The sequence below is a fragment of the Pholis gunnellus genome, assembly GCF_910591455.1.
Source record: "Pholis gunnellus genome assembly, chromosome: 7".
NCBI lineage: Eukaryota > Metazoa > Chordata > Actinopteri > Perciformes > Pholidae > Pholis > Pholis gunnellus.
Genome location: NC_136533.1, coordinates 17,759,651 through 17,903,829, shown reverse-complemented (window position 1 = coordinate 17,903,829; position 144,179 = coordinate 17,759,651). Strand labels below are relative to the sequence as shown.

Genomic DNA, 144,179 nt, shown 5'->3' with positions numbered 1-144,179 from the left:
ATAGGCTTAAACCCTTTTACACAACGAAAAGCAGGACAACCAATCACGTCGCTTTGATTGTGGACCTATGGAGTCCCATACAGCACATGCAATCCATTAAACTCAACACAATCAAAACACAATACGGAAAAAAAGAACTTTTACAGCTGAACATCAGAGACAACCTTAGTTGGTCTATTGTGCTTCATACAGATTAGGTCTGGCCTGTCTATACAACAATCATGGGCTTCTTACTTCACGGATGTGTTCAAGCTACTGTTGAAAGCAGAGGCATCACGGAGCACGTGACTCTGAGGGCGATAATGATGGGAATATGACATTTGCAAGAAGATTAGCTTTATGTGACCATACGCCATCAATACATGCAAATAACGTTTGCTTTCCTGTGCATTACACTTCCCTGTGTGTACACGTCAGATTCCCCAGAGCTTTTTCTGGGCTTCTGCATTGATTTTTCAGATGGTCTGATTCTATTTCTGGCCTCTGTCCCCCTCAGTGTCTCCGGCTCTGTGACGCCTCTGACTGTACGTCTATGTGGCCTTAATGCAGGAGTTGTTTACTGTAAACATCATGGGCCATGAGGACTGCACAGGCAGCATGGTAAAACTGTAATACTGTAGATTGCACAGAAATCCTAATTATTTAATTAATAACCTAATTGTTATACATTCCTATGTTCCATAACATTGCACATGCCTTTAATGAACACTTAGCACCATGCAACCTGAAGATGAGGTGGCTCCTGAATGCATCAAAAGTTGAAACAGGCCTTCTATCATGTTTTTTTGTTGTTGTTTTTTTACATTAAAAGTGAGAGTCAATGAGAGTGAATGAGAAAAGATGCAAGTTAACTTAAATTTCATGTGGAATTTTACATCTATATGGTGTCAAATAATAGGCTGGCATTTGATCATTTCTCCGTAGATTTGAATTATGCTGGCACTTATACTGCATGGGCCCTTATCGTTGACACTAACTTTGGGATACGGAACTTCAATTTCCTCCTTACAGCAAAGTGACACCGCTGCAGGTGAACTGATTGTACTTCAGCTCCAGTTTAACCTTTTGATAACTGTACATACAATATGTGAGGGGGCTAAATACTAAATGAGGCCTTGATGACTGAGACTCATTAACAGTAATGTGATTCTTTTTTTTAAGCAGTGCAAATGAAAGGATGTCAGGAGTTGGCTTGGATTATTTTGGGGCCTAACTGTTACGACTCTCCAGGACTGTGTGGATCACTTAAGTGTCTGATTAGGATTTGATCCCTGTGTTTGTTCTGCTCATGGAACCACAGTACGCACATATTGTGTGTCAACCATTCAGTCCTCTCTGAACGAGCCTGTCTTGGGTGAAGGGACCTACAGGGTTGGAACTTGTTAAAGGGTGAGATTGAGATGATGCTAGGTACAGTGGTGCATACCACCGGAGGCGGTACAGTGTACAGTGGTGTGTCTCGGTCTGGGTGTGGCTGTAGCGCTCACTCTACTCCTCAGCAGCGTGAGGCAGCTGCTTCTCATACAGGCTGAGGACGTGATGCACAAACTGGTACTGCTCGCACGTCTGGATCATCCCACCCCTGAGGAACATACACAGAAAGACACACACACACACAGAATTGGTTGGTCAGTCGGTTCACCATATTGGTCCAGACTGAGATATCACTGTTGGATGGATTGCCATGAGAGCCTGCACAGAAATTCATGGTTTTCACTTAGCCAGTGAAACATCTCATCATCTACAACACAGATTGGCGCAGAATTGTGCATCCTTATGACTGTAGTGACTTTTCCTCTTGCACCATTTGTGGTGCAAGATGTGTGCAAAATGTCTCAACTGTTAGATGGATTGCCATGACATATGGTAAAGCCATTCGAGCTCTCCACCGTACAAATTATTTTAACTTTGATGACCCGTAACGTCAGCTCTGGCACAATCATCATGGAAACAGTTGAATTAATCCATAATTCTGGTTTATACCTGCAAAATCCCTAACTTGTACTTTGTGTTCCTTTTCAATAGCAAATGCTAGCATGCTAAACGTATGCATGCTTAACATCAGCAGGTTAGCATTTTCGTTGTGAGCATGTTAGCAGGCTGACGTAAGCATTAAGCTCAGTAGCAGAAGCCAGTCTCACAAAGCAGGTAGCATAGCTGTAGACTCTCATTCTTGTTTTTAGTATAGAGTATGGATAAAGTATGAGTACAAAGTATGCTAGATCTTAGGTATGGCATTCTTTAAAGTAAAAAAAACCTGTCAGTAAAATGTCTTCCAGTTTCTTGTGAGACTATTTGTTTCTGAAGATAGTTTGTAGCTGTAGCCCAGAGCTATGTAGTCGTATAGTAAGGAGCAGTTCACCCAAATTTGAAAATGACTTTCTTGGTATTGTAATTTAAAACAGTGATGAAATATTATAGCCTAAACGGCCTATGCACATTTTGATAGTTTGATTTATAGCATTGATAGTTTTTTTTCTCGGATTAAACGACAAAACAAACTATCAAAAGGTACACTCACCCTATACGAGTGTTGTCTACTTTTGTTTAGGTACAGCAGGTTTTACATTTTTGTATTACAGAGGAGGATATTTTATCTTTATAACATTGTATTGTGAGCTAGTTTTAATCCAAACTGCACAGATGTCTCACACATAGAATTAGCCCACATTTTCATTTACATTTCAGCTTTATTTCGTACCTTATTGAAGTAAAACTGGGTCACCATTTAACAGCTCAAGCAAAGAAGAAAACGTTTATCTAATTTTCTCATTAGTACTCTGGTTAACTAGCTTCAAGGGCTACCTCATGACCACAAAAAAAAAAAACGTTTAAATTACGCTGCATAAAGCAAGAAGGCCGTGGACACACTGGTTGAAACTTTAATTTTTTATGGTTGTTCTATTGAAAATTGAGCTCACAACAACGTACTGCAGCTCGCGGTTTGAAACCAGATCAGCTGAATCTACGTAGACTGTAGGCTCTTTTCCTACAACAGACATAGATTTGATGCCAAGAACTAAAGAAAGACATGAGCATGGATCCGGGCTAAGAATATCTCACCTGTCCAGACGGAGCTGGCAGGTGGTTCTCAGGATGTCAACCCCACCCTCAGTCCTCAGCTGCTTGCACAGGATGGAGGTGGCGATGAAGCAGCCAGTTCGACCAATTCCAGCACTGTGGACAAAAAGTTAGAGGGGTAAAGGGACACAGGAGAAAATGGATGGATTGGTGTATTGATTAGCACACCATTCATTTGATTAATGTCGAATCCTCCTCGGGGAAATCAGACAGCAGTGAAATGGAAGAAGACAAATGGTCTGCTCTGCCAAGTGGTTTCTATCATAAAAGTAAAAAGTGTTCCTCTAACATTAAGCTGGGCAATTTTCCCTATGCATGTATTTTATTAAAATAGTGTTAATATAGGACTTTTGACGCAGCCATTAGAACACATTTTAACTATTTATCTTTCCTTATATTTCAAACATGCTACTTTTGTACCTGCAGTGGACAATTATAGGGCCACTGGAGGGCGGGGCTTCCTCTCGGGCCCTTTCCACTTCCTGCACCAGTTCCAGAAGAGGTGGAGCCTTGTCTGGAGTCTTCTGATCAGGCCACGAGGTGTACCAGTACTGCTGCAGACTGCGCTCCTCTCCCCCGCACTGGCACACACACACACACACACACACACACACACACACACACACACACACACACACACACACACACACACACACACACACACACACACACACATAAACACAGAGATGGGTATTCAGACAGAAACTGATGTGATCATGTTGCGTACACATGTACATGATACAGACACACTGAGAATGATTTCTGATCAGCCTGTTGCTCTGCATGCATACCCAAATCGTTACCTTGGTGTTAGTTGCTATACGACAACAATGAACTCTTTTGAAAAATAGGTTTTATAGTCTATTCCTCCCTTTCCCGTATACTGTAAAATAATCAAATCCATCAACTGCCCCTTTTCCCAGAGTGTCTGACAATAATCATTAATCCAATAGATAAACAATATAAAAAAACAGCTAGTGTGGCTCTAAGAATGGAAATGTTGGCCTGTAGATCCACCACTTTGTCCACACTCAAATCTCTCTTTGTCTAATTATTTGATGAAGTGCCATGACATTTGCTAGAGACATTCATGGTCAATGATGAATCATAAGGACTCTGGTTGTTCTGTGACCTTTCCTCTAGTGCCACCAGGTTTAAATTCTAGTTTTAAGTGAAATGTTTTGAACTTTTGGATGGATTGCCATGAAGCGTAGTACACCCATTCATGTGCCCCTCAGGATGAATCCCTGAACTTTTCATCGGTACTGTTGTCTGGTCAAAATTTTAATTATTCCAAAAGATGGTTAACCAGGTCTGAAAAGTGAAGCCAATGCAGAAGTGCCTTAAACTTGCATGCTTTATAATGGACATCAGGGGGCGACTGCTCTGGCTGCAAAAACAAGTCAGATTGTTTAGAAGTCTAAGAAAAAATTACCATACTCATCACTTGATTTATTACCTCAGTAAACACTGTAAACATGAGATTATGGTCTCGTTTTCTAGTTTAAAGTCTTCTTCAATTTATCATCATGCCAAAATAGTAGTTTTGCAATTGGTTTGAACTCACCCCTCAACTTGTTTTCAGCAAAGTTGTGCACTGTATTTACCTTTTTTGTGAGTTATTGTGTTACCTTTAAAGTAAACACCCTCAGACTGTAGTCATCCTCCTGGGTTACTGTGACGACAGTGATCTCGATGCCCTCATGGGTCACAGTGTCCTCAGGCCAGTACTCTGCACATTTCTGCGAGACACAATGAACAGTCAAGTGGAAATTTGTACCCATCCGACTATCAACTTATCTGTCCATTTAACCATTAATGCATCCATCATCGCCCTGCCTGACCTCGTTTTTCTCCTCCAGGTTGGTGATCATCACTATGATTGGGCTTCTCTCCTGCCACACCATCCTCCAGAAGTCCCCCACTGTGTTCACGGTGGGACCCTGGGTGGCAATGTAGGCACACTCCTCATCCCCATAACCCTGCAGAGCGACGCACGCACACACACACACACACACACACACACACACACACACACACACACACACACACACACACACACACACACACACAGAAACATGCCCGGTCTTGTCATATACATATAATCAGTTACTACCAGTCGTCAGTAGGACACATTAAGAATACAAGGTTTTATCCGTGGAGCATGAATAAAATGGCTACATCACAAAGCTGTGCTGGGACAAGAGTTTACAAATACACATCTTTTCACTTACTTTGAGATAATTAGCATTGATGTAAGTAGTGAGGAAATCGTCTTCATCCTGTGACTTCAAGATCACTCTGCTGTGTGTGTCTGGAGGACGACAGTCGGAGGTTACCATGAAGAAAGAGAGACAGGTTTGTTGTAATTCAAAAAGATGACAGCAGAAGAAGATGCTGCGGTGCTGTGTCTCAGTGTGAATATCAATATTCTGGTGCACAGAGACAGACCTTTTACAAACGCATCCGAGCTAAATAGTTGATGAGCATGTGAAATTATTCAAGAGGAGCAGCACAAAAAAAAGCAGTTTTCACAATATTTACAACCGCATAATCTCTTTTACTGGCTGTTCCGACTCGTGTTGCAGCTGTACTCACTGGGTAAGATGGTTTTGTAGCGGTTCTTTCTCACCAGCCCTGGGTAGTTGTACTCCTTAGGGTCCACAAAGTTCATGGGAGTTTCCTGCCGATGGACACAGAACAATGGGTGCAATAACAATCAGTCCTTGCAGAAACGGAGGGGAAGTCCTAACCATGCCTTCTACTGTAAGATAACTATATCCAACATGAATTAAGTCATCCACTGGCCTTCATTGTGTGTGATGTGATTCTACGAACTACTTGTGTGTGGTCTTGAACGTGCATCTTTCTGCCTAGCAGACACTAGGATCCTCTGTGGGTTTTCATATGCAAATATGCCTGTATCTATCCTTCCTTCGCCCACTAACACACAGTGGAAAAGCTTACGGGTGTGTGCAGAGCTCCGCTGGGTGTGTGTGTGTGTGTGTGTGTGTGTGTGTGTGCATTAGTGGCTGTGTCTATGCGTGTGTGTCAGCGTACATCTTTTCCGGTGAGTCCCTGTTCATCCCTGTTAATTTAAAGCGTGTAGGTGGGTGAGCTGCTGTTGCTGCACCTACATAAAACTCAGCCTGCAGGCTTTGGTCATCTATGGCCCGTGTGTGTAGCATGGCCGGGGTCAGGGTGTTTGTTCCCTGTCGGAGGTACTCCTTGGCCGTCTGGTCTCTGGGGGAGAGCTGTGCGCCGTAGCCGTAGGGCTCAGTGCAGCCCGGTGAACACATGTCCAAGGTCAGGGAAACGTTGGAGCCCCTCCTGTGTGATACATATTGAATCATACAAAAGCATTTAGCTATATTTACCAAGGGTTTACCAATCTGCGATGTGCATTATGGATTTAAAATCCAAGTATACAGCGTTTGTCTTCCAGATAACAATGCAAACAAATAAAACTAGTCACAATAAAACTTTTGTCTGTCAATTATTTCCAAAAATACTCCCAGCCCCCTAACCTCTCCTGAAGCCCCACTGGTGTGACGGTGAGGGTGGCGGCGTCTCCCTCCATCCTGGTGTCGGTGCCTATGTCAAAGACCGGCGTCTGGGGCTCAGGGTCCATGTCCAGCAGATCCTCCTGAGCGTCCGTCCACTCTGACAGGGTGAAGGAGGGCTGGCGGCTCACAGACTGACGCCGATCACCGATGTCCCGCGACACAGTTCCTGACGACCAAAAGCCAGTTCCGTAACGCCACTTACACACCATGTGGACCACCTGGAGAGAGGTTAATGGAAGAAAGCAGTGAACGTGTATCCATTTATCAGCCAATAAACACATCAATCAAGCAGGAAACGGGCCAATCTGCAAAATGGAGAAGTGAAGAATCCAGTCAATCTAGTTTCTTCCAAAGTCTTCATGGTTCTTTATGGTGAATTACAAAAATTCAACTTCTACTATATTTCTCACATTCATGCAGAAATAACTGGGCAGGAATTGAATGGTTTCTCCAGCGTTTTACCATGATAACACAGATGGCCACGCCAATGCCTGCAGTTCCATGGACAATCCAGTTGTGCTCTTCGGTGTTCACAACCTCCCTCATCAACACTACGGACTGAGCAGTGCAGAGAGAAAAAGACAGGGGGAGAGGCAGTGAGACACAGCCAACACTAGAGTCAGCATATCTTCAGGGTTTCTCTTTTGCACTCTCCGTCCAAAAACAAACAGCTCTATCGGTGAGTTCCAGGACGGACACTTACGTCCATTCCAAAAATCGGGTGGCAGGGTAAGATGAAGCCAAGGTAGAAGTCAATGACCTGCAGGGCTTTGTAGATGGAAGAGAGAGGTCCATTTCCTTCCACCACAAAAAACACCCAGTACCCCTGGGAGGAGAGAGGGAAAGGCAGACTGTCACCGTGAACTCACCTGTCATTCATGCACTGGTAATCAGGCAGCGCTGTGGCTTCTCTCGGGTGAAAAGGAACCGAGAAGAAAAGAATATTGGCCTATCACGCAGGCATAACGAATATGTAAACTGACCACATGCAGAACTAGTGGCATAATCATTGCGGCGTTTACAAAGCCCTAATTTATTTATTTATTTTTTACATATGGTAATGCAAGTGTCAAATTCTAGCCCAAACATGGAGGTGCTTTGAGTGTCGACCAAAGCACCTTGGAGACAATGTAACAACGCATATGATAAGAAAATCTGTGTGGAAAAATAAGGGTCAAGAGAGAACACCTTGTGCTCAAGTAACATTTGCATTGCTAATGTTGCAGTTAAACTACTGTGGATTTGACTGGTCTATGCTGAGCTGAAAACCAAAGCTTGTGCAGGAAGGTCATCATAATCTAATTTAAAGAGAGACATTTGAGAAAAAAAATCAAACAAGTAAAGATGTTCTCCTCTGGTTTCAGCTGACGGCCATTCGCATACCGTGACTTGGGAGATGGCGAACAGTGCAGCCCAGCAGTAGATCTCAATCACGAGCGCATACACCTTGTGCATAAACACTTCCTCTCCCTGCGGGCTTTGGCCCCCTGCAGGTCCATCTTTGCACTTTGGGAGCCTGTCTTTTTTAAGGGCTCTGTCGCCTATTTTATCAGTCTTTGTGGGCTCATCTAGCCAGACGGGGTCCTCGTCGGGCCTCAGGAAGATGGAGTCCTCGGTGTGGGAACGGGTGGAGCTGCTCAGCCGGCGGGTCATGATACTCCTGTTAAATGAAGAAAGTCCCAAAAAAAACAACCCCCACTGTTAAAACAAGATAAATACAGTGTGTGCTTTAGTTGTTGCTTTAAAGGTGCTAAATTCAATAGTCAGTCGCTCTGGAAGAGTAGCCCTCTGGTTCCCTTCCAGGTAAACGATGTTAGCTCTGTCTGCACTGTTGCCTTTGTTTGCACCATTGGCTGTTAGCCGTCAGCGTAGCCATCGCCATGTTGAGAGCTGTGTGGGGATAATCCATCAATCATTGATCTGCTCTTAATTTTTAAACAAGCACCTTTAACCCCTTATGAACACAAAAAGTCCAGTGCGGGTAAAGTTGTTTTCTTTCTTTTTTCTTCAGTGTTAGATTATAAGACGTCCCGCGTGAATAAAATGAAGACATATCCCACTATTGTCTTTCATAAGCAATCACACTTTAATGCTTTTTGTCTTAGTTGCTTTACTACAGAAAAAAATTCAACCAAATTACGAATTGATTTGTAGTTCAATTACATGTTGCCTGCGTTTGTCAGGTTGTGTTTTTAAATGAGCGTGGATATGACAGAGAGAGTTGCGTTTATTCCACAGGCCTATTCAGATGTATAGCTAAGCGGCTTGGAGTGGCTCTCATCTCCGGATCCTCTTGTCTCCCTCAGATGGGACTCTATTGGGTGAGTGTGTGTGTGTGTGTGTGTGTGTGTGTGTGTGTGTTTGAGAGAGAGAGGCTCTATTGTGGAGAGATGAGTCAGGGGTAGCGTGTTTACAGCCCTGTCCGTCGCCTTGGCAACAGAGTGGCTCTCATCCCTCTCATTCGTCCTGAGCATTATCATCTACTGACAACACACACACACACACACACACACACACACACACACACACACACACACACACACACACACACACACACACACACACACACAGCCTCTCTGTATCAGTCAGCAGTGTATTCAAAGCCCTTTTCCGCCCTGCACTTTTGTCCTTCAACCATTAATAAAGGTGTTTTGTACATTTGGCTGATTACCACCACGTGGTGTGTGCGGATGTGTGAATGCGGAGGCCTGTGAGAGTGGTGGTGTAGTGTTTTATCTCAATGTGTTGCTGATGGCTAAATTTGTCAGCAGTGAGTTTGGACGTTTTTTTTCTTTTCTTCAATTTAATCAACTAACAATGCAGACAAAAAAATGACTTTCCTGTTGGCTTACTGGGATACCAAAAAACTGAACAGCCTGTCACATGACTCACCTATGATAGATGGCAGGGAACTGGTGGGAGTCAGATCACATGATCAAGATAAATCCTGTATCCCGTGGCAACCAGCCGTTGTCAGCCATTGTGTGGCAGAGTCAAATCTGAAGGACAGAAGACAACAGCCAAACACTACATCTCATGTGTTGAAAACTTGAAAATAAAGAAAAGAGAAATATGTTACGGGTCATTTAAACACATACGGTAGAGACACCTTGGGACTCAAACCCAACTGGTTCGGGTTTTGAATCTTGTTCCATCAAAAGATGGATCCGAGTAGCACCCGTGTCAGCTCCCAGCTGTGGTTTCATGAGCGGAGGATGGTGATGTAAGGTGACACAGTAAACTGTCAATATTTCTCCCCCTCTCTTTCTTTCTCTGCCTCTCTGTCTCTCTGTCTCTCTCTCTCTCTCTCTCTCCCTCATATACGAGGCGGGGATGATTTGAGCCAGACTAAGCAGACACCCTCAGAAATACATTTAGATTGCTCCAGTCGAATCAGTATGCATGCAGTCAAGCCTTCTCTGCTCTCCTCTCCTCTCTCTCATCTCCCCTCCTCTCCTTCTGTGCCGCTGGACCCTGTTGAACGAATGAGGTGAGCTCAGCGGAATATGAGACCACACCAGTAGCAGGAGATGAGTCTCAGTGTGTGTGTGTGTGTGTGTCTCTGTGTGTTTGTGTGTGTGTTAGAGAGAGAGAGAGAGAGACAGTGCAGGTGTTGACCAGAGGGGAGCTGCTTTGAGTCCTGTTCTATCTCTCTTTGCTTGCTGCAAAGGTGGTTTTGAAGTGATGACGCCAGTTAGGCCGCCTTGTAGTCATGGCAACGTGCATACATACAATGTACACACACTCACACACACACACACACACACAGATTGTGTTGTATAAGAGGAGCTGAGAAAGTTCAGCTTGCTTCCGTTTTCAAACAATAGATGGACGAGGAGATGAGTTGATGGCGGGATGAATGGGAGGAGAAGCAGCTCTTTTTATGTGTGTGAAGGTTGTCTGAGGCAATGACGCAGTGAGGTTGGCGTTTTGGTAACTGTGGCAACCAACATATACTGTAGCACACACACACACACACACACACTTTGGCAGACACTGCATGAAAAATGAAAAGCACAAACATACATCTGCACTGGGAGAGCAGTGACAATATTCACGTTTGTCGAAAAGAAAATATCGTCCTCTCTTTGCTTTGATTCTTTGAGGTAAATATCTTTGTTTTTTCTGCTGCTCGCTTTGGCTGCTTGGTGAAATGTTTGGTACATTTTACCAGAGCTGTAGCTTGGATTTTACAAATACTGAGGTCATGATTCACACCTTTTGACAAGACACCGGATCCAAAGTCTGACATTTGGTTAACCGTTGTATTTTACATCCCAACATGTGTCAAACTCTCTCCTCACTGACAGGAATTCTAGAATAAATACATTGTTATTTACAGAGGTTGCAGAATTTATATAAAAAACTAAAATCAGGATATAAAATGCGAAGTCCCCCAATTACAGGAAACATTACTGAGGACGTGACCTCAGTGTCCTCAATGGTAAATAAGGCCCTGCATTTGACCCTTTTTTCTCTTTTGTTTTTTATTTTATCTTTAAAATGTTGCGTCATGTCACACTGTGAGTGTCAGTTTCATGTATTCTGTATCAGCATGTTCCAGCTTTTCATTGAAGCTATGTTAACACTGACAAAAAACCCACAAACCAAGACTCGTTTGTTTTTACAATGCATCAGATGGAAATATTCTACATGTCTTGTTCATCATTTTGTACAGCTTTCTCTAACATTGAGCCTCATTTGACACACAGTTGGTACCTTTGGAGACTTTGGGATCCCCACGAGAATTTAAGATAAAGTTCTGTGGGTTTGAACGATGAGGATGATTCTTATAAATACCCATAAATGATAACGAACCGGCTCTTTTAATCTGACACACCATGTCCCTGTCGATTGTTGGGGAGCTCACAATAAAGTTGGTATTCAAAATTACACAAAATCAGAGCGTGACGGACAATACCAAGCTGCAGTAACGAGCTGAATATTAGTCGTAGAGGGAGGCAGTTTGACTTAACTTACACCTTTGACAATCTAATGACACATAAACTCCAATTAGCCATAATACAGTATTCTGGGAAAAATTGTTGGGAAAAGTGGATTCATGTCAAATTTGTCATGAATCCTGACAACAGATTCAGCCTCACTCCTCACTGAAGGTCTACTGTCTTTGGGTCCTTACAAACACCACCCCCTCAGTCTTCAAATAGAGTATGTGTGTAGTGTTTCCATTGATCTGCGTCCATTCAAAGCACCCAACATCCAGCTGAGTCTGAACGGAGCCATACAATAAGCCCCAGCAAAATCACAGGACCAGGAAGCGCTGTCCTGTCTGCTGACAGCTGGGTAAAGCTCAGTTCCTGCAATCAGGAACAAGGAGAATTAATCTGGTTTATTTATTTTTTCTCTTTTGGTGACAGCTGGCTCGTGTTTTAACGGACATTCCTAAGGCTTCCAGCGTGTCCGTCTGGAAACATAATGTGTTCAAATCCGCTCTATCTTTATAAATGTGCAGGATTTGTTTCGCTTTGTCCCCGCCATTACAGCAAAACTCTCAGGCGGAGCAGCATTTCCTCTTTCCAGGTGAATCAAAAGCGCGTCGAGGTCGAAGTATCGAGCGTGTTGTCGAAGTGCTGAACGTGGCAGGGAGACGGGGTAAGAGGAAGCTCTTACTGAAAGTGATGACGGGATGGTAACTTGAGAGAAAGTCACGAGGGCCAAGACCTGCCATTGTCAACCTTTCTCTGTCATACACACTCGCACAGATAACATCCTGGTATATCAATACACACATAAGCTCACAATGACCTTAGAATTAAATACCTAGCCAGCCTGCAGCTTCCTCATGTACATCCCAGAGACAGATAATCAATCAGCTCTATTGTTTACATACACTCCTACAAATTCTCAGAGCAGCTCCAGGGGCATTTCAAAGAGACATTTTATTAACACACGTATAAACTTACAATTCAGCCCAAGCTATACTGTATGAATAATTGAAATGAGCTGCATAGGGAATTGATTCACAGGCTGCTGAAGATACATATGGATTCCCGGTGACAAAGGACTGCGTTACATGATTGCACTGCATCAAAACACCAGTGCAGGAATGGCATTCTCTGGCAGTCATTCATGCTAAGACAAAACACCATTCATATCACGTACATGGCTACGGAGAGCTAGAGCGACCACACAGTGCAGAGCTGGATGGATTAGTAATGAATCACCCAGGGAGGTGGACTGTTGCATCCCGCTCTGGTAACTCCCACATTGTCACAGAGACATGATACAACACAGAGGAAATCAAGCTTCCAATAATAATAGATGAGAGAGGAAACACTCAGTGAGAGCAGCACCAAAGAACCAACCTGTTGGCAAATATAATCAGTTTTGATAATGAGAAAATGAACACGCACGTACAGAGGCTGCATCACACATCCCTACCTTTTCACAGCCAGGGAAGCGCAGCAGCCATATGAACAGTGGGGGCTTTGCTGAGGAATTGGTATTCACCTCATGTCGCACAGCCACAGAGGGGGAATGAGGGAGAGACGGAGGGAGCAGAGGAGGGCTGGAACAGTCACTCACCCAGAGCCCTAAGTCTGGTTAGGATAAGTCCTCTTACCTGGCTGAGCCCGTCTTCACATCGCCATCTGCTGCTCTGCTCCCGTTGAGCCAAAGACCAGGAGCCAAACACCAAGAACCACGGCAATCCCTTTACTGCTCCTCTGTCTGGGAGAAGAGGGAGCGTGTTTGCACGTAAGAAGGAGACAGACTGACAGCGAGAGGCAGAGGACGTGTGTGAGGGTAGGAAAGGCAGAATCGAAGAATGTGTGTTTGTGGGAGAAATAGAGGAATTGAAAAGTCTGAAGGGTTTTCTTTTGTTTGTATCCTGGAGGGGAGAGAGAGAGAGAGAGATCCACAGGCGGCAGCTTCGTCTAGGTATATGCAGCAAGAGGCTGTACGGTAGCCTTGGCAACAGAGCCAGAATGAGGGAGAGCGAGCGAGGGAGCTGGAGGGAGAGAGAGAGAGAGAGAGAGAGAGAGAGAGAGAGAGAGAGAGACTGTGTGTGTATGTGTGTGTGTTAATCACATTGTAGGCACATAAATCTGTTCACACAGCCACATTACTGAGTTTCGCCTCCAAAGGATCGCTCCCACATGTTAAACAATTAAAATTTAGGGCTAATGGACGAAGCTGGTGATATTCAACATTTACATTTTTGTCAACAAATCCTCTAAAAACACCAAATCCAACGGCAAATGTATCCTACTAACAAGTTTTATTGTGTCACCAATATCATAGCCCTCTATGCCATAGACCTCAATCCCAAAAACTGTTCAAAACCACAGCGATGCACGGGGCGACATGTTTCCTTATTACCAGGAGTTTATTTCAAGTCAACCCCACATACACTGTTCTGCTGTCGTAAATACTCATTTATCCGCAGCTGAAAATAGACCCCACAAAAAATGATTTAGCCTTATTGAAAAATAAAACAATATTGTCAATTTGGGTTGAGACCCACAGACGAGAAGCCGGAAATGAATAAGAGACGGACAAACGTGTTGGTGTTTTTGGTCTTTACACTGGATTTGCTGACAATAATAAAGACATAGAATGTCTCGAGTCTCTTCTTTTAAGGTAAGTCCTTCTGTCTGTGTCCTCCTAAGTGACAAAAACACGGTTGTGTGTGTGTGTGTGTGTAGGGGTGTTGGAAGAGAGTGAACCCCCCCCCACACACACTTTCACCTCCTCCGCTTCCAAGTTATAGGCTCTGCAACCCTCTCACCCTGTTTCTCACTCCTGAGCCCCCCTCCCACTCATCGTCATTCTTTTTCCGGTCGCCATCGTTTTTGTCGTCCCCCATGTTCTCGCTGCTCTTACTTATAGCCCCAGCCCCTCCTCCTCTGTTGCTCTCTGTTTCCGTACAACCTTATGTCATTTCTTGTCTCTCCTCCCTTACGTGTGTGATGCTCTCTCTCTCTCTCTCTCTCTCTCTCTCTCTCTCTCTCTCCCTCCTTCCTGTCTTGCCATATGTTAGCCTTTCCCTGTCAGCTCTCTGAACTGAGCAGCAGAAAACAGCCAACAGTCATCTGATCAACGCAAATACTGGGAAACACAAACACTACGTCACTTTTTTTTTTTCTAATTCAAATTTGTTTTATTGACGTGACCATATAGCATTGCCAAGTGTTGTGTAATGTTCACAATGTACTTACACGATAATTCTGAATGTAAGAAAAAAAGACGATAAATGGTATTCACATTATAGGCCCTACTTCGCACGTACACTGTACTGTATTGTACATCAGTGTACTACTGTATACATACTATAATTAAAGAAACATAAATCTTTGCAGACAAATCATTTAATGCTTAAATAATTAATTGAATGGCCACTATGGTGCAGTGGAAACAGGCCAGCTGTAAACACAACATATGATCACATCCAGCAGCAGACACAGAGCAACATTAGCATTCATTTGGAGTCGTGTTTCTGGTCACCTGGCAAGTGAGTCTGTTTTTAGTCTCCACCAACTCCAGAGGCAAATATCTGACTCTGCAAAATTATCCACAACGTTCAACAGCTTTGTCGGCTCTTTGGTGGGCAGGTAGCGTACAGCAGGAATTTAGATCTGTTTTTTTTTGGTGCCTTCTGTCTGTGTCAACCAGGCTGGAAGCTCCGGGTCTGAAAAGTAAAGCCGATGCATACAGTGCCTTCAACTTGCATTATTTCTTGGAGCTATCAGGGGGCGACTCCTCTAGCATGCCTGCTCTGTCCTGTAAAGTAACAAAATCCACAGAGTCACGTGCGTCCAGCACGCTGACACACCCCTCTGTGCAACCGTTTTATTTTTTTTAATTTTTACACTTCTACAAACAAGATGTTTTAATTAGTGAGCTTTAGAGGTGCTGGTAGGCAGAGACCTGTGGACAGAGTCAGGCTAGCTGCTTCCCACTGTTTCCAGTCTTCATGCTAAGCTAAGCTAAACAGCTACTGGGGCTAGCTGCAGATTTACCGTACAGACATGAGAGCAGTGTTTATCTTCTCATTTAACTTTTAACTCAAATAACTTTAAGCGGATACTGAAACTGCACTGAGCTTCTTTTTTTTGATTTCTTAAATGATCTCCTTTTTTATTATCATTATTTAGACCACTCCTATTAATAAAGTCGATTGTTAAACTATCTCCTTGTATTGAACTCACTCTCTGAGTCTTTCTCTCTCCCTTTTGCCTTCACTATTTATGACCCACTTCAGAGTCCTCTCCTCTCCGTCCATATATCTCTCCCACACAGCCTGGCCTTCCCCCGCTCCAATCAACGAAATGAACTCCTCTGTCCTTCCTTTATCTTCTCCTCCTCATCCCCTTTTAAAATGACCTCACACACACACACACACACACACACACACACACACACACACACACACACACACACACACACAGTGCAAATGGTGAGTGTGAAAGAAAGAAATCATCTCACTTAATTAATGACACGGGAAAAAGAGGCTGATATCCGGCGGCCTTGAGCCGTCTGCTTCTCAGCTGAAACATCAAACTGTTACATCACTTCCTCATTTTCTCTCGCTGCTCTACAAACTGACACGATTTTACTGTAATGTGGTGGTAATGCAAATTCAAATTCAAAGCAACAGAATTGTTGTTACTTCCTGGAAAACTAGAGTAAATAAGTTACAGTACGCATAGAATTATTCCAGCGTCAAAATCACCAACACTGTAATTTGTCAAAACAAAAAAAAAAGATGATGATTACAATTTTTGAAATCTCAGTTTAATTCTTTGAGATGATGGAGGAGCAGCATTCCACTAGTGACAAATGGAGGCATCTAGTGGTCCTAATGGCTCACTGCCGGAGAGTTTAGCCAAGTGATATTTAGTCTTGAGCGTTTTTAACAGGTTAATTGAGCTCAAAGCTTTCCTCTCACTAAACCCCTGCCAACCTCAGATTTGAATGTGTCTCATCACATCACATCCAGGTGACGATGGCAGCTTGCAGCCTGCGTATCTGGAGTTATAAAACACAGTCTAACACAGACAGACGGGCTAATCTTGCTGCACATTTGCATTGTGAGTGAATCAGGGAGCTGTAAAGTGTTCATCTGATGACCGCAGTCTGCTGCAGTCGGCTTGTTTCCTGTGGACACATTGTGACACAGTGCTAGATCTGTGTGGAAAACATATTCACTGGAATGCTAAATGAAATGGAGTGAGATATATTCAGTCAGTCAGGCTCAAACCAAACACAAATCATCACAAGGCATAACAAATTAAAGAGAAAAAGTCCATTCATTGTTACTGATACACTAATGGTAACATTATACAGTAAGGTACACACATAACTATTTAAAAAGAAAAATGTTAGGAACTAATTAAAGCTGAACTGATTTTACACGTCAAGATCAATTTACTGATCTATTAATGGGGAAGTGCTACTGAGCCTGAGGAACAGCTGTGTGGGCCAGTGCACTGGAGAGAGTTTTCTAACATCTGTGACTATAATCCCTGATGTGTATCTAAGTTTGGGCCTGAAGACCACACATTTACGTAGAACAGATAGCCTGTGTTTAAAAAGGTTGGGAGGCTGGGGTAGGTGTGGTGGGGACTACGGCTGTCTTCTGGGGCCCGGTTCTGGGAATGGGACTGGGCTCACACCTGTTGATGTCTCAGGGGTTTTGAGTGGTGGTCGCAATCTCTGTCTCTTTCTGTTCAGGTGGGCCTGGCCCTGGTGAGTTGCCAGGGCTTCTGGACACTCTGGAAAAGGTGGTGGAGAGGAGGACACTGAAGAAATTATTATCCATATTGGATAACCCTCTCCACCCTCTGCACCACCTACTGCAGGGACAGCACCATAAATGCTGCTGTAGCAAAAACAATTTCCCCTTGCGGGATTAATAAAGTACATATCTATCTATCTATCTATCATATTGCTGTATGTTTCATTTGTTCATTTTGGAATACCTTTCATAGGTATTCCAGCATGATCTCATTCCCAAGACTTCAGACATTTTGTCAAGGCCCCTGCCGTCTGATACTGGCGCACGGCAATCAGGAGGGGTGACGCAACGCTACGCAACCTATGCAAAACTGATGCAATGTATTGTAGGCTACATAATATACTAAATTCACTTAATTTGAACCCAGACCACAATCTTTTTATTAAGATAAGATAAGACAATCCTTTATTAGTCCCACAGTGGGGAGATTTGCAAAAGTGATGCCAAGAAGACCTGACCATGCGTCCGTATGTGACGTGTTGGGAATGATAACGGGTTGGGTATTACAGTAAGTAGCCGTTGCACATGTTGATGATTCTCAAGACCTTTACCCGGAAAAATATTTTTGCTTGTTCATACAGACAGTAAGTACTCATAAACACCTCCTAGTTCCTGTGTTAAATACTTTGACATGTCTCTGTCGCCTGAAGACCAGAGAAGGACGGAAAAAGTGACATATTTAACCTACTGTAATACGCAATTAGAAAAAGGCTATCACAGTTATAAAGGGGAGAACATAACATATTGTAATATAGCCAACAGTAAAGCTAGAACAAAAGGCGGTTGCATGTGTGTGATGACACGAGTGGATTAATAATAGGGTCAGTTTACCTTTGTTAATGTGATGCTGGATTGGAAATGACACAATAGTTTAAGTGTTTATCTGTGAATGAGTGTGAGTCTGTGTGTGCTTTACCATTCCAGTAGTGTGTGTAGAATTGTGCAGGTTTCATGTATCCTAGTCAACAATGCATGCGTTTATGACAGCGAAAGAAGAGAGTGAGTCTATCTGAGGCTAATCTGGGAAGAAGAAAATACAGAGACATTTAGATGTCTTTAATAGAGTTTTTAATGGCGCATGCAGAGATAATGTCTTTCCAGTGTATCTCCGCCCTCACTGCAGGGATCACCATCCCACTGTTGTTAAGTAACCCTCTTTCAACACTGAACGGATCCCATCGAGCGACGAGACTTCAGATGGGACAGTTTCAAACGCTAGATTAGCAGTCCCTGTTTACTCCAGCGATCAAATCTAAACAACAAGCTCTGACAGCGAAGATGTAAACACACATGTTCATGGGTCATAGCGGCAATTATGACCATTTGCTCCACATAAACAAACAAATGACAGACAGTTATGCAGATGCAGAGATTGAGAGCAGAGTTACAGTAGGCATATCCGGCTCTGATAGTTACTGTGAATATTTGTACAAGCACAATGAGAAACCTTCCCCAAAAGCTTTTCTGTGATACTGATCTGTGCTTCTGTAGTTCTGTGGAAGTAAGAGTTAATGGAGTATGTTTAGTTTGTGAGATTGAAAAGAAAGAGAGAGGTGGAGGAAGTGCAGAAGTACGGATGTATCAGGAGGAGTGAGTGATGGAGCAGCAGCAACATGAACACCAACCCGAAACCCATGAACTGAAGTTCATTGTCCAACCCATCAGAATTCTTCAAAAGAGTTCATTTGAACAGAACTTAAACTGGATGCTATCACTATTACCTTTTATAATGCAATAATGTTTTCATACAGGTCAGTTTGATCAATCAAGAGAGGCAGAAGCTGGATTTTTTCAACCACTTAATCGTGACTTTTAGATCAATATTTCAACCATTCAACTGATAGCTACATTTAGCACTAGCTATTTTAACCTTTTATCTTACTACATTATTATTAGTGAACTGTTTAAACCGTTTAAAGCCTTTACTTAGATGCTTCAACCACATATCCATTTTTTAGCTATCTATTTCAACTGGTAACGTTTAGCTAACTATTACTGTTTATGAATTACTTTTAGCTGTTAAGACTTTTTTGCTATCCTGCTAACTTAGCTCAAATACACTCCCAAACAGCTATTTAATTTTTTTCAAATTAGCTGCACTACAATTTGTCTAGTATCTTCTGGCACCCCCTGGGATACAAGTGCCCCTTGTTGGGAGTCACTGCTGGAGATGACATGATTAACCGTGTTAATGTCTGCGCCGTAAAGTTTAAATGTTCTAAAACAGATCTGAACTTCATACATTCTTCGTCTGCAGACATTGAGCAAAAAAGAAAAAGAGCTCTGTTATTTTAACCATGACAAGGATTCTGCACGCAGCACTTGAGTCTGGATGGAAGCTTTCTCACAACTCTCCATAAAACTGGGTCACGACCTCTTGATAGTTTGCCATTGTGTTTGTCTGGGTCTATCTCTACATTCAGAGATGCATAAACCATGATGAGTTTACAAGGATGGACAACATTTCTTCAGGGGGAAATAATAGTACAAAGCTGCAGTGGCGACTGGTCATTGGGGGCAGGTGGGTTATTATTAATTCTCAAAGCTTACTATCTGCTATAATTTAGCATCTATGAATATAGAATCTTCCTAAATTGCATATAATTTGTGTTAGGATTTAATGTTGTCATCATGTTAAGTAGCCAGTGTTAACCTGCTTCAGACTGCGTCCTCCCAATTCGTGGTGGCTGCAGTAGGCCTACGGGGGCTTGTGAGGTTAGCCCCCCTTTTCCAATGCAATGTGTATTGTACGTGGGAAAGTGTTAATAGTCTGTGTCTGTATTTAATGTAGATAACACAAATTTGATGACAAGTGGGGCTGACAGCCCGTAGCCCCCCTACAGCATCATTTCATGTTTCAAATGTGATGGCTATCTGTCGAAGCCAACACTAGCTTGGAATTGAATGCTCGGCAAGAAGAGGGAAGACTTTCATAGCGACCGCCAGCGAACTTGAGAAAATGAATGCAATGAATGAACCCTTAATTTGGAGGAAGAATGAAACTTTTTTTAAATGTGAAGCTTTGAATGACGTTTTGAAACCATTACAGAGAGAGAGAGAGAGAGAGAGAGAGAGAGAGAGAGAGAGAGAGAAAGGGGAAGAGAAGTTTAACTATTTCACACACTTTTTCTGTAAGATATTAATAATAAGACCTGGCCACTCTGTCATGTTAGTGCCCCACCATATTCTTTAAATATAAAAACGCCACTGCAAAGCTGTGATCTCCACTTGTATGTGTGTGTGTGTGTGTGGGTGTGTGTGTGTGTGTGTGTGTGTGTGTGTGTGTGTGTGTGTGTGGGTGTGTGTGTGGGTGTGTGTGTAAAGTACAGCCTGAATCTGCAGTTCCTTAAACAGCACTTGGCAAAATGCTCTCTTGATACAAAGTATCAAAACATTTTTGTAACAAGAATTGTTAATGTCTCAGTGTTAAATTTCACTTGTTTTAGTTTGTGTCTCTGTGGTAATTTTTATAACTGTTCCACTAAGAAAATACTACTGTGAAGGTACATACATATTTCTTAAATAATAATGAACTTCATGCCTCACCACATATTTGCTTGGGTGACATTTGTCTCAGCCCATTACAGTCAATAGTGGGGGTAACTATCTGCTCATGCTGCTCTTGTATCTGTCCCAGCTGGGTTGTATTGCAACATTAGTCAACACTTTAACAGGTCTTTATTCAAAGCTGTTACCAAAGCTACACAGTTTTAGGATGTATACTATCATTGATTATGTATATATATAGAGAAAGATAATTAAATGGGTATTACCTTGGGTTCCTTGTTTCCCTTGGAACTCAAAGAGAAAAAGTATCTCAATTGGCAGCAGATTGCGTGAGCAAACATTCAATCTGTTTTCTATTTCAAGCCTTTTTCTAAGATCTATCAATTTATCACACAGCTGAGGAAAAGGTTAGGTTCACTTGGACTGGAACCATTTAAAAACATCCTCCCAGTTATCCCAAACTGGGATAAAAGTCAAGAAAATATCGTGTGTATCTGATGTCCAGAGGTTGTTTAAGCCCCTTTAGACATGAGATGACTCAGAATGGAATGGCTTAACTTTCTCAAGTTTAACGACGTCTTGAATTGTCCATATCAAAAACACTGCCAGCTTATATGTACATAAAGTGTCTTTTGAGTCACTGATTGTAATGTGTTTATTTCCTTTTACAACCCAAACAACCAGCAATCACTTCAACTTAACAGTCACATACCTCAACTGGAACATTTCTTTATCTCTGATAAACACCTCTGGTTTGAGTTTGTGGCTGACAGCCAATGTATATAACCATTTTGGATTAATTAGGAAATTCCTCCATTGTCTTTATTATTTGGTCTGGAGCTAGAAATGCTTTGGTTTCTTTCCTGCATGTAACTTCAACATTCAAAGGACCTTTTCAGACTGATGTTTGAACTTGAACCAGGTCACTTTGTGTCTGCTAGTGCTGCTCTTTGAAGCTCTTTCCAGCTTACGCTGATAAAATGTGCAATCAAAATATACAGTTAATCATTATTTAGACACCTGATTTAGTCAGGCCTCTTCTCACTCTTTCCTTCTTTTCTGTTTGTTCTTTGATTTTTACAGTACATAACATGAAAGCATTGCCATTGAAGCGCCTTACAGTTACCAGCACTTATAGACACCATCGGCCTAAAATGTAACTAGTGGCTGTGATGTTTATAAATTACCTGAAAACATAATTTACATGCAGACAGGAAACATGTCGGTACATGATTTGCATTACCTCTTGTTAAGAGTTTGTCAACATCACGAATGGGCGCTTCCACACCTTTATTTGTGGATAAGAATGGAGAATAAAGGGATGTCAAATACATGGAAGCAACCAAGACAACAGTCATTTGCATTTTTATTTGCATTATGTAACTAAATTGCACAATTTCTTTTGTATCTGTGTTTGCGCCTCACATTGTGGGCGAAGGAAATACAAACATGACGAACGTGTGCACCGATTCCAAAAGCAGCCATGCAAACTTTTTATCTTGGTAGCTGTTTCACCGTACTGAATGCTGATAGTTCAACATTTTGGGCAATATAGTACACTCATTTTCTTGCTCCTTAGATGAGGGGGAGCCAGGATAGTCATATGCCACTGTTTCCAGTCTTTGTGCTAAGCTAACCTAGCTTTATATTTAGTGGACAAATATGAAATATCTTCTCATCTAACTCTAGGCAAGAAGACAAATAAGACTGTTTTCAAACTTTTCCTTAACATGGTTAGCACATGCTCTATTCTTATTCTCTAGGTATAGCAACGTCCACCATTTGATCCAGACTGAAATATCTCAACAACTAACAAACGGAATATCATAACATTTTGTCAAGACATCTATGGTCCCAACAGCTGAATCCTACTGAATTTAGCAATCCTCCAACTTTTCACCTACCTGATTGGTACTCATCTATCAAGCATCAGTGATATTGGTGACAAGAGGTGCCTGCGAAGAGCTCAAAGGATGTTAAAACACGACACCAACCCCGGCCATAGTCTGTTCACCCTGCCGTCTGGCAAGACATACAGAGGTATCAGCTGCCCAACCACAAGAATTCAGAGCAGCTTCTTTCCTCAGGCTGTGAGACCTTATCCTCTATCCTCCACATATAATATCGTATTTTTATTGAGTGTGTGTTTTTCTCATATAGTAAATGCATTTCGTGGCGCAACCCTGTTGTACAATTACAATAAATAAATGAAACCATGAAAACCTTTAATGCCAACTAGTAAATGTTAGCATGCTAAACTAAAATGGTGAACATGGCAAACACTATACCAGCTAAACCACAGCATGCTAGCATTGTCCTTGGGGCCATTAGCATTTTTAGCTGAAACAACCACTCTCAAAATTGCTAAAGTGGATGTATATTCGTCATCGTATTCTGCCTTACTTAAATGCCTCTTACTTCATTTTGTGGTACCTTATACCACTAAAGCATTGATTAAGCTCAAAACAAAAGTAGGGTATACATATATGTATTTGGACACACGACATGTTCAATATTGAAAAACTTTGAATAAACAAGCTAACAGCGCTTTGTGCAGGACTTGGCTTCAGGGCTCTGAGCACGGAGGCGTGCATGTCGTCTTCAGCGGGCCTTTACGGGCCGTGGCCAATTGACTGCTGTTCACTTTTATTGCTGGATGCTTGATATACTAACATTACAAACAAGCTCTTTTTCACTTGGAGTCAACTGGAGTCAACAAGCGATGAGCGGTTCTTGAGACAATGCAAGCGACAACGCTGCAAGCAACAATAAAGGGAGCCAGGCATCGGCCTGCTCCGAACGGGAAAACCCTCGTACGTAAACTGCAACAGTCAATTTTAACAGTGGAGGATCAACATGCCAGCTAGGACAAAACATGGCATTTTAGTGATTTTACACAACAATTAATGGCAAGGAATTCACAAATGTTAGTTTCATCTTATGACTGTGATGCTGTATTGATTATTGGGAATGTACATAAATGAAGACAATCTCATGCATGTGCGCCAGTTCATTAATTAATGTGTGAATAGATTACAACAAAGGCAAAACAGTACAAGGAAGAAAGTGACAGGGGATGGATTTAATTGAGGATAGAACAAGCTTTTAAATATTTCAAATGTGGCTGAACATTGAGACTAAACAAAAAGAACAGTGGTGTAAAGGGAACATTTTACAGCTACAGCGGACTAGAAACACAAACACACCCACCTCCACAACATGCCAGTATTTTACAGTGAAATCTTGTAAATCATTATGGTTGTGTAGATATTGACCATGTGATGTAGTCATGTTTTTATGTCAGACACAGGTTGGTGTATTTTACTATTTGAAGTAACCAGGGCAGAATAAAAACAGCACAAATGCTGAGTACAGTCATGTAATATAAACCAAAACAGCTGCTGTGTGAGTAGCATTGTCGGTGCATGTCAAGAATTCATGCAGATAACATGACATTCCTTTCAAGCTCCTGTGCCTGCACACTATCAGCATCATCTCACACATACAACTTGAAAGAGGAAAGTGGGGAGATATCGAGAGACAAACATTAGACAAACAACATACACTGTATATGGTAACAAAAGCACAGCGCTACAGAAACACACACACAAACATGCCGCAACAATCCCCAGAGGATTGCATAACATTTCTTTGGGAATGGTGGGTCATTGTGACCCGTTCACATCAACTCCATCTCCGTTAGACATCATCAGCAGGCCTCTTACAACAGACATTATGAAACTGTCTGTCACAAAGCTGTGGCAACGTCGGCATTCATGGTGCGATTTAAAGGTCAGGGAATCTCCCACTCAACACATCTTTAGCGATGCAACAGAAGTATTGAGAGGTGTTAATGTGGCATGAACACATCTGAGCATTTCTCAATAAGCTGTGTTGTGGAATATTTCTATGCAGATGCGGGATAAGAGTTGATTAAATAAACAGAGTCTGATGAATACTCAAAGTAGTAAGAGTCAATTTATTAGCTTGCGCAAGCGGAGAACAGTTTCACAGATACGTATTGCAGAGTCTGTGGAAGTGACTTCAAAGAACAGTTGCACGTACAGAGTATTTATACACTTAGAGACCATGTCCAGCGCGTTTCGCTGCATCTGGGTACCTTCCATCTCAAAGGTGTTATTTCTTGTTTTACCGAGGTGTTGTTTCTACAAGGCGCTGGTTCCGTTTTTACCTTCTGCAAACTGTTATGTTTCTGATGAGGCATGTTTCTTACAAAGGACAGGTACAAAGTATCAGCGGTGAGTTCATGTTTAAGCACACGAACATGAGTTCATGTTATACGGGCCTAGCTGATTACATTGTACGTTTAAACGTTATACGCACATAAGCATATTTCTTACCATTACAGCTGTCCTGCTACTTTGAAGTACTGGTAATTACATCGGTTTTCCAATTTTTGTGAAACGTAAAGTAACATTGTGCCCAAAGTCTGTCTTTTGAGTATCGAGCGCTCGTTTCTTACTAGAAAGGTTAATGTGTGCTGCGGAGGCAGTACTCGCTTGATTTGAGTGTGTTGAAATGGATTGACCTGTACCACCTTCCAGCCTCCAGGTGACCAAGAAAGCAACAAGGAAGGGGACCAGCTCCATCCAGCAGCAGAAACCAGGGAGAGACAAGTGACAGTGTGGTGCTCACCCCTATCTAATAGCCACCATCTTTCTGACGACAGAATCGAGGCTCTGTGTCCGACCAATTTTGTAACTTTCTGAAACTGACCTTCACCACCACTTCATAAGGTGATTGGTAAGAAAATAACCAGGGTTTGAACTTGTCTCTCAAACTATTTTTTCATTCTTTGTGTCTTTGTAAAGTTCCCTTATCAATGACGGCAGGCTTTTTTCCAAACTTCCGAACAGGTATAAATACTTTTGCCTTTAGAAGTGTTTTGATAGACATAGTTAAAGAAATACTTCAGCCCCAAATTACCATTTTTATATCAATTACTGACCCTGTGTTGCATTGAATTCTTTTCTCACGTGCCTTTAAAAAGTAAAGGATTGCTGTATTGTCTTGTAAACAGTTAAAGCTTGAACACAGTCTCAACAATTGAATTAAAAAAACAAATATTACATTTTTTACAAAATTTGACAAAGTGACAGCTTAGGTGGAGGCTATAAGGCGAACAGGAGTTAAACATGGTGATGAGGAAAAGGAACAAAAACATAATAATAATAATTTTAATGACATATTTACCCTCAATCAGAGTTTCATTTTCAGGTATCAATCATTGAATTATCACCACAGTTTCACTAAAAAATGCTGTTTTTACAGCCAGCCATGAAGAGCTGTCTGTTATTTGCTGTTTCCTGTACAACGCTCTGTGACCATGCTGATAAAAATGCTCTATAAATAAACTTAACATGACTAGCCCATATCATGCACTCATTTTATTCCACTCCTGATTCTTTCTTTAACAGAGAGGAAGTGCAGAAACATACCAGCGCAGTGTCAAAACCACCCTTCTAATATATTGATGTGTCCTTTTAATAATAATAATAATAATAATACATTTTATTTGTATAGCACTTTAAAAGGTACTCAAAGAGACATTACATGCTAAAAAACAAAGTCATTTTAGTCTTCTGAGTGTTTACCAGCTCTACTGGTCTGCCGTTAAGCAAAACAGATAACAGCAACTGTTGGAATCAATGGACAGAGAAAGTACAGTTATGATACACTTGACACCACAGGCTGCTCCTCTAATTTAGGGATGATTAGCACTAAACAGAAAGGCCGTGCAAGTAGGTGTTGGCACTCACAGCTGGTTAGACCTGTTTTCATGTTGAGGATGCTGCTAAAGTCACCAAACTCCATTTTACTTCAATCATAAAGGTATAAACAGTTACTTGAAAACGGTACCAATTACTCATTTGCCAATATTACTCCTTGGACAAGCTATTACATTAGCCTACTTTACTACTTGTTCACAGCAGCAGTAAATATAAATAAAACAACAGGCCTTGTGGTTTAAATAGCAGTCAGCCTGTGTCTTGTTTTTTACTGACTGTCAACAGCTGAATGGTGCCCTGGTGACTGCATAGCACTGCAGAAGTCCCGGGCTGCAGTCGAAAACTCATTAGGACCCGGAAGTATCTGATTGGCCACCATGATAAGAGCTGTTTGAATTCTCTAAATGCTAAGGAAAGGTGTTTTAATTACCTCCTTTAGCATAGGAAACACTGGACCTTCCTTTACCCAAGGAAATAAGATAATGTTGACCCACAATTCCTTGCGGCGGCAACATTCAAAGGGATGCACCATTCGGCCGTCCATGAAAACAAACAATATGCTTCTTTTCATGCATTCATAAAGTAATGGGATTCATGTTGATGAATATGAACAGAAAGTGACAATCCTTTCGTTTAATATATTATAACATATTAATCAAAAATAAATTCATGTATAAATAATTATTAGTTGCAGTTGTAATAAAAAAAAAGCATTCCAATAACCAGATGTTGATGATCAGGACATGTCTCCTGATAGATTTAAAGAAGTTCCTCTTGTAATGACACAAGCTCATAGCCCATTAATCCTTGCTTTACGGCCCTGCTTCTGTAAAGTCAGTGGCATCACTTGTTTGTTACAGTGAAACTAGACCAGTAACACAAAAAGAAACATTTGCCTTGGCAGCTCGTCACTGTGTGGCAATAATGAAAGGGACCCCTCGGACGCATTCCTCCACCCTGCGTGGTCCAGCTATGGCAAGAATGTGGGGGTGACTCTTTCTCATTTCTGCATGACCTGGCAGCCCCCTTCTCCTCATAGTCCACCGCTCAGGCCGCTGGAGGCTGCGACACATCGAAGCGCACAGATGATGAGAGGAGTGGCACACTTCACTAAAACTTCCCGGAGTGACGCGCCTGGACGCCCGCTCCTCCCCGTTAAACATCGAGAAGAGAAAAAAGTTCCCCACTCTGACTTTTCATCATCCCGATGTGGCGAGAGTTTGACGCAGAGTCTTTTCAAGAGAGTTTGGTCATGACAGCACTCAACTATTAGAAAAAGAAAACTTTCAATCTTGTTTTGCCTCAAAGCGTGCGGCATCATGAAGCCCGTGCTGCTCTCCAGCGTCCCTCTGTGGACTCTTCTGGTCTTCAGCGCCGTACTCAAGGTAAGAAAGCTTTCAGACAAGTACAACTTTAAGCAGAATTGAAGCAGGTAGTGTTTTGCTCATGGCTACGGGACGCTTTGTTTGGATGACGAAGGTCAGGTTTGCCACGCAGGTGTGACTGCACCTGTTGCGCAGTTTGCTGCTGTGCTGTACTTCACTTAGTCAGGAGCGCAGCTCGGACTTATGTGCAAAGTTGATGTAAAAAAAGAACATTGCAACTGATACTAAATAATTTCGTTTTAAGAATGGTTGACGGCAGACGAGAATGGCATGGCTCACTATAAGAAGAATAATGGTCCTTTGAGGGTTTTAATTGCATTCAAAATTTACGTCAGCAAGTAATTAATGCTGGAATGGAGAGGTTTAACAATGCTGGGCTGTGTCTTGGAAGACGTAGAGAGCATAAGTCTAACGATGTTGGATCCATTGGTGAAAAATAAAAAAAAGTCGTTTGTAATGATTAAGTGAATTTCGTTATATTTGGAATCTCTTTGTTGGCCAGTTATTTATTCAGGATTGCACAGATATGACCCGTTCAGTGCGGAGTGTGTTAAAAAGGACAGTAATTAGACTGAGGCATCCAGCAGCCACTGACCCACCTGTCCTCATCTCACTGGTCTTTCTGGAGAGAGACAGGGAGATAGAGGGTGAGAGAGGTTGAGAATGTGAGGCATGTGAGGATGTGTGTGGCTAACACAAAGGGGTCAGGAAAGGAATGAGGTGCAGTGTGTTCAGTGTCCCTGTCACTCCTGCAGCCACAACTCTCACCAACAAACCAGTTTATTAGGTACGGCTACAGTCTGACTGGTCATTTTGAAGACATCATTGAGAACAATAAAGACAAGTTCTAATGAAAGTTATTTTGAATAGACAGTTGAGGCCTGGTGCTGCCAAATAGCTGATTACAATATTTCAAACCACAAATAATGATGCACTTCATTTTGCCTGTAGCCAAAGTGTATTAACACCAGAAAGCTCTTTTTAGGGAAGCTCAGATACAACTTTTTGTTTCCTAATGCAATCAGTTTTACACTAAAATCTAGACCTCACTTAGTGGACAGAGTACAGATTTTGATATTGACAAAGAAGCTGTTTTTACTGTGTATGAGTCACATCACAGCCGATACCTGATCCACTAAATAAGAACAGTATTGGCACTGAAATCGACGCGGGGACTCGGGTTGGTGAAAGTCATTTTGTAAATAGTTTAGATAGATTTTCTGGTGGCATTAACAATATGGAGATGTCCTTACAATAAAAAAGACCAAAAACTCTTTTGCAAAATGCAAGCGGCCTTTAATGGTAATGACTGTCGTCTCTCTAAAGCAGAAGTGGTGTTACGTGTTTTTAGCCGCAAAACCTCTCAGTGAGGAGCTGTGGTTGGATATTTATGACTAAAAAAATGTTAAATGTTTGACTGTCTCGGGCACGTAGACCACACTTCGAGTAACTTCTCCTTCCAACAGTCAACCATGGCTTTCTATTCAACCACAATATTTGCCACCTTAAAGGGACAGTTCACCCCAAAATCAAAAATATATTTTTTTCCTCTTAACTGTAGTACTATTTATCCTTTTAGTTCATTCACAGACCTTGTTGTAAGAAGTTTCATCTTGAGTAACTGGGTCGAGATTTCTGGGAAGAGACGTTGCTGTTGAGTTTTCAAAATGTATGTTTTTTTTAAACAAGCCGATTACATTGGAAAGAAGGCAGACTCTCTCCTGCTGATATCTCTATAAGTAACTCAAACAAAAACAATCTAGAATGATACATATCTCTACAGGTAAGAGGAAATAATATGTATTTTAGATTTCGGGGTGAACTGTCCCTTTAACCAGAACTGCACCACAGAGGCAAATTTAATCTCCATTCTATTAATAATTTACTTCCTGTCAGCAGATTTGGGGCTCAAAGTCAAATTTAGTTTAATTAACTGTAAGTGCAAAAAAATATTGTCCTGCACGAACAAGACACACGGCGGGCCCACGTGCGTTAATGTGTTCAATTGGTTTATATTTTAAGTATGATCCTATATTGGTTTGTACTGTTCAGGTTAGATTAAAATATAAAATACTCATGCACAAATTCTAGAATATAAACCAATTTGAAGGTTTGAAATTATTATTTATTTAGCGTGAGAGTTCATTCTTGACCAAAAATCAATTCAAGACCACTTGACAAAATAATCACGATGAAGACAGGGAAGTTGGAAGCTCCAGAAAAAGCTGTTAAGAATCCCTGAGTCAGGGTTTGTTTGTCTCATCAGCTCGTATATGTAGTAATTAATTGTCTTATAGTAAAAACACTCACCTGGCGTGACAACTGTTTTAAATGAGGAAGTAAATGTGCAATGACGTAATCAACTTCTACGAAGAGTTGAGCAGAGATGAACACAGGTGAATGCATGCAAATGGGAACCTGACTCCACCACAGCTGGTTTTAATACTTTAAAGAGTGGGGCAAGGTTACAGACTCTTGTGTTGGCTTTTATCAGCTAACTGTAACCGCACCCTTCAGTATTATAGAGAATTTTTAATGTTTTGTACAATATGACAACACATTTTCAGAGGCGTTTGACACATGTTGTAAGACGTTTTTTCACTGTAAATTTTAGATCTTTGAGGCTGAAGTTGTGGTCAGAAGTAGTTAAGTTAAGAGACATGACAGTCAGGACTTTCTCGTTTAGGGACAAAACCTGTTGCTTTTTCAGCATCTTGTCTTTTGATGAAATCAGAGATTAGAGGCCCGATTACCTCCTTTGCAGCTTCTGCACACTTGAAATCAGCCCTCCAGGATATTATTCAAGTGTGGTCTGTGTCTAGTGAAAGAGACACAAACATATTTTTTCTTAATCTTCTCTTTTCCCGAAAGTAATTTCCCCCTTTCCTCCTTCTTGCTTTGTATTTCTCTCTTTTCTGGTTCCTGTAGTACAGTTCTATTGCTTTTTTAATGTTTTCTCCTCTTGCAGCGTTTGTGTGTTGACAACTGTCTTTGCTGGTCTCATTTTAACATACTGTACTGAGTCTGTCAGCTCAGAACTTAAGATGTGACTGTAGTGATGGGGCGTTACACATTTGTGCCCCTCTTAGGTCATGGAAACTAGTCAGGAAGGATGAGTTGTCGATGATAACTTCATAATATATCATAGATAATAGAGCGTTTCAGGTACAACGGCATGTCTTTGCTTTCAAAAACAATATGTGTATATTTGTCATCATTCGGATTATTCTCGGTAGTCTAGAATGTATCAGATGTTAAATTCAGTTTAGTCAGATTAAAGCAACAAAATTAAATGTGGAAACATTCTGGCTAAAAGCACAAAGGAAGTTACAGTAGAAAAAGTGGAACTGCCCTTGCTTCCCTGAAAGGATTTCTTTCATACAGAACACGTTAATAAGTAGACTAAAGTCTAAAGTTCTATTTAGTTTGGATCTTTGTTTTCATTTCAGTTCCCCTTTCGAAAATAATTTAATATTTTGACCTTATCTTTATAAAGTTGTCAGAGATTGATAAGCTTGTCTACAGCATGATGCCCGTCAAAATACAGGTTACCTTCTGTCTGAAGTCTAATTTGAGTCTAATATTTGTTGTGTGTCCACTGTATCTTATTTCTCTGTCTTTCTTTGTCAGTGGCCTACTAACAGCATGCAGGAATGAGAGAATGGTGACGTTGCTATCAGTGAGAGACATCTTGGAAAAGGGAAACGTGACGTTTCTTACAAGAACTGTCCCGTCTGTTAGCTACGGACTGATGACCACTGTCCCTCTGGCTAGCTGCTATTCTAATGCCTTGTACTAAAACGTGGATGACGCGTGCTGACTTCATGATGTCAACACAAGTATCCCTCTCCAAAATGTGCTCTCACTGTATCCTTCGAAAGCTTGCATCCCATTATTGATCTAAAAGGCAAAAGTCACAAGTCAAGTCCTGCTTTGTTGAATGCTGCACCATCCGCCCACTCCCAACACCCCTCCAACTGCATCAGGACAGTCCAGTTTCAAATTGACATCCGCAAACATGCTGCTGTCTACCAGGGTTGCGGCTGGAAGCTTAGCGCGTACAAGATGAATTACAAAGAGTCACAGTTCCCCAGTCCATGTAAATGAGACACGGGCTCCACTCTCGGGCTCAAAAGCCTTATTGTTATAGATAGCTATCATTCTATCAGTGGCCTCTGAGCGAGTCACGGCCAGACGAGGCTGTTGTGGGGGTGGGAAAGTATTATATTTCTCTAGTTTGACTTGTCTCCCTATCACTCGGTCATACTGCCTCTCCAGATGGAGTGCGAGAGTGCTTCAAGTACGTTTTAAAGCCCCATTAGTACAAAACGTCCATATTAAAGATCTGTGGCAGTGTTTTGTCATTTCCACCTCTATGTGCAGCAAAGGCAATCTGTTAGTTGGTCCACCACTCCAGTCCAGACTGAAATTGCCATGAAATTTGGTACAGACATTCATGGTCCCCGGGGGGATGTATCGTAATGACCTCCTGACGTTTCTCCTCAACAACTGTTTGAAAAATTGCTCTTGAATTTGATACAGATATTCATGTTCCCCTCAGGTTAAACCAGTCATGCTGTCAAAGGTCAGTTTCTTTCACAATTTAAAGTTAGTAATCACACCCTTGAACACAGCACAAAGAAGCCAGTCTGTAATAATACAAAACCCACAGTATGCTTCCTCGGCTCTTCCTTCCCTGCAGACGAGCGCACATCACACCCCACGCTCCACTTTAACACATTTCCAACATCACACTGATCACACTTCTATGATCAGTGTGATGGCCCAGCCCTCCGTGTCCAGAATCTGTGGGTGTGGGTCTACGTATGCATTTATGCACATCTTCCTCCTGTTGGCATGGCCAGCAGCATTAGGAGGAAGCTCTGATGGCAAGTGCATTGTACTCAGATGGGTATCTGCAGCCAGCAGTTCTGCGCTCTGTGCAGTGCTGGGAACAGTAAATACCACGTCACTCATTTCCATAGCCTCAGATGTGGCCTCTGTGATAGCAGCAGCAGGACTGCAGCGTGGGAGGCTGATACTGTACCTGGAGACAAACACACTCATAGCTAAAGCAGCCATGCGCAGAGTTTTTGGAGGCAGTGGATATTTTTAGACATGGCTTTTGCATTATTTTTTATTTTTATGATTCATTTTCATATAGTATACAACAGGAGGACGCTCATATATTTCTCTTGTGGAGCTTTGTGCCATTTGTATTCTCACAGAAATGCTATGGATCTCAGATGCAATATGTTGTATACGGACAAAAAATAAAACAGAAGAAGACATCTAAAGGGATCATCTGCATGTAGAAAAAGAATAAATCAACAGTAGATGTGGTCCATTACAGGAACCTAGTAAATTTGTTTTCTTATTAACTTACATGTATAAACAGTAGTCGCTGCAGTCTGTCAGTCTTAGCAAAAAACAACTAAAATATTGGAGACCAACATTTTAATAAATAACAATTCAGTACATTTATATCTATGTGTTTGTATATTTTTTAAAGAGAGCAATGTTTAAGTCAAGCCTAATGTTGCATTACACATAATATAATTATCTCAGTCATTTCTGCATAGTAAGACATACAGCGTATTAAAAAAACACTTTTATTAGTAATGATCCAGACCTTTTCTCATCGACTACTCTCAGTAGTCTATATTTATCAAAGTGCTGATCACTAGAGGTAAATGTTTTTGTAATTTGTGTGAACTGACAATGGAGAGATACAGTAAATTACATCACAGGTTTTCTTGTAGCCATGAAGCATAGGAGAGGTCGAAGGTGATCGAAGGTTCATCTGACATTGATGTTGCGTGACAGAATCATATGTGACCACACAGTTAAAACTTTAATACATGACCAATTATGTCTCTGCCTGACTGAACATTTTAAAACATACACATTATTCATGGAAATTGATAATGGAGAACAAACCCAAAGGCACAGAATGGCGTGAGAGAATTATGTATGGCACAGTATGAGGAAGGAACAGTTTCGGCAACAACAATGCTTCAGTTAAAGTGATACAAATGTTTATTTATTAGGCAATGTCGTGAGACTGTTGTCCTCCTATGTGACCTTAATGAGCTGGAGGCAAGAAATACAGCATAATACAACGTCCTTTATGTAGTTCAAATATGTAATCAAGGGTCTCTGGGTGGGCACAGGAAGTGGCAGGAAGGAAGTTATGTTATAACCAACGAACAGTAAGAAGGTCGCTCACAAGCTGAGGCAATGCACTTTAATAGAGAACGAGCTTCCAATTTATGAGAGGCTGACAGAAAAAAAGTGAGAATCTTTCCAAAGAACCTCAACACATCATACTTGATATTTGCATCAGATGAACTTCTGCATTTTGAAGTTGAAAAGCTGAATACACAGTCAAAGCTCATTTACTTTTGTTAATATATTTTGTAAAGTCACTCTGTGACCTCAAATTACATTGTCTGACTCAAATTATGTTAAACACTACGAGGCATGTTAGTTGAATATATGCAATATGATTTATCAAATAGTATATAGGGTGAATAGTTTAGTGGCCTCCACACAGGTGTTTTCAATCACTCCCATAATTAGACCTCCAGTCAGGTTGGAGTTGGGAGCTGTCAATCAAGCGTCTGGGGAAGAGGTCTACTCAGGTACGTTACGTGAATCCTCGACTTGCTCTGACTCAACGATAACCTCACGAGATCGAGGCGGCTGCAGTTTTTAGAGCCAGGCGCCGCAGTTGCTCTCCACCGACTGCATGACCCCAGGGCATGATGGGAAACGCCTGGCTGTCACCAGATCAAAGAGCCGATTGGCTCTTAGATTTGACAATAAAGGCCATGTTTTGTAGAAAATATTTTTTTTTGTAGTTGTAATACTTAACGGTAGATTGTTGGCTATTAGTCGCATGTTGTGCAATGAAGGTTTCATTTAAAGACATATCCTGTGTGATTGATAACAATCATAATAATAATAATACAGCTCATTTATACAATATCAAAGTGAGCAGCAAAGTGTTTCACAGGCAGACATAAAAAGAACAAAGGATAGCATACAATACCAAATACATGCACATTTCTACATAAATATATATTTATTAATAAATCCGAACGAGGTGGAAACTACAAGTAGCCTACAGATCGGCTCTAACAGGATGTAACTGTTTCTTTAACTTCCTGTTTATTCTTTGAAAGCAGCTGAAAACTGTCCGACTTGACCCCAGTTTTCTTTCAACGCCCCGTGCTGCTACCGCCTGCTCTCGTCCACTTCCCAGGCGAGGCGCAGTTCATCTCGATCGAGCCAAATATGTTGCAACAACCATTTTTCGATTACAATTCAAGTATATTCCCAGGTGTTGTATCTATTATTCAACAATGATGGGAGAAGAAAACACTGTCTGTGCCACACGGCCAGGCTATCTAATGATGAAAAAAAACAAAACATCTCTCATATTGTTATCTGCAACAACAAAAATCAAGTCGAGGACAGGAGGAGATGTCGTCATACAAACGCTGCAAGAGGAGAAAAGAAAAAATAAATATTGTGATAAGTCACTGTCACTGGCATGCAAGGGACGGATGAAAACACCTACTACAAAAACCAGGAAAGGTCTAATAGAAAAAATCAATAAAGTAAAGGAAACAACTATAACAACAATAAGCATTTCTCCATTTATTCCCTGTGCCCCCTGTTTTGTGTTGCTAATCATCAAGACACACACACACATACAAACCCTTTTTATTTTAGTTTCAGATAACATGATTTTACAGAAAGTACAGCTGCAGAGGAATCCACTTTCTCCACTCAGCAAGTCAACAACGGCACCAACAGCAACGCCTCCTCCTTGTGCAGCTTTGCGTAATTCAAGGAGCAGAAACGATGCATTGTGCATTTTTTTCCCCCTCCTTCACGTTTTTTTTGTTCCAAATTATCAGACTATGAGGAGCTAAGGTTAAACAGGCTTATCCCTGAGCAAACAGCCTTTAAGGTGATTTCTTGATTGTTTTTGGGTCCGAGTGTTATTATGGAGGAAGGAACTGGGGCGTTATCAGCAGCAAAGGCAGACTGCTAGGAATGAAAGGGATTCAGAGAGTGGCAGGCCGGCTAGCTTTAGGGTTGATGTAATGTTTATATTGTGGTCAGTACAGCCATTTCCTCCTCCTCCCCATGCAGACGGGCCCAGTCAAAGGGCACAGATACAGTACACAGGGCAAAAGGGTCATTGGCTGAGTCCCAGCCAAGCGTGTTTCACGATGAACATTAAGTATAGCTCCTCAAGTGAGAGTCGAATGGAGTCGAATGGAGTCTAAAGGAAATCTTCGAAGAACAAATCACGTATATTTCCCACCAAATACCTCAATATCGATGTTGTAGGGTTGACCGTTGATGCTTTTACAAAATATTTACACAATGAGATTTTTGATAAATAATCATCAGTAAAGTGGATGTCATGACTAAGTGGATGAAGGCAAATAATAACAGAAAATGACGTCACTTTACTGTAAAGCAGCCTTTAAAACCAGGAAAGACAACACTTACGCCATATTAAGATTTCACAATATGCTAAATCTAAAACGATATCTAGTCACATATCACAATATTGATAATGTTGATTTATTGCTCAGCGCTACTTCCGACTATTTGTGTAATAACAATCAGCGAAAGTATTTAATCCTTTTTCTTTTAGTGGCGTCCATATAATAATAAAGTGATATTACTCGTGGTTTTACACACAGGCTATATCTAACACCATAATGAACTCTATGAGGCCTTGAGATGAGAAACAGAGCTTAAAGCAGGCAGCGAGGATGTACAGATGGGTGGAGCTGAGTCCCAGTAGATGCATAAAAAAATGACGTCCATTATCTGAACTTCGGTATTTTCGAGGGCAGTACTTTCCAAAAGGGACTTTGAGTTTGCGTTATTTCTGCTCTCTGAGTCAGTGCCAAGGCAGAATGGCTTGTTTTGTTTATTTAGTCAAGAGGAAAATAAGTGATACTTAGGAAGAGAGCCAAGGGCAATAAAACATTTGGGAATCATAGCTCAGATAAATCACATCCCCAGAGGTCAGATTATCATGAATATTTGTCTGAAAACATGAGATTGTCATACTTGGCTTTCACACGCTGGTATGTGACCTTTACCATATTGTGGAGCTTGAGGAGGTTTAGTTTGTCAGATAGCAAACAGTTTTATATCCATTCCAGCAACAGCTGCTCTTCAGTTCAAACTATGGCTAGTTGTGTGTGTTTACTAAGTTTATGTATAAAATGCCTTTCACCACACAAACTAGTTTTTAAACTGAACTTACTATATATAAACACCTACCAAACACTACATGTATCTGTTGTCGAGGTGAAGTGTTCCTTCTTGACCTCGGACACAATCTCACCACAAAGTCCTATTGGTAACTGTTCATAACTGTTAAGCTTTTGATCAGATCAAATGATCTTCATCAGCAGATGGAGTTTACGTAGTTGTCATGAAATTTTAGATGTTCAATTGTCCATGTTATGTAAAGCATTTTAATGTTTGCTTGAAAGCTGAGGTATAAAGGTAATAGTATCTGGTATTGAGTTACCAGATCTGTCTGATCCAACTTGAAACGCCTTAAACTCAACTAGAGTAAGCAAGTTCCACTTTTTGTCAGCACTGTGATGATAACTTTAGTCAACCGATAACAGAGATTTTAACAAAATGTAATTAAACAGCCATGTTAAAAAAAAATAACATTAATATAATTTATGTTACATATATGTAAGACTTGAAAATGTCTGACTTTTGTGCCTTTTTTTCATGGCAAGATTTCAACAAGTCACAGCAGGAAAAATACAAATAACGTAACTGTAGTATTCATGCGCTCCATTTAGTCTCTTTATTTCTCGGTCTCTGGTTTGTGCACACGGTCCCACTGGCTTTCTGTCACACCTGAATGGAATGCAGTCGCCATTAATATTATGTCACACCTGTGCTTTCTCCGTCATGATAAGTTAAAACGTATTCCCTGAAAAAAGATCTGTTATTGCTTTATTAGGTTAGCTAACATGTTAGCAATCATTACACATCCAGACAAGATGGAGACATATTACCATTCATTTTGAGTCATTCCTCACCACCTGATTAATGGAAGTCCAATATTTACTCTTCACTTTGCGTTGTTTTGGTCTCAACCAACACCGTAGAAAAGTATCTGGGTCTTTAGCTGCTACATGTTTGACCTTGTAAATACTGTAGCTAACATTACATCCTGCTAGCTAACATAGCTTGTTAGCATTGTATCTGCAGTTTGTTAGTGGACATTTAGTGCTTACACATACAACGTGTTTATAAAAACTTTAAACAAAGACCTCCGCTTGCTTCCATTGGAAATGGGCTTGAAGAGTGGAAAGAATAAACCACAGGCCATACCACCAGGACCAAAATGATTATCTGTGGTTCATTAACGCAAGTGACCTCCGTCATTACAGACACTCATCTAAGCCATTTAAAATCATAACTATATCTTAAATTAGAAGTGTTGTGTTTTTTAAGTTTAACTGCAGCAACCTACTTTTTCTAACCTGTTTTAAAAGAGGAAAGACAAAATAGAGTGTTACTGTTAAGACTTATCAGACTTAGTCTTTGTGTAAATATGAATCTGAGTGACTGAATACTGTTCTGCACTGCGTGGCTTATTTTAGCACATACTGTACTGTTTACTGTCTTGTTGTTGGCACAAGGTGACTCAGCTGTAAATTTGGCAGATTTGTATAATTGTAGGTCACATTGAATTGTAGGTTCACTTGATATCATCATCCACAATAGTGCTATGATGATGCACGTATGTGTTAGCAGTTCTTGTTCAATGTTGAAATGTAGAAAAAGATGGATGAATTGTTAGAAATGCCACAAAGAAACAAACCTACATAGTGTGTGTGTGTGTGTGTGTGTGTGTGTGTGTGTGTGTGTGTGTGTGTGTGTGTGTGTGTGTGTGTGTGTGTGTGTGTGTGTGTGTGTGTGTGTGTGCAAATGCAATGATCCCACTCAAACAGTAGTAACAGTAAATATTAGGAAAAATGTTTGAAAGGTTTGATAGCATTTTGCTTTTCTTCATCTCTGAAAAGCACTTCTAACTTTGTTAAGAAAATTGCTTTACAAATAAGGTTTTATTAAAAATATTATTGTATTTCTTAATCCTATTTTCTCATTCAATGCTGGATTTTGTTCTTTATCTAGTTACCTTTGAATTGAATGTTTAGCTTTTGACAGTTTTAAGTAACAGAGATTATAGATATAAATACATTTTAAGAACTTATAGCTAATAATTAATAATAATAAATAAATAAATAGATAGTAGTTTTGTGAGTTTAACTAATGTTCTCAACCATCGACGGTGGGTATCTTCATCACTGTGGGGAATCTCTTATATCGTAAAAAACATCTGCTCTGATGGGAAAGTGTAAATGTGTCACTAAATTACACATAGTGAGAAACTCTCCCCATTTACACTCTCTCTAACAGGGCGATAGTGTGAAGCTCAGCCACACTGACACCCTGTACAAACAGCAGAAGTATAGTCAGATATATATACTTCCTCATACAGGCTCTTCCTCCTCTAAATGTACAAAAAACACCCAGCGTCAGGAGCTTTTTCTTACTACCTGATAGTTTGAAGTAATGGTTGGTTGGTCGCGTTTTCAAGAGGACTTTCGTAAAAAATAAAACACACACCCGCATGAATTATATTTAATTTAAATGTACTTTTGCTGCTGATGACAGTATATTGTGTTATACTGACGTTCTCAGACGCCGGCAGCCTTCATCCACATCCTCAAAGAGTACTGAACCCTTGAACTCGTCGTGCACCTCCGCGTGGCACCGATGTACTTCAGAAAGAAGAATAGAGTCCCAGAGGACTGAAAGGAAGGGAAGGGTCAGTGTTGTGAATAGAAAGAGAAAGTTAAGGAGAGGACGCCGGTCTCCAGGGACGGCTCGGTGAAAGGGGCAACATTTGAAGCAGAATAGACCTTTTCTTTCTCGGTTTCCTGGTCTGACCTTTTTTTTAGTTTCGAGACCTATTTTACTCTCTTCTATTCTATATCAAATTTATAATTCTAATTTGCTTTCACTAGCATGACTTTAATTAAGTACAATATTTGCAAAGCATGTTGTATGAGATTTTTATGTAAGTGTCATTCTAAATAATAGGGAAAAGCTGCTTATTATAGCTTATCAGGTACACCAAACTAAAACTAAGGCAGTCTAACACAACGGCCGTGTATTTAATCCTACTTTCATGATAGTTGAAGAAAGTGAACAGTCGATTAGTCAATATTATTGTGTTTAGTGTAATATTTAAAATAGATATATTTGATTTTTAGTACAACCTGATCTGATCTAGTGGGATGCAGGGCTGCTGTTAAGTCTACGCTATCATCATCGGGAGTTAATGAGTGACCCGGGCGTTTACCTTTATGGTGGAGAGAACGATGCAGGTTTGAGCAATGATGCCATGTCTTTAATGTTTAGCTGCGTGGTAAACAGACTGAAAAGCATCATGTCACTGAGCGACTCGGTGCCGCTTAAGTTTTGGCTAATAAGTAATGTGGAACCAGAGCTGTGTGTTCAGTGCTGATATCAGGACACAGATGATAACCACGGTAGAAACACAGAGTTGGAGTTGTGTGGACAGGATGGTTGGGTATTACCAGGAGCTATTTTCTTACTAACTGACGCACCACAAACATTATTATTTCATCAGTTACAATTGGACTTTATCCTGTAATACTGAGCTTTTGTGTGTGTGTGAATTGAAAAGAAGGTGTCTTGATGAATAAACCAAAGCTTTATTTTCTCTTCAGAGCGATATGAACTTCAAGTTAATTATTATTTATTAGAAGTTTAGATTTTGTAGTTATTTACACATGGTGGTTATTTTCCAGGCTGATTCGTGTCTGTTTAGACTTGATATGCTTAAATGTGGGCCCACAAAATCAATAATTTAGTGCGAGATATCTGTGTCTATAGTTTGGGAAATTTAAGCATGTTTGACCCTTCACAAATGATTTGAATCAGGAAATATCCGATCGACACCTTTTGGTAATCAATACTATGAGCTCAGAATATGTTGAGGTTTGATACTCAGCTCTTAATCCACTGTAAGTTATTTCCTGGGAGTGTGGAAAGGGTTTTGAAACCTTTATGTTGGGTTCATGTTCTTCACATGGTGTTTCACTGGAAGCGCCAGGTTACTAAAGACTGTAGTTTAACAGAGGAAACCTGTTTAGCAGTACTATCAGTGGTTGCTAAATGTACTGATATCCTGTGACATTGAACAGGTGGTTGGGTTTCTAGTTGACGCTTTGAGGCAGTTTTAAATACAATGCTGACCTCTGCTGGTCATTTAATGTTTAATGTTTTCTCTGTCCTTAACTCCACAGATCTCCCGAGCAGAATGTGTCAGTAAGTACACATGTGCTGTTTCTTTGTTTTGTTGTGTCATATTTCTCTCTTTAAAGTAAAAATATATTTATTTTGTATTTAAAAGAGGCTTGTTAATTACATCATTACTGTCAATATGTCTGCAGAAATGTAGCTATTTTTAAATATTTGTGCTTATTTCTTATAGTTGGTCTTGTTCTTCTTCTTCTTCTTCTTCTTTTGCTTCTTCCTCCTTCTTCCTTCTATCTCTTAGGTAATGAATGTGGCAGCAATGCAATATTAAATACAACAACAACAACAGTCATGTTCCAATCCAGACCAAACTGCAACATCTCCATTGGGAACAATGTCCCTGTAATTGGTTTGATCCGTGATTTGATTCCTGGAACAAGCTATGAAGTCTCCCTTCATTGTTTGAACTGCTGCACAGAGGCCACCACAAGTAAGTGTGCTTCTTTGTTGTTGTTCAATCACTTATATTCCGGACCACAACCATGTCTACAACAATGCCTTTTATAATGCCATATCAAATACAAAGATGATAATACTGTGCAACACTAATGATGAGTGAAAAGTGAATTCCTTTCCCCACAAACTTCTCTCTCGCCCACAGAGCCACTAGCAGTCACAAACCTCCATGTCACTGATGTCACAACATCCTCTATATCTGTGACGTGGACTAAACCAGAGGGATACAGCTCTTTCTATAGAGTACAGTGGACTGATGGAGAACCAAACGAGACGAATGAAACATCTATGACGATCACTGGCCTGACTCCTGGGGTCAAGTTCACCATAAGTGTCACTGCAGTGGCAGCTGATAACCGTACTGAAGGAGGGAAAGAAAATGTTTCTCTGTACACAAGTAAGTACACGTTTAGTTTTGGCTAACATTGTAAGATGGTCCATATGAGAGGGGAGTATAAAGTAGGAGGACATTGTGCTTTTACTTTGTAGTGGTATTTCTGTCATGTAAGAAAAACATTCTAATGCCATTGTTTTTTTCTTTGCATCTATCTCTATATATCACTACAGCACATCACAATTACACAGTCGTACAGATTTTATTCGTAGAGAGTGGTTTGGTCCTCTCCTCCCCTCTCTGTGCTCTTCTGTCATGAATCACACTCAAGTGTAGGGTTTTCTACTTTGGTACAGAAAGCATTTTTTTTCATTGTCTCTCTACATTCGTTTGTTTTTCTCCCTCATCTTGTGTTCATCCCGCCCTCACAGAGCCTGAAGTAGTCAGGAATATCACTGTCACTAATATCACGACCTCCTCTATATCTGTGATGTGGACTAAACCAGAGGGGAACAGCTCTTTCTATAGAGTACAGTGGACTAATGGAACAACTAACTGGAGTGTCAGTGTCTCTGAAATACAAATGAACTTCACTGAGCTGACTGCTGGAGTGCTCTACCATTTTACTGTCATAGCAGTGGCTGGAGATAACAAAACAGAAAGTCAAGTGTCTGAGATTTTTCACCATACAAGTAAGATGATGAATCACACTTTTGTTAATGGCAGTGCTCGTAGTCCATTTGGTGCCTCATCCTTACTTCCTACACTATATACTGAGGGGGAAACAATTATTACAAGAAAAAGGTTTATGTAAAAAACACTTGTAATGTATTTGGCTTTATCGATGTTTGGTGAGTTTTTCAAAAACGTCACAATTACACCAGTGATACATATTTTACTCATAGAGAATGGTCCTCTCCTCTCCTCCTCTTTGCTTTAGGACCTGGTGAAATTGGGGAACTTACTGTGTCCACAAACACCTCCTCCATCTCTCTGAACTGGACCTCACCTCTGGGTGAGGTGTTCAAGTACAGGTTGGAGTGGCATAATGGTGGAGCGCTCATGACCGTTTACACCAACAACACCTTTGCCGTGCTCTCAGACCTAATCCCTGGCACGAGCTACACAATCTCAGTCATTGCCGTCGCCGGAGACAATAAGACAGAAGGAAACCGTCACACGTTCTCCTCAGTCACAAGTAACGAAATGTTGCTTTATTTTGCATTTTAGCTTTTTGACGTTTGTAGCTTTTTGGATGTGTAACTGTGCTCTTTTGTCATGAATCACACTCAAGTGTAGGTTATGTATTTGCCAAAGTCCGTAGTGTTTTTAGTTGACTCTAAATGTGTTTGTTTTTCTCCCTCATCTTGTGTTCACCCTGCGCTCACAGAGCCTGAAGTAGTCAGGAATATCACTGTCACTAATATCACAACATCCTCTATATCTGTGATGTGGACTAAACCAGAGGGGAAGAGCTCTTTCTATAGAGTACAGTGGACTGATGGAACAACTAACTGGAGTGTCAGTGTCTCTGAAATACAAATGAACTTCACTGAGCTGACTGCTGGAGTGCTTTACCATTTTACTGTCATAGCAGTGGCTGGAGATAACAAAACAGAAAGTCAAGTGTCTAAGATTTTTCAATATACAAGTAAGATGATGAATCACACTTTTGTTAATGGCAGTGCTCGTAGTCCATTTGGTGCCTCATCCTTACTTCCTACACTATATACTGAGGGGGAAACAATTACATCACCAGAAAAAGGCTGAGAAAACAAAAAAATAATCACATTTAATATAATAACTTATCAATGTTTGGTGAGTTTTTTAAAAACGTCACAATTACACCAAGTGATACATATTTTACTCATAGAGAATGGTCCTCTCCTCTCCTCCTCTTTGCTTTAGGACCTGGTGAAATTGGGGAACTTACTGTGTCCACAAACACCTCCTCCATCTCTCTGAACTGGACCTCACCTCTGGGTGAGGTGTTCAAGTACAGGTTGGAGTGGCATAATGGTGGAGCGCTCATGACCGTTTACACCAATAAAACCTTTGCCGTGCTCTCAGACCTAATCCCTGGCACGAGCTACACAATCTCAGTCATTGCCATCGCCGGAGACAATAAGACCGAAGGACACCGTCACACGTTCTCCTCAGTCACAAGTAACGAAATGTTGCTTTATTTTGCATTACAGCTTTTGAACTTTGCAAAGTCCGTAGTGTTTTTAGTTGACTCTGAATGTGTTTGTTTTTCTAGTGCCCAACCCTGTGCTGAACCTTACTGCTAGCCCTAAGTCCACCACCTCAATAAAAGTGATATGGTCAGCCCCCCTGGATGCCAAGTTGTATTACAAATACCTGGTTCAAACCTATAGAACTACAGGAGAACTGTTTAACACAACAGTCAGCAATAACAGCACTGATGTAACCAATCTGGAGCCAGGAACTCGATACGATATCAATGTCAAGACGATGGCAGCAGAGGGAAGTGAATCCACGGTGGAACAGACCTTCAGTTACACAAGTAAGGCCTTACATTGAAACATGAATTGATGGATGAAGCATAAATGGATTCTGTACTATCAGAGACATCATATACACTCTTACATACAGTAACCCTTTGTTGTATTTGCTACAGTGCCCAAAGCAGTGGCCAACCTCACAGTGGAGGACGTGAACACAACGTTCATCCGGCTGACGTGGGACAGACAAAGTGATCATAAGCCTTCCTACTCCTACCTGGTGGAAGCTCTCCAGGACGCCATGGTGGTTCAGAATAAAACAACTGAGACTGAGACTTACACCTTCTACAGTCTGACCCCTGGAAAATTGTACACTATTGTTGTATTTACCGTCGTAGAAGGGGTCAAGTCCACAGTGGAAAGCACTCAAAGTCACACAAGTACGTCTTCAAAGCTTCTGAAATGTGTTTTTTTAATACAAACATAAATATTGTCACAGAGAGATGAACGTGCTTAATTGCAATCAGTCAAAAATAAATACCAAAACACAGTCATGTATTGACTGTGTCAATGTCCCATTGACCAATGTTGGCAGCTTGTTTCCATATATTAGTTGAATGTGCAATAATTGGTCCAAAGTTAGTCAAGTAAAAGTGTTTTAAAGGACCAGATAAGAGAATATCTTTAGTGTTGTATGGTGCTACTCTTTTCTACAAGTTTAGCCATAGTAGAGTCCAAACAATGTGAAGAATCAATAGAGTGCCCATTTGCCTTACTTTACAGTTTATCTTACTTACTTTACAGTTACGCCACAAATAATAAAAGTGAAAAATACAGGTTTGAAAATATATATCTGGTGCCATCACATTAACAACCAGAAGTAATTCTTTCAAGTGTCATTTTGTTCAGTATACACTCAAATGTGTATTGCAATACAACTAACTGTGTTACAATTATTCTCTTAACCATGTGTTTTTTGTCATGTTAATTGTTCAGACAGACCTAAACTAAGGATTTTCTAAATGTACATTACATCAAATTTAAATCGTTTATTACAGAGCCTGAAACAGTTTCTGGCATCATGGCCATTGGAAGCACAACTAACATGTCAGTGAGCTGGACACCAGCAGTTGGACAGGTGGACTCCTACACTGTGCTGCTGTACAGAGACAGTCACTTGGTGAAAACCAGCACAGACCTGAGCAATGCTACTGTGAACAACGATTTTCGGGACCTGACACCAGGAGTGCTTTACTGTGTGGCTGTGGTCACCAAAAGTTTTGAGAGCAGAAACTCAAGTGTTTGCAATGCTACTTGTGAGTTACATCGACATCATGACCTATAAACCTGCATATTACACATACAATATACTGTGTAGGCGCTGTATGTATTTTGACCAATATTTATTTTTAGAAATGCCTGTAGCGTTTTAAAACAGCATTCCTTCTCCTGTTCAGTTCCCAACCCTCCCGGCCCCATCATGGTGGAGTCTCAGACTGTGGAGTCCATCAACTTCACCTGGTCCTTTCCAGACGGCATGGACCGTGATCAGTGCAGCTTCATGGTGTCCAGCTTTAACGGTTCCTCTCTGATCCCAAACAACTGGTTCCTGCTGAATGACCTCCAGTCTGGAAGCTCCAGCAATATCTCTGTTATTACTGTAGGCGTGTTGAACTATAAGAGCACTGCAGTGACTACAGAAAACTATACCCGTGAGTTTGATTAACATGTACTTCATCACACCATGCAGGGTTATTACTTTTATTATCTTTTCTCTTATGTTTGAGTTTTGTTGTTTATAATAATTATTATATTATTATTTTTGTGATATGGCGACCGTGACAGGTTCCAAAAAGATATTTTGTATATGTTTGCAAGCAGTAGTATTTGCCAACAAATATTAATGCTTTGTCAGTTAACCCCTCATGTCACATTTATACTATTTTGCCCAAATCTGACACGTGAAACACAAACCTGTTCTGCATATTTAATGTTTCCCTCTTTCTAATTTTCTCAGGACCGTATCCTGCAACCTTGCTGAGACAGACAGAAATCACCACACAAACAGTGACCTTGGAGTGGGAACAGCGCGAGAACAAATCTCACTACTCATATCTTTTGGAGACCACAAATGGCTCCTTTAATAAATCTGAAGTTGTCTTAAACAAACGCAATGCAAGAATCACTGGACTTCTCTCTGGGAGCAACTACAGCTTCACTGTCACCACACAGACAGCAGATGGCACTCAGGCAGCTCCTGTGACAGTGTCCTATTTTACACGTACGTATATCCTGCTGTCTCTACAACTGAAAAATTACCTAAAATAATCCTAAACTAAATGAGCACCTTAAGTCAAAAACAAGTAAACACAACACATTCAATTTCTAATATTACTTTAGCTGTATCTGTAGTACTGAGGAGTGCTGCATGTTTGATAGATGGTTGCTTGATGTTGATCCAAACTCTTTCTGCTCTGTTTGTAGGTCCATACAGTATTGGACAGTTGGAATCTGAAACCTTAAACACAACTGCTGTACGTCTGGTTTGGACGAAACCGCTGGAGTACAAGACGGAATACACATATCGGGTAAAGACAACAGGCTGTGGCTCCCAAAACACAAGCCTTGAGGGAAAAGTCGCAGAGATTTCCGCGCTCACCCCTGGGACCAACTGCACCTTCTGCGTTTTTGTCAGGGCAGCGGATGGTATCGAGGGGGAAGCAAGCTGCACCTCGCAGTACACTAGTAAGCCTATTACCTGTCATTTCTGTTTATTTCAAATCGTCAAGGTGGTTGATCAGCTTTAATCCTTCCTCCTCTGCACATTAACAGAGCCTGAGGCAGTGCGACCAAGTATCTCCAGCTCGGGCTCCAGTAGTTCAATCCTGGTGTCATGGAACGAACCTCTTGGGAAAGTGGAGCATTATAAGGTTTATCTTGACAGCACGTCCACGGCTTCAGAGGAGATCATGCTGGATTCTACGAACACCTTCTTTCTGTTTCACAACTTGTCCGCTGGAAGGCTTTACTCTGCCGTGGTAACCACATTCAGTGGACCCTTCAATGCGTCATCTGACTTTATTACTAATGCAACCTGTGAGTATGATACATTTGTTAGATAGTAATTCACATCTACTGTATCAAACAACAACTAATTGCATATACTTCACAACATTTCTGGAGTTCTCCATTGCATACTGTAAAGGTGTTTTTGGTTATTTTTGGATTCCCTATTCTTCAGTCATCCATTGTTTTTTAATACATTTACTTAACTTTGAAGCTTGTGGGACATTTGGAATCCACAACAGTGAGATATTGTCCACTCTTATTTTTTTCTAATCACTGTGTCTTCACGTGGCACTGCAGCTGATACTCAAACTTTGATGGTGCTTTCAAGGACCTGATGCACAATAACATGATAGCCGTCGCTTCTCTGGCTTCACACAGGTTACACAGGACAATAATACAAGAAGAAAATTAAAATGTAATTAAATTTGCTCAGCTGTTATTGGCAAAAGAAATCTTATGACTGTAAGTCAATATATTGTAATAATGTGACTGTTTCACAAATGGCTACGGTTGGTCATCAGCAACCATCAGCCAACTGTTTGTCAGAGTTTCAATAATTGCGCGTAGATGAAAACAAAGTTTCTCCCAAAAGTATATATTTACTGTGATGGTTTCCATGGTTATGGGGAAATGACGGCAACTGAACTGTTATTGTATGCTTTGGAAAATGACCTGTAGTACTGGAAAATCTTTTGTATACGTAATAGAAAACATGCAATATTTTCAGTATGGCCCTTTATTTTGGTTACTCTGGTGTTGACTCAAGTGTTTGCAATGCAACTTGTGAGTTACATCGACATCATGACCTATAAACCTGCATATTACACATACAATATACTGTGTAGGCGCTGTATGTATTTTGACCAATATTCATTTTTAGAAATGCCTGTAGCGTTTTAAAACAGCATTCCTTCTCCTGTTCAGTTCCCAACCCTCCCGGCCCCATCATGGTGGAGTCTCAGACTGTGGAGTCCATCAACTTCACCTGGTCCTTTCCAGACGGCATGGACCGTGATCAGTGCAGCTTCATTGTGTCCAGCTTTAACGGTTCCTCTCTGATCCCAAACAACTGGTTCCTGCTGAATGACCTCCAGTCTGGAAGCTCCAGCAATATCTCTGTTATTACTGTAGGCGCGTTGAACTATGAGAGCACTGCAGTGACTACAGAAAACTATACCCGTGAGTTTGATTAACATGTACTTCATCACACCATGCAGGGTTATTACTTTTATTATCTTTTCTCTTATGTTTGAGTTTTGTTGTTTATAATAATTATTATATTATTATTTTTGTGATATGGCGACTGTGACAGGTTCCAAAAAGATATTTTTTATATGTTTGCAAGCAGTAGTATTTGCCAACAAATATTAATGCTTTGTCAAAGAAATACTATATTAACAGTTTCTTAATCTGTTTTAAGTAAAAATGCTGAATCAAAAGGGTTAACACAATACTTTAATTTTACTTTTACATTTTTGAACTCCTGTAATCTTATTTTTTTTTTATGATAGTAACCTTTGTACACAAACAATCTGACAGATTCTGACATTAATAATGATTATTTAACTGCTTTATGTACGTATTGAGCACATAATAACTTAGAATTGACTTCCAAATGCTTATTTTTTTAAACAGTTAACCCCTCATGTCACATTTATACTATTTTGCCCAAATCTGACACGTGAAACACAAACCTGTTCTGCATATTTAATGTTTCCCTCTTTCTAATTTTCTCAGGACCGTATCCTGCAACCTTGCTGAGACAGACAGAAATCACCACAGGAGCAGTGACCTTGGAGTGGGAACAGCGCGAGAACAAATCTCACTACTCATATCTTTTGGAGACCACAGATGGCTCCTTTCATGAATCTGAAGTTGTCTTAAACAAACACAATGCAATAATCACTGGACTTCTCTCTGGGAGCAACTACAGCTTCACTGTCACCACACAGACAGCAGATGGCACTCAGGCAGCTCCTGTGACAGTGTCCTATTTTACACGTACGTATATCCTGCTGTCTCTACAACTGAAAAATTACCTAAAATAACCCCAAACTAAATGAGCACCTTAAGTAAAAAACAATTAAACACAACACATTCAATTTCTAATATTACTTTAGCTGTATCTGTAGTACTGAGGAGTGCTGCATGTTTGATAGATGGTTGCTTGATGTTGATCCAAACTCTTTCTGCTCTGTTTGTAGGTCCATACAGTATTGGACAGTTGGAATCTGAAACCTTAAACACAACTGCTGTAAGTCTGGTTTGGACGAAACCGCTGGAGTACAAGACGGAATACACATATCGGGTAAAGACAACAGGCTGTGGCTCCCAAAACACAAGCCTTGAGGGAGAAGTCGCAGAGATTTCCGCGCTCACCCCTGGGACCATCTGCACCTTCTGCGTTTTTGTCAGGGCAGCGGATGGCATCGAGGGGGAAGCAAGCTGCACCTCGCAGTACACTAGTAAGCCTATTACCTGTCATTTCTGTTTATTTCAAATTGTCAAGGTGGTTGATCAGCTTTAATCCTTCCTCCTCTGCACATTAACAGAGCCTGAGGCAGTGCGACCAAGTATCTCCAGCTGGGGCTCCAGTAGTTCAATCCTGGTGTCATGGAACGAACCTCTTGGGAAAGTGGAGCATTATAAGGTTTATCTTAACAGCACGTCCACGGCTTCAGAGGAGATCATGCTGGATTCTACGAACACCTTCTTTCTGTTTCACAACTTGTCCGCTGGAAGGCTTTACTCTGCCGTGGTAACCACATTCAGTGGACCCTTCAATGCGTCATCTGACTTTATTACTAATGCAACCTGTGAGTATGATACATTTGTGAGATAGTAATTCACATCTACTGTATCAAACAATAACTAATTGCATATACTTCACAACATTTCTGGAGTTCTCCATTGCATACTGTAAAGTTGTTTTTGGTTATTTTTGGATTCCCTATTCTTCAGTCATCCATTGTTTTTTAATACATTTACTTAACTTTGAAGCTTGTGGGACATTTGGAATCCACAATAGTGAAATATTGTCCGCTCTCATTTTTTTCTAATCACTGTGTCTTCACGTGGCACTGCAGCTGATACTCAAACTTTGATGGTGCTTTCAAGGACCTGATGCACAATGACATGATAGCCGTCGCTTCTCTGGCTTCACACAGGTTACACAGGACAATAATACAAGAAGAAAATTAAAATGTAATTAAATTTGCTCAGCTGTTATTGGCAAAGGAAATCTTATGACTGTAAGTCAATATATTGTAATAATGTGACTGTTTCACAAATGGCTACGGTTGGTCATCAGCAACCATCAGCCAACTGTTTGTCAGAGTTTCAATAATTGCGCGTAGATGAAAACAAAGTTTCTCCCAAAAGTATATATTTACTGTGATGGTTTCCATGGTTATGGGGAAATGACGGCAACTGAACTGTTATTGTATGCTTTGGAAAATGACCTGCAGTACTGGAAAATCTTTTGTATACGTAATAGAAAACATGCAATATTTTCAGTATGGCCCTTTATTTTGGTTACTCTGGTGTTGACTCAAGTGTTTGCAACGCAACTTGTGAGTTACATCGACATCATGACCTATAAACCTGCATATTACACATACAATATACTGTGTAGGCGCTGTATGTATTTTGACCAATATTTATTTTTAGAAATGCCTGTAGCGTTTTAAAACAGCATTCCTTCTCCTGTTCAGTTCCCAACCCTCCCGGCCCCATCATGGTGGAGTCTCAGACTGTGGAGTCCATCAACTTCACCTGGTCCTTTCCAGACGGCATGGACCGTGATCAGTGCAGCTTCATTGTGTCCAGCTTTAACGGTTCCTCTCTGATCCCAAACAACTGGTTCCTGCTGAATGACCTCCAGTCTGGAAGCTCCAGCAATATCTCTGTTATTACTGTAGGCGCGTTGAACTATGAGAGCACTGCAGTGACTACAGAAAACTATACCCGTGAGTTTGATTAACATGTACTTCATCACACCATGCAGGGTTATTACTTTTATTATCTTTTCTCTTATGTTTGAGTTTTGTTGTTTATAATAATTATTATATTATTATTTTTGTGATATGGCGACCGTGACAGGTTCCAAAAAGATATTTTTTATATGTTTGCAAGCAGTAGTATTTGCCAACAAATATTAATGCTTTGTCAAAGAAATACTATATTAACAGTTTCTTAATCTGTTTTAAGTAAAAATGCTGAATCAAAAGGGTTAACACAATACTTTAATTTTACTTTTACATTTTTGAACTCCTGTAATCTTATTTTCTTTTATGATAGTAACCTTTGTAAACAAACAACCTGACAGATTCTGACATTAATAATGATTATTTAACTGCTTTATGAGCCAGATGGGTTTCATCAAATCAAGAAAATGTACGTATTGAGCACATAATAACTTATAATTGACTTCCAAATGCTTATTTTTTTAAACAGTTAACCCCTCATGTCACATTTATACTATTTTGCCCAAATCTGACACATGAAACACAAACCTGTTCTGCATATTTAATGTTTCCCTCTTTCTAATTTTCTCAGGACCGTATCCTGCAACCTTGCTGAGACAGACAGAAATCACCACAGAAGCAGTGACCTTGGAGTGGGAACAGCGCGAGAACAAACCTCACTACTCATATCTTTTGGAGACCACAAATGGCTCCTTTAATAAATCTGAAGTTGTCTTAAACAAACACAATGCAAGAATCACTGGACTTCTCTCTGGGAGCAACTACAGCTTCACTGTCACCACACAGACAGCAGATGGCACTCAGGCAGCTCCTGTGACAGTGTCCTATTTTACACGTACGTATATCCTGCTGTCTCTACAACTGAAAAATTACCTAAAATAACCCCAAACTAAATGAGCACCTTAAGTCAAAAATAATTAAACACAACACATTCAATTTCTAATATTACTTTAGCTGTATCTGTAGTACTGAGGAGTGCTGCATGTTTGATAGATGGTTGCTTGATGTTGATCCAAACTCTTTCTGTTCTGTTTGTAGGTCCATACAGTATTGGACAGTTGGAATCTCAAACCTTAAACACAACTGCTGTAAGTCTGGTTTGGACGAAACCGCTGGAGTACAAGACGGAATACACATATCGGGTAAAGACAACAGGCTGTGGCTCCCAAAACACAAGCCTTGAGGGAGAAGTCGCAGAGATTTCCGCGCTCACCCCTGGGACCAACTGCACCTTCTGCGTTTTTGTCAGGGCAGCGGATGGTATCGAGGGGGAAGCAAACTGCACCTCGCAGTACACTAGTAAGCCTATTACCTGTCATTTCTGTTTATTTCAAATCGTCAAGGTGGTTGATCAGCTTTAATCCTTCCTCCTCTGCACATTAACAGAGCCTGAGGCAGTGCGACCAAGTATCTCCAGCTGGGGCTCCAATAGTTCAATCCTGGTGTCATGGAACGAACCTCTTGGGAAAGTGGAGCATTATAAGGTTTATCTTCACAGCACGTCCACGGCTTCAGAGGAGATCATGCTGGATTCTACGAACACCTTCTTTCCGTTTCACAACTTGTCCGCTGGAAGGCTTTACTCTGCCGTGGTAACCACATTCAGTGGACCCTTCAATGCGTCATCTGACTTTATTACTAATGCAACCTGTGAGTATGATACATTTGTGAGATAGTAATTCACATCTACTGTATCAAACAATAACTAATTGCATATACTTCACAACATTTCTGGAGTTCTCCATTGCATACTGTAAAGTTGTTTTTGGTTAGTTTTGGATTCCCTATTCTTCAGTCATCCATTGTTTTTTAATATATTTACTTAACTTTGAAGCTTGTGGGACATTTGGAATCCACAACAGTGAGATATTTTCAGTATGGCCCTTTATTTTGGTTACTCTGGTGCTGAAGTGTACTTCCTCCCCTCCAGTCCCTAACCCTCCCGGGCCGATTGACGTCCTGACGAAGACAACCAGCTCCATTGAGATCATGTGGAAGGAAGCACCTCTGATGACGGGTGCAACATTCCACTACCAGTTGACCAACTCACCACCCCAGGGAGAAGAACTCGACACTACCACCTACACCAGTCATACTTTTACCTCCCTGCTTTCCGGGACTTCCTACAACATCTCCGTAGCAACAGTGGGTGCGATGGGTTTTAAGAGTGAGAAGGCTCAGATCAACAATGTCACGACAAGTAAGGGTTTTATTTATGTAACCGACATGCAAGCACTGTCATGTTTCACCTTTACTGTCTACTAACATTTACATCTCTCAAATTTCTTTTAAACAATCAGGACCGTTGAGTGTGAAGTTTCTTATGGCTTCTACAGAAGAGGAGAGCATCACTGTCACGTGGGATGTACCTGATGAATACAAGGAAAGCTATCGTTACAATGTGACCTGGCGAAGCCCAGATGGGCCCATTAGTGATAGAATAGTAAAAGAAAATACGTCTAATATTTATAACCTGGTTCCTGGCAAACGATATGACATAAGTGTCACCACAGAGACCTATGATGGAACCAAAGGTGCTCCAACATGGATTTCCAACTGCACAAGTATGGTCAAAACAGCTTCATTATTTCATATAGACTTGTTGCAATCAGATATTTTCAAATGATATTGTCCTGTAACTGAGCACACAGGAAAATTGGGAAACAGTGCTGTTGTTCCCTGTTGTGATTTTCCTGAAAAGCATTTTTGTTTGATGCTGCAGATGCAAGCCCGGTGAGCAACTTGAAATGTAAAGGTCCGAACACAGCAAACGCTCAAGTCATCCTGTCCTGGAATCAACCCAGTGGTCAACACTCTGGCTTTAAGGTCACTGTAAACGATGGCGAGATCATCAACTCGACAAGCACCTGCTGTAATCATACTCTGTCCAACCTTCGTCATTATACTAAATACCATCTGGCAGTGGAGACTCAGAGCTGTGGACTACCCAGCACCCCTGTGTCTCTTGTCTGCTCGACAGGCATCACAAGTAGGACATTATGTTTCATGATCATTAGATTTACAAAACTTTTCCATGTAAATAATATGTATTTGAGTAAAAATTGTCAAAACCTAATCTTTTATCTTTCCTTTTTTCCCCTAAAGATCCACCCATTCCAGAGAACTATGAGTTATTTGTGTTGGTGAGCTCCAGATCATACAACAAGTTCACCCTGCAGATCGAAAGCAGCCTGCTGAGCGACACAAATGGGCCAATCACACATATTGGGGTGCTGGTGACAAATGCTCTCCCTGGTTGGTTTCCTTTTCTCTTTTTAATGTCAGGGAGTGTTGTAATTATATCGTAAACCATTAGTGCTGAAGTGACGATAAGCTGTTCATTTGTTTCATATGATAAAGACATTCGACTCATAACAAGAACCTTTCTGTCAAAAGCCAATTACAGTAATGCCTGTCCTTCCAGGTGACACTTCTGATTTCACAAAGTATGTGGGGAAAACGTATAAACAGTGGCAGGAAAAGGATACTCCAGTATACATGGCAACAGTTGTAGAGAACAACTTCCAATCACGCGGTGGAGTGAGCCATCAGGACATAGTAATAGGAGACGAATCCAAATGGAAAGGCTACACTAATGGTGCTTTGATGGCCAATGGAAAATACCAGTAAGAAGACAAACAACATTGTGAATGAATCTGTGTGCAGAAGCAAATAGCATGAACTAGCAACTTCTCGATGATATCATTTTAAGATATTCAGAGAGTAGGAACAAATACAATAAAAAAGCAAGTCAAAGTGTAATATGTGTGTAAATCTCTTAACTGATATGTTTAATCCTGCAGATATGCGATTGTGTTGTACACCCGTCCGACTCTTCGAGACAACTTAGTGGATGGTGAAAAGTCACTAATGAGTATAACAAACTTCTATCCTGTTGTTGTTGCACTCCCACAGGACCCAGGTACCACATTCAGACCGTAGGTCATTAATAGGTGTTGCTATTAAATGCTCCCATAATGAGAGGAAAGGATAACTGGCCTCTTTCTTTGTCTTTCTGTCTTAATCTTTGTCAACATGTTAGCTGTCATTGGCATTGCTGTCGGAGCAACATTGGGAATTTTTTGCGTTCTTTTCATCATCCTCATTGGCTTCATTATCTACTGGAAAAGGTTTGTCATCGTCATCAGTGATAGAAGATGACTTAGTGTCATAGTGTACACGACTCAACTCTAAACTCTTTGTTTGTGTACTTTAGGGTCTCCAACAAAGAATCGTCAGACATCCAGATTCATTCCATGAGGTGAGGTTTTCATTTTTACCGTGTTATCGTAAGTTTAAAGTAAATGGACGACAATTGTTTCCATAAAAGTTGGTCAACATCGCTTTTTTCTCTTTCTTTCTCCAGAGCCAAAGTGTAAGTATAATCATAAAGTATGATCAGATCTGTCAAGTGTTACACATTTTGACAAAAAACACAACTCATGACTCATGTTCTGACCTCTGGTGTCCATTTGAGCAGAAGTGTGGCTGTGAGGGTGGAGGAGTACGAGGCCTACTACAAGAAGCAGAAAGCAGACTCAAACTGTGGCTTTGCTGAAGAGTTTGAGGTAAAACATCATCTTAATATTCAAGGGCTCCTGCAATATAATTTGGCCTTTTATAGCAGGCAGTTATTGCTTGAAACTATATTTGATCGTCATTAAGAGCTATGTCAAAATAATGTCCAATATAATAAGATCGATAGATTTAATCATCTAATTTAATAATTTGTCTGTGTAAATGTGATGTTTCAATTCTTTGTGATCGTGCATCCTTACTAATATTAAGTTGCTCTTTTTTTTGGCACTTCATATGCACCAGATTTTGGGCATGAAGTGAGTTGTCCAATCATCAATCGCACTTTTAATCCTTTCTTTTAAAAGGACCTTAAGCTTGTTGGTACAGGTCAGTCGAAAATAAGCGCTGAGACACAGGAGAACAAACCCAAGAACCGCTACAACAACGTGCATCCATGTGAGTAACCTTGACCAATCCACCTGCTGCTTTCAACTATAACTCCACACTCTTTAAACCACATCATCACATAACACACTCCATCAACTGTCATTATCCCATTTTTAACTGGATCCCATTCTATCAAAATGATCACACACGGTCACACATCACTGCATCCATACCTTCTTGCATACAGCAACATTTTCATTTCATTTACCCTCTTTTCTCACCTCCTAGATGACTCCTCTAGGGTGAAACTCTCTATTATCCATGGGAGTCCATATGATGACTACATCAATGCTAACTACATGCCGGTGCGTACTGACACTCTTTAAAACAGCTCTCTGCCTCAGTCATTGCTTCACTATCAATAAACTCCCTTCTGAACAACATAGCTGCTCATTCTTTTGCTTAACACCTTAATGATATTCAATCTGTACCACCTCCAACCAAAGGGATTTTTTGAGAACCTCCTAGAAAACTGAACAAGATGGACGTTTGTGTTCTGTGTCTGGGTTTTTGTTTTATTTGACAGGGTTTCAACTCCAGGAAGGAGTATATCGCTGCTCAGGGTCCTTTGGCCGCCACAGTCAGCGAGTTCTGGAGGATGATCTGGGAGAAGAACGTACTGACTCTGGTCATGCTGACACGCTGTAATGAACAGGGACGAGTGAGTAGCAGTGACACACACACCTTATGTCTTCCTTAGTGTTAGCCATCATACTTTTGTGAATGTCTCATCTTTAATGTGATCACTAACTATGAACGCATCCTTCATCTTAGAGAAATTGTGTACCATCATCAACATCTGTTTGTCTCCCTCTTTAATAAGTGAATATATTAATGTAAAGCAGTAACATGCATACAAACATGTGAAAAGTTAAACGAGGTTAATATGAAACACAATTATATCAAACGTATGATACAATTCCACATCTCACACCGTGTGTTCTTAAACATTTTTGAATGGGTTGAAGCCAAAAATAGCCAAGTCAATGCATTAAAGGTGTCTTTTTAAATATAACCTAAAACTAGCAGCACGGCTGATTGACAGAAATACCAAAGTGTTGCCTTGCTGGTTTGAAAAGCTCTTAATATGTGCAGTACTGTTAATACTGGTGTTTTCAAATGTAATGTAGCTTTCTATATTCTAATTATGAATTCTGAGTACTGTGAGTCTGTTACAAAGAAACAATTGTCTTTCTTTTCCAGGTGAAATGCGAGCAATACTGGGATCATGGCACCAAGCACTTTGAAAACATTACTGTGACAACAACCTCTGAAATAGAACTTGAAGATTGGACCATCAGGGAATTTGACATTAAAAATGTGAGTGGTGAGATGCTACATATGCCAAAGAAAAAATGTCTTTTTTGGGGGGGAAATATGAACATAGTAGACAACATCACCTATCAGTGCTTATTTAACACCTTTAGTTTGGAATACATACAGCCAAACCAACTCTATAAGTTAACTAACAACACCCTACTGAACCCTTGTTAGAAATATGAGTCTGATGAAAAGGAACATTGTGTTCAAAGGTGAATCCTTGCAACCGATAAATTGCAATGTATAGTGAAAATGTCTTTCTCTGAATGACAGCCTGTGTCTGTAAATTGATTGAACTCATATACATTTTCAAGAGTCCGTACACGCTGATATCTCAGTCGCAACTATTTTGAGTTTGCGTGCCTGTTTGTCCTTTAGGTAAAAACAGCAGAGACCCGTTCAGTACGTCAATTCCACTTCACAGCCTGGCCAGATCACGGAGTGCCACAAACCACAGAACTCCTCATCAGCTTCAGACACTTGGTCAGAGAGCACATGGACCAATACTCCAGACACTCTCCTACCGTGGTCCACTGCAGGTCCGACACACACACACACACACACAGACACAAACACACACACACACACACACATTTTTGCCTTCAATTCTATACAACAGAAATTATGATGAGATTAATCTGATACTCTTTCTCTCACCCCCCTCCTTGTCTGTGCGTCTACGTTGTCTACACTCAGTGCTGGTGTTGGACGCACAGGTACCTTGATAGCCATCGACCGTTTGATCTTCCAGATTGAAAGGGAAAATATCGTGGACGTGTACGGCATCGTCCACGATCTGCGCATGCACCGGCCCCTTATGGTGCAGACAGAGGTGGGACACAGTCACATATGTTTTTGTTACAATTGTCACACTGCACATGTTGTTTGAAATATGTGAAGAGTTCATCAAGCATGCTGCACCTCAGTGAACTTTTTATATTTGATATCCCTGCAGGACCAGTATGTGTTCTTAAACCAGTGTGCTGTGGACATCATCAGATCAAGAACTGGAACCAATGTGGATCTAATCTACCAAAACAGTGCTGCACTCTCTATTTACGAGAACATAGATCCAAAAACAGGGTCCCACAAAAGCGGACCATACTATAATGCATAGGCCCGAGAAAACACTCAGGTCTTCTACTTCTCTCTTTATGCTTAGCAAGAAAATGAGCAGACATTTGCAAAAGGAACGCTTTTAAGTGATTGCGCTATATTTATTTTTTATAACTGTCATGCTTTTTTTAAGAATATTGTAGCTTTCTGGATTCAAACCCTTATTTGGGGTATTTATTAGTTGAAAATGTTGAATGTTTGATAAAGAAAAGAGCTGTATATGGAGATACAACCGGGGACATAATCACTGACCAATAATATTTGGATTATTTGTAAACTTTGGTCAAATATCAGATCTTTTTCTCTCTCTCTTATAACTGCAGGTTTTTGTATTGCTTAGTTTCTATTGCAGCTTGTTTACTACTGTATGTGACTTACAGATGATGAAGTTTTCTGCTCAGGTAATATGTTGGATGCTATATAGATATTATTACAGACACTTTTGATAAAGAAAAATGTGTAATTTTGAACCATTGGATTTGCCTTGTACAAAAAATTGCTGTTATGAATACTATGTGCCTTTTTAAAACCTGTATGCTTTAGAGCCAGTAGGTGGTACTCCATTGTTTTAGTCTTAAACTGAAAAAGACAAACTGTTTTCATATGGCCTTGTTACAGAAACCTTAAGTTTCTCAAAATATCATATTGTATTGAAATTTGAAATGTGCAATGTCTTTTAATGAAGGAGTTTTGTTTGTTTGTTGTAGAGACTTTTGTATGTGAATGCACTGTAGTGACTAATGCACTGGATGCATTTGTCTTTCTGTACACTGTCCACTTTTTTAACTATACAGATATTTTCGTATCCTTGATTACATTCTGGCCAGTGCTTTGTGAAACTGTTTTGCGAACACTTTGCTATTCGCCCAACATTCGTATTTTACAATTTTACTTCTTTTGATTAAAGAGATGGATCGCAAAAAACAAAAGCTCAGGAACTTAAAACAATGACAGCTGAACATTTTGCTGGGGAGGTATGTACAAGTGTGTCCTTTGAAGAAGGTCACACGGCCTGTTGTTTTTGTTTTGTTCATGTCCTTCTCTACATTGTACATTCCTCAAAGAAACAACCATGTTATGTCACTTCCTGCCGCGTAGCTGGTCTGTCTGTGACATTGAAATCACCACAGAAGCTTCTAAAGGGCAGAATTTTCCATGAGGCAGGCACGCTTTGTTTAAAAATATATTTTATGTGTGGTTAGCCTGTAGATATTTTTGAATAATGTCCATTGAAAGCACTTAATGAAGACAGGCAAATAGTCACAAAGTTGTAGGATGTTTTTTAAATGCTTTATGAGATGCTTGCTGGTACAATGCAAATAAATGTAAAAGGAGACAGGATTTAATATTTGTCTACCCTTGAATCTGTAAAACTAATTGGGATTAAAGATGTTGCTACGTTTTAACCCCACATTTGTGTATGGCGTTGTGGTGTGTGGTTTGAATCAGTGTGTGAACCCTCTCATTTACTAGAACCCAACAAGCTTTTTACTCTCACCTAATGCAATCTTATTTTTTGATAGTCATACACTTTAGAAATTTGTGTTCATGTTGTAAGAAGCAAATGTGGATTTTTTTTCAAATTGTATAAAATGCGCTCTCAGGAAATTCTTAGCATCTTTAGTTAATCTTAAAGGTTTTAAGTTATGTGTTCATTTAGTGACACCTTGAGGGTGTTGGTATTGAGATGTTTGATAGATATAAATATTATATATTATTCATATGAATTTTATGAATTTCCTGTACTTTTAGGTGTTACATTTGAGCTCGGCTCAAATGAATCCCTCAGTGTCAAATATGTGTCTGGTGTTCAGCAGCTAATTACCCATAATTGTAATCAGCTGGTACCGTTACATTTTACAGCCATTTCGTACTTTAGCTAACATTAGTTGTGGAAGAGTTCAATATGTTAAACTTAACAGGACCAATACACCTTAACCCATACATTAAGCAAATAATATGTTTGTTTCAAAGAAATATAAGAAATATATTTATTTGTTTAACTCTCGATAAAATCATTTCATAACGCTGCTTTTACATGTAGTCCAATCTGATGCTGATGTCACACAGCATATTGTATTCTCTGTGCTGTGTATCACTTTACAAGATACAATCATTAAAAACTAATCCTTGCACAATCTGTGTGACAGCTACACAAGACACTGCACGGCTGATACCTTCGTTGGGAAATATAGTTTCTGAATTATTTCAGTCAAATGGAAAGATGAAAAGAAGCAAATAATAGAATTTGCTGCATTCTGCAGAGGAGGACTGAGCTGGTACACCTCTGCATTATTCAGAGCAACTTTGAGGTTGTAGGTAGCTAAGTGCACCCTCAAAGGATGAATAAGTAATGCATTTCTGTTTCTTACTACATGAAGTAAAAGCCTTATACACAGAGACTTCAAAATGTTCTAATTTTACAGTTTACATCAGGCCTACACTCGGTGGGTAGGGGGGGGGTTATGGTGCAATATGGAGGTTTTTTTCAGGGCAATCCTTTTCACACAGGGCCCTCCTGGCATGGCGGTACTATAAGATTTGATCAGCGTGTTGGCTCAGTAAGCTGAGCTGTAAACATTTTTCTCACTCGTCATCCTTATTTCATGTCTCTCAGACCCATAAATTGGATCTAAAAATAGATGTGGCATTTGAATGCCTTTTTCTTGCTATGCTGTGCGTTGCACATTAAAGGAATACAGAGAGACGGAGCTGTTATGTCAGAAATCCAACCAGCGAATAGAAAATCAAAATAGGACAAAAAATAACTGGGTGATCCAAATTTAATGATGTGTTCAAAAGCGCATGTGCCAGTAAATCCACCATGATTGAGATGATATTTCTTTTTTTTTGTTTGCTGTCTTTTAAAACATAAAAAACTGCCAAAAATGAGTAATTCAGGGTTCTTGCATCGACCTTCTTATCTGCAACAGTAAAGTGTAACCCATATGTTAATGCCACAGTAATAATAATCCAATCAGATAAGAAACACTCACAGGGGCCATTGTGCTGCCCAACACTTGGGTCAAAAGCTGACCACTATAAATGGAGTTCTCCTTCTTTCTTGGCTGGCATGGCTGCTTTTTGGTTTTGATTTCGTCAGTCTTTTGTTTTTACACGCAGGCTACATTACTGACTTTCCATGTTTGTTGTGTTCTTTTGGGTTACTTTGAAAATAAATGCACATTATTACTTATCTGGTCTACCATTTGTGTTGCAGCCTTTGCGTCAGGCTGTAACAGTATGCATGACTTTTACTTCTAATGGGAGTACTTTCACATTGTGTAGTGTTACATTTAATGTAGATACAAATCTTTATACTTTGTGCACCACTGTGAAATACAATTCTTGATTCAAGATGTTTCTGTCCAGTTTGAGGGTTTAACATGTACAATTATGATCTTGACAAGTTGTAAATACTCTACAAAATCACAAACAATTGAGCTTAAATACTTCCTATGTGATAATAAATGTATGATAACGTGCTTCATCTCCATGGTTAACGTCTACACAGAAACACGCAGCAGGTGTCGTACGCTGCTGCCGCCACAGGTGTCGCCATGGCTCCCTTGTGGAGCAGCAGCAGCAGCCAGATGAACCGCAGCAGCAGGATCCAGTCCGCTCCACACTCTCCATGTTGAAACTTCTCCTCCAGCCGACCACAGCCGTCCCCCTCGATCCAGCCATCTCACACGGTCCCGTGCTATGACGCTGGACAGAGAAGGAGGCTCGGACACAACTGTATGAGCGACGCTCTGGTCCACACCGTGAGTTTAACGTTACATTTAACGGCTCTCTTACTACATGACGCCGACGCGTCGAGAGACACTGAACTCGCTATTTTTAGCGGACGGGGCTTGTGTTTCTTCAACTAACGTACGTTGGATGTGCTAACGTACGCTAGCTAGCGGAGCTCGGATAGCATTAACTGGTACATGTATGAAGATTTAACGATAATTTGAGTGTCACAACGTCGCAATATTTGGAGTAATTAGGTCAGTGGCGATAGTAACGTTATCTGCGTCTGTGCGGCGTGCCGTGTGGTCGGGTAGCGGCACATCTTACAAGCTAGCTGCGTAAAGTAAACCCTCATCACCACGTAAAGTAGACCCTCATCACCACGTTAGCACACCGGACCCCATGCGGCTGCATCTCGGCTGTCACTTGTTTGAATGGCAACCGTGAAACGTAGCCGATGTATCGGGTGCTCGTGTCAAGGAGCGCCACCCACCCGTGGGTCTCCCTAATATTCATTGGTTTCACTATCCTGCCATCACCCGCTTCAAGTGTAACGGAATTGGTAAACTGGACCCATATAACAACAGGAATACTCATAGTATTCAATGCTAGCCTTACTTAAAGGAACCATATTACTAGTAGTACCGGTACATCGTCGAAATATCATGCAGGGCGCGACGTGTAGCATGCAGTGTGTAGCGACATAATGCAGCGTGCACATGACTCTAAAGCGTTGTGAGGCTGGTAGACATTTAAATGTCAAATACCGGAATATATTCAGGCAGAGACATCCTGGTTAAACTCCAGTTTCCGGTGTAATGCCAAAGCTGTACCAGCACATCATGATATGTCAACATCTGCAGAGACCTTTCTCAATTAACATCTAGAGCACTAGGTAATATTGATGTATTTGTGTGCGATAGATTGTACAAAACTAAGCAAAAACAGCCTTAATGTTAATGATATGACTTACTAGAAATGAGGTGTTGTGATTCGAACTAGACTTATAAACTGGGCAATATTGTCTTATTGCAGACATATTGGTACCAGCATATATATATGTCACTAGATAATTAACAAGAAATTACACTACAGAAATACCTGTAAATGTTTAAGGAAATTTGAGGAAAACGTGTCCATTACATAGCTTGCCTACCAGACAGTACTGAGGAATTAATTTTTAAACTTCAAAATGTAAAAAAAGAAGCTTATTTAAGGGATCCTTATCAAACATGTTTGTTCATTTTATGTGTTTATGAAAAGAACACATCAACTTCTTCATCGTTATCAGATTTTTTGAACTCACAAACACTATCATTGGTGTCGGCCATACGTCCAGCATGGGTCAGACTGTACTTGTAGTATTCGATACCTTGACGAGATAATGACTAAATGTGGAGATTTAACAATGCCACTTGGCCTCATCCATCTCTGTCTGTTCCCAGTGCCGATAAAGATAGAAGACCTCATCATCTTTAATCGTGTGGTGTTATGTGGAGTCGGGCTTTGCTGAAGATGAGAATAGCACAGAAGTGCACTTTAGTTAATAGTTTTAAAGGTTACTGGAATGTGTCACTCAAAATACCAGAAAAATAATAATAACAGCTCACAGGAAGGCTATCCAAGCACAAGAGGAAATTATTACCGGAGTGCTGGAAGTGAAATGTCGGGTGATGTTTGGGAAAATTGCAGCTGAATGAGAAAAGACAGTTTAACAGTCGTCCGCTTGTTCCCCACTCTCTCTTTTTGTCAAAGCTCTGTCAAGTCGTTGCTTTGTTGTCTCAGTGTTTCTGCGATCTGCCTGTACTTTCAACTGACTCCATTTTTCAGAGTGGGTCATACGGAGCAACGAAGGCCTGATATACAGCGTTAGCACTCTCTGTCAGACTGGCACTGGACAAAGATTGATCTCATATTGAATGAGCGTAATATGCCAGACTGCAAGTGGTGTCAACAGCGGGGATGGAAACACATGAGGCATTTGAAGGTGACTGGAATAGAAGTAGGTCATGAGATCAATACCGACAGTCTGCTCCTATTCGCATACCTGGTTTTAATCAAGTCTGTGTTGCTTTAAATACTCCATGCCCTTCATTAGATTGAGCCTTAATCCTCCATAACCAAACAAATCAATGTCTATTACATTTTTACTGAGCTTTTCCAACACAGGCTAGATTTTATGATGATTGGGGGGTGGGGGGGGGGGGGGGACCATGTGACGGTCTACCTTCCGCTAATCAGGTGGCGAAATTTAATGGTGTTGGTCCCTAAGCCTATCAACTAGAGCTGTGGCTTTGCTCTGCCGTGAATGACAAATTGGGAGAGAGGATAAGGGCGGTGAGGACGTGAAGAGCTGTTTGAGCTGTTACTGTGGGTGGTTAGTGCTGTTTTCTTTTTAGTTTTTTTTTTTAAATCGTTGCTTTTTCTAGCAGGAAGACACAGCAACAGATGTCCCAACTACCATGCTGTGCTCTGAGAAATACTCAATAGGAGAAGCAACCCGCTGGCTTGTGGTTTAAGACGCTAACTGTAGTGTCTCTGGTTTGTGTCCAGCTGGGGACCTTTGCCACATGTCCCCCCCCCCCCCCCCCCCCCCCCCCCCCCCCCCCCCCATCATCTCCACTCTAGTCTCTAATATCCACTGGAAGAAGACCTACATAGAAGCCCAACCATTGGGGAATTTACTTCCAAATCTTTCTTTTGAATCACAGTTTAGCTGTGCCACGACTGTTCATTGGTTTAAATGACTATAATTATCAGAATGATTATATCGTTCTTTCTTTTTTTTAAATTTTATTTGAACGTATGCCAGTATAGAGAGACGGGAAATTCGGACATGTGACAAATGGAACCCAAACGGCCCGAATCAGTCTGGAACGTTATGTTTTATTATTTCATGTTACACCCCTTAAACCAGGTTGACTCTTACTTTACTGGACTTCCTGTTCATTCAACAGGTTGGAGAAGCACTGCTTTCTTCTTAGCTCAGATGTTGTGTCAGAACTGTAATGATGTTCTTTTGTTCCTCTTAATGATTCAGATGTTTGTTTCACTGACAAAATGTATTCAAAGCTGACAGTTCTGAGTTGTTGTCACCATCTAATCATGTAAATTCTCCTGCTTCTGCAATATTCAACCTTGTGCTCTGTGTCTATGAACACTGCCATGGCCACTGATAATATTTAATCTCAAACGGTGATAAGTGAAGCTTTTTTTTCTCCGAATTTCAAAGTGAAAAATAAGGAAATAATGTACCTAAGCAGGTAATATTGTCAAAGATAGTGTCACCTCACACTATTAAAAAGCAGAAACTTGATTGTCGGCATGTGACAAGTGTAAATATTCTTCCGAGTAATTTTCCCAGAGTTACTGAGGCCTATAAACTAGTAGTTTGAATGTGACTGCTGTTAACAATGGAAGTGTTCTACTCCAGACTTTGATAAATGGCTTAATGCACTTCCAGTTCCCCAGAGATATAAATGCTTTCCCCGACGCCTACTGGGGGAAACTAGGTTAATACTGCTCCGTATTGAATCTGTCTCCCTGCCTCCAGAGAGCAAAGGCACTTTTAGCATCCTCTAGTGTGCCAAGATTCCCTTCTCCTCCTGCAGTGTTTCTGTCCAAAGTTACTTAACAGCTGTAATTTGGCCTTTAGGTCTAAGAACAGGTCCCTTTCCCACAGAATGAAACCTCATCTGTGTAAACACAATACAACAGTGCTGACATGTTCGTGGTTATGATGTAACTGCATCACTAAATTCAACGAGAGTATACTACAGCATCAACTAGTGTATACTACACAGCGGAGCCAACATTTGAGGCATTATTTGTAGATATCACACTGTAAAAGTGACATTACATAATAGGACATATTCGCTTTTCTTATGACACCAGCATTGTAACACCCTGCGGTGTCTGTGGACAGTAGTCGTTTGTGTTAGTACCAGATTAATCTGGGGAAGCAGCTTTCCTTGTTCTTATTACAAAAGTGTGACAAAGATAAACAGTTACCGTTTAAGACATCTGAAACCATATTTATGACTCTGACGCAAAAAGAGAAACAAATTCTGTACCTCACAGTTCCTCATTCTTTGTCTCTTGCTTACCATATCCAACACACACACACACTTAGGGTTTGTGACTAACCTCCTGACCCCTTGACATGTGTCTAGGCTGCTGGGTAGCTGGTGAGTGTATTTATATAGACGGTTTAACGCCGTAGATCCACGGCTCTCCTTTTTACACAGGCGGTGGCGGTTGGATTGTTGTCTCACGGTAGCTAGCGCCTCTGCAATCGATATCCACCTCTCACTCATCGCCAGCTTAACGTATGGAGCTACAGCTTGTGTAAATGCTGCCAGCTTTACTCTGAACCCAAAAGATTCACACGCTGCATTAAGTTGACATGCTGAGAGGCAATTGAAACGCTGTCAGTCTTGGATCTTGCACCTTATTAATGATGTTTGTTCATGGTACACGCTTGCATGTTTTGTGTCCATGGAATAGCTACATTGTTGTGTTAATAGATCTTATGAGAGTATTCAGACTGAGGGCTCTTTTATAATGTGGAGATTTTGCTAATTACTTACTTTACAAGTAGGCAAAGGCACACATATGTCCTTGTCACAATCTACATTTGTTTTGTTCTGAGCGGCTGGCCTTGCACAGGGACCTCGTCCGGGTCCTTGAGAATGATGGACACTGTGGACGCCCTGTGTCAAGTGCTGATAATCTGCAGTTCCAGGGGATAAGCCGCAGTGTCTGTGTTGAGTTGACAGCTGGGATGTTTTAGGTTTTCGAGATACTTTTATTACATTGAGTGTTTTATTATGAAAGAGTTGCTGCTGAGAGGCTTGATTACGTCATGGGCTTAATGTCAGCCTGTAAAAGCCCTCTTTGGATGGTCATTATGGTGCTCTTTGCGGACAAATCTGTAGCCATCAATGTAGGGTCACAACTTTTGCCTCAGAAAATGAAGACCCAAGTGTCAGCATTGTATTCCTGAGGCTGTGTAGCGTGTTTTCCTAATGGAGTAGTCAGGTGAGAGGAGAAAGTGACATGTGTTAAGCGATACTTGTGACACTTAGTCGTTGCTGCCTTTGCCAAGAAAGCAAGAAACACCTCAACCCTTTAAAGAAAGACCTCAGGTTTCAGAGCATGGAGGGTTTCCATGACATGGGACCATCCTCTGACACTCACCCCCCCTGTATGTGAAGGGGTTTTAACTTTGACTTTTACCCACAATTATATTCCAACAGTGACCAAGTGTCACACAGGAAACAAATCAAAAATGTTCAGGGACACTTCTTAAATGGTTGCTGCAGCATTTATTTCACCGTGCGCCCCGTCCTCCAGTGTTTGTGACTCCTTGCTTTGTGCATTTCAAACCCGCTTCCTCTCTTTTGTGCTCAGATAAACACGTCCTGGATAAACAGAAGTCCTTTAATGCCAGATTATGTTTTTGTTCATGCAGCACTGCTTACAGTCTGTTGCTGTTTTTGGTATTTAACTTTCTTTTAGTGGTTGATCAGTGTCACCTTGAAATCAAGCTTAATGGCTTTGGTTCAATAGTGGCTCCACGGGCCTTTTTGTAATCATTATAAATGATGGTGTCTCTCTTTTTTATTTATTTTTTTACTTCCTACTTTTAACCAGTCCTACACATATAAGGAATGTCCTCAAATGTACAGAAGAATACCTGTATGCTACGTATTTGTTGGTCTATGGCCAACATAGAGGGCTTGAAATACAGTTTTTTTTTTTTTTTTCAGTGTGCACTGGTGCATGTAACATGTATTTGAAATATGAAGAAATTCTGAATCTTAGACTGTTAATGTAAATTGAGCTTGAACTTTCCCTTTAATATTATATTTAATATATATAGAAAAGCATTCAGTGAAATACTTTCCGTCTTGTCCGCCTGTGCACTGTTAGCGGCACAACATTATCAGTTACAAATGAGTTTTTCACTGCGTGAGAACATGGACGTGTTTGTGTGTGTGTGTGTGTGTAAAGTGTCAATTGCGTGAATCTCATGTTCAATGCGTGAAGGTTGGCAGCCTTGAACTTTTGTGCACCGGAGCATGTAGAGCCGACAATTACGTGCACAGCTCAAAATGAACCGTGCATGTGTACGTGGTATTTCAAGCCCTGATATATGACATGTAATCCAGTGCTCACCATATGTAAAATGTAAAGCAGTGGGAAGCACCACACCATGAAGCGGATTATTGGTGGATCTGATTTGGTCCACAGCTTTTCTGGCGTCCTAGGTTGAACTCTGGTCAGACACTACCAGGCTTTGGTGTCTTTATCAGGGGCTGGAAGCTTAATTTAATGATATTGTTGTTAAAATAGAATGTATTTGGTACTTCTGTGGGGTTCAGTAGAACCACATCATACCTATGTCTCCTAACTCTGTTGTCTCCTTGCAGACTATAACTCTCACCAGGCTGCTTTTCTGTTCTGCTTCAGCTCAGAATCATTCAATGAACAACCTGCCGATCGCAGCCTGATTCAAACACTTGGCCGCCCACAGCCACAGTTCACTTATGAAGATGAACTGCTATTCAAGGTTAATAGTTTGGTAATTATTATACAGAATGTTGGGCTCTGCATCAAGTACAACACTAATGTCACTTATTGCTTATGTTTACAACAAGATTGATTTTAATAGTTGTGCTTTAAGGCTCAGACAATACTTTAAAAGTCTTCTATGTAAGTAGTGTAGAGCAGTGCGTGATCACTGATAAACATATAAATATTTCCAAATCCGTTTTACATTTACTAGAAGCGAGTGTATCTTAAGCTGCAGGGAGGACTCATCCAGTTAAATGTAAAAGGCACTCCTCTACTGTTTGTTTACTTTGCATTACAACTTTTTTCTTAGTACAGATTTACAAATGTACAGCTTTCGTTATTAATTGTTAAAATAATACATTTCACACCAGTAACTTGGTAAAAAATAAACACAATTCAAGTGTAAAACGTTTTTAATCCAGCAACAAATTGGTCAAAATGTAAACGTTAGATGATGTATATAGTATACAAACAGAATTGAATTGAATAGACACTATTGCCAACAATACCCGATCTAGCCATTTTACTTCATATTTTGCTTTGAATCTACCTTCACTGCAGAGCCACTTGCTTCAGATTACATAAAGATAAATAACCCGTGGATAGAGAAGGAAGTGAAGGTGGTTGTAATCAGATGTTGGACTTTTTACAGGTTTTGGATGTGAACAAAATAATACGTTTTCCGTTGCACTCTGTGTTTGATTGTCTTTTGAGATTATTTGTGAACTGCCCACAATATATAGAAACACTATTTACAACTAAATTAAATTATAATTTATATGTCAAATAACTAACTTAATAAAAATATATATTTTTAAATGAGCTCGCCAAAGGAAGTGAACACTAATCAAACACTGTAGAAGGACAGATGTGAAAGTGCAAGGACTGTGTATCACATTCAGGTTTGGGGTTATGTTGAATAGATCAATGAAACCACGTGTCAGAATGCCAGCCAGTTGTTATCACTTATCAGTTTTGCCTCAGTGTAAAGCCACTACTATACTCCCGGTTGGAGCATATACGTCTCGCATCATGGTAATATCCTCACCCTTCCCTATTGTTTCCCTTAATCGAGCCAGAGACACAGCTATAAATCAGTGGGCAGGATCTGGCCTGGTGCCCTCCTATGAGTCAGTCTTAGCTCTCTGCTGGGAAAGTTGGCCAGCTCTCAGTGTTCAGATATGAATGTTACTTGGTTGCATGCTTGCAAAGCGGCATGAACGGCGCTGGTTATACAATATGCATGTGGCAGAGTTAAACCCATCTATAACCATGTAGTTTTCGCTTCGAGGGCTGGTGTGGCTAATTGTTCATTGTTCCCCGTTACATGAAGCTATATGAGTACAATTTGAATGTAAAAGACTACAAGCCTCTGCAGGAGGTGATCGTGTTGTATATCAGCTGTCACAGGGCAGAGCGGTTCCTGCAGGCTCTGGGCGTCACAAAAATCTATTTTCAGAGTAATGCATCAAGGGAAATCCATGTTTTTGTTGTTGTTTTTTTGGTGAGCAATTGGTATGTTGTTTGACAGCATTGTGACGGTAGAAAGGAATACAGGTCATGTGGGGAATGCAACCTCACCCCAAATATTCTTGCACGTCTACATGGCATGCGGTTTGTTTTATTGCGCTGTGAATTCGTCCCAAGAAGAGACTTCTGGTCTGAATGAGAAAATGTAGGACAGCCAGGAGTGTGTGTGTGTGTGTGTGTTTGTGTGTGTGTGTGTGTGTGTGTGTGTGAGAAAGCGATGTAGTTTTGGAGTCCTTTCATCCAAACCATGCCACATTCTGGGTCACAGTGTCTTCGGTCACTTTTTACTCTTCGTACACGTTCTTGTGCACGTCGTACAAATCCTTCTTTTGTGTCGGACAGAATGAATACGTAAATAGAAATAAGTGCTCTTTTTGTTATTTTGAAGATGGCATGGCCCCTTCTAGCTGATCTTGGATCATCACTTCCTCTTCTCCGTGTCTTTCTGTGTTTGGCTTACATCCGTCCGTCCCCCCCCCCCTGTCCCCCCCCTCTTTGTTTTTGCCCCTCGAGCACTGTCAGCTCAGGGATTCTCTCTCAGTTCACTTCTTATTTAGGTTAGACGTACTCAAGTGCTTCCTCCTTTGCTCAGTGACAGGATTTAAAGGCACAGATTCCGTCTCTGCTGCCCAACCCATTTTACTTTATGGCTTCTCATTGGATCATTAACTGGGATGTCATCAGCAGAGGTCCTTGCCAAGGTTTTTTTTTTTTTTTTTTTATGCCTCACAGATGAATTTTGAATGTGATATCTCAGGAACGGCTGGAGGGAATTTCTTCAATTGTCCACTACGGGTGGGTTAAAAAAATCGATTCTCTCTGAAAGATTATGACTCGATGCAGAAAACTCGATAATCGTAAATTTAAAACTCAATTCTCAACGGTATGATCGCCTGTATCACTTCTGTGACACCAGGCTTTCCATTATTAACCGCTGCACCGGAACGCAACAGAAGTAATACACGTGGGTCTTATTTGAGTGCTTGACAAGGCTAAGTACTAGCCATGTTTTGGTGAGGGTGGCTAAGCTTGAGCACCCGAATATTCATACAATCCGATCGGCACTCCCTGACTTAAAAGCTAATGTATTGAAGCTTTTCGGTTCTTCTTGCTCTACAAGCAAACCAAAGCTAAAGTCAAGGAATCACTGAGGAAAGCAGGTCGGATGGTAGAAACATGCCATGGGTGGACATCCATCACACAGAATGTCACTTCATCACTGCATGTATAGTTTCACCACGTTCCAGAGAAAGCGTTATTTTTGTGTCAGAGCTGGTACAAAGTGTTTGCTGCCCATAACGGGAGGATTTGGTTTAAGAGAAGTCTATATTATTCATTATGAATCAATACAAATATGCAGTGTTAATTGTTATTGTCCACCTGGACTCAAGGATGAACTGTCAACGGCCAAGATCACAGTGACCACAAGTCTGTCTCATTATCGTGATATCTCGGGAGAACATTTCTGCATATTTAGGTCACTGTGACCTCCCAAAACACAAACGAGAGAAAACAAAAGTAAGACCAGAATAAAACAGCATTTTAGCTGTAAAAAATGAACAATATACTGTAAGTCAAGTGCAACCAATGAGAATGTGAGTCCAAATTTTGATTAAAATAAGAAATAGATTCAAAATGTACTGTGAGACTCCTTCAGTCTGACTGGAGTCACATCCTACTAGGGTGTGTATTTCTTTAGTGTAAGACTAGTAGTCCTGAGTCCGTGAGTGTGTAAGTGTCTCTGTGTTTGTTTGAGCTGTAACTGCCCCAGTGTTTCTGTTGACTCAGTAAACACACACACTGAACAGAATCCTGTTTCTTTCCATGAAAAAGGTGCTATCAGTTTTGCTCTTATTTTGAATGACTTATGATTTTTGGATTGGATGAAAGATAGTCCGCTAGAGTAGTTCTTAAGCGTCACATCTACGTTAGCTGGAGACTGTCTAGCTCTGTGACCGACAGAGAGTGGTGTGTGTGTGTGTGTGTGTGTGTGTGTGTGTTCAGGTGGAAAACACACTGTGCATTTGGCTCGGAGAGACGTTAGTGGCTCCCTTGAGAGTGAGGCTCCACCCTCCTCCTTAACACAGTGGTGCGATCAGGAGGAGCATGGGAAGAACAGACACCGGGAGCGAGGCGGGCTTTTGTCTGTTTGTACTGTGTGAGTTAAAGTGAAACCTTACTCTTACTTTTTGTATCTCCGAAGGTGAGACAGGCTGCTCCAACAAAGGCTTCTGGATGCGGTGTCTCCCGCGGCTCAGGTAAAAGGTAAGCTGAGCGCTCACCTGCAAGGCCACTCTTTAATGACTTAATAATGCATACACTTAGTGGAATTGGCTGGCGATCTCTTCTAGCCTCAGTTAATCACATGGTTTGCATGTGCCATTCACATGTTACAGTCCAAGGTTACGGTTAAGGTTTTCTGAACATTCTACTTTCAAAAGTACATTTCTACTCGGTGTTTCCACGAGGGATAACTCACTTTTTAAGCAGAAGAGAGAATTAGGGAAGTGAGAAGTAGATGTGCTTTCTGTTTATGCCAGATTTTATTACATTTTACGTGTACATGCTTTCTGCAGCTATTTGATCATAATGTCAGTTAGTGCTCAGAAACTTCCATTTGTGCTGTTTTTTTGTGACTTTTTTTTGTGTCAGCATTGAAAGAGGAGAAACAGTTTGACAGAACTGAGATCAGCAGCTTACAGGGTGTGTCCGATTCATTCGGTTTAGAAGGGAGTAAATGTTTGGGGTTGCACAAGGACAGTTGGCTCCAGAATTATACTTGAGATACGTAGAGCCCTTTAACAGGCAGTGTGCCTGGAGCACATGTTGATCTTTCATACAGTGGCAGAGGAAGTGTAATGACTAGTTGCTATTTTTCATTTCAGCCTCCAATCCTGAGCACACTGTGTATTTTGGTCTCTCCTGGAGGGATACGTGTACGAGAGTCTTTCGTGTTGTTTAGTTGTACACCCACATCTGTCCATTGGGCGAGAAGACTGAAACCAGGCGTTCGTCTTACACTTACTCAGACGAATTTATCCCTCTTACCGTTAAAGAAGGTTCCTTTTGGTCTGGTGGAATCACAGCGATAGAAACACAGTTGTGATATGCTTTTGGTGTCCTAAAGCTGTGTTTGCTTTGCTATTCCGTCCAGCCCTAAGACTGTACAGCCGTGAAAAACCCCCACTCGCCCGCTCATATCAGTCAGGAAGCATTTGGATTCAGCCTTGCCTGAGCTGTTTATATTGGCATGTGTCGGCAGCATGGAGACGTGTGCGATTTAACTGAAAATTACACATTAACCAGGCAAAATGACTCAACCTGTACCCAGCAGCCCACACCCAGGCTACTGTTGTCTCACTTTATTTTCTGCCTTAAAAGCCACACATTCAGACGATCTGTTGTACTATGATGTTCAGATAATGGTTATGAATACTTTATAGTTAATGTTTCTGTCTACAGACTGATGAGTTACATAATTCCCTTATCTGTTCTGCCTTCCATTAATGAAGATTAGGATTGTGCACATGATCTAGTGTCCATTTACTGGGCGCAGAAATAAAAAAATAATGTGGGTCAACAGATGGAGGGTGTCTTACATTTTCTCTACATTTCCAAACTATCATATCAGCAGTTTATTTTTCAGTTACCCCACACCAACAGTACTGTGGTCACAATTTGGTTTAAACGGGTAGAAAGTGCAGAAAGCAAAACTTTGTCATATTCAGTGTCTCCACCAACTCAACTGTAAACTTATTTTCATCCTCTGTGGTTTATTGAATGAAAGACGTACCACTATATGCACACTGAAATACCAAAATGTCACCTTTATGTTTGTCTCACTGTCTCACTGTCTTACATGTTGAAATAATAATGACCAAGCAGCCTTGATAGTACTTACTGAATGTTAATTTCATTTCAAAGACACCAGTTTACCTGGTCTTTGACTTGCTGTGGAGAGGAATAACAACATGGATATAAATATAGAAGTTCTTGTCAATAGCAGAACTGCTCTCCTTTTATATTTAGACTCTCCTAAGGCTCTAATTCTTTTGATCAACAGGTTACTTGATGTAGCATAGTTTAAAATGACGATTGAAGGTGCAGTGACAAGAATAGGACGGGACAATGAGATTTATTGTGTGGGACATATTCTACATTTTCATAGGCCTACGCATTGTTACTTAATGTTACCCTGGAGCAGGTTCATGATGCACTATTCAGGGTGTTGCCTTCGATCATTAAACTAAAGGACAAGTCAGTCCAAACTGGTTGTCAGGCAGAACAGAATAAATGGAGTGCTATAAATGCTAATTAACATCTTCATTGGCTATTGTAGAACTGAGTTCACAGAAAGATTAGAGTACCCAGCAGTCTCTTTTGATCAGCCAAGCAAAGTGTAATTTAATGAGATCAACACAAAGGGAGCCAGAGCAAGATTTATGTTTATTTATTGTCTTCCTGTTGGTTTGAGAGTGGCTTTATTCATCTTTGTGTTGGATCTGAGGCTCTTCCTGTGTATTAGTTACACACGGAAACCAATCTGGACTTCCTGTTCTTTCTGAAACAGCATCATGATGGCAAAAGTAAAAATGTAGATCACCACCTTATTAGGGCGGCAGTTGAAGTCTATGTGGTGGAGTTCTCCAACCTTGGCAAGTAATGTCATTTGGTTGTACTGAACCTTAAAAAGTTAACTGGTAAGTGGGCCTTTCTGTGTGGTGTTTGCATGTTCTCCTTGAGCCTGTCTTGGTTTTCCAAATCAGAATCAGAATCAGAACCGTTTATTGCCAAGGAAGTTTGCACCAACAAGGAATTTGACGTGGCGGGTGGTGCGTAACATTTAACAATAAACAAAACATTAAAACAATCAACAGTCAACACAGTGCAAGTTTTTGAAATTTACAATAAAATATAATATATAAAATAAAGTGCGCAACAAAACAAAACAAAACAAAACAGATACAGGACTGTAAGACAAGTGAGTGCAAGTGAAATGTCAAAGACATGCAGTTTAGGTTAACTGGCAAAAGTGAGTGTGAATGTTTGTTTGTCTTCATGTGTCAGCCCTGTGATTTTAAGGCTTATCTTTCAAAGAATAAGCGACTATAGCTTTAATCCTGAAATGCAAAGCAAAGTGGCATCTTTGGGAGAACTATTACCATTTGTCAGGATCCATCCCACTTTCTCTCTACTCCAATGAGCTGTGAATATGACAACCACTCAGGCTAGGATAAGCCCATGTCTCTGTCAGTGAAAAGCCTGGGAGTTGCTCCCAGCTTCTATCCAAGTGTCTGTCAGTGTGGGATTAATGCAGGGACAGAAAGAGGACAGGTGGTAAACAAGAAAGTGAGAGAATGGACATGCTGTGGGAAGTGTTGATCCATTGACCAAAACCTTAAATATCAGGCACAGTGATACAGTTCAGCTGTCACAGCATCAGACAGACACAGTCAGAGCCTCCATGGCATCACTTGTGCAATTTCATAACGATATAAAAAATAAACCATATTCTAGTCCTAATATCTAGTTTTCTATCCTCAGGTATGAGGGGTGTGTTTGAGGCATGGACACAATTTTAAGCTTAGTTTCGGTTGAGTTTTCTGACGGAAGCGTTTCACACATGATGTGTTCAGGGCCCTGGGAAAAATGAAAATCTGCCGACTATGAACGTTTTTACAGCTTCCGTCTATGATAAACGTTGTCATTCTGCTGATTGTTTAAAGAAAACATACTTTTCTATCCCGCTGGCGGGTTTTGGGGTTAATTTAGCTCATGGGCTGGCTTGTGCCACGACTATCAAGTGACTGCTTGGACAAAGGGCAGAACTCGCACTCGTAGCAGATTGACCCAAGTCTTGCTGTGGCCGTATTCATTCATTTATCTTAGGTGTGAGAGCACTAATACAGTCTAATACACACAGTCAGCCAAGTCTTTATTTTCTTTGGTAAGAGTTTCTTTTATCCCAGATGAGAGAGGCTTGAAGTTTGGGGAGAAGTGGTATGAAGATATCTTGTTCCCTCTGTCACCGCTTCTCACTGGGAACAATAGTTAGTGGAGGCCAGAGGCGGGTAGCAGCTCAAGGATGTCACCTAGTGAGGGTCTCTGTTCTCTGAAGATGGTTGCAGGTAATGCAGTTACAAGTCATTAAACAGGTGTACTGCTAGATGGCCTCTGAAAAGGCATTGTGCTCTTTTGTCGGAAGATGAAACCTGGAAGATGATAAACAAACATGGACATTGTGATCAAGATAGTATAATGTTTAACAGCGATGCACTTTTATTTCAGTTCCTATCCGATACCTGAATTATGATATCTGCTGATATTAGTTCGGGAAGGACTCAGCCAGACATTAGCGTAGCGCTGCAACAGGTGTCATTCGGTTTAATTAAAGGCATTCTTTTCTAAGGAATCTGTTTGTTGTGTTTTATGCATGTTTGCAATCCCAAGAGTAAAAAAAACAAACACAACCAAATATCCGATTACCAAAATTGAAAACCAAATGCCTACACAACGAACGAATAACTGAATAGCGGGTGCTGTCCCAGCCGCTTGCTGCCTGCTAGGTGTCAGCTCAGCTAATTTGAGTCATTGAACTTAATCTTAGCGGCTATGTTTTTGGTGTTTGTGCCTTTTTGGAGATTTGTCTCTGAAAAATAATATGATGCTAATTGTACGCTGGACATCCTGCTGCCCAATGTTCGGCCGTTGCATAATTGGCTGCCGCTGGACAACCTCCGTGCCCGTAACAGTCTTCAAAAGGATGAAAGGCGCTGTAATGCCTGTAAAACACCGGTATTCCAGGATTTAGCAGACAGCCCCATTCAACCATGACTCTTTATCTATGTACTGTAAATGACCACAGGGCAAATGTACGCCGGCGAGCAGCACAGAGTAGCGTATCGCCTCTTTCTGGCTTGTAGCTTCACTTTGAGCTTAAATTTGGCTCTTCGGAAACCTATGTGTGACTTCAAAGAGACTACGTCCATATTTTATACAGTCTATGTTACAATAACAAAGTTCTATATCTGCATTATAGGCTGATATATTTTTCTCAAGTGTAATACTTCTGATTTTGACTCCACAGTTTAGCTGGCAAAGCAGTTTTATTTTTATAGCCAAAGTAATTTTTATTCAGTTTTTAAAATATGCAGTCAGTATTTTAGCAGACAGCCAGCTGAGTTGATGGAAAGGTAGAAGCAGAAGGTTTGTGCAATCAAGAGATGTTATTGCAGAACTCATGGCAAGCGTTGAGTAAAATGCCCCAATCAAATTTTATTTCAGAAAATATGAGCCATAATTTATTCAGCTTTGGCAGCTGGTGATATTAAATGGTATATTACAGTCTGAGGAGTCTGTAATGTGCTCCTACCCTCGGCCTCCTGCTGAGCTGCTCTTTGATTCAGCATCATTGATTAAAGTCATTTATCCGACACCTTGTCATCCATTATCCCTTACTTAAAGGCCTTCCTTCCTTCCTTCTGTCCAATCAGGACAGGCCGCCTCCAGGTCTCTGCTGGCAGTCATCTTCCTCCCGCTCCCTCACACCTCCTGTCTCTCGAGCAGAAAGAGAGACACTCACTCCCCTGAGTACCACACTTTGCCCAGCTTGTAGCCTGGGCTGGTTCAGACTCCTTTTCTGCTCCTTTTTTTTTTCTGTATCTATTTCTCTTTCTATGCAACCGCCAAATCTTATTGAGTTTTCAGCTCTATAAAAAGGTCTCATCATGATGTAACAAGGCCTTATAACCGCTGCAGCGACTTGAAGTAGAGCGCGAGAAACAATTGAATTTGCATACCCTCATATATAATTCACGGTGCCACATGATACATCAAATTGGTTGATGCTTTGCTTTTTCGGGCATTTGCTTTATCAGCTTTGGGAGTGGAAATATAGAAGTGGCATTTAGAGCTGTAGGGAAGCTAGATATGAAATTTCTCGATACTGTCAAACTCGTATATTCTTCTTTCATTTTTATATAACGATGAAAGGTTTTCTCATGCTTTGCCCTCAAACAGCTACACAATGGAAACGGATTGATCGGTGTGGCCGATTAATTGTTGCAGATAGGATATTTTACAAACTATGGTTACAACTGGGCTCTGGTGCTGGCTGATGGCTGCACAGTTGCCACCAGTCATTTGATCAACAAATTGATTGTTTTGGGGGAGGGGTATCTGATTTTTCCTTCTCTGCACTTTTATTATATCGGCCTTCAACAATCTGTCGATCAACCTCTGATGGAAACTGAGGGTGTTCTTGTGAATACAAAGTAAATGTAACATTTTCGGCAGGAGATTCACATCATCAGCTTTGATGTTCCCAGCCCACTTTGTTTAGTTAAGCATGCTACTTCATTTTCAATACTCCATCTCCGGTACTGTCTTTACAACCCACCTCTGATCTGTGCTACCTCACTAAAACAGGAGGATGGAAGGTAGAAGGTCTTGGGTTACAATTAAAGACCCTTCTAAATATCTCAAAGTCACTGGGGTCACAATTTATGTCTTAGCAGTAAGAAAAACTAGAAGAAAGATCCCTTTGGGTAGTGTAACCCTTTTCTTTGACCCTCCCCTGACCCCCTGTACTCCCTGACCCTCTGGCCACACCACTTAAAAATATCCTGTGCAAAGGGCAGACCTCCAAGCAGTATTAATGTTGAATTTGGAAGTGATGAAAGTTGCCCGGCACATGTCCAAAATAGCACACTCATACACACCCGACTCTCCCATCATAGTGCAGTACTAGTATCATATTTTTGTATATTAAGGTCATAGTAATTGTCACATGCAAATCAAATTCATGGCTGCAGCCTCTCAAAGTACGTCACTGAGGTCCTCTGGTGCTTATGTGTGCGTGCATACGTGTGAATGTGTGTTTGTGTGTCTGCATGTCGATGCTTTTGTCTGTTAACATAGTTGCCATGCTTGGCACCATTTTTGGCACCGCTGTGTTCATCAGCTCAGCCTGGCTAGGCCTGCCTAGGAGTTCTCACTCGGCCACCGCTGGCCTGTATCCAAGCGTACAGACAAACCGGCTGGCGTGGTCTGTCTACCGGATCAAATGTGGTTCCAGTGTTTGGACTTTTCACTAGAGGTGTTTGTCTTATCTCTTTAAGATGACTAGATATGTGTTGTGACATTCATGGTACAAAAATTATTCCGTTGAAATCTACAGTCTAAAATGAGTAGTGAGGTTAGTGGTACCTCTGCTGTATCGTAGGTTTGCAATGGAAATTTCACACACTGCATTTCTCTTTTTTTATTTATTTTAGATTTCCGGCTGTGTGCATGGTAAAGTGGGGGCTCAAAGTAAGTATGTGCTTGGGGAAAGGACACTAGAGGCAGAGGAGCACAGAGGGAGAGATGTACTTGAAGAGATCCTTTGATACACTGAATTTGTTTTGGACCGTTGCTTGTGTTTTGATGTAGCCATATCTCTTTGGTTAATCCTTACTCCCCTACTTTTCACCCTGCCTGAACCACAATCTAAGCTCATGTCCCCACCCCCCTTTGTAGGGAATCCTGGGTCTTGTTTTCAGGCTATATTTACCGTGATCTTTCCCTTCTCCCTGACAGAAGACTCTGTTCCCAGAGACCGGCTGTGTGTACGTAGGGAGGTTGTGTCTCCTGCCAGTCTAACCCAAAACACAGAGAACAGTGGAGGCACTCTTCCCAAATGACAAATCCTCAGCCTCTCTCCTTCTCCCTAACACTCAGGTCACAGCTGGGCAAGAACTCGTATAACCTCCGACAACTTGCCTGGATTACATACAAGCTGAACTACTCCATCAGAGGAGCGAGACCTTCAGAGAAAGTTAATAGATGCTCATAGAATAGCTTCATGATGTGCAATTATTGACATTACTGCAGCATCAGGGAGGGGCCTGCTGGGTATAACAGGGTGGAGACTGTGGTTAAGCGGTGTATGTGTAGTGAAGGTTTACCATGGTAATGGACCACTGCAGTCCCCACACAACAAGGGGAGTTTCCTATTTTAAGTAAGATCAAATGGGAAGTCTGGCTTGAAAGCATTTTTTCCATGCGAGATCCTTAAAATATACCTGCACCCCCCCCCCCCCCCCCCCCCCCCCCGCAAGACTCAGAATAGAACGACTAAACCACACATCCTCCCACAGAGTGCCATAGAATTAGCCTCCTTTTTAAACTCAAACAGTTGACCTAGTTCTGCCTTCTTCATGTCCTCTTACTTAGACACTGTAGTTACAGCTTTTGATTTTTTCATTTGATTTAGTTCAGATTTTTAGATGTTTGGAATTATTGGTACTGACCTAGGTGTTTTAAAAAATGTTGTCAACCAGTAAATGAACACTGTGTTACTGGGAGGATCAATGCACATCATGGGAAACACAGGGTCAAATTGCCTATTATGTACTTGTTTCAGTTAGTTTTGTAGTGCACATGGTATTTGTTTTATCACCCATAATTTTGATTATCAGTATCATTTACGTTAAAGATAATAACTGTGTTGAAAGAGCATGATTATCATCTTCTGCATTTTTTTCATTGTTTCTTAGAAATAGTTTGTTTTACAGGATGTCGGGAGATGAGACATTACCTGATGTTTCTTTTGCGTGAATAGTAAAGGGGGTTGAACGGTCGGATGTTGTGAGGCTAGAAACAATATCTGTGAGCGATCCTGCAGCATCAGCTGAAGAGGCAATGGTTGAAATACAGTGCACACGAGCAAATAGAAGAACACATATATATCTTGCTTGTGTGTGCATCTCCCTCTGCTACAGTATGTTGCAGTGTTTACTGTCGATGCACATACTGTACTTGGCGAAAGCCTATTGGTGTATATCTGGGTCATATGGCCATTCATTAGTCCTGCTGTCACTGGAGATTGGGGGTTAACAAGGCTGGCGGTGCTGAAAGGAGGACAGATGGAGTGATGGAAGGAGTGTCTGGACTTAATCTATGCCATCATATTAGCAACAGCTGGCTTGATGCTGGCTGTCAGAATTGCAAGGCTCTCACACTCTCACACACACACACACACACACAAAGGAGTTGTCAAGGCAACATTTGTGTTTGGCTGTCACTGATACTGAGATTCTGATAGAGGATTTAGTTCTTCGATCATGAATGTTATACTTCCTATACTTTTTTTTTTATCCATTTAAAGCTCTTGTCATAAGCTCGGTTGAGATTTTGGGGTAGGTGTTAAGAATGTATGTCTTTTAATTTGTGTTCCATATATTTGTTCCCATTTGTGCACTATGTCAGAGAATACATGTTGGTGACATGCGTGTACTTGGGCTGTCGGTGTCGGTTTAATCGGATGCCTTCACATTTTTTTTTCTCAACCCAAAGTCATAATGTCAAGATGTTCACCCAGCCAACAGTATGGTTGCAAATTAAAATCTATCATTCAGGGCAGGAGTTGTTAAATTATTAATATACACATGGTTGGGAGGGCACATTGCAATAACTTACACTGTACTGTGATGTTGTTCCCCGTTTATGCTTTACATACAAAATAATGGCAAAATTTCCCCCAATTCAAAGCATTTTTTGACTCGCGTTGACTCCCCTGATGAACTGCTGCCGCATGCACAGGCTGTCTGCCAGCTTTGTGTGAGACTTGTGTTGTGATCCGTTGTATTCTGTTTGCATCGGCATGATATTATATCGTTCTTTATTTTGAAATGTATTTTAGTCCTGCTAATGATCCCCATTTACTAAATATATCAGTAATCTGATAACGTCTTTCTTTTCTTTAACTGTAAAGGAATACAATTACCTTTTTTGTAATGCTAATTAAATAACGCCTCTCCATGTATTCCATCACCCCCCCCCCAAGCCTGAATATGCATGTCATCCCATATAGCGCTTGCCAGTGACCTAACAAACGGTGGTGTGTTAGCTGAAGATGTGTAACCCAGACCATTTATTTATCGACAACATATATGTTGTCACCTGCTGGCATAAGGTCACGACTGAAATAATGTTCAGACCTTTTATCACCGTCTTTCTGCGGAATAGCTCACGCAGAGCTTCCGAAGAGCCGCAGAGATCGTTTGTGGAACCAGCAGAGAGCGGCAGAGACGCGCTGTGTACCTCCGAAACAATATGACTAAGCTCCAGGCACCGCGGACCCCGCAGAACTTTGATTTCACATCAGGGCCAGGAGATACGTTTTCTGCACAAGTACCTTTATTACTTCTAGGCACAGGAGCTCCTTCTCTCCATCCATCTCTTCCATATATTTCTTTACAGCATTGGAGTTAACATATATGGAGCTATTGAAGCACACATCAAAGGAAAAAAATCCTACTTGCAATCCACCGCAGTGCTATGTATGCCTGGCGTGTGCAAGGGCCTAAACCAACCCACGCAGAATGCATACATAGGCAGACAGCCACAAGAGTGTAAATCATACATTAGGGGGAATGACAGAAGGGACAGGGTGAAGGGCCAACATTAGTGCTAAATCAGGGAACTTGAACTCCATATGATATTTCCTACCTTAAATAGCTGTAGTGTTGACACATTGGGTGTCGGTGTATAATTTAGGATTACTGGACATTGTGTAAACTAAAAGTAGCTGCCTTTTCAGTGTGAATTTAACTGGAAAATAAAACTTACTAGGTCGACCTCTTTCAGCTGATGAGCAACAACGTTGTACAACACAGGAGTGGGACAGCCTGGATGCTCGGCTTGGTGTCAGTGGGTTTTACCACTGTTGAAGTGGTTTTCTGTTTCAGAAAAAAATGTGAATTGATTGCAGCTACAAACAGTAGCTCCCGTAGTGCTGCATTGAGATCTTTTCACTACTCTATGTACAAAGTTCGCATCGTAAAGTCACCACTACTATTATAGTAATGGCCTACAACCTTTGGTGCTACAACCAAACCCCAGCATGATACCATGTTCCCCGCTGCTGTAGTGTGCTGTGTATGTGTGGAGCACTCCATCAATTGAGTAACCTGTCTCTTAGCCAGATTCTCTTACAATGTCTTCGGTTGAATTTAGCTTGGTTATGATAATATAATACAAACTATCCAAGCTTACTGTCGGCCACTACACCTGCAGCTCAGTCTTGTATGTCCCCTGAGCGATTAATGCTAGTTAGATCAGTCAAGCATGCTAACAATATACAGGTTGGAACATGTCAACATGTCAACACCTCTCCCTGTTTTCCCTCACTCCTCGCAGTTGCTGTAATGATTACTAAAAAAAACGAGCATGCCCCATGTGACAGCAAGACAAGTGCTTTCACCCAGACGAGGTAACTGTGGGTCAGATTACTTTTGTTGTTGTTGTTGTTTTATCTGTCTTTCTCATAGTTCAAGGTTAATGTGTGACACAGGAATGTGTGTTATCGACTGGCCTGGTGCTGCTACCTCAGTGTTGTCTTTTCCACAAGTTGTTCCTATCAATGGGTAAATATTAGCTTAGCACATGTGTAGCATGGCAGTGGTAGAAGGAGTAAATGTTAGCCTAGCTTGGCAAATGTTAGGCCTCGTGTACAGGAATTGTTGAGAGTTGAGGTTTAGCACGATTGCGTTTTATGTTTCAGAGTTATTAGAAGGTCAAGCAAAGGGCGGATTGACTGCCTATAGCTAGCATAATGGTGCTTGAATTCCCCCTTGGGCTCTCATTGGACTGGTTCCTCTTATGTTTTCTCCTTTGTCAATAGATAAACTAATGTGACCTGAAAAACCTTATATTATAACAGAGGTTGGTCTATTTCAGTGTTCTCCTAGCCAAGCCACACAATGTAAAGCGCCACTAATTAATCTTAGATTTCCCACTTCTTGTCTGGATTTCTTACTTGTGAATAATGCACACTCGATGCGTCCTGCTCCGCCACTGCTGCTGGGACCGGAGAGGAGCTTTTTCTCTCTCCTTTGGCGCTACATCGTGTGCATGTGTAATCCTCCCCACAGTCTGCAGCAACAAGGCAAGCACACACTTCCAGCCACGTACGCCCGTCCACACACTCATTTTCTACGCTGACGTCATTCAACAAACGCTATGCATACACTATTGGGATGGACTCCTTATATGCTCAACTGACTGACTATAAACACATGAAGCATGCGTGGACTCCACACCCATGCTCAGTCTAGACTGCGTAATATGCTCACACACGCATACACAGTCCTTCTCCCTGCAAATCTCCGCCCTGCAGCTGTGAGAACCAGCTGTGATTGGTTTGTCCCGTCTGTCTCAATGTCTGCCCACATCTTGACCCGCCCTAAGGCCTGCACTGTAAGTGGTATTAATTCCCCATGTGTGTGTCCCTTGATACAGTTTGGCAGCCCATTGTGTTTACTGTTGTGTAATGCTAAAGCTTCATGCTCTTTTCCATGCAGCCTGCACTGCACTCAGGGTTCACCACTGTACTACACATGCACGCATGCACTGCTGCAATGGAATACTATTTATAGACCTGCTCCACAAGGACCCATAAGGCTCCTTTTTCGTAAAGAATAAAGGTGCCTTTACCCTTTCATGTCTAGGTTGTTAATAGCTGCCTCTTTGAAAAGACAAAGGAGCAGAAGGCAGGATGAAGAAATGCACAGAAGAGATTGCAAGATCAGAAATAAGAAGGGAGTCAGGAGGCTGAGAGAATGAGTCACAGAGGCAGAGTGGAAAACGAAAGGAAGCAGCGAATGTGGTGTGACGAGTATGGATGCGAGTGTGCTTGTGTATTTTTAATATGGGCATATATGTGCTTGTAGAGGGAGGGTACCGTTTGTTAACCGCAAATACTCCTCCACCCTTTAATCCATTGTCAACCCACAGGTTTTACTTCCATCGCTTAGTAGTGTACACTTTGAGAAACGGCACTCCTCACACACCAGTGTAATCACAGTTGAATAATGTGGGAGAGTTAAATGATGAATCAGTCTGTGAAAATGTTCTATGAATGAATTGTATGTAACGCGGCGTTCTTGGGTGTAATTGAGGGCTTGTAGGCGAGACTGCTCTGCAGGCTGGGAGTCAGAGGGTCTTGTCTACTGTATGTGTTGGTGCACTGAAAGAAAAACAAATGGGATTCTATTGATCTGAGTAGAGAACAGTGTGGCTGTCCAGATAGACCCAGGTGGTAACGGCTTCGCTCTATTAGCCTCCGTGTTTTACCGTCGGCTCCGGTGAGCTATGATCAGCCCACCACCCTCAGCAGTTGTTAATGACATGCTATGAATAGTTTGCCACTTGTCAATAGTTACTGAGCTCAGTACAGGAGAAAATAAGGCACAAGAGAGAAAGAGGAGTAAACTGATTGTCATTGTGTCTCTTGGTATCAAAGAAGAAAAACATGTTCGTCATCAACATCGCGTAGATTCACTGAAGACTTTCTGTCTACAGTTCTGTCTTTGTTTGTGCACTCTCATATTTACAGTATGCATACTGTATGCTTGTATGTTTTATTGATGTTCTTGGGCATGGTGGGCTAAATGTATGACTAATCCACTCACTGCTGTAAATGAACATGAAGCCGCAGAGCCACAACTTGATCCTGCCCACATATGCAGTCGCTGCATTTGTCCCCTTTTGTGTGCTGAGATGTGTGCATCTCATTAGTAGACGGGATCCTTGAGGATATCAAGGGAATGACTGAAGAAGCAGCATTTTCGGGGGCGAAGCAATTTTCTGGAGTGAAGCCTGTTGTTGCAGGCCGACAGGGAGGATGGAGGAGGACTGGCAATGGTGGTGGGGGTCGGATTGGACAGTGATTCTCTGTGAACAGAGCGACTGGACATGGTTGGAGACGCTATCGGTCATATACACTGACAATGTGCTGTCTGAACTGCTTGTCACTGCCACGCACAGCGCTATTATGTGGACAGGCTTGACGTGTCCTGGTACAGTAAGTCTTTGTTAGTGTTAGGGAGGAGAGACAGTGTGGGGGCTCCAGACAGACCGATAGATATACACAAACAGAAGAGACGAGGATGGAGTTTAAGAGTTAGTGATGCAGGGAGAGACAACAAGGAAGATAATGTTCAAAGGAAGAAGAGCTACAAAGACCGGATAAATCACTTCTACTGTTTTAAAATCTTAATGTTAGATGAACAAGCATGCAAGAATCTAATTTAAACAAAACTTCCTCCTTCCTTTCCAAATCTCCCCCTCCGTCCTTTCTCCCCCTTGCACTTCTCTCCCTGCAGAGGACGAGCAGGTTGTCAGGATGAAGGAGGAGAATTTGTTCCATCGGAGGTTTTCTCTCTGCCCCAACGCCACCTCCCCCCCTACAATTGACCCTCGCACCCTCACCCGGAACTTGTCTTATGGAGGAGACAACGACCTCTACAGCCTCAGCCCAGGTAAAAGACCAAGAGGTCACAGCTGTCGAATGAAATGTGAAAATAACAAATTATGATATTTCAGTGACGTGGATTCCAGTGTCTGTGACGTGATGTGGCCCTGTGCTGTACTTATTCCATCCCAATCAATAAACCTAAACGTCTGCTTATGATCTGCGTCGGGGGCTGCCATGCTTTAATTGTCTGTCAGCGGGTTTATTCACGGAGTTCATTTGTATGTGACTGTGTGTTGTGGGTTCCCACCAGGCAGTGACACAGACGGGAACGGTCTCTCCGTGCTGAGTAATGAACTTAGTCCTGCCCAATCCCCAGGCAGCCAGGTAAGAACACAGATCCTGATTGGGCAGCTCACTCTAACTGACTCATTAGGTGAGCCCCTTTCCTCTTGTAGTCTCTGATTTATGTTCCTCTGATTGCTTGTAGTGTTATCAACCTGAAACATGTACAAGCATTTTTTATTTAATTGTTTTTTTAAATATACAAGATTGTTTCAAACATTCAGTGCATTTAAGTCCTGACACTGCACCAATCCTATACATTTGACGCAGTAGTCCTATGATGTCGGATGATGTTACAGGGACTATAATAAATACAAATGTTGAACCCACTGTTCTGAATGCATAAGATTGCTTTTATGCCAATACACAGCCCTAAAAACAGATTTTATATGTCAGGGCCATGGTGGGAACTGTGACCCAGACCTTTATTGACCTGGTGCTGCCTGTGTTGTAGTAGTCCTAAACAATCTGTTTTCATTCTTTAGTGATACAAATTAGTAGAGATCAATAAATGTTTCCAATAGCAACCGGGTAATCTCATCTCGTCTTGTGTTCTCTCCTCTTGTCGCTTTGCCTCGCTTCACAATATCGCCTATTTATATATGGAATAATTCACTGGCGCAGCTGCATCTCGGGCCCTTTGCCCTTTCTTCAATCCTGAAAGCCCTAATGGGACAAAAGGAGACTGAGTGCAGCCTTATGCTCACATCATGTAATAGTAAACCACGCTTTTTAACGCTTTCTTTTGTTTGTTTTTTTAACACAAATAGAAAAGACTAAACATGTGTTTGCTCATCAATTAATATGGGGAGTCGTATTGATTTAGTGCATACAGAACCAGTTGTAATGCAAATCTATATCCTGGGGAAACCACAGTATAATTTACTACCGAGACTCTAATCTCTATCTCCCTTTGATCTCTTACCAAGGAAGTTTGTGGTCACAACACCTGAACTGCCTGCTAAATTAACTGTCCGACTGAAAGGGCCACCCGCCTGCTTCATGCGAACTTATGGCAAATCAGATGAGCTACACGGCTAAGGGAACAATTACATTTTGGGTTCATAATGCAAGCCACTCAAGTCAGTAGACTTGTGGCAGTACGTCACAACTGTAAATTGTTTGTCTAAAAGGGTTGTGCTATTCTAAAATGTCGTCCCAAATGTTGTTGTTTTTTAGAATGTTGAGAGATTGTTAGATCTAGATCTAGATTATGTAAACTAAATCTCCACAGAAGTTGCAATAGCTAACAGCATTTGTCTTTTAAATCTCCCTCCTCTTCATCCTCGCCGACTGTCTCCTCTCCTCCCTCCTTCAGTCTGAGTCCAGGATGTTTAATGGTGTCGAGAAGGACTGCCCCTCCCCCACAGAGAAGCTGGGCCGTAAGGAGTCTCTTAAGGTACACATCACTTCCTTAACATGAGACGGTTGTGCAAAATGTTGAGCATTATTGTGCAATTGGAAGAGTCATAAAGTGCATGTGATTTAGCTCTTCAGTATCTCTCGGTCTGAACTCAGTGGGATGAATATAGATCAGACATTTGGGAACCTTTTTAGTATTTTAAATGTGTACCCCTTTGTTTATTTCAAATGATCAACAATGAATCATGTTAATGATTCAAAGACAACAGCGTGATTGTGAGCATTTGGTTAACTCTGCTACCATCTAGTGTTACTGTCAGATCAGTCCCCTGACCAGTAACACTGATGACTCATTCATCTGTTGGTTTCTTTCCTGTTTCACAGCTCCAAAAGCAGAACTACAGACAAGAGAAGAAACGGGCAGCTAAAGAACTATTTAGTGCACTAAAGGATCCCAGTGTTGTCATCATGTCCAACTGGCTAAAGGTGTGGGGATGTTCATTAGAGCATCATCTGTCATTTATGCCTTTTGCTAGTATATCATCCTAGTTGTAACTTCCACATTTCTTGTTACAAATAATCATGGGACAATGAAAGTATCTACAGCTCAGAATGTATTCATGTTTAGTCTGTTTTGCCCCAGATAAGCGGTAGACTATGGATCACACAAGCAACATCATATTTCTTGTGTTCCCATTAGTGTCTGGTACTAAAATGTCCTCCTATCTCATCCCTTGGCCTCCTTTTAGATCCGTGGCTCTTTAAAGAGTTGGACCAAACTGTGGTGTGCACTGAAGCCCGGAGTTCTTTTGATCTATAAGACCCCCAAAGCGGACCACTGGGTGGGCACCGTCCTGCTCAGTGCTTGCAAGCTGATTGAGAGACCCTCCAAGAAGGACGGCTTCTGCTTCAAGCTCTATCATCCACTGGACAAATCCATCTGGGCTTTCAAGGTCAGACATGTTTGTAGGGCTCACTGGCAGGTTTTTTTTATTTTAAAGCCAGTAATGACAGATGATCAACAGGTCTACAGACTTCAGTCTGCCTCACTATTCATCATAGTGAGACAGACTAAGATCTAAATGAAACTATTCAGTCAATACTAGGATAATTCTACATTTTCTTTATTTAGATGTTGGTTTTGATTAAGTCTGATTGTGTGTTTTGCAAAATACAAGAAGAGAAAATGGTCTAAACAGCATTAAAACTGTTCAGAAAGCATTTTTTTGGTTATTATGACTGGAGTTTAATTAAAAAAACTGATTTAGCAACGCTGAGTGAAAATGTTGACGCTCAGTTCTGTCGGTGCTTTTTTTTTTGTCTGTATTTTCACATTGTTTCACCCAATAGTTTGCATTTTGAAGAGATAATTCTACTGTTTAGTGCTCCATTATGCTCACAGTCCTTGAGAGAGCCATTTGATTCTGTTGGTGCAACATGACTGAAATGGCATGAAGCGTGACTCACCGTTTCATCCATATGCTCAGGGTCCCAAAGGAGAGAACGTTGGCTCCATCACGCAGCCTCTACCCAGCAACTACCTGATCTTCAGAGCAGCATCTGAGTCTGACGGTGAGACGTGTGTCTGGTCGTTGGAAATGTACATTCTAGTGTATTTATTTTTACGAGCAGGATTTATTGAATGCGCCCTTTCCCGTCTCTAAAATGTGCCCGTCTCTCCAGGGCGGTGCTGGATGGATGCCTTGGAGCTGGCTCTCAGCTGCTCCAGTCTCTACAAGCTGACAGCCAAAGGTGGGAAAGAAGGAGATATAAGCACATCGTCAGAGTCCTCCCATATACTCCACCTGCTGCAGTCTACTGCACTCACTGATGCAGAGCTGCTACAGTAAGTACTACACTCATACAGCTGCATACACTTAAAGCGCCTCACACATCATTTATCTCCATCTTACGTTTAGTAGTTGTCATTGGATGATTTGTGTTTCCTGTAATCAAACTCCCAAGTTGTTGCACGGCAATTTACTGTTGGTAATTCTACTGGACGTATTTTTACTGACTTATTTATGCAGTCTACACCTTGGTAAATTGGCTGTGTACTGTTTTTATGTTACTCCTCTAGTCAGTGTTTATTTTCTGTGACTGACCCACTTCATGACATGTTGAACTCGCATGTCTGTAACTCCATCCACACTTAAGATGGCTATGGTTAGTGCCCGGCCAAGATTAGTTCCCGGTCTGTCTGGTAATCGAGCACCTCAGTGTGGGCATACCCGACGACCCTTGTGTGATCTGTAGATTTATTCCACTGTCAGCAAGAATGGCAAGAGTTTCAAAGGTATGTGGTGAAACTGGGCTTCCGCCTGCTCGTGTGGCTGCAGACTCAACAACATCTAAGAGGTTTAAGGCGGTCTCGTGTGTTCCACCAAAAATAGTAAGGAAAGCTGACGCTTTGGCTCTCAAGGTTGGCAGTCTTTCATCAGAGTTTGCTCAGATTAAAGAGATCCAGCTCAATATTCAGCCTGATAATAGATGGCCAGCTCCCTGGGGTGACTCCGCCACAAGGGACTCGCCTTGTCAACAGGATGATGTACTATCAACTGCAGCCTCCTGCATTTTGTTTACAGATAAGGTGCACAACGATGATAGAGATACAACCTCCAGGGCATCTGATGCTTTTTCTCAGGGTTCTGATGGTAGGTACATGGATCAGAGGCTGGCCATGCCACAATGAAGCCAGCTACACGCCTACACGCCTAGGGCTGGATGAAGCTCCTGTGGCAGCGGCTCCTTTGAGTGCTTTTTTTCAGGCAGATTCCACAGCCCTCTGCCCTTTCAGTCCCTCCTTCTAAGCCCTATATTGAAGAGCTCCAGAAGTGCTGGTTAGACCCTAAATTGTTCTCCCATCAGACTCGCGATTGCAGGAACTTTGCTGCAATGCAGGACCCAGGAAATGATGTCTTAGATCGTATGGCCCCAGTCGAACCTACCATTGCCTCTCTGATAGTGTCACCAGATGAGGCTCTCAGACCTGATGCCCGCTGCCCCCATCCTCAGTGTTGACTGATTGATGATCTCCTTGCTAGAAGTTCTAACATAGCAGCAGGCATAGGGCATATCGGTAATTATTTTTTCTCACCTTCCAATTCCGGGTCAGATATTTGGGCCAGCTGCTCAGCAGGCACTAGAGTTCAGATTGCAGGCAGATCAAGCCAGGCAGCGGTTTGCTGGCCTGCGACAGGGTCTGATTCCAGTTCCTAGGCAGAGGGATCTTTTGCCACCTATTCCCAACGGCTTTTCAGGTGCCAAGAGCACTATCCCCCGTGGTCGCCCCCCTAAAGGCTTTAGGAGGCAGTGCAGTCAGACCTGAGGTGCGAGGTGCCAGTCTCGGATGCTTCTCTCTGCAGCACCGTAGCTACTGGGAGAGAGAGACCACAGACCCTTTCAGTGGTGTCCGCACTTTCCAAGGGATACAAACTACAGTTCTGATGCCGGCCACCCACTTTCTGCAGGGTCAGAGTGACTGTGGTCAGAGATCCCGAAAAGACAAAGTGGGCAATAAAGCCTGTAGAGTGGCATACACGGTTCAGTGGGTTCTATTTAGTGTATTTTTTCATTTCGAAGAAGGATGGCAGATTCATCCCAATCCTAGACCTGAGAGAGTTGAACAAGTTTGTAAAGGTTCTGTCATTTTGAATGTCAGATGCTCTAGTCAGTGGCACAGGGGGCGTGGTTTGTGCCACCTCAAGGATGTCTATTTTCATGTGCCTATTGACACTCATTCAGATGACGCTGAACAGAGTCCAAAAAGGGGGCCACAAGCTACTGCTAGTAGCCCCAAACTGGCCGGGGAGGAAATGGTTTCCAGTGCTAAAGCACCGCGATCTGGTGGTCATCCAGAATTAATAGAACCGTAGTTACATTTGTAGCACTCTTGACTCTTACTCAAGATACATGCTCATACTTGAAATCTATAGGTAGAAGGCTGCATTATTTAACAGAAATGTGTGGTTTCCCCAAGACAGTATGAACACGTACCAACTACTACTTAGAAGCATGTATACATGATAGAGGCGGTCATACATACTTTAAGCCATGCTGTGACATCAACACAAAGACAGTGACAGCATGAAGGAAAAACAGGTGATCCTGCAATTAAAAATCATATTCATATCTTGACTGTAATGTTTGCCCAGTCTCCCCAGGCAACCATCTTTCGACCATTGTTAAACATTTACATCTGTTGAAAACCATCTCCTCTTGTAGCTACTGAAGCCTCTCTGCCTATTGTACCTAATTTATCCTAGAAAATACTTAACTCTGCAAATGGAATCTAAATTTAGCATGCTTCTGCTAAAATTAGCCACTGTTTCATTTTGCTTTATTTGTAATGCTGAGCACATATGCTGTATATGTGTGATACAAAAAGAGAGAGGCTGCCATCAAAGTCTGAATGTGTGTGTGTGTGTGTGCTGACATTTAGTGTACAGTGCTTTGAGTTGTCGGAAGACTACCATTTACCTTTTGCTTCATGAAGTGTATAAAGTAGCACCTTGTAAAACTGGTTAAAATGTGCTTTATTGGTCACTGGAAAGAGTATTAATTACACTAGCAGGATAGAAGTCTGTAAGGAGTGTGGAGATGTCTTCCAAACAGTGATCTATGCTGTTGTATGAGGTTTTTCAAGCCTTATAAGCCTTTGATTTGACATTTATATTGTCTATAAAAAAATGTTCACAATACAGCTTAATTAGCAGATTTTTAAATTGTATCCACATTCTGAAATAATTTCCTAAATAGTGACAATCAGAACAAGTAGTCATTACTCAGCATTTAATCTGCAAGGCAGCTAACACCCATAGGTGGTGGCCAGTAGAAGTCCGGAACCATATAAATGTGAATATAAAATAAAATAAGCTATGTAACCATCAGCCACACCAAGTCTTATAATGCAATCTGCCATTTGTGTTAATGCTTTATACATGTTACCTATCTAGTATAGTTATTTTTTGCATTTCCTCTTGAACGTGGGCGTTGCTGTTTGTGTGCTGTTTACCTTGCACATTAGACATCCCCTCCTCCATGGCTGTACCCTCCCTCTGGCCATCCATCCCAGCTCTCCCTCCTCTCCGGTTTCTCTCCCAGCCAGTCACAGCAGCCCCTGCAGTCACATGACTGACAGAGGAGCAGGAAGATGAAGTAGAATGAGAGCTATACACCAGGCAGAAATAGACGGCAGAGACAGCCGTCGCAAGCCCGCCCACACAGATAGACACATTGGCACACAGACAGAAATATGCACACGCACACATCCAGGAAGCAGGTGTGCCAGAGTCTAGGAAACGAATGTGCACCTTTTTAGTGACTGGATCAAAAACATTCACACACACACACACACACACGAAAGAGAGGAGATAAGGAAGGACGGCGCTTGTGTTTGGATTTACTGGGGAAGAGTTTGTCTGTATGCTGTTTGTCTTTAAGGTAAGGAAAGCCACCTCTATACCAGGGCGTGTTTGGGTTATTAAATAACGTTACTGGTTGGTTAGTGATTCACAGAGTGTGCGCGAGAATGTGACTGTTCTCGTCTGTTGAGCCTTCAGGCATTTTGAAAACCGAACTCCCTTCCATTATGGTTTGGGGGAAAATAAGCTGTTTCATTGTCGTCTGTGACCACAATCCCATAACTGAGTGTGGTTTTCATAGCCCATGACACACTACATGTACCTTCATCTGACTCCCAATGTTTGACTGTATTTGTTAAGATTCCAAGTGTGGAGGATCTGTGAAATATCTGATGTAAAACCGTATGAGTAAGACCTGCTTTCATATGTGTGTCGGTCTGCTTGTGAGTTCCCTTGAGTATGTTCTTGGACATGTGCACCCACCAGAGTACACAGACATTCACTGTTTGACTTGTAAAATGGCTGAAGGATTGGAACCATGACGTTCCCTATTAGCTATCGATTCCCCCCCCATCCCCCTTTCCTTCTCTCATTCTTGCTATTCCTGTCTTTGGCTATTTAAAAGCTGATGCGTGACTTTCTTCACCGTGTTTCCCTTTTCTTTTTTTTTTCAACTTTTTTCTGGTTGTTGGTTGTATCTGTGCTCTGGGTTTGATGTGTCCAAGACTGGAACGTTCCACACTGAGAAAATAAAAGATCGGAATACATCGAGTTTTCAACTATGTGTGTGCATGCACAGCATACATGTGTGCATGTACTTCACATAAAAGTACATGCACACATGTACCCTGTTTGTTTACCGGTCACATTCAGACCCAGTGAATAGGAGATGGATAAGAATGAGATGGTGTTGTGGTTGTCTTGGCAACCAGACGGGTCACATTAACTAAATACATCCAGGTCAGCCAGAGTGATATAGTGGATAGTCTCTGACGCAGTGGCCTTACTCATCATAGCCGAGAAGAGGAGGGGGAGGGGGAGATTTGATTCCATATTCAATCCACATTGTGAGTCCATTCAGAGCCTTGAAGGTTCATCGCAGGTAATTTCAGTTTTTGTTTACGTTTGAGCGGTTTATAGATTGCCTTACTGGAGAAGCAATCAACAAAGCTTTGGCAGCACTGAAGCGGAATTGAATAAGATGTTTGTAATGTCATTTGACATTATTCATCTTTAACGTCTAATAACGGTCATTAACACTTCCTCAAGCTACTCAATTGAATAGCTCCTTGTAACGACTTGCTGACATCATGAGAGCTACATATGATACCAATTCAAATCTATTAAGATGCGACCTGTCAAAGATCAGCGCACAGTTTTAGTTTTTTTTTAGGGGATCTACCTCATTAAATCCTGTGATTATTCTATCTACATGATGGGTTTGTAAGCTGTAAGCAGTAGCAATAAAGCGGTTGAATAACAGGGATGCTTATTAATATTATAACCTTGGTGTTGTCTTCTCTTCTGTTTCTGTTAGGTTGAATGATAGTGTGCTGCTGGGCAATCACCACATGGAGCATGACGGCTTTTCGGACAAATCGGAGCGCGAGGCTCATGATGACTGGGACACCCCGGCCAATGAGAACGGTGGAAGGCTGACCGGGGAGAGTGACATGGACCAATCGGACGAGCTGTCCCCGGGGCCACAGGCCACAGCCTATGTAGAGCAAAGCACAGAGGATATGGCTGAGGTGAGTGGCTGGTTTTACAGCTACTATATTTATGCAGCTCGCTCTGTCTTGTTTTGTTCGAGTTACAGCTCCCTCACAGTAGTTTTTACCTTTTTATGTTCAAAATAGCAGCAAGAAAATGTAAAAACAAATGCATCTTCAGTGTTTTGAATGATCCAAGTATTCTGTCGGGTTGTGAAAGCCCTGTTTTCTACTCCAGGCATACTGTATCCACCATTGTTCCGTTCATTACCTTCTCTTACCTGCTCTTGCCCAATATTTATTCAAATGTAAGGCCTTGCCTTTGGGAAATTCTCTCTTTGAAAGTCCCAGCTGCTCAACCCAGGTCTCTGACCGGAGAGCCATCAATGTCACTATAGGTAACCCTCATTAACGTGCACTCATGTCTGTGTTACTTCAGGCTGGCGAGTCGTCCCAGGTGGAGACTGTATCCGAGGAGAACAAGGGTCTGATCTGGACCCTGCTGAAGCAGCTGCGGCCGGGCATGGACCTGTCCAAGGTGGTGCTGCCCACCTTCATCCTGGAGCCCCGCTCTTTCCTGGACAAGCTGTCTGACTATTACTACCACGCTGACCTGCTCTCACAGTCAGTATTCAAAAATCACTATACTTAGAGGTTAAAGTGGGCCGCCGGTATCTTCGATAAACAAGTAAATCTGATTGGCAGTTTCAGACAATAATGTCAATGCCGTTAGGGTTCCCCCACCTTTTACCCGTGTGTGTGTGTGTGTGTGTGTGTGTGTGTGTGTGTGTGTGTGTGTGTGTGTGTGTGTGTGTGTGTGTGTGTGTGTGTGCGCGTGCGCAAAAGGTCGTGCACATTTTCCTTGAAAATGAGATGAAGCCTGTAATTATTATTTGTTCATAATTGTGTGTCCTTCACCATCTCTTCTGCCACAGAGCTACATTGGAGGAGAGTGGGTATGGTCGGATCAAGCAGGTGTTGAGATGGTACCTGTCTGGCTTCTACAAGAAGCCCAAGGTAAGAGTTTATTCATTATTGTCCCAGATGGCCCTTTCTCATCATAGTTGCCCAAATATAGGACAACCCTGATTATAAGATGCATGAATCTCATGGCGGAGATAATAACTATAGCGTAGTGGTCTTTTAAATTACATTTTACCATCTCAAAGATCAGCAGTAACCAGAGGATTCAGCTGTTTGGTTTTTGCCAAAGCTTTCAGCAGAATCTCTACTGTCAGGCTCTCTTGTTTTGGGAGCACTGGGAGTCTTTGAATGGTTTTTTTAGCGCTGCCCTTGTTGGTGTCATCACCTTCTAATATGAAATTCTCTAACACTGTATTTCTTTGCCGCTTGACAAATCACTCTGTTCCGGGTCGATTTCTGCAGTGAAAACGTCAGGATACACTTCCCACTTGATTCGACTCGTTAGGAATTTATTTCCTCAGAGACAGCCAAACACCCAACATAAGCCAGCAGCTAGCGCCTGTAAATGAATTTGGGCTTGCTCAACACTTTTTGTGCGGACTACCTCTAGGAGGCTCACTGGAGATGGATGGGTAGACACTTGGTAACTGATCATTATTAGGACATCTACAGGACTTTCTTCATACAATGATGTGCATCATTCCCTGCTGAATTATTGAGTCCAGACTATTAGTCATGTGTTCTTTGGTGATGCTTATTATCTCTGACTTAACTGTTTAAATCTCAGTTGGTGAGGCCAGTTTGATCCTGTGATCATCTGCAATGTAACTGGTCCTCACCATCAGGTGTTAGTTAAGTGTCCCTGTCTCAGAAGACGCTTACATTGATACTGATGTGATTGTATGCGTTTGTATTTTCCAGGGTCTGAAGAAGCCTTACAACCCAATCTTGGGGGAAACGTTTCGCTGTTGCTGGCTTCATCCTCAAACCAACAGCTGCACTTTCTACATAGCTGAACAGGTGAAACCACATTCATAGCTAGAACCTGTAAATGCACAGGACATGATTCTTCCCTTGTGTGAAGTATTTCACAGAGCACAAACCTGTGAAATGCAGCAAGTCTAAAATTAAATATGTGCTAGGGGATCTGACACCTCTTTTTCCTCACACTGCTGCTCTAATGTCTCTCTCTTTCCCCTGCCAGGTGTCCCATCACCCGCCCATCTCTGCCTTTTATGTCTGCAATAGGAAGGATGGGTTTTCAATCAGTGGGAGCATCCTGGCCAAATCCAAGTTCTATGGTACACGGCACACTACAATATGTAATCTGTAATCGCTACAATGTAACCAATAGACATACATTTAAAGTAATGCAAGGGCACAGCAATGTGGTCACGGGGTAGGGCTGTGTATCGTTTAATAAACGTCAATACCAGAACCCTGCTGTGGTATTAATTAGGTGCTTCCCTCTCCTGCTGTTGTAGGTAACTCTCTGTCAGCTATTCTGGATGGCAAAGCCAGGCTGCTGTTCCTGGGCCGGGACGAGGAGTATGTCATCACCATGCCGTACGCTCACTGCAAAGGTAAATATCATGTTGACCATCACCATTCATTGTCTCTCCATGTTCTTGTTTCTATGTAAACATTGTCGGTAGTTTCTCCCAAAATCATTTTGAGAAAAAAAAACGATGTATGGCAATTTTTATGGCCATATATTGTTTAAACTTTCTAAGCGGGAACAAAAGGTCAATTTTGGTGATGCTGTCCCTCTTAATCCTGTTATGTTAATAACAATCCAATTTTGTTAATATGAAACGTAACGGTCACCTTCGCTGTCCTCTTGAATACTATTGGATCCATTTGCCTGCTAATTACATGGTTGATATATGTTATTTATAATGTGTTATTCAATGACAATTGTGAGTCAATGAAAACAAGGACACAGACTGTCACAGACTATAAGCACCCTATCTATTACAGAAAGGATGGGAAGTCTTTGAGTGGCTTGGAGAACAGAAGCTCGTCCAGTTTCTCGGGGCTATTATAGGATATTGTGAGTGCACGAGGTTCTTTTTCTTAAGAGACCTCTGGCAACTAATCAATTAAAATAAATCCTGTGACGCTGTTACAATGTCAGTTTAGTTCATTCGTTTATTCACAAGCAATCAGTCTACTCTCTAAAGAATACTCGTTGTTCTCACCATCTCGTGAATTGAATTGAATTCATTTTGGAAATTCTTTACTTTATTTCCATTATATATAACTTTATACTTCTACTTCGCTACATCTCCTGGTAAATATTGCACTTTTTACTTCACTCAATATATTTGACAATATTAATTACTAGAGTCTTAATACAGACTATAATTCAACTTAAACTATGTTTTATTAAGTAGTATATCGTTATTAAGTATATATAGTAGTTAATTAGCTCCATCTTTACAAGCTGCAACATGAAAGTGATGAACACATTAATGCATCAATAAGTATAAACAATATAGCATATAGTATTCTGTAATGGGCTATTCAGCATAATGAATACTTTTACTTTTGGTACGTTGAATATATTTTGATGTTCATACTTAGTTTTAATTTAGTAACAGTTGACTGCAGGACTTATACTTTTAACAGAGTATTTTTACATTCTGGTATTACTTTTACTTAAAGGACCAGTGTGTGGGATTTAGTGGCCTAAAGTCAAAATGTTAAAGGCTCTCTGTAGAGCCAGCGTTTGGGTTGTCCGTTCTGGGCTGCTGTAGAAACGTGGCACTGCAACACGGCAGACTTGGTAGATGTAGATAAGAAGAGCTCATTGTAAGCTAATGAAACTGCAACAATTCTCAGTTTCCAGTCATTATACACTGATGAAAACATAGTTCTGAATGTTGTATAGAGGCGAGGTTTGGTTTCAAGACGGGTTGTTTACTACACTGCAGACCCCTCGCACTGAGATCAGTCTGCCGTGGAGGCACTAGATCATAAATAATTTTCTCAGCTGTGCGTCCACTCAGGGAATGGTATGATTTATCTGCAGCTTCCAACAGGATTTAGTTATTCTCCTCATGCTGATGTGCTGTTGCTCTGATGCTGTAATACTGTATCTGTGCCTCCTGTAGGGATCCTGTACGGCACTATGACACTGGAGCTGGGTGGGAAGGTTACCATTGAGTGTGAGAAAACCAAATGTTTCACAGAGCTGGAGTTCAAACTCAAGGTACATTTTTCAACAAGTAATATTTGTAAATGTTCACTGGCTAGTTATTTTTTCTTAGATTAGGATAGTTACTTGATTAGTGGAACTTGATACCGTACAATCTGAGATAACAGCAGGTGAAGTAAAGGTGTTTACACTTTGACTGCAGCCTTTCCTTGGAGGCGCCTGCTCTGTGAATCAGATCAGCGGGAAGATCTATGTGGGAGAGGAGCTACTGGCCACCGTTGATGGACACTGGGTGAGAGCTTTTATCCAGTTACGTTCTGGAAATTAACGAAACCAATACATGTTTTCCAGTGGGATGGGATGGGAGTGAAGCATTGTGTTGCCTTTGCTGAATTCAGGACAATGAGGTGTTCATTCACGAGAAGCGCTCGGCCCAGCAGGAGTCGCTGTGGAACCCGAGCTCGGACATTCGCAGCAGCCGCCTCAAGAGACAAGTGGTCCAAATAGACCAGCAGGGACAGTTTGAGTCTGAAAGGTAAACCACAAATGCTTATTTCTCAAGATTATTCATATGTCACCTGTCATTAAATCATTAATGTTGATTTGTAGGTTGTTAATTTAAGGAAACGATAATTTTATTTCTCTCAGCATACATTTAGCAGGTAGATGTAATTAACAACATTAACAATGATTTCCATTTATGTGTCGGTGTGTCAATTTCAGTGAGCCAACATGCACCTCAATGAAATGCAGCCATTAGTGATGTTTTTAGCCACATCGCAAAGCTAACAATTACAAATCTGCCGCTGGGTTATGTGACATTTACGTGTAGAATATACAAGTCATTTTGATATGCTCTTGGCAGACTCTGGCAGCATGTGACCAGTGCCATCATGGACCGGGACCAGCTGAGGGCCACTCAGGAGAAGTTTGTGCTGGAGGAAGCTCAGCGGGGAGAGGCCAAGGAAAGGGGAGACAAACCCTCGCACTCAAAACTTTTCCATCAAGACCCAGTCACCTCCGAGTGGACCTACAGGCACATGGAGTATGAACACACTCGCACCAGAATAAAACACAGGAGATGGCACACACTGTTCAGCCTTTTTAGTTTAGATGTTAGGTCAGTATAACAAGAATTGAGCTGTAGAGCAAGGAGAGGAAAAACATGTTAACAATGACATGTTCAGGTTGAAATGATACTGCATCCAAAGCTTATTGTGTTGTCCTGTTTGGCAGCACACGGCCGTGGGACCCTGAGCGCTGTCTGGTTCAGTTCGAGAAGGACGGAGTGGTTCAGACGCACGAGAAAAACCAGAGGCAACACAACGGGCTCTCCTACAGCCACAGCTGGGCCAGCCAACAGAAGGTTAGCCAGACCAATCACACACCTCCAAGCTAGAGCAACGTTGATCTATTATTGATGGGTGTGCCAGTGACATTTCATCAAAAGGAAAGCTGCACTGCTTCCTGTGAAGCCAGACTGCACCTGATATTTAGGGGTTTGAAAAATCACTGACGAGCATGATCGGCCCCTTTCTTTCTCACTTGATATTGGCTGCAGTGATGCCCAGACAGCTAATCCACATCTTTGCTGCATCAGTTTGCATTTCATTGTCAGTTTTGTCCGCAGTGAAGTTTGAATAAGTTGCACTTAAGACTCTTCTACCTCCTCCCAGGCTGAGATGAATGGCAAACGAAGGAAGGCCAGCAGCCAGCCGTCCAGCTGCAGCCAAAACACTGAGAGCAGCAGCACCACACCAGAACCTACACACGAGTCCTCGGACAATGAAGGTGAGGCGCGCGCACACACATCCAAAACTAACAACATCTTAAACCGTGCTACACAAGTCTTATGTTCTCGCCTCTCATGTCCCCAGGATTCTCAAACCAGTGTGCACGGTGCAATAAAGAGGTGAAGGACATTGCCCTGATAGAGGCCTCCATCACATCCATACAGAAGACGCAGCAGGACATCCAGCGGTAAAAAATAAAACACACACACACACACGTGTGGATTGAATTGGGGAAGCATAATGTCTTAAGAGTATGTTTCTTTTGTTATTGGTGAGAAGAAACATGTTTCCCAGATGAAAACAGTTGTTAACAGTCATGTTTAAGTTAAGGGTAAGGATGTGAAAGACATTGTATGATATGCTTTCAAAACAGAATTAGAAACTCACATTATTATCGTCTGATGGATGAATACAAACCCTTGTTCACGCTGACCCTTTCCTCTCTGTAGGAACCTGGTGGCTCTGAGTCGTCAGCTGACTCGCCGGAGAGCAACAGACGACAGCGTGTCGCTAACGGGCCGCCACTGTCTCGTCCTCTGTGTCCTGCTTGTCTCCCAGCTCCTCCTCAACTACGTTTTTACCTGAGCCCGCTCCTCGGGGAGGAGTTTCCCCTCCAGCACTGATCTGGCATGAGATCCCTCCGAAAAGAAAAGCACAGACTACAATCAGCGGATGAGGGCCGAGACCTCAGATCAGTGTTTAGAGGGCAACTTTGTCCCTTTTTGTTTCCTCTGATAGGGGAGGAGCATGGACAATAAAGCAATAAACACAGCCACAGCCACCTTCTGTCAGTCATCTGCAGAGGAACAGCACCCCCTAGTGTAGCCAGACTGAAATAGCACTGGCGCCCACACACTTTGGACAGGAAATGAGGGATGAGAGACAAGCATGGCTGAAAAGATTTTAAATAAAAAGATGAAATGTATGACGATGAAGATGAAGAATGATTTTGCAAAAAGAAATGACAAAGAGGATGTTTCACCATTCCTTAGTATCTTTTTTATATTGCCCTGCAATACTGTTTATCTGTTAGTGTGCCTGTATGTGTGTTGTTTGTTCCTACACTACAGTAGGCCCTATTGGCGCAGGCAGATCACCGCTTGGACTTCTCCTACTCCCTTTCCACTCCAGATTTGGGCCTTAAATGCTGAAGCCAAAAAAGAAGAAGAGAAATGTAGAAGGAATATCTTCCAACAGTGCAATTCTGTGCGTTTTGTATCAATGTGCGCTCAAATACACTCCGTCTCGTCTTTTAATGATGATGATTTTACCAAAACAGTATTTATAATCCGAAAGGACAAAGAGTACTTGTTTACAGGGAGCACTGTGTGTGTTAGTAGTGACACGTAGGAAGGAAGGATAATGGGAAAGAGGCAGGGCAGAGAGCCAAACAGAGTGTCTTTTGTATTTGTGTGCCTGTAGTGCTGTAACAGACGGGATAATAGCATAGCACTGCTTTTGGTCTAGACCACAACACTAGTGTGTACAATCAGTTACATAGAGAGGCAGCGTGTGGAAGAAGGGATAGAGAGCGAGCGAGTGAAAATACACGAAAAATAATTTCTATACTTTGGCCTGATAGACGGGGTTTGTGTGTGCATCTCGGTCCACACCACTTTCAAGTGTCTGTTTTAAGATGTACACACTTGGTAATGAGTTGTTTTGTTTTTTTCTTTTAATCAATTTGTATATATTTGTCTGGAGGTCTGTGTTTCAAAAATAGATTTCAGAATGTATTTATTGGGTGATTAACCTTGACTTTCCTAATCTAATTCAGCTTGGAGGATGGAGACCAGGGGCGACAATTGCTCTCCCAGGGTTGTGTGAGTTTGTCGCGTATGTGTGCGTCTGTGTGTGAGTGAATGAGAGTGTGAAGGAGCACATGTGTGCGAGTAAGCCATTATGGTTGTGCTATACAAAACCAGATCTGTGATCTTGGTTTTTACTGGTTTTTAACCCTTGAATTTCAGTCTCCATTGCCAGTCCTGATCTACCCAATGGGAGAGAATCAGAGAGCACAAGAAGGAAGTAGACTCGTTGAATGCTTTTATTTACACCTTAATTTGTTTGTTCTTTTCATTCTTTTCCTGTTTTCTACTCTACTGCCATGTTGTGGGGATTCTACATGCCAGATGTTTTTGTCATATTGAACGAAACTACAGTAAACATGAAGTTGCCCGATGTTTTCATTCATACTTGTTGCGTACTGTAGCACTACAGTAAAACATTTTAACCCTGTCACTGCATATGGTTGTCATTAATGTCTTGTAGTATAAAAATATCCTCTGATAGTCAAGACATCGAGAAATACTTCACTTTACAGAACAAACTAGTTTCTGCTGTAGTCAATATTGTCCAGCAGAGGGGGCTGTTGATGTGTGTAAACTGAGGACTGTTAAAAACTACACCGAGTCTTCCAGGTGTCGGTTACAAACAGTGTTGGGAAGTAACTTAATACATTTACTCAAGTAATGTACTATTCTGTACAGTACGTGAGTAACTCAAGGTGATACTAGAGTACAATCTTGAGGTACTTGTACTTAAGTATTTCCATTAAATATTGTATGTTTCACTTAAGATCATTTATTTAGGAGTTGTGGTAATTAAGATTTTCATACGAAATGTATGATCAGTTTTTAAAATATGATCCACCGTTACAATTATGACAGATATGACAGTGTTTTTACTTTTTATGATTTACTATACTTTGACTAATTCATGACATTTTCTCATCTAATGACAAACTAAACTCATTTTTTTACTTACTATACCATGTCATTTGTGATTTCTTTTTTAATGCCATCATATATTATGACATTTTTTTACTTTTCATGACATGCCATACTATGTTATTTTTGACTTTTTTATGACGTACTATGACATTTTATTTTTACTTTTTATGACTTGCTATGCTACGACTTTTATCACATACTAAAATATTTAGCTGTTTTCAGGACACTTCTGGGGGCATTTTAACCCTACGTGGGGCTTTAACTCCCAGCCAATAAGCAGGGTTAGTAGCCTGTTCTCATGTCCCAGGTCAAACGACGCCGAGGCTCAAGGTATGTGGCACTTTTAAGCGTCTCATACAAAGCGGTGGAGGATGGGTTATAACATCACCATGTGTTTTCCGGTGCTGCTGTGTGAAGCACATGAAGTCTCCTTGCTGTCAGTCTCCCTGCTGTGTGACCATTGTGAAACTTACATTGGGCTGCATTCATCCATTCCTGCAGGTTTGTGAGGAGTTGTGGATGTTTATTTTTTGCTTTAACATAACTGCTTTAAACCAATCAGAAAATTAAATTTTATTCTTCTGATATCAACAGACAAAGAAACTACATGTTATGACTTTCAACACAACGCAGCTGGTAATGAGAAAATTGTGTCCGTAGCGATGAATGCTGTAATGTGTGATAGAATGAACCCAAGCCACAATTGGACAACCCCCCCCCCCCCCCTCTAGATTGTGTATTAGATGTGTTTTTCACTCACGTGTCACACACAACAGATTTGCCTTTATTTTTATTTATGCGGGAAACTGCCACTCCTGTATTGTACCAAGGGTCAAAATGACAATACAGCCTGCAGCAATGCTACGTACTACACACGTTAAATTGACACCATTAAAGCAAATGAATGAGTTCATAATTGGCTTCATTTTTTTGCTCCGAGTCTGCAGGCATTTGCTGAAACAAGGGGATTGAACCCAAATGTTTCCTCACTGTGTCTCTGCTAAATCTAAACATAATAGTCACATGCTTTGTTTTCTATTGAAGCAGCAGAGTGGGCAGATTGGTAGCAGGGTAAACATCAACGGGCAGTCTCATCCCACGTGGTTTGTTTCTGTTCTACAGTTAGCTGGATTTTTGAGTGGGTGCACACTGGGCCATTGTGATGTCCGATTTGAATGTGTAAGGCTGACGGAAGGACAGCAGTCCAAATTAGGCCAGAGGGGAGTGCGTGTGTTTATTTTCCAGGCAGGGAGCACTCCATCAAAGGAGGTTCCTTTCAATTTGTGTGAGTGAGTTTGTAACAGTTTCCCTGCCCTGGATCCTTCTTTGTCTGTTTCCATGCGTGTTGGTGTCTGTTTACTTCTCTTGGCACTGGACGAGCAAGGGGTGTATCCTGCTAACACGCAGCATCCCACACACTGCCAGTATCAATGAACACACTGAGGGAAACATTAAAGCAACACTGAGTCAAATAGAAGTGGAAGAATATGACATCAGCCAGACTCAATTCATCTCCAATATCAGTTAATGTCATTTCTCCTCGCTGAAAATGTAAGTTTGACCTTTTTGGAAATATGTTTGCTTGTTTTGTTTTTTTTTGCCTAACACGTGGTTACCTTAGCAATAATTAGCTTAGCTAAGCACAAATGCAAGAAACAAAATTGGCTTACCAGCTCCTCTAAAGCTCATGCCACAAACCAAAGTGTAACAAACGCACATGAACACACGTGTGCGCAGCCTGTTCAAGCTGTATCGCCCAGTTTACATATGTCTACAGCTGATTTGATCTGGAGCACACCATAATACACACACTGTATGTCCGTGGTGGTTAGAGCAAAAGGTATACGTCTTTTTAAAACTTTGATGTTTCTTGTAACCCAATAATCACAATCGTGGCCACAGAAGTGTTTATAGTTTACAGTTTAAGTCATGACATATATGTGATTATAGGCAATACTATAGTATTGTTTCCGATGTTTATGTGTTCAGTATGTCTAGTAGCCTGGTTTATATTTGGAAAATAGACTATAATTAACATGAGTTACAGATGAGTTTTGTATAAAATAAAGAAATTATCTCTTTAGCAATCATCCTTAAGCAGTATTTTACCTGCCCTGTGCCGTATAACCAATCCAGGCTACACTCGGCCTGGTCATGTTCTACTCTAGACCGGCACATAACTCCTCAAACAGCCACACATTTACATTTTTACTTGGACCCCCACTGACTCAGACACTTTACATCCCGAAGGCAATTGCTTACAGTTGCACAACTCTTGCACAACTTTTCTCTATTAATATACACTTGATAACACACTTGTTTTAACATACTCTTGTTTGTTTGTTTACCATATTTTATTGGACATTATATTTTTTTATTTTTAAATTATGACTTATACTATTGCACTGTGTTTATTGTTATGCACCAATCACCTAGCCAAATTCTTTGTAATTGTAACATACTTGGCAATAAACCATTGCTGACCTGTTCCCAGTCTTTATGCTAGGCTAAGCTAACCTGCTGCTACTATAGCTGTAGCTTCAAATGGAGCGGAATCAATATTTTCATCTAACTCTATACTCTCTCTTTCTCTCTCTCTCTTTTCAATTTGAAACTGATCATATTATGCAATATAAGTAAGCAAGAAAATAAATTAAATGGTTTTCTATATTGGGCATAAGTGTCTTTTCAGATCATTTTGAGTAGCTGTCATGTGTTTAAGCTTCGGCACCAAGCCATACTTAAAAATAATCCTTTTATTCTCCTTCTATGAGCCATGGCCTCCCGCCCCTCTCCCCCCTTTGTTTGTTTCTCCCCAGGTAAGCGAGTGAGAGGCCAGCTGTAACGAGGTGTGCCCTGCTTAATTTTGGCTTATGAGCAGCAAGAGTCAAGTCGGATGTTTGCGCTCTGGATTTCTGCTCTGTTGCAGCTCAGGCCCGTCCCGAATATGCAAGAGGAAAGCAGAGGCAGAGAATTTGTCTGGACTTGTCTTTCAGAGAGCAGAGGAGAGGGAGGAGAACAGAGGGAGGGAGTCTGGCACTCTGGTGCACCCTGAGGCAATGTGTGTCATGTGTCTATTTCTTTATCTGTGCACAGGACCAAATGCTGTCCCGGGCCGTACCTCAGGGGATAGAGCGGGTCATGTTTTAATCACAAGGTTGGTGGTTTGATCCCCAATCCACATGTTAAAGTATCCTTGAGCGAGATGCTGAACCCCAAATTGCTCCCTAGGCCAGTTACAACAGCCCACTGCATCGTAAATACTTGGGATGGGTTGAATCCAGAGGTCAAATTTCATGTGTGTGACAATGGAAATACATTTTAAGTTAACTCCACTTTGTAAACCAGTAAATCACTGCTGACATCTTTATTTTCACAGTCCTGAAATGTAGTTGAACTCCTTGGCAGGCTTAGGTTTAGGCTTCCAATGGCTCTTCCTCTGGCTTTCACATTGGAAAGTAACTAAATAGCCTTCAGTAACTGAAGTAGTACAGCCTACTTAATTAACACGTACTTGTGCTTTACTTTGACCCTAACCCGTGAACTTAATCAGCAAATTAAACTCCACATTGCCATGGAACCGTAGATGTTCTAGCTTTCCATTATTCTGAGCACTTTAGGTCTTCTTATCATTGGCTTTACATCTGAAGACAGTTCCACTCAAGGACCACTTGATCTGGAGCTTTCGACTGATATCAGAGGAGACCATGTACTGCTGTTTTTCAAAGCTTTTCCCATTTTGATGGGTCAAAATGTTAGACATGGAAGTCTCAATGTTGGTGTTACTTGTGTACCCGCAAGTTACATTTGACTTTTAATACACTATTTTGATTTTAAAGTGTGGTATTGCTACTTTTACGTATAATCCTGACTACTTCTTCCACTACTGGATTTAGAGCTTAGTAAGAAAAAAAGATAATATTTTTGATGTTTTTAAGTCCTCCCAGTTGCTTTGATTTGATTTTAATCTTCTCTTAAAGCCCTCAGGTTTACATTCTAACCTCATTCAGTTTTATGTAATTTAATCCAATGATTAATGTAGTGTGAATTTGGGATTTGTGACTACTCTACACTACACACTTTCAGTGTGTGATAACCCGTCTAACGTTGTATATTTCATGAGCGTTAGTGAGCCTGACCATCTCCTCTGTCTGAACCAAACTCAAACCTTTTTGTTTCATCTATCAACTCATTACATTTGGCATTTGATTGTTCAAAGGCTGAATATTTATTTCCCTATAAAAGGAGAACTCTTAAAGGCGAGTACCGATTTGTTGGGGAAGCTGCAGCAATTCCCTGCTCGTCTGTTGCTGTGCCAACCGCCAACAGCATGTGATGTGATTGCGAGGAACAGGATGTGGGGCGGTCCTCCTGTGCAGACAGGTAGACATGACCTGTTAAAACACAGACAGAGGAGGATTCACAGACAATCTTCTTTCTTCTTTACCTCCCATGATAAAAACATTTCCATTCACAAGCAGTGAGGTGTGATAATGAACAGTCTCTAAGTTCTAATGTAAGAAAATCACCGTCAACCATTAATTACATAACCCACACATACAGTTATTACCAGTTGTGCAGACTTTGATTTGTTGCCATGGCGGTGGTGCCGCCCGCCTGTGGGGTTTCCATGTGAAGTGGCTGCTCCTGTCTGGTCTTGTCCCGGAGCACTCGGCCCATCCCACAGTTTAACTAGACAAACACACACTCGCTCAGAGGGGATTTATCACTACACGCCCCATCAACACTTCACCTTCTCCTTGGAAAAAAAATAGGCCATCATGTCCTGTCTGGTCAAACACAAAAACAGAGTGCATATCATACATAGAAGAGATCTTATATCACTTAAACATTTATGAACTGTGGAGTCACAAGAGAAGTGTTGTTTGACCTATATGGCATGCGTGCAATTCTGCAGCCATAGAATGAAATGTGATATCTAAAAACAGTTCTGTTGTGACAAGATTATGTTTGATCCTGTCCCTCTGTATATCGTGTTTACATACGTTAAAAGCGACTGTTGACTGATCTCTGCTTCCTACTTCCTGTCTGTGTCTCATTGTTTTGTCCTTTCAGCTTTGGTCAGGAAGTGGGAATGTTCTGCTAACCCTCTGATTTACAATCCTTCTTTCATGCCACTTCTCTTCTCATTTACATCCGTCAGTCAAACAGGTGCTCATGATCTAATAAACAGGGGAGTGAAAGCTGTGAGAAGAGGTCACAGCTGGTGTACATGTGTGTGTGTGTGTGTGTGTGTTTGAAATCCTATACAGGCCTCATACTTGCTACCGGGATCATCGGCGGCATTAAGTCAAAGATGTGACATAAGGAAGTTTGTTGCCAGCGGTTTGTTGTTGTTGTTGTTGTTGTTTTGAACAAACATACTCCAGAGAAAGAGACATTACAATAAGGAAGTTACAGACACTGACAAATCCACCAAATATCGTACTTAATAAACCAGAATTTCTTCGGGAGTTTACAAAACAAATGTACTCTATATCAAGCCAAACACACACACACACAGACATATACAGACATATAAGCCACAGTTTCACTCTGGAAAGAAATAAAATTGCATTGCACTTACAGACACAAGTACACACTGTACATTCAGATTTGTTGCAGGGTCCACATCGTCTGCGGCGAGATCTTGACCCCAGTGAGAGAGACAAGAAGTGTATTTATGTGTGTGTGCTGTTACCCATGTGTATGCACACTGTTTGCGGCCTGCTCGCTCAGCTCTTCCGTCCATAGGCCCAGATTCCAGCGGACCTCCCTGCTCTAATGTTGGAGGGGGCGTTGGGGGCTGGAGAGCAGGCTTTGAAGGAGGCTCCAGTGACTCATTACCCAACAATCCACCCGCTCTTCATGTCCTCTACACCCCCCAAACATCTCCATCCTCGCCCCAGCTCCTGCCCCTTGTCCTCTGGCACAGATCGCCGACACACAGCTCCGCGCGCACACCCACTTGACGACCGTTGACTGAAGAAAAGGGATTCTGTTTCAGTGCAACAGGGACTGTGTGGACCGAACCACTGTGAAAGACGTGTGTGTGTGTGTGTGTGTCGTACTGTTATAAGTATGCATACATGCACATTCACTGCACTAGCTCATCTAATATTTCTCAGTTTCAACAGCATGTGGAACAAGTTTTATCTGAAAAGATCTCAGTTTTCAAATTTAATTTTCCAACCTGACATCCTATAATCTCTGCCTCCATCTCTCTTGCTGGAGTCATTTCTTCATGTTTCCTTTGGGATTGTGTAAACCTACACCGCAAACTGCTGTTCCCACAGCTCACACTGGTCAAACCCCCACCTCTAACTGGTGTGAACACACATCTGCGTACCTCATGGGGATGTTTTCGCAATTGGTCCAGGATGTGTGTATGATTTTAACATACTGCTGCGTCTGTGTGTAGAGCATTCATTAAAGATGACATCCATAGGAGATGACTTCATTTGGACTTCCTGTCTGGAGCTCAAAGAGCAGAATTACATTTACAAATGCACACCGATCCACAAAACAGAATAATTTGCCTCTGCATTCATGGGAAAATGTTTCATAGTCAAATAGATTACATTTTAAAATGATTATGAAATGAAATGTGAAAATCCTGGCTCACAGTCTGTGGCCAAGTTTCTTGTGAAACAGGATGGAGAACAAAAGGGGGCAGTGAGGCCGTTGACACAGAAAGGTGCATTGCATGGGAGAAGTCACATTTTGTGACTTGCAGCGCTTTCACACCTGTTTTGCAAATGGTCCTTGCACACATATTTTGGATATTTTAGATTGAAGAAAAAAGTTTAGAAAAACCTTTTTCTAAATTGAGAGCTTCGATGGATAGATCTACTCAAGATGTACATCTGACTTCTTTTCCTTACTGGCATCACACTTATACATCTGTGTGATGCCAGTAAGGATGTTAAAAATGAAGGATGTTTTTTATGGATGAGGTCCCAGATTTCTATCGAGACAACAGGTGGTGGTGGACTCTGGGGAGGAGGGTTGCTGCGGCTTCCATCCCTCTGGAGTACTTTCTGTGTACTGATACCCCACCGCATGCAGCAGGTGCCTCTTTGACATCCCTCAGATGGCCTGAGTCTGCCACTGACCAGGTCCATGATGCAGATGTAGTCTGTGTAAAATGCCTGTGTTTACATTGCTGAAGAGTGCTTGCGTTGCATTTTGAGTGTGCTGTCTAAATTGATTAATGCTGACCTCCAATACAACCGTAGCCTATTTGGCAAAAGGTTGCCACTGTGCTCAGTCTCGGGGCAGCGTGAGGACAGAGAGCTCCATTGTGAGTTCCCCTGCTCCTTGGGAAAGACCCTTGAGCCATGACAAACAGGATTTCCTCTGATTTCAGGCTTTAGTCTTCCCACTTCCTTCTTCTATAGGGGGTTTATAAAGCAGCCACTTACAGCGCTGTAATGTTGCGTAAATTCAGCTTTGGGCAGGAGCAGGTCTGAGGAGTATTAGTGAGTCTTGTACATTTGTGTTTAAAGTTCCATCTCCGTCCCAGGTTTTTGAAGTATGTATCAGACCTGTCTCACAGCAAACATTTTGACTTGTCATAAGATGAAACGCACAGGTGTAATAAATGACACATAAATGATGGGTGTGCTCAGTTCAAAGGCCCCTGGTATTGAACATGCGGCCTCAAAAGCCATCATAAAGGTAATTCGTTCCACCTGTGCCTTTCCTGCTATGACACCCACCAATGTCTGCTGTGAGAAAGAGCTATACAAGATGTTCCGCTAACTCAACCACAAAGCAATAGCCACATTTATTTCCTTTATTTGGACTATCCCATTTACTGATTGTCAGCTGGATTTTAGAATTTAGTTCAAATCAAAACTTGTTAATTTTAAACGTTAACTGATAATCAACACCTTACAGTCTGCTGACATACTAACTAGACACGTGGCTACCATAACATTGTTAGTCAAATAAGTATTTATACTGGCTCTAATCAATATTTATATTGAGAATGGTTGAAATGTAATGTGAAAGTGGCGGCTCACAGATGATTATCGTCCTGACTCAGCTGTTACCGTCTTGCCATTTTTCAGCTCATTGGTTTGGATTCACAGCCAGCAACTTTACTGTTATGGTTCACTGTCACAGCTCTCAGCGGTGCCCTTTATTTAACCACAGCTATTTTCCGCAACGACAAAAGAAAAAGAAATAATGATAAATCTTTTGTTCACTACCTGCTACAGAAAACATAAAAACGTTAGCACATAGCTGGTGAACATAATGGAGCATTTAGCAGCTACAGAGCCAGATATGTCTCCCAGGAGCTGGAAGAGAAAACAGCTAAAAAAGGAGAGTGAATATAAGAACTACATTTGTAAATGAATGCTGATGGTGTTCTGTATCTGTTGGATGTACTTAGGCAATTGCATTTACTTTCATGGGTGCAGTATTATCATAACTGGTGAACCTGATGGCAAGAGCAATGAAAATACAACCAAAGTCGTGATAAATTTTCCTTCAGCAAGAAGAAAATAATTGAGAGGAACACAAAAGAAACTCATTGTTGTGTATTTCTCTGTTTCCTTTGTTCCGAGCTCCCTGCCCTTCACCCAGCCATCCAGCCGTCCGTCCGTTCATAGATCAACCCACACAGCTCCTGGGTGGCTGCAGAGAGATCACATCACCTCAGCGAAGGTATGCCGAATCGGAAACACAAGCCCACACCCAGATCAACAGTGATTAAGCACCCTCTGCTGAGTCTTTGAACAATGCAGCCCTGTTGGGTCCTGCTATGATTGATGGAGACATTTGCTGTTGGGTCAATACCACACTGTTGGAGTGATCAGGGGGCTGGAGCCACGCAGCTCCAGCAATACAGCGGATCTGGAAGAATGCATTGTCTGAGAACCTGTTATCTTATAACGGGACTTTACAGCTTCCTCAGCCTTCTCCTTGTGGTCCTTTCACTCTGACAGTTTCAGACAGACAGACTTAATGTCCCTGTTGTACACTTAATATCAAGTAGAATATAACGTTTTCCAAATATTTCCCACTAAACTATGTATGCGATGAGGAGCTCTTTTTTAGCTTATTTTTGATTGTTTTCACTTAAATTATTTAACTAAAAATACCATATAATTATGTAATATTGACAGAATATTCCGGCTGGTGAGAAATGAAACCATTGATTGACAATTAAGTAATTGACGTTTGTGGTTTCTTCCAAAGTAAAAAGTGATTTAGTGCACCTTTAATCCTTACTGTTTCGTACACAAAAAGCAAAAACTTTCCAAACCATTTCCTATAATAAAGACAGAGCGAAAGACAGATTGAATATCATTTAGCAGACTGTTTGTTCAGGGCGCAGTATCCCTGCTGCATTACCAGTTGATTAGATAGCACCTGGTATATTGTTGGCTTTGGTGTGTCTCGGGGGAATTCCTGCATCCATTTCTTTTCTTAAGCAAACTCTTCTTCTGTTTCTAGCAATATGCTTTGCTCTGGAATTTTCCCAAACTCCTTTTATGTGCTCATTTATCTTCCTTTGTCTTTCACCCGCTTTCCTCTCTTGTGCAATATCTACGGTGAACTCATTTCCTCTCGCCCTGATAAAGGCTCTGGACCCGGGGCCATCATTACAGGTTATTACAGCCATTCGTTTCTCCTTCGGTTTCATGTCAGAGGTAGTTCGTCATGTTCCCGCCTTATTTGCTGCATCGACAATCTGATGTAACTTACTGTAATTCATGTGAGTGACATTCAGCTGCTGTAGAGCTATTAAGTGGCACCTTTAAGAAATCACATGGCTGCCACACAGTGTAACCAGTGCTTTGCCGAGGCATTTCCTGTGTTTTCTCTTCATTTCTTGTTTGTTCTGTTTATTCCCTAAAACCTGCTGCTGCCAGAAATGTAAAGCACATCACTTCAGGTGACATCAGCATGTATCTCATGTACAAAAGCCATGTATCTCAGTTGTACTATATAGAATTAACATGGAATCTAGAGTGATATGGGTTCAACTTTTCTCCAGATGTTGTACTGCACTGAGATGAAACTTTGTGCACACACACACACACAAACACACACACACAGTCTGCAGAGATAACCAAAACAGAAAGAAATGTTGAGGAATATTCAAGTTCTGAAAAATGTCTTTCATCAGACTTCCAGGCTGGGAAATGTAATGTTATTGTAATCTGTTCTTGGTCATCTCTTCACACACCCACTCGAGCAGGTGCTGGTAACTAAACCCCCCCTCAGGAGCCCAGATACAGCAGACTGTGACCAGACTCCAGACTCCAGCACCCCAGCATATTCTGCTCCACTGCTCCCAGTCCCATCATCCTCTGTGATCCACAACCTTCTGTTAAAGAGGATATGTATCCAGTGGATTCCAGCCACAGGGATAGTTTATTTAGGGATAGACTTATTTGTCCAGGTTTTTGAGAATATTGTCTCTAGACTACTTCCTCCATTCATATAAGAGCTTTGATTCTCTGCCCTGATCTGATAGATTACACGTTAGATTACAAGTTAGGCTACACGTGTTTCAGATCTGTGAATGCTGTCCATTCAAATGACATTTTCATGTCATCAATTTATACGGTCAAAACTTTAAACTCCAAGTCAAAGCTGTCGTGCCCTTACTACGAGTCTAAAGTGTGACTCCCACTCCATCTGATCTTTGACTTCTCGCTCAGGCCACAGAGCGCACATGGAGCCGTCCGCCCTCTCGCTGCCTTGTAGACATTCCTGACAGCGTCTCCCCTCTCTGTCTGAGGCTTCTCTCCGGACAGCTGGGTCTAAAGCAACATGATCCCCGCTCAGCGGTGCGGTCCCTGCCAACACTTTGTGTGTATATATACAGCATGTGTGTGTGAGGTTGTGCATATTCAATACACACACATGTCTTAGATATGAGAGGGGCCACATTGGTAAGATTCTCATCGAAAAACAGGCCCGTCAAAGAGTGATTTGGGGAAATACCGCCTTACTCTGACATATGTTGAGATTGCTTAATGTTGCAGACTTTCCTTTCTATATTTCTATCTTAGTAGTGGATGTGGTCTGGACAAAGAAATCTCTTAGGTTGCGTCAAGGGAATGTCTCACGAACTGAAAATGACGAGTCACAACTCGGATGACGAGGTTTTGAAGGTTGTTCAGTCCCAGTCTATGTGACACGAGATGTGCATTCAGAGCTGTGCCCTAGCTTCTGTGTGTTAGAGGCGGGTTACAGGTTTGTGACTGTCGCAGCCCGAGAGTGGGCAGATATGAGAGCTGAGGATGCGGATATGAGGAGTTCTTTCCCTGTGACTCAGCAGACAGAAATGGATGTTGAATTACAAACAAACACTGTTGTCATGGCTACAGATGATTAGAAGAATGACGCCCTTGTGGATAAGATTCGGGGGAAATTTGTCCAAATGTAACCGCAAGACCATCAGGGAATACGATGGCCGTTATTTGGATGGACAAATGATGAATGGGAAACAGCAGAGAACCGTGGAGAGCTGGATTTCGATCAAGCATACATTCTTTTGGCCCAATTTTGACTGACAATGTTTACGGTATATACTGTACATCATGACTTTGTATTGTTCCCGCCATGGCTTAAGGGTGTATGTCTGTCTGTATTTACTCAGGTATGTGCTCAGGTATGCACTCAGGTATGCACTCAGGTATGCACTCACCTGAGCCATGCGTCACTTCGGGACATACCTGAAGAGGTTCTTTCCTGTAAAACGAGCCGTGAATAGCACTTCTCTGAGATAATCCCATTCCTAAAAAAGACTGAAGACCAGGTTCACAGCTGCCAGCTTTTTTAAGACTTCATCAGAAAATAATAACAGTAAGTTCCACAATTAACAGATCATGTCTGACACAGATCTGTTAGTAATCAGACCCTTGCCTAATACCCTGGTAGCCTCTGCTGTTTGGGTTATTAGAGGTTTTTATTTACACAAAGCGCCAGTGTTGTGTCTTGCTGGCGTCAGATTGGATTCTGACCGGAAAAGCCAGTGAGGAAATGACACAACAGGTTGAAGTGAAACAACGTCAAAGTTCCCACATGTCAGGGGCTTACAGGAAGCAGAGTGATGCTCTCATGAAGCGTGAGGAGGTGGACTGAGCCATGACGCATACCTAAGCGATCCTGTAAATGACGCCGTGAAGTGAAGTGGTGCACACACGTCATCAGGCGGTGCTACCCTGACGTGCTATAGGCTGTTTGAAACGTCCACACATGCTCTTAATGAGCTGTAACGTCACACAAGGTTAGTGCATGTGATCGTGCCCCATTGGCAAGCTCATGGCCGCCGCTCTGCGCCGCTCTGCGCTGCGCTGCCCTGCGCTGTTATCATATGGCGGTTACAGCTGATAACACCCTCCCAGCCGACAGCATTGTCACAGAAGCGTAGCACCCTTCCTCTGGTTGCCCATCAGGTAAACACCTCTAGCTCTGTCAGCACGTTTGCCATTGTTAGCACTGTTGGCACTGTTAGTTGCTAACAGTGCTAATTTGTGTGTAACTGTTGAACTACACCAAAACTCCCAAATTCTCAGACACAAAACTGAGGAGATAACCGTGTGTCCTCAGTTGTTCTTAGGGCCCTGCATGAGAAGAAAAACAATAGTTTACAGAACAAGATAAAACAAGACTTTTCTAAATGTCACAATTTGCTCCGAAATACGCATTAAAGCATTTTCCGTCCTGGCAACGCTCTGGTCTTCATACAACACAGTGCTCTAATGGACTGAGTCATTTTTTCATGTCGAGGCAAACTACTCCATGAAGAGGACAATATAAAAGATTCATATCTGCATGTCAATAGATTAATGACATATTGTAGAGTTATTGCTGCTTGTGTGGGAGTGAGACAAGTTTCTTCTGGCCACCGACCTTCACCTCACAACACCCTGCTCAGCTGTTACACCATACGCACTGCCTCAGCTTGTCCTCACTACAGCTCATGTTTACGATAAACGCCTTCGAATCAGACATTCTGTCTCGCTCGGTTTAAAAGCTGAAGATTAACTGAAGATGTGTATACAGTTCATCGCACAGTTTTCTCACATCCTCTACTTATTGCATGTATCTTTTCCTCAAGAATGCATTCACTGTTGCGCAGCCATGATCCGTCCACATGACGACGGCCTGTATGGAGTGATGACGCCAAGGCTACAAGTACGGCCTGAATGTGACTAGGGCTGCGTCAGAGGATGTTTATGCAGCCTGAGATCAGAGAGGACGACACGGTGTGTGTGTGTGCGTCCAGACGAGCGAGGAAGTAAAGAGCACCATCAGATGTACAGTGGATTGTGTCGTCTTTCATCAGCTTCTGAAAACACTGCGTAGAGTCACGTTAAATGCTTAAACAAGAAGCAATTCCTGTGTCAAATTGTGTAGAAAATAATATCATGCCCTGGTAACAAAAAAAGTGTGTGGCCCTTTGCTCAGGGACCAAGTGTGTGTGTGTGTGTGTGTGTGTGACATTAAAGTGGTGCCAATTTGTGACACAGTATTTTTAGAAAGGAGGCCCGTCCGCTCGGGTAATACTCCTCAGATCAGTCTAACCCTTTGATGCGTTCATTGTAGTGTGATCCTACTTCAAAGCTGCACACACGGTTGGGATGGGAAGGGAGGAGTGTGACTCCACTATACACTTCATTACGGCAGGCCAGAGATTCAGCTTTCTGTCACCTTTGACCTTTGGGCATTTGTGCTCGTAACACACTTCCACTCCACAAGATCCATGACCGGAGGTATTTATTTGTAGGGGGGCTCAGGCCAAAGAGGACACGTCTTTTTTTTTTTATGTCCACACAGTGTTCAGGATACACAGTGCTAGTGTTTTAGCTCAAACACTGTGGATCAAAATCCGCCACACTATCAGAACAGCTGAGTTCTTTATTCCCATTCACAGAAAATATTTGTATTATATTGTAGGTGCACCTGTGAGTCATCTTGTAACTCTTGTTACAACCAACCCCAGAGTTTAAAGTTTATTGTTGGTGTCTAATCTAACACATACTTGTTAGATGGCTACAAGCAGCCAATAATTACTAAATAACAGCTCATTTAGAAGGACTTATTCTTTCACTTCAATTTTATTGTCTCTCTTTTGTAGGCCTGGCAAGGTTTTCTGAATATGACTAAAGCTGGGTTGAGCAAATATAATTAAAATAGGTGTGTACCTGGTGTCACATTATAGCCATTGAAACAGCCTTTATGTCATGATGACAGGGCAGTAAAGTGGACTTCCTGTGTGTTTTTCGCTTCCTTTTAAGGAACAGAGGCACCTGATAAGGAGGTTGAAGAGGGGTCATCTGAATATCGCCTAAAACCAAGTTCAGCTTTTGTGAAGCTCGTAGTCCAAAACTCCACCAACAGAACACATGAAGTAACCACTTTTTAAATGAAACAGTGGCGACCTATAAACCTACCACACCTCGGAAGCAGTTGAGGTGTGTTCAAAGGCACCACTTAGTCTTTTCAGTGTCCCGTGCTGCTGACTAAATCTGCTTATCAGTTATGACTCAAGCCTGAAACCTTCCACGTGACAATAAAGAGTCACATTCCACCTGACAGCAGAAAGGAAAGGGACTTTCCTGTCCTCCACTCCCTTTTTACTGTTGCATGTCTGGCATTTGCTAAGAAATGCTGTTGGTGAAAAGCGTTCCCACGTGTCAAATATACTGTTACTGACTCCATATGGCTGTAATGAGATACTAACAGACATTGACGCCAACTAGACAAGGTTCTAGTTGAGACATGAAAAACAAAAAGTAGAGGAGAGGGCAAAGTTATGTTAAAAATGTCCGATTTTTTATTCAAATAAATACACACTCAACACAATATAGAAATAGTAAATAATTTAAACAACACAGACTGTTTGCCAGTAACAACATATCCTGGAAACAAATAAATTAACATCATGGTTTTAGGAGTCAGTCCTCCCAGGAGAGCAAACTTTAAATAGTTTTGACAATTCAAGAGTTCAGTCCCGTGTGTGGAGCTTCTGAAAATCTCTCAGTGTGTTGAGATCAGTTGTCCCCGCTCTCCGAGAGCTCAGTCCCGAACAATCCTTCATCTCTGGACCGGATGACCTCGTCTTCCTTTTGGTCCGCTTATTATATATGTATGGTCCACTTTGACACTATAAAGACATTGAAAAAAAACATCATTAGTTTCTGCGTTCAGCTCCTGCTAATGTGTATTCTTATTCATACATAATGTCAGCAACATGTGATGGGGTGTCCCTCACCATATTAGGAGTGGTTAACTGCTAGAGTCCCACAGCGGCTCAGGGCGCCCTCGCCATGCGCCTCTCTTGCTGTCCGGGTGACGCGCTCTCATTGTCCTGCCGCGTTTTAAAGTCCTGGACGGCCTTTCTATTCTGGTAATCGATCAGAGCCATGGTGATCACCGCGTTCCAGCAGTTCTCCTCCCCAGAGCACCGGAAATCGATCTCTTTATTGTCTGTGGTAACGATGGTGAAATAGACGAACTTGCCGGTGCGCTCCACGCAGTCCACCTTCTTGATGGACTGCAGCTTGAGCTCCTTGCCCCTGGTGCGCTTCTGCGTGTCGGCGTAAATGTTGAGGCTGTCCGTGGTCAGGACGCACGTCTTCCTCTTCCAGAACTGGAGCAGGTTGTCGCTCCTCTTCTCTAGCTCTCCCTCCTTGAGGACCTGGCTGATTTCCGCCGCTGACATTTTCATTGTTTATGTCGGGCAGGTTTCTGAACCCCTTCTGTGTCGTGCGAGGAGGAGCCCGAGGAAGGAGCTTCTCTACGAAGGCTTTGGTAATCCAGAGTGTCGTTGTGAATGAACCAAGGTAGCAGAGGACTTTTATAGCCTGCTCTGGTCTGAGCCCTTCCCACTTGACGTCAGATGACTTGGGAATGCAACAGTTGCCAGTGGAGTAATTCAAGGCTGTGTGTGGGCGGAAGCTGTGGTGCAGGGGGAGGGGGGCAGAGGAAGTCCTAACGTGGACCTAATTACACCTCCAAGATGTTAATTAGTAATCCACATCCTACTGCTAAGATAAGTCCAAATATTTGCCCACTCTGCAGTGAATGATTCAGTCTACTATGGTGTATTACCAGATGTGCACAGAGTGAGCTGAGCACATGCGTAAAAGCAGTCTGGCCCTGTAAACCTTTAATATCAACATCTATTTCAGAGGAACTTTTGAATTCCCTGTTAAAGTTTATGATCCAGACTTGTTCCATGACAGCCTGGTAATTCATTCCCTTTCCCTTTATGCCTTCACTGTGCCACCCTGCTCTGTTATTCTTATAAAAGGTAATACTTCAGACGAAACTTGTTTCATCTCAGTGGTATTTTACATAAACTCTGCTATTCCTGTCTGTGGATCTCAAGCTGCTGAAATGCACCCAAACAGTCCAGGAGCTGCACGGTTTTAATCCAGTGAGCAGACAATTTATCATACTGTGTGTAAGCAGCTACAAAAACAGAATGGGTTCAAGGTTTAGAAAGCACAGAGATTTCCTAAACTTCAGTGTGATTCGCCTAATTTTATAATTATTATTATGAAAACAAGGCTTCTACGAGATAAATAATAAACATGTAGGCTACAAACAAAATCCATCATGTCTTTGGATAGTTTGAACTCTCAACCAATGGATGATAAGAAGTCTGCTAATGCGGATCGTGTTTTATTAAAAACGTCATTTATTGAGTTAACTGAACTATATCTCAACTCATCATTTCCAGTCTAAAGACGTCAAGTCAGATGAAATCAATGTCTGATGTAAAATCCAAAATGTTAAGTTGAATAAACCTTCAATTAATAAAATGTCTATATTTGCATTAATGACAAAGAATGAGTTGATTCCACTAAATTTCTGTACGTTTTACAGTGTGTTTAAAGAATGAAATAAGGAAGAAAAGGGGTTTAGCACATGATTTTGATGCAACCTGAGGTGACATGTCGTATACCCTTTGATTTCACTGCATAGATCACATCTGCCAGTCCCATGCTGAGCCTCTTCATTAACAACTGACCACACTGTCACTCTATCAGCTGACTGACTCAGTCCCGGTTCATGTTCACGTCAGACTGAGAGTAGCAGACTTTAATGTGTATCTCTGTGTATCACTGTCTGAAGCCCAGAGGGATAACGCTCCAAAGTATCAACGCTACAGATGCCAAGTCTTGTTTAGGGTATAGATGCTCGTGTCAATAGGATTGATACAAAAAAAAACGACAACACACATAACATCCTTGACCCCATGTGCCCCATTCAGATAGTTCACAGTGTGCAGTGGCGAACGTGCATCAAGCACCCACGCAGGCTGCCTCACTATCAGTCTCCTCTCTCAGACATTTTGGAAATATCTCCCCTCCAGTTCCCCTCCGGAAGTGAAATGTCATCGCGCGCTCAGGCTCTCAACAGACACGCACACATTACTTCTCCAGAGTTCTCCAGTAATTATGCAAATATCCGGGTGACCCCATTGGAATCAAACCGCTTTGTGCCCACACGAGTTAGAGAGAACCCCCCGGATGAGACACATCGACGCCACCACGGCCGTACTGACATTTGACTGCACCAAACGCGTAACAATGGTGAATCACTTTAAACAGCACGGCGAGCTGACTGCTAAGAAACCACTGCATTATGGCTGACACTGGAGCGGGATGTGGCGGCCAGTTTAACCCTCTGATCTCAAAGAAAAGGAAACCACATGTGTGTACTGAGTCAAACAGCACGACTGCTTCTGTTGCGTGAAGAGGTGCACCGCCGCCTCTTTACCACCCTGTTTGTTTTTGGGGCTTTTCTCTTTGTTGCCTGGCAGTATGTGTGTGCGTGTGTGTGTGTGTGTGTGTGTGTGTGTGTGTGTGTGTGTGTGTGTTTGTGTGTGTGAGAGAGAGAGAGAGGGAGCGAGATCCTGTGATGTGTGCATATATAGGTTTTTTGTTTGTGGTGGAGACTTGCAGACATGCCCAGGCAGTGACTCAGTGTGTGGTGGAGCGCCTTACTTTGGAGGAGTTTGCTTGCCAAAGGAGAGCCAGGTGTGGGTGAGACAGAGTGTGTGCACATGTGGGTGACTGTGTTGCGTCTACATAATCAGATCATCATTTATTTTCCCTGTGAAGAGGGTTGGAGATATGCGCAGCAGTGGTTTTTGCACGTGTTTCTAAAAAGATAGAGAAAAAAGAACATATAGAAATTGGACAACTAAACTAATAAGATTCTGTCTTAAAGATGTCTTTAAACAAAGTGTTTTGGCCAACATCAAATTCCTCAAATAAGCCCTTTGCGCAACTCCAACAGCAACAAAACGCCAATATGTCACTGTTTCTTCCTGTTTTTCCAGCTTGTGAGAAAGTACAACTCTTTCTGGAGGGAGTCAGATTAAGTCATGGATCTCAGGAGGTGTGTTGTGACAACCTCGTATTCAAATCAGTGCCCTCCGGTTCTCACTGTCTCCGTATAGACAAAACAACACCCCCAGAGACGCACACAGAGACAGGAAGTAAGATAATGTGTCTTCTGCAACAAGTGAGGAGGGTTTTGATTATAAAATGAACAGATTCAATGTGAGATACATAGTACAGGGGTAACAAAACAACTTCATGTCTGTCTTTCTTTTAGTCTTGTTTACTTCAGTGTGATGGAGTTTTGTAGCCATGAGCACATGGGTGTGATAAGACAGCAGGTGGAAGGACCAGAAGGGCCAAAAGTTTGGTAGTCAAGTCGGGGCATGAAGCTGCTAAGTGTTTACTGTGAGTCACACAAAACACCTAAAACACAAAAGAGGTGAACTCCTTGAGCCGTGCAGGAAATGACTTGTTTAGGATGAAAATAAATCAGCAGCAGTTTGAGATTAATCTATTTCTATTAATACAACTTTTAATAGAAATGACACATGGGTTACACAAAACACGGCTGAAGAGCTCTGATAAATGTATATACGTTGTTACAGCCACTGAGAACAAGTCACTATATATTTGAACAGTGTGTATATTTTTAAGGATTTCATTTAACAACACACACAGAGGCTAAATTCTGTGCTCAGGTAGACATCACTCCACTATATCTTTACACAGCAAATTGTTGGCTGCTGCTATGATGTTCAGAATGTTAAATACAACTTCTTACAATACGCTTTCCGTTAAAATGCAAAACACTTATTGATTTTGGAGGCTTATTTTGGAGAGTTTGGTAGTTATTGATTATACTGCATATACACTGCCTGGCCAAAAAAAAAAGTCGCCACCAAAAAAAAAAGGTCACACACTCTAATATTCCGTTGGACCGCCTTTAGCTTTGATTACGGCACGCATTCGCTGTGGCATTGTTTCGATAAGCTTCTGCAATGTCACAAGATTTATTTCCATCCAGTGTTGCATCAATTTCTCACCAAGATCTTGTATTGATGATGGTAGAGTCTGGCCGCTGCGCAAAGCCTTCTCCAGCACATCCCAAAGATTCTCAATGGGGTTAAGGTCTGGACTCTGTGGTGGCCAATCCATGTGTGAAAATGATGTCTCATGCTCCCTGAACCACTCTTTCACAATTTGAGCCCGATGAATTCTGGCATTGTCATCTTGGAATATGTCCGTGCCATCAGGGAAGAAACAAATCCATTGATGGAATAACCTGGTCATTCAGTATATTCAGGTAGTCAGCTGACCTCATTCTTTGAGCACATACTGTTGCTGAACCTATAGGCTCGTACCTATTTGCTTAGTTAAATCCAGGTGGCGACTTTTTTTTTGGCCAGGCAGTGTAGTTTCATACAGGATACATAAGATCTCAGAAAGTATTTTGGAAATGGACATTATCCTGAACTGGGTTTTGCACAACCATTATCTCTACACAATTAAATGAAAGTTGCATTTTGTGTTTGCATGCAATTTAAGTTTATGTACATCATGAAGCCTCCCTCGGACAGTGGACTATACATAGTCAGCTTAACAATGGGGAGCAGTATGGATGAGCTGGCTGTGATGAGCCGCTGACAAGTACAGCAGAGCTTGCAGGTAACAGCTGCATACTGTGACACGTTTATGACTTCAGCCTGTCTCTCTCTCACACACTCTCACACACACACACACACACACACACACACACACACACACACACACACACACACACACACACACACACACACACACACACACACACACACACACACACACACACACATCCTCTTCTGCTCTTTGGTGACATGCCCTTGTGATGAGACTCCGGAGCTATTTGAGGCATTGTTCTGATAAGCCCTGTGTGTGTGTGTGTGTGGCCACACTGGCATTCAGCAGCGTGGGAAAAAGAACAAATGGCTGATGAAGGCAGCGCTCAGTTAAACACAATTCTTGAAGAGGAACCGTTGGAGAACAATAAAAAAAAACAGTCTATCTGATGAGGAACTGGACAGTGACTGCATGATGGTAGTCAAAGATTGCCAATGGGCTCAAAGCACCTTATGTTACAGCCGGAGACGATTGTAGGGATGGAAGAACTATTAAATATCCTTTAACTTAAATCAAAGTAGCAATAGAAGAATGTATAAATACTCAATTACAATTAGACGTCCTGCATTGAAAAGATTAGTATCAAAAGCAGAATGCCCGCTGTCAGAGTATTAATTATTGTTGCATTGACATAAGCAGCATTTTACTATTGTAGTTGGTTGAGAGAAGATGAACTCCTTTATTTACTTGTGTGTAGTTTGATCTCTAAATGAATAACTACAGCTGTCAGGTAAATGTAAAGAAATACTTAAGGCGATTGTATTGCCTCTCAACAGCTCTCAGCGTTGCAATGGCTGAGCCAGCGGTTGCAGCTAACGGTGCAAACAGTGCTAACAGTGCAAACACCGGCAAAAGGGCTGACAGCGCTAACAGCGTTAAGCTAAGAGGGAACCAGAGGGTGGGTGCTACGCTTCGGGACAGCGTTATCAGATTTAACCGCCGTAAGAGAGCAGTGCAGAGTGGCGGCCATGTGCGGGCCGCTGGGGCACTCGTAAAGGCACATACGTGACCTGCTGCACAGCCGGCCTGGCTATGCCAACAAAGCACAGAGAAGCTCGGATAACAACACACAGAGGAAGAGCCACTTCATTCTCTGCTCAGGTAGACATTACTGCACTATATCTTTACATAGCGAATAGTTGTTTACTGCTATATCAATGCTCTGAATGTTAAAAAGAGAACCTTTAAAATGTAGTGAAAGAGAAGCACATTGTGTACCTAAGTACATGTAATTGTACTGAAGTACAGTACACACAGGAAATGTAGTCAGTTACATTCCTTCACTGGCCTTAATAGTTTGGTATGTGTTCCCAGAATGCTGTTCAGAGGAGACAATCTTATGAATGTCATTGCATATTGAACGCTCTTAATTGTTGTGTCCCACGGTCATTAACACATACTTCATCACAAAAGGTGTGTAAACCATGCAGTCGGTCCACTTCCTTAACAGACACGCATGACATGCATGAGCCACATGAAGACACGCCGGTGAGAGTTATGAGATGTGCTCCGGGAGTCCAGCACCTCATACTTTGCCAATTTGACTCTGCGAAGAATGGCAGGTATGCAGGTCTGCAATCCTTCTCCCTGCCAGGAATGTAACGTTCACTCTGCTGTCTGCATAGCTTCACTGCAGCTTATATGATAAACCTAGAGTCTTTCCATTGAACCGAAACTAAGCTGTGGTCGGAGCAGGGCCATGGACTGTACTTTTAGGCTTGATGGTTTAACCTCTTTTAGGCCGGTGCTGTCCTGCTCCACAGTTAAAAGGTTTGTTGTAACAACAGTTTATCCAGAAACACAGTGGACTTGAAGTAGAACACTAAGACAATGGCTCATTGTCAGATGATCATATCACATATCACATAAAGCCAAGAGGGACAGTGAAGAGATGATAAATTAGTGAGGAAATTCTTCTTAATGTTTTCTCATTTATGCAGCCGTGATTCAACAAGTCTGACTTTGCCTGGAGGTCATCAATCAAAATCAAGTCACCAGATTCATTCAATGATTACCTTGAATTACCCCCAGGAATTTTAACCAGAAATATGTGATGCAATATTATCGGGGTGCCAAGAATAAAAATATCTATAATTACAGAAAAATATCCATGCAGATCATGGCACTGCATGCAGAGTTTACATATATTCAAACCAGCCTTGCCTCTGTAGTGCAGTTCAGGTCTGATTCATCTGTGCTCAGAAATGGAGGGGCGTGATTCAGGTTAAACATGCCACACCTAGTTCCCTGTTCATTCATTGTTCCATTCATAAATCCAGACAAAGGTGTGCTGCCATGTCGCTATGCTTCGATTGGGTGTGAAGCTTGCTTTCCCACACATACCAGGCAGAAAGGTAACTGGTGATAATGCAGTAAAGCAAATACGATTATCAGGGTTATATTGCCATTGTTTATAGCTCTTCATGTTAAGCACACACATACAAATATAAAAGAACAAAGTAGTTGTGGTTGAAGTCACTTTAATGAAACAGATTGGGGAGAGCTTTGTTATAACTCTCATACATTGGCTCACTTTTCAAGGACATGATTTTGTTTCTCCCACAGCTCCTTCTAGTGTTTGAGAGAAACACTGACATAAGAGGTCAAGTCAGGTTTGATTCCACTCCCACTTCTCTTCTAAAAAGAGTTTACACATTCTCTCCATATTGCCATACGCTCGTCCAAAGGCATCACAGTCAAACATGCTCCAGCCTGAAATGAGTCAAAAAATAAATAGGATTTGCTTGTGCTTCGGCCAACAGCTGTCTAAATCCCTCAATATTTCCATCACCCGACGCCCACACACAACATTTAAACAGAGCAGAAGAAGATAATTGGAGGGTTTTGAAAGAGTTGTATCTTGAGACGGCGGAGAAGATATTGTGAAATCCATGCTGAAGTGTGAGTCACGTCCTTGTTTGGTTTCACTCCTGGACGAGATTGTGCACCCCAAGGACAGCGGCTTTCCTTAAGTTTCGCATGAGGCCTCTGCAGTGTGTGGATCACCAAAGTCATTGGGATTCATCCTCTGGGCACCACGAATGTCTATACAAATGTATCCATCACCTATTGAGACACTTCAATCTGGACCAGAGTGGTGGACCCACCGACCGACATTGTTGTCCATTGAGACACACTATAGAGAAGGAAATATCTTCCATCAGCTGATAACCGGAAAGAATGATCAAAATGTGTGCAACGCTGTGAGTTCTTGTGCCAATGCCATCAGAAACGTTATCAGATCTAAGATGTAATGGCCTCTTTAGTTCAACTCATTCAGTTCTGAACACCAACCCGGCGTCAGCAGCATAAAGCACCTCTCTATTCCCTTCTTTCTCTGGAACTCAATCTGGCTCACACCACTTCCGACCGGGAGCGGGACGATACAAAAGACCCCACACAGACGAGCTCGTTCACGCACACTCTTGTGTGCTCACGTACACGTACAGGCTCTGCCAAAAGCACCTTGGAGCCAAGAGCGGGACAGTGGGTGCAGCTGCAGCTGGGAGGCAGGTCGGGAAGAAGACTGCAACCAAACACTTCTGCTGGATGAGGATGAGATGAGGGCAGAGCGCTTCATTTAGGGATAATGCCAGCAGTCTGAATTCTTCCTTTGTTCTACTGCTCTGGTCATGCGCAAAGCTCAGAGATCATCTCCCTTTGAGGCCACCAAACTGCTTTCTTCTGTATGTGTTGTTGATACATCTTCTCTGTGCATCCATCCATGCACATGCACACTTGACAAAACATCCAACATCTGAGGAGTGGTGTTCAGAGGATAGCAAAGAGAGCACAAAAGATACAGCACAACTGTAGTTTCTCTTTTTTTTCCAACCCCCTCTTCTGCATAAAAAAAGTGCAGTTTAGTTACAGCTAAACTGAACTCTCCATTATGTTTCAAGAGGGAATTGTGTGGGAATTGTGGCCGTGGTTTGAAACGCATCAATGTTGTAAATTGAAATAAAACTAAAAAAGGACTGTTTTACAGGCAACAGAAGTACTTGGTTAGGTTTATTAGAAACATCATGGTTTGGCTTGAAATGACAAACAAAAGTTCTTGGTTCACACAGGCCACAGACAGCAGTTTCCATGGCGACTTCATTCTCCGTCTTTCGACAGGACCGAATGAGTTGACTTGACATTTGTCTTATGGACAGCCTGCTGCTGACTCCCTTACTTTCTTTAAATTTACAGTTTATGATTTCATAAGTATATTACTGGTTAATTGCTGTACTTGTCTCCAACATTACATTGGTATTCTGACGGTATACATAGCCAATGCGTTTGACACCGTAGGCATCCATTTTCATTGGAAACTGTAAGAGAGTCCACTGTGCAGTTCCTTCTCCCTGGCCGTGTGTCAGAAAGCACAGAAATGAGTCTTTCTGACACAATTGGACTCCTTGTTACAGTGAGGCAATTCTCAACCCCCACACAGCAGCCTTAGTATGAATGGTGTCTTGTTCACAAGTCAGTAAAGCAAACCCCCCAAAATTACAGAAAGAGACCGGAGAGATTTCAGTTTGTGGTTTGTCTGCTGTGGAGGACTGAAGGATTAGGACTCACTGCTGCCCGTTCATCCCTCCGAAACATCAAAACTACTCATGCATTTTATCATCAAAGAAACATTACGGACTTTGTGTTGACAGTGACCTTGTCCTCATCATGAACTTGTTTCTCACACTGTTCCCATGAAGATCGAAATATAAACACGGCTGTAAGTGTTGCTGGACGAGGTGACGGGATAAGACAGCACCGGTCTTTCAGCACTTGGTGGAAAACTTGGGTTGCTTTGACGCAGTGTCGCCATCCTCCTCCAGAAACCTCAGAGCACTCAGCCATTATCTCCCACAATGCAATACAAGGGTCTCTCAGAGGAGCGTGCATGCTTTCTCTATCTGCAAGACAGAATGCCAGACATTCTGGTTGTCTTGGCCTGATGTTGGGCAGACCGTAAGCAAATTCCTCCGGCCTGGATACGACGTCTCTGCTACGTCACCGTGGTGTTAAAGGAAGAGAAGGGTCGGTGCCTGCGCTCTAAGCCCTGCACGTGGAGGCTGTGACTGCATGCTTTGTTCTAGACTCTCCTGCAAATAATTTGCAAGCCATCACCTGACACCTAATAGTGAAGTCACTGAGTGTGGCTATTCAGTGGCCAGTCACATTATGCTGTCAACAGCATGTGCATTCACGCGTGGAAACTTACCTGAGCACACAATCTATCAGCAGTGAGCTGGCCAGTAGGACTGTAACGAGGGGTTGAAAGTGGTCAAAAGAAGTTTGGGAACAACTGCTCTAGACTACTGATAAAGCAACAAATGGTGCACACACACACACGACGCAAAAATCCATTTCCATGTCGCACAACTTTAATAGAATATTTTAACTAACTCTGTACAAATTGAAAAGAAATATTGCGCAAGTAACAAATTGTGAATAAGAACCAGTTAAGGCCATTGCTAGCACACGGTCCAATGTGGTAGATTTGAAGATGTCAACCGTGGCTCTGAAAGATCCATTCAACAAGATCTACAATCGTTCTTTTTAAAAAAAGAGAGAAGGGGTGCATGGGTAGTATTTTCGCTGAAACTGCTATCGCTGACTAGGCAAAGGTGTCCCAATCAAACTGCCAAAATCCAAGTGCAGTATATAAAATACATTGGCAAACCTCTTCCATTTGTTTTCCACAGACATTCTACTGACTCATTAGACAATAACGGAAATATTTATATATTCTTAAACAACTTTAAATGCTGAATTAGATTACACTTTGTTAATGACACTTGGCAAACAATTGAATAAAAGAGGACGGTGTGTTTTGTCTTTCATTTTGGCTTCTTGGCAACGGAAATTACATTTGATTCAAACATCCTGCACCCTGTCCCGTCACCGACTGTAAGTTACATTTGTTAAGACCTAGATACATACCAGAAGTGATGACAACCAAAAAAAGGTTGCAGGTCAACCAATGCGTCTGCTTAAATGTGTCATAATTTAAGGAGGTATTCACCAGAATGAATGTAATGCATACTTTTCAAATGTCTTGTTTTCTTAAAATGTTCTTATTATCCTTGATGACACAAACTCAAAAGAGCATTTCGGGGGTGATGGCGCAAACAGGGAAGAGCTTTACATGACAGTTTTGAGGTAAACCACATGCTTTGTCACATGATGTTAATTAATATCGTCTACTCAAGTGCTCAGTTTAAATGCTTGTTAAGCCAAATAAGCCTGGGCAGAAACGAGCAGTATTAATACATAACACAATTCTTCAATGTTTAACAAAAAATAACTTGGCAGTATTCAAGTTTCGTTGACCTGCTATGCCCAAATAAAATTTGAGCCAATGAGAATGAGCCTTAAGAGCTCCCGAAATGCACCACTGACACCAGAATAAATAGTCCAATGACAATATGACAAAGAACATTAAAAAAAAGGAAATTAAATTCAAACGATACATTGAATGTCTCTTAAAAAACACCATAACAAAAGAAAAACACCACCCCAGTGACAGATTAAGTCAGACTCGAACTTCTCTTGTTGGCATTAAAAAACCCTGAGTAACCAATTTATTTCCATGAAAACTTAAGTTGGGATCCATTTCTTTCCTATCTGTTTTCCATACGATTATGTTCTGAGGTTCTTGGCAGTAGGAACCTCCCCCACCGTACCAAAGAAGACTGCCCCTATGTGACGCTATGGTCGTTTAATTAAATAGGGGGTGAGATGGGCGCAAGACAAAAGAAACAGAAGTCATGCACATACTAAAAACACAGTTTGGTTTGCTTTCTATTGCGTTCAGATGAGTTCATAATGGGGCGAGGCCTGCAAGAGAAGGAGGACTTGCTGATTGGCTAAGAACTGATTTGACGGACAGCAGGTCGCCATGGTTACTGCTGTTTGCATTCGGCGGGCTGGGGCTGTTCTTTCTGTTGGGAGCAGACGGAGAGAGAGAGAGAGCAGGTTAGAAAACAAGACGGCAGAGAGCTAATGAGGCCACTGGGCATTAACCAGCAGCTGGAAGAGGCTAACGAGAAAGCAGACGCTAGAGAAGACAAGCACCTGTTCGCTACAGCAAAGGGCACAATGTTAGAAACCTGGGGAGGGACTACAGGAGGAAGAACAAAAAGGAGGTACAGAGCAAAGACAGGACAGGGAGAAGAGAAACTAAATCTATCCAAGATGTGAGTTGAGGGTCCTAAACACTTCGGACTACTGGAAGTATCCAGGATGTAATGAAAGAGAGAGAGAGAGGCAGCCAGAATAATAGACCAGAGCCAATGGACTAGACAGAGCATTATGTGGGACGCCATCCTTATTTCTCCCTTACCTAGAAATTGCATTGGGTGAGAATGATTGATTATGCCTGTAATGGAGGGGAATCCAGGGGAGGGAGAGACAACAATATGCACAAGTTTAATCGTCACAGTCGGAAATGACATCGTGAAACATTGCTGAACGAGCACATGATGCATAACTGATGAGCTGACAGTAGGTACCACGAGAGAAAAGCTCCACTCATTCACAGACAAAACAGCCTTGTTGGTGACTCCTGATGAAACTGCTTACAGGCCACGTTATGCACTTACTTAGTATCCGACTGGATTAGATTATAATGGATTATAGTCATCTCTGTCCAACTAAACCACAACATAAATGGCTCTTTCACAGAATGGCATTACATAATAATTCGTAGCTAATGGTGTGAGAGAGTAAGTGCAGGTTAGGGAAACGCGTCTTAAAAAGTCTGCCATACGCACATCAATGTATCCGTCTATACTTAGTTTAATTAATCAAGTATTAATCTGTTAAAGTATATTTTAGTTTTGTCTCCTCGGTGTTGGCTTTAAAATAGATTTTTCACGGTCTTGGCTATATTGATCCCTCACAAAACACTATCGTTAGCCTCTCCCTCCGCTACTTTTCAAACATTTAGTCCAGAGATGAAGGACATGGTGTCATTTCCTGTCATTCATCATGTGATCTATCCTAAACTCCACATTGCCACAAGCCTTCTCTGAACACATGCTTGCTGCCCAGCAGTGCGGTGCTCTCAGGGGGTTTAGGATAAACACTCAGCTCAAGGAGCTACATGATTAGCACCACTATCACTGACACAAAAGTAATAACAAGAGTAACAAAAACACAGAATTCACACTGACCTTGGTGTCAAAGTCTCCCTCATCATCATCATCATCCTCATCATCCTGCTCCTGAGACACAAAGACAAGATTTAAAGGAACCCCTGGTTAACAAAAAATATACCAGAACTGCTGCTGCTGCTATTATTATTATTATTATTATTATTATTATTGTATCGTTTAGCAGTGATGTGTATGCTGGCACAGTTGCAGACCCAAGTACTGTGTAAACAGTGATGCCCAGCTGTCTGGTACAGCGGATCAAACTCAGTGTCTTTACTAACCTCTTCGTCTCCCTCCTCCAGCTCCTCCTCTTCAAACTGCATGAAGAACACACACGGGGTTAAACAGTGATGACCAGTTTAGCTAATATGTCCTCAAAACATCCCATGTTGTGGCTTTTTCAGTGTTCAAGAGTAACGTTGGCGTGTTAGAGGAAAAACACTCACGCTCTCGTCATCTTCCAGGGCCTCTCCAGTGAAATACAGCACTGCTCTGGGAACTATTCTCTCACGGAAGAAATGCCCAATCTCAAAGTCTGTGGCTAGGGTGAACTCACAGTCTTCGTCCTATAAAACATGAACACATAAAGACTTGTTTAACACCGCTACAAATCCCATGGATTTATGGTAACAGGAGAATACATAAAATGGGGTGGGGAGGGGATTTTATGAAGAACAAGCTACATTTACTCACCATTTCTCCATCTTGTGCAGCTGTAAGGGAAAGGACATTTCAGTTAAGCAATACGCACCTCAACACACTGCTCTGACTATACAGGAAATTAACGGTATATTAAAAGGCTGTAATTCAACCAACATCTGGAAGCCCATTTAAGGCAACAACCATGCTTACTATCAATGAGATCACAGCACATCATCCACATAAAGTGACGGTTGACTAAAGGTGACGTCATCCTTCCTCTTCTTTCAACAATACTGTAATGGAGGAAATGGCTTTGCTACTTTCACTACTTTACAAATATCAACATTAACCTAAACGGCACAAAAAGAATGAATCTTGTTCACACATCCACGACGCATGCACTCTTTGTTTCACATGATCGGTGAGTGACGGCTTCTTCACTAACAGACATCCAAACCCCGGAACTGCACACCTGAGCACACTTGAACAAGAGCCATTTATATCCACCAGTCATACACCGAGGCCATGACAGAACCGGTAAGACAAACACCTGCTGAGCCAATGAGTGATCAGGTCGACTTCTCAAAGTCAGTAAAGGTCCAGGCTTGTCTGACGGGTAGGTAGACTACACAGGACGGAGGATACTGTGATTAAATAAAAGGTGTATTCTGCCTAAATGACTGATCCTTTGAGAGAGAGAGAATGACTAATTTCAAGATATTTGAAATCTGAAGTCTAACTGAGAAGATAAAGGATTATCTTATCTTCTAGACTGACCTCCTTTTATCTTTCAACCAGTAAGGTTACCTAATGAATCAAATGTTTGCTTTTATTATTTAAATAAACTACAATCAGGCCAAATTATTCTAAAATGTAACGATATAACGGCTCTTTTTGTAGGCAAACCTTTGTATTCCATCCGCTGCTGTAAATGCTTTTACAAAACTCATTTATTAACATTTATTTATTCTTTTGAAGCTCTTTGAGACGTTAACTCTTGAGCTTGCACTATATATATATATATATATATATATATATATATATATATATATATATATATATATATATATATATATATATATATATATATATATAAACTCAATGCGTACACATTTTCTTAATCGCTCATCAGACATTTTAAGAACACATTTAGGTAGTTAGACTGTTGTTTTACTAGTGCTCTTGCCATTTTGCCTCAAAGTTTGAGTCAGTCATTAACTGACTGTTTAACAACAAAAGCTCCTTAACTCTCCAAGCTAGAAAATATGATGTAAAACGTTCCAGTGAGTGCAACTTCCTGGACACAACCCAACATCTGCCAGCATACTGACTGCCTGCAGCAGCAGAGGAACTGAATCTGACACAGGTTTGGAGTCTGCCGCCACCTGCTGTTGAACTCAGGTTAATTCAGTGACCGTTGGTAAAACCACATGACATGCACGCCAACATGTTGCCACAGATGAACTCAGCCCTGTTGACTGTCAATCAATTATATTGGTGTGAGTTTCAGGGATTCAGGGTTTGCTCAAGGAGTTTATTTAGAGAGTTACCGCTATGAGAGACAAGTCCAACTATGACTAAAAGCTTTGAATATTAAATTTAGAGCCCAAAGAAATTCAGTACATTTTGTGTGCATCTATTTCTGTGTGTGTTCTCACCTTTGACCGGGTTAAAGAAGTTGAAGAAAGAGTCGTTGGGGACCTGTTTGGTAACCGTGCGGACAGTGCCACGGCCTTTATGCTTCTGCTTCTTCTTAATAGTTTTCACTGTCACATCCTTCCCCTTGTGCCAGTCTATCTGACACCTAAGGAGAGAGAGAGATGTACAAAACAGTGAGAGGCAGCAGAAGGCAAAGACCTCAAAAAGGAAAAAGTTGGTAGAAGTGAAAAGAAAAGTCTTATGAAGCACATAATCTCTACTTTATCCTAAACCTCAACATCATTTGTGTAAAAGCCAGTTTAACCATCACGACGGTTTCTCTCACCCTTCACAGTCAATGATCTCTGGCCCCTCGAAGGAGAAAGGCTCCGCGTCATCAGGTTCTGACTTCATCCTGTAGACTTTAGTGAGGACTGCATTGTTGAAGTAACCATTGGACTCAAAATGGAACACTAATGTGAAACTCTGAGGGGGGAGACCAAGATAGAAAGACAATTTGAACTCCATCTAGTTTATCAACTTGGAATGATATCAAGTCATTGTTATAACATTATGAAACTGACCATTGGTTGTCCTGGCTCAGAAAACTTGACTTGGATATCTTTCAGGTGCTTGAGGATGGGCTCGTCGTGTTCCTGGTGGAAGATCAGACAGTCAGATCAGAGACACGTGAAACACATTCAGAGCAGTGACATGTGAATCAATCATTTAAATGTACCTGCAGCATGTCACTGAGCATGTCCACACTCTTGAAAATGGTGAGCCAGAACTCGGGGATGCCTTTTGGATCTTCCCTTGGCGTGGCTTCCTCTTTCTTTGCATCCTCAATAGCAGCTTTTTCCTTTACCTCCTGCTACAGGAAGTGGGCAGAGCACTTATCAAAATTCAATGTCCACCAAAATCTAAACAACTTAGCTAGTTAAGCTTTCGAGACAGGGTTCCTACAGCTTGAGGCAAGCTAGACTTAAGACTTTTCAAAGCCACTTGGAATGAAACTTAAGACCAACTCTCCAGCCCAAACTAAAGGGAAAAAAACACAATTACTTTGTGTGTTGTTTGACTCAACAGTTTTGTTTCTTAGGATGTCCATACACCTTTTTGCACTGGGAAAACAAACCTATGTACACTCAGCCTCACTTGCATGTGGGATTCCCCTGCATTCATTCTCATCTTACCGAGTTTGAAACACGTACTGCAGAAAATACAACGTGCCTCTTATTCATTGACTGGTACCAGTTGCAGCCATGCTGTGTAACCTTGGTTGAATGGCCGATTGTCATTGAATTTGAACTTCCCCATGATGTCGCGAGCTTGCAGACAGTGTATCTGCTCTGAGCATCCCGGCCGCTAACAAAATACGAGTGTTGTTATTTCCGCTATCCTGATCTGTGTGACTCTAATGAAAGAGACATTCGTCAATTACCTAAAAGAATTGTCGCAATTATTTTGAAATTTTCAATTGCAATGTGAGAAAAAACTCCAACTTCCTATGTCTGAGCATTTTAAAGATTGTTTTCACAGATTATGGCCTTTTTTAGATGAATTAATTAAATACCTTTTAGCACTTTTTAAGGATCAGCAGACACCCTGATAGAAGTCTCATTGAGATCAAAGTATTTTACAATTGAGCCATCAGTTTGTTAGCCCTTGTGATTCTCATTAAAACCACATTTCCCACAATCCTGTTGTTTCCTGTTGGACAATTTCAGCAGACTTTTGGTAAAATTGATGAGATTAAGCGACCTGTATCATTGTAAGAAAACTATTTTACTTTTGTGGGAAACTGTGTGGAAAACCAGAAGAAGTAGGATTTGGCAAAGTGATCAGGCTTTTAAGAGAAACAAAATCAAATCTGTACTTACAGCCAGCTCCTCCTCTTCCTCTCTGTCACTGTGCCACTCACACTCTTCATCTGTGGGTTCCACTGTCCCTGTGACAAAATCTCTTCTCTGTGACACACATTCATTACAACAAAGTTAATCATTTTAGAGAAGCATTTGGGAATATTAGCATGAAATGTATGTATGTATATATACACAAGCATTCATTCGATAAGGCTGAATTATTTCAGGAAGCAGCTCTATATATACTGAATATATACATACATACACACACACACACACACACACGCGCACGCACGCACGCGCGCGCAGACAGGTGCAGCAGCATTACAGCTGACAGTCTTCAGTGCGACTAGCAATGGCTGAGTTCTTGTCACTAGCTCTGGAAATAGCCTTGACTGACAAAAGTACAGATGACTACTCGTTATGGCAGTTTTCAATTTAGCACCAAGGATGCATCCTCACTGACATATCAGACCAGAGAGACACACTTAACCACCCATTGGTGCAGGGAACAATTCAAGTGATTATTAGATATTTGATCTCATTTTGTAAGTTGTCTTTTTTTCCACTAGCTTTTGCTTTGTTTTCATGAACATAAAATTAGCAAAGGAAATGCGAGACATCTGGTGTTACAGTCAAAAGAAGTAAAGTAAAGAAAAAAGAGAGTGTACCTTGTCAAACAGTGGCTGATAGAGGGCAGCATACTTTCTCTCCAACTCGTGGACTTCCTCGTAGAATTTGGCCTCTATGTTGGCACACTGCACCTGTAGCCTTTTCAAGGCATGCACTCGCCTCTTCACTACTTTGGGAAGCATGCTATGAGAGAAGAGAAACATGAGAATGATTTTTGAAATTATTCTATCATCAATTACTGAAATTGAGAATCATTAATCCGGTAAAGTGGTGAGTCCTCCAGCTAGGTGGTTGGGAACCACCAGAGGATCTCAAGATGTTTACAAGTGTGAAACGTTTTGTTTAATGACAGAAGAATAGTTCAATGTATTGAACCTCGATTGGATAATTGTGTGTGTGTGTGGTTTGGCATCCATTTGATTTTCGGGTATTTCATTTAGTATTTAGTATCTGATGACATCAAGGTCACAAACCTGAATGATAACATTCACCATAAGATCCCAAGTGAACCTCACTACAATACCACATTGGGTAATACAACATGTTCAAGCCATGAGGAAGTTACTGCAACTGTAAAAAAGCTGCACAGGGAGTAAATAATGTCAAAGAGTCCAAGGAACATACAAACATGAATGTTTTATGCTAATAATCGCTGTTCAGATAAGTTTTATATAAGACATGTTTTGGGTTATTAAATACAGTTACACTGTTTGCTGTATTGTATCAGAAGCGGTTACCATTTTGCACTATTGCCATCCTAATTAGGGCAACTGCTGTGAACAATAGCATGTCACATTATGAGAACTGTTATCTCACATTACTTAAACCTAGTACAAGACATCTGCACTGACCTTTCCAAAAAGTGGCTGCCGACAGGTCTTTCAATCTGCCCACCTGGATTTTGCATCCCTTGATCCCCTTTACCTGCCAAGACGAACAATTGACATTGTTGCAGGTTAATCATCACACAAATTGCTTTTTTTATTGACAATAATTCATTAATAATGTTTGACTGTGGCTCACCATAAACTTTACAATATTACACACTACAATTCATTAGTACTCAAAGAAATACTTTGTGGAACTTGTTTTTGTCTAGACTTTTAGATGTCGATTACATTACATTTTTTGTTGGTAAAAACAATAATTTCAAGTTTCACTTGGTTTGTATTAGTCTTTGTTCCATGCAAATACACACAAATATCAGTTTATGTTAAACCCTGAGTCAAAACAAAATGAACTAACGTTCCCTTCACTGAATATCTACTTTAGTGTGGTAAGTTAACTTAAAATACGTTTGTCTTTACCTTTATTGGCTTCCATTACCAAGTGGCAGCTCCTTCCTCTAATAAAGACGGATCAATTGTGTTAGATACAAACTCATCATGAGTCACAGACAGTAACTACAGAGTCAGCAACAGTGTGAAGGGGGGTCAGTTGTTCACTCGCGAGCACATTCTTTTAAGTGCGAGACGTATATCACTATAATATAACCACAATGTTACTTCAAGTCTCCGATTATTTTACGAGTGATAGAAGCGGAGACAAGGTCCAGCTGGTTAGACCAGCTGAGCTAACCGATCAACAGCAACACGGGTGTTGAGCAAGCGCTGGCCGATGACGCATTGACATGCTAATAGCAGCTGGGCTAGGATGTGACAACCAAAGTTAGCATCTCTCCTTTTACGATGAACAAAATGCTTATCGCTGACTCTGACAGTTACAGAAGAACAATGATAAAGCAATATCAAATGAGTCTACGCACTTACATCGGAAGACTAACAACCACATACTAATAACTACCTAGTAAGGGCGGTGCCAAGAATCTGACAGCAGCTAACCGGGCTACCTAGCTAGCAAGAAGCTACGAGCCAACGTGCTGTGAACAATGCTTTAGCTAACACAACAAGTGCGAAGGTTAACACGTTTAGGTTCCAATGACCTTTTATCCGCTATTCGCACGCAACAATTGGGATAGCGTGTGCTAATGACTTGCTGTGGCAACAATGCTATGGCTTCCCTTTATGTGGAGAAAACTGCCCGTCAATACCAGTTAGTTACGGCTACTAGCATACTGCTAGTTGCATTGACAAGCTAATATCAGCTAACGTTAGCAATCGTTAGCTCGCGGGTTAATAAAAGCACAAGTGTCAGAGCAAAGTGTCTTTTGGACAGTTCACCGGCGGCCTGTCACACTAGTGAGATAACTCGATTAGTTACTGATTAATATCCTAACGTAGTCGCAAATGCTTGTATTAAAGAAACGTCTGTGTTTACTAGCTGTTTTAGCAATCTTACCTCTAGCTGAGCGGAATTCTAGCTGGTCGCCTCGCTCACGCGTCTTCGCTTCAACCCCCACGCACGAGGAACACACACGCGCCACAGCATCCTGGATTCTCATTGGACAGCTGGTGAAGGAGGGCATGGTGCTGCATTCAAGTGCTTCGTTGCGAAAATCTCAATCCTGTATGCCATAAAAGTATTCCTCAATATTTTTCTCTCAAATAAACAGACAAATAAAGGTTAAACAATAAGTGTTTACAAAAATATAATTCTCATCTCAAACGCTTTGCAGCAATCATATCAAATAAAAGACAGACAAATTACACCATTATTATTGAATAAATCTCAATAATATGACTCTTTTACAACTTCTTTATTTCTCTGTTTTCAACAATAACATGTGTTATGGTTTCTGTTCATTTTGCTCTGATTGCCAAAGTTCTCTTTATAGAGAGATCACTCAGAAAACACAAAGTGCTTTGATGAAATATGTGAACTACAAAAGTACAAATGAGGTGCGTCTGTAAGCAAATCAGAGATGAATGTAATGCTCATTAGTGTGTGTATGTGAAATTAAAGTTCAGTAAATGGCATGCAGGCCAGGGGGAAAGGGTGAGATGATGTAGTCTACACTCCTGAGCCATGCCTGTAGCCTATCACTGACAAGCTCCTCGCTTTACCCTCTGACTTTATTTCAAAGCTCCAGATCAACAAACTCTTTGAATTCAGAGGAAGTAAAATTATAAGGATAACAATTCCATCTTACATCATCTTAAAGCTTTGTGAGATGACTCTTCAAATAAGACAAAGACATGAAGCATTTTATATGAGATTCAAACTGCAAACATCTTAGCCTTCTGTGAGTGTTTATCCAGATTAATTGCACTTAAATGTATACATTTGGCATGTACGCTTTTATCCAAAGCCTTCAGAACCACACGTTTAGACCACAAGAGGGCTTTGTATTACCATGCTTCATAGGAGACTATGTCTCTATGTGTCAAACATAGAAATATATGTGGGTGTGGTGGTGAGTGGGTGTACTTTTGTGTTTTTTGTGAATTGTATTCCCAACAGCACCTGTGGTTGTTTTCACTCTGACAGACACATTTGACAAACCCTGAGATTTTCTTTTTTTCAAAGTCTGCAACATTTTGCACATAAAAACATACTATTGAACAGGAAACAAATAAAATACATTTAGGTGAGCTGCCCTAGCTCTTTGTGTGTTGACTCCGTTGTAAGACATGGTCAGAGGGGCTGGTTGATGATTGGAATGAGTTAAAATCTTAACATTTTTTTTTTTTGAGTAAGGTCAATGCAAAATATTCTCCCTGGCCTTCTATAGAAGTGATACACATGACCCCAACAACATCTTAAAGCACTACAGTAACAATGGAAATGCATGTTTTCCTTTCTTTTTCTCGTCATTAGAAATCTCAAATTAGAAAATCCATCTATTTGGAAATATGGCGTTTATTTGAAAATGGTGAAACATGTGCTCATCTGTTCGTATTCCAGCATATTCTTTTGGAAATGTGCTTTTTTTGCTGAAAAGCCCACTGGGTTACAGACATAAACCACTAAAATTCAGCCTTCTTTCTGTATGCCATCAACTACTGGGTAGTCTACACACTTGAGAAGAAGTGACAGCACCAAGGCCCCGCAGGGTACGATTGTGGTGACCAGGCTTTGTGCCTGTCACACTGTGACATTTACCAGCAGGGTCTGTACTCACAGAAAAAAATCAAATGTGATTGAGTAGCATTTGGGCCGAGCCTGGGATCTAGAAACAAGTGTACAGTAATCGCTATTTTTGGAAATGTGGGGTGATTATAGTGTTTTTTTAAATGAAAACTGGTTAAATGTACAGGGGAGCTCAGTGTGCCTCACTGTAAGGTGGATATTTGAGTTTCCGCTAATAAATCAAAGAACAAGAATTACTTTAAAAGCAGTCATTTGAAAGCCTTTGATAGCTTTGCTACCCTCTGCAGATGTTGAAATGACTGTGATATTGTTAAGACAATAGTGACACCTGCAGCTCTCGCACAAAACTGTAATTAATCCTGACTTTACAGCTTCAGCCCGTCAGTAAATCCCCAACTCTCAGATTACACCCCCTCTCAGTCTTTTGTACTTTTCCCGACAGAGTGGGCAGAAGCACACACCTGGCTGTTTAAATCATATGTACCGATGCATCTTCTCATCTCAGCTTTGCCTAGCTGTGTGAATACACTTTTCATTGTGTAACAGTGCAAGTGTTTGCACTGCACATATAAAGGATGCTCGATAAACTCTTATCACTTGTGTGCATTCTGTCAGATTGTCTATATCAAGCACATACGTATATAATTGATATCATGTCAGGGGAGAAAAAACTACAGAATGGATGTTAAAATGTAAAATGCACTGATCCATGCTCTCATCATACACCACTCTTTGTCTTGAATAGCAGAGTCTATGAGGCTGGATCGCAGAAAACATCACAGCAGAAGTTACAATTTACAAGATCCACTTACTTGATGATGTAATACTACGCGTAGCCCAAAGGTAAATGTGACTTCTCCCTGACCTGTGTGGGTCAAATGCATGTTATCTGTCAATAAGTGTAGCATAGACTCTCTTAGTCTTTCTTTCTTGTTGTGTCTTACCCGTCCAACGCTAAAACAGCATGTGTACAAGTTGTCTCTACTAGCTTAGATTTTGCTGCTCTTTCATATTTTCTCAATGTTATATGTTTTGTACGTCTGTCTCATCTGTACGTGTGCCACCTACACGTCCTGGAAAAGTCCTTGATGTTTCTCACTGTTTTTCCTTTGACAGGGTTTCTTGTAAAGTGTGTTGGATTTTGTTCAATTGGTAGAATGATCTGGGAAGAATTTGTAATTTTGTGCTAAACAGACCGAGCTGACTTGACTTGAATAGGTGGCCTGTGTTATCCTGCAGATTTTGAATCCTTTCTTGATTTGTTCTTGATAATCCGTTTTAACTCTGACTTCTTTCTCTCAATTGATCAATGTTCAGCCCTTACAGTCTTGAATCCTGATTATTTCTGAGTTTGCCTGTTCTTCCCATCATTTATTTGGTTGTTCTGGTTTGTTCCCAAAACATTAACTGAACAGATTCTCAAAATGATCAACAGGTGTAAATGTGTTTGTCAGTGTTCATGTAACCAACTAGTGACAAGAGGACATGATCTCCTTGACCTCTGCCACATGCATGCTTTAATTGGCTCCAGGTCCTGTGACCATGAATAGAAATGAGTGAGTACAAACAGCAAATTAATGATTGATCCTTTGTATGTAATTGTCTTCACATTTTCAGACATTGATTAGGCAATTTCTCAGCATTGATTGGCTGAAGGTGGAAATGTATGTCACAGACAGACCTAGAGAATGAAGGTACAGATTTTGTTGCCTATATTGGCCATTGTCTGGAAGAAGAGTGGCCTGGATGTGAAGGTGGTCCAGTCAATGCACCTATTGTAATCTATTGTTCTCTGTCTTTCTTTTGTGTCCTTGTTTCTCACTTGTCTTGCTTGCCCACACAAAAAAGAGAAGAACAGAATGGACATCCTCCTGTAAGTGGATGTCATGATAGCCCCCGTCTTTTCCCTTTGATTGAACACGTAGCAACAGCGTCTACGTCCATCTCATCCCACTGGGGTATTGGTTTTGTGAATGAAGTGGACAAACTCCCAGATGGCAGTATTGATATGGCCGGGAGGACAGGGCAGCATTTATGAGCCATCCTGCCCCTGCATCCTCTGTCGTCCATTAAGCCCCTCTCCTTCTAACACATGGGTAATGGCCTATCTGTACACCATAATCAGACAGACACACACATACACACTGACTGTAAAAAAACATCAAAATAAGACACACAAACAAGCGCACACACAGTGGTCAGCCACATTGACACAGCTGCAGTCATTATTCACAGGAGGGGGTCTCGGGTGGGGGGGTAAGGGATGAAAAATGGCAAGCGGAACTACTACATCTCCTCTGAGGTGGCTGCGTCAGAAGGCCCTGCATGTGTAACAAATTCATCGGAGCCATCGATCCAACTTATGGCAGGCTGAGTTCTCTGCTCACGCTTTACGTGATTTGAGTGCAATTTACTTTCATCTGCACCGATAAGCAATTTCAATCATGACATCTTGTTGTTTGTTTTTTTCTGTTCGTTGTCCTCTGCGCTCTCCATCTTTCTGATTCTGCAACGACAACTAAACCTTTTAGCCACTGAAAATCAACAACCCATAACACCTATCACACGAGCAGACACACACAGAGACAGTTTGTGTGTTGATAAAATGTAATTGACTAGT

At 41.5% G+C, this 144,179-nt stretch overlaps 5 protein-coding genes across 7 annotated transcripts; 2 read left to right on the top strand and 3 right to left on the bottom strand.

Moving 5' to 3' along the window:
* Positions 1–1,488: 1,488 nt before the first annotated feature.
* On the bottom strand, positions 1,489–8,300 carry LOC306698141 (tyrosine-protein phosphatase non-receptor type 5-like; the record flags this gene model as incomplete). The annotated part of the gene is made up of 12 exons (XM_079162323.1): positions 1,489–1,582; positions 3,064–3,177; positions 3,502–3,662; positions 4,713–4,823; positions 4,926–5,063; positions 5,316–5,395; positions 5,680–5,764; positions 6,219–6,411; positions 6,609–6,865; positions 7,110–7,205; positions 7,351–7,473; positions 8,031–8,300. 12 exons carry the CDS (start codon positions 8,298–8,300, stop codon positions 1,489–1,491), a joined length of 1,722 nt encoding a protein of 573 aa, XP_079018449.1.
* A 33,464-nt stretch (positions 8,301–41,764) lies between these two features.
* LOC306699030 (receptor-type tyrosine-protein phosphatase eta-like) lies at positions 41,765–60,585 on the top strand (the record flags this gene model as incomplete). Its single annotated transcript, XM_079163531.1, has 27 exons — positions 41,765–41,903; positions 42,075–42,326; positions 43,204–43,461; positions 44,172–44,429; positions 44,524–44,790; positions 44,905–45,168; positions 45,787–46,044; positions 51,511–51,765; positions 52,355–52,618; positions 52,822–53,082; positions 53,170–53,433; positions 53,714–53,983; positions 54,084–54,347; positions 54,506–54,772; positions 54,889–55,038; positions 55,208–55,409; positions 55,587–55,705; positions 55,826–55,913; positions 56,000–56,044; positions 56,264–56,351; positions 56,667–56,757; positions 56,977–57,053; positions 57,275–57,409; positions 57,952–58,068; positions 58,447–58,607; positions 58,765–58,900; positions 59,024–60,585. The coding sequence occupies 27 exons, from the start codon at positions 41,765–41,767 to the stop codon at positions 59,183–59,185; spliced, it is 5,112 nt and encodes a 1,703-aa protein (XP_079019657.1). The 3' UTR covers positions 59,186–60,585.
* Positions 60,586–62,816: 2,231 nt separating this feature from the next.
* osbpl5 (oxysterol binding protein-like 5) lies at positions 62,817–104,165 on the top strand. The gene is made up of 23 exons (XM_079162450.1): positions 62,817–62,951; positions 73,235–73,289; positions 87,180–87,335; positions 87,582–87,655; positions 88,932–89,012; positions 89,360–89,461; positions 89,725–89,928; positions 90,463–90,547; positions 90,659–90,821; positions 95,876–96,089; positions 96,490–96,674; positions 96,986–97,067; positions 97,896–97,994; positions 98,179–98,275; positions 98,459–98,557; positions 100,091–100,188; positions 100,337–100,426; positions 100,533–100,669; positions 101,000–101,179; positions 101,371–101,500; positions 101,811–101,925; positions 102,012–102,114; positions 102,377–104,165. The coding sequence occupies exons 1-23, from the start codon at positions 62,928–62,930 to the stop codon at positions 102,510–102,512; spliced, it is 2,709 nt and encodes a 902-aa protein (XP_079018576.1). The 5' UTR covers positions 62,817–62,927; the 3' UTR covers positions 102,513–104,165.
* A 15,280-nt stretch (positions 104,166–119,445) lies between these two features.
* Positions 119,446–120,450, bottom strand: phlda2 (pleckstrin homology-like domain, family A, member 2). Its single transcript, XM_079163291.1, has 2 exons — positions 119,907–120,450; positions 119,446–119,798 (listed from the first exon to the last, which is right to left on the bottom strand). The coding sequence occupies exon 1, from the start codon at positions 120,360–120,362 to the stop codon at positions 119,946–119,948; it is 417 nt and encodes a 138-aa protein (XP_079019417.1). The 5' UTR covers positions 120,363–120,450; the 3' UTR covers positions 119,446–119,798; positions 119,907–119,945.
* A 9,544-nt stretch (positions 120,451–129,994) lies between these two features.
* On the bottom strand, positions 129,995–139,917 carry nap1l4a (nucleosome assembly protein 1-like 4a). Of its 3 annotated transcripts, XM_079163087.1 has the most exons (15): positions 139,868–139,917; positions 138,877–138,914; positions 138,421–138,493; positions 137,608–137,752; positions 136,955–137,041; positions 135,811–135,945; positions 135,656–135,727; positions 135,418–135,557; positions 135,092–135,237; positions 133,485–133,504; positions 133,238–133,357; positions 133,073–133,108; positions 132,810–132,860; positions 131,978–132,013; positions 129,995–131,576 (listed from the first exon to the last, which is right to left on the bottom strand). In XM_079163087.1, the coding sequence occupies exons 2-14, from the start codon at positions 138,890–138,892 to the stop codon at positions 132,008–132,010; spliced, it is 1,047 nt and encodes a 348-aa protein (XP_079019213.1). In that variant the 5' UTR covers positions 138,893–138,914; positions 139,868–139,917; the 3' UTR covers positions 129,995–131,576; positions 131,978–132,007. The 3 variants fall into 3 exon arrangements, with proteins under 3 accessions (XP_079019213.1, XP_079019211.1, XP_079019212.1); XM_079163085.1 differs by lacking the exon at positions 131,978–132,013; XM_079163086.1 differs by lacking the exon at positions 131,978–132,013 and having other exon boundaries at positions 135,811–135,942.
* Between the last annotated feature and the right edge of the window lie 4,262 nt (positions 139,918–144,179).

Excerpts from the sequence above, each read along its gene's own strand:
- osbpl5 (XM_079162450.1), top strand. The coding sequence starts at position 62,928 with ATGAGCGACGCTCTGGTCCACACC. Across the intron at positions 90,548-90,658 it reads AGCAGCATCTGAGTCTGACG|GGCGGTGCTGGATGGATGCC; the intron begins GTGAGACGTGTG and ends CCGTCTCTCCAG. Across the intron at positions 101,180-101,370 it reads TGGACCTACAGGCACATGGA|CACACGGCCGTGGGACCCTG; the intron begins GTATGAACACAC and ends CCTGTTTGGCAG.
- phlda2 (XM_079163291.1), bottom strand. The coding sequence starts at position 120,362 with ATGAAAATGTCAGCGGCGGAAATCAGCCAGGTCCTCAAGGAGGGAGAG.
- nap1l4a (XM_079163085.1), bottom strand. Across the intron at positions 137,753-138,420 it reads GGCAGCCACTTTTTGGAAAG|CATGCTTCCCAAAGTAGTGA; the intron begins GTCAGTGCAGAT and ends CTTCTCTCATAG. Across the intron at positions 135,238-135,417 it reads GAGATCATTGACTGTGAAGG|GTGTCAGATAGACTGGCACA; the intron begins GTGAGAGAAACC and ends CTCTCTCCTTAG.